This window comes from Tyto alba, unplaced genomic scaffold, assembly GCF_018691265.1.
Source record: "Tyto alba isolate M040663 unplaced genomic scaffold, T.alba_DEE_v4.0 Super-Scaffold_18, whole genome shotgun sequence".
Classification (NCBI taxonomy): domain Eukaryota; kingdom Metazoa; phylum Chordata; class Aves; order Strigiformes; family Tytonidae; genus Tyto; species Tyto alba.
This window is the reverse complement of record NW_024881280.1, coordinates 31786245-31930423: the sequence shown is the minus strand read 5'-3', so window position 1 is coordinate 31930423 and position 144179 is coordinate 31786245. Positions and strand designations below refer to the sequence as shown.

General features: G+C 40.5%; 1 protein-coding gene across 1 annotated transcript; it reads right to left on the bottom strand.

Moving 5' to 3' along the window:
• Positions 1–26739: 26739 nt before the first annotated feature.
• Positions 26740–138208, bottom strand: UNC79 (unc-79 homolog, NALCN channel complex subunit). The gene is given in 54 exon segments (XM_042790924.1): positions 26740–28388; positions 29105–29146; positions 33642–33719; positions 36011–36208; positions 37613–37799; positions 39472–39647; positions 45218–45307; positions 47844–47921; positions 53180–53284; positions 58123–58233; positions 58837–58905; positions 60657–60830; positions 61782–61867; positions 61953–62065; positions 63044–63082; positions 67495–67530; positions 67532–67633; positions 69413–69515; positions 71905–71988; positions 73944–74060; positions 77668–77775; positions 79473–80696; positions 82108–82260; positions 85128–85290; positions 86142–86324; positions 89945–89995; positions 89997–90232; positions 92129–92194; positions 93236–93415; positions 95054–95255; positions 96526–96707; positions 97064–97221; positions 98237–98385; positions 98471–98550; positions 98958–99099; positions 100482–100709; positions 101178–101399; positions 102775–102915; positions 104139–104262; positions 105152–105342; positions 107285–107515; positions 109854–110025; positions 110358–110587; positions 111645–111673; positions 112939–112979; positions 114124–114212; positions 116037–116101; positions 117654–117783; positions 118427–118482; positions 119698–119790; positions 122762–122932; positions 126323–126627; positions 132463–132583; positions 138118–138208. Coding segments are annotated over 54 exon segments (8127 nt in total). The 5' UTR covers positions 138140–138208; the 3' UTR covers positions 26740–28187.
• Positions 138209–144179: the final 5971 nt, after the last annotated feature.

The window sequence follows — 144179 nt, the reverse complement described above, 5'->3', positions numbered from 1 at the left end:
GGCTTTAATTTCTACCTCACCGTATAAATGGCAAGGCTTTAAGAAGCTGATTTTATCATGAGTGCTGGCTAGATACATCAAATCTTTCTGGCTTGCTGGTTTCCTTAATCTGTGAGCTCTCATTAAAAAGACAGTTAAATGGTATTTTTATACATCTGCCTGAAAGTATTTTATACTATACATCACTGTGGCTGAAAAAGGAAGGAAGTTTCTTTGTAAATAGCAGCTGGCTCCTTTGCTTTCCTGTGCATTGATATAAATTTCATGAACTCGTTTTCATGCAGCACAGAAAGAACTCAGAGCCAGTACGTGAATAAATTTCCCTTTACGTTCGGCATCGCTTCCCCCTGCACACGCAAACAGAAATGCTTTCAGTATTTAAGGTTTCATTTAACACAGTTGTAGTCGGAAGCAGAAAAGAAAATATAAAGAAAAGCAGTGGAATGGCAGACACATCCCAGTGAACAAGCCTGTGAGCCAGAGACGGCCTTTCCTATTTTGATTTGTAACTTGAGGATAATTCAATTAGACATTTCAAGCAATTTAAACATTCATGCATTGTCCAGCACCAAAGCATGAACTGTTCAGCAGCAAACTAGACCTGACAGCCTTAGGAGGCCGAGTAAAAATCTCAATGTTTAAAATGAAAAGCTCTCACCTAATTGATGCCTACCGGAAAATTAAAAAAAAAAAAAAAAAAAAAAAAAAAAAAAAAAAAAAAAAAAGGAGGGAGCTGCAAGAAGGAACAAGGAGGGTTAGAGAAGTACAAAGGGCAGAATGAGGCGTATATCCTGGCTGGGGCTCCACACCTCATTTGCAGCTATTTGCTTAACAGAATATTTCAGGTCATGTATGTTCCTTTTAGAGAGAGATAAAAATACAAACGCACCTGATCACCCATCTGCTCCACCTCACCAGTGGTAGCTGAAAGGCAGGCAGGCCTTTAGGAGCAAAACAGGGAAGGGGGGAGCCATGGGGGGCACAGCTCTGTGCCCACAAAATGGAGACGCTGGCTGCTTGCGTGACAGATTAGTGATGTTAAAACGCCGTGTGAGATAATAACAGTGCAAGAATTTTAGGGGGAATTTCAAACAAGGACGTTTCAGAGCCTTGGTTGCTTTAAATGCGTTGTCCCTTGTGACGTCTGAATCCAGGGGAAGGAAAGCTATTTGTCTTTTCCCCAGCAAGCTGCCCTGGAAGCAGAAGGTCACTCTAACCTATCGACTGGCCGGCTGGCAGACAAGGCTGCTTTGATGGGCTGCTCAAAGTCATCCTTTTGATAACAAATTTTAGAGACAGGTGATGAAAGCGTCATGAATCATCAAGTAAAACTTTTCTGGCAGGCTACGTTCCTTTGATGACCCCTCAATGGCAACCTCAGAGAATCTCTGAAGCAGCAAGCTCACCTGCAAAACTTTTCAGGAATGTAACACGCTTATCTCCTCTTCATTTTAGGCATTACGCAGGACCCAGTTTGCATGGTAAAAACCCAGAAAGTACATACATACAGTATGTGTGGATGCCAGATACAGGGGTGATTTTCCTTGAGCCTTACTGTTTGAAGACCCAGTGTCCAGTGTGCTTATAAACCTATTCAAGTGTGAACAGTTTGTGCTGAAACTTTCCATGTTGACCGCCTGCTGCAAGCTGACCTTTGTATTTGTCTAGGAGTTGCAGAAGAACAATTCTGTTGCTTCCAAGAATGACATTTGGAGAAAAGATATTAAAATCCAACAGTAACTTCTGACTTTTATTGAGAATCTCTAATTCCTTATGTCTTTGGAGAAGGGATTAAATTTGGCAAACAAAGCAATGCTTTTATTGCCAGTGTCAAGTCTCTGGAAACTCATCGTTTCCCTTCTTTACAGACCACTTGAACTAGATAGGTAAATCCTCTGAAGAGTCTGTCTGTGGTGAGGTTGCTCCATTTCTGACTTTCCTACTAAAATTAAGACACTGAATTTCAGTCAGTTCTTTATCCAAGAATTAATCGATTCAATATCTGTGAATAAAGTCAGGGGTAGAACTGAACAAAAGTAATTCAACTCATTTGTTTGAAAAACCATAGTATCGGAGGATCAAAACTATTTGCAAATTCAGTTTTAAATTAATGGCGAGTTTTACTCAAAATATTTGCAATAGTTAGAAAGCTAGATGCTCTCATCTTCAGATATCTTGGTAGACCTTAGCAGAATAGAAAAAACACTTGGCAAAAAAATAAACAATCTCAGCAAAGGAGAATCTTCCTACTCACTCTGTTAGTGGAAATAAAGGATATTTTCAATGTCACCTTGAAAGAGGTGATGCTGATCATACATGCAAGTAGAGACCCTCAGCACTGGAAATCCCTCCGATGAACGACCACATGAATCTGCTCCACCCTCCTCTTTCCTGGTACCTTGGGCAGTGCTTAGACAAATCTACAATTCTACAGCTTTTCAAACATGCCTTCTGCATGTAGGCACACCAACACACGCACACACACAGACATACATATACACACAGTGCCTGCCTAGAAGTAAGCAGCAACTATTTGCAATTTTCCCTGACAATGTAGTGTAAACTGTTTCGGGGCATCTTTTGAAGCAAGCTTTTCTCTCTGCCTCAATCACTAAGGCAAAATTGATATAATCTGATTCTCCTTTGAAAAATGACAAGGAGGAATGGAGTGGGAGATATCTCTGGCTTTATCCTTTTTCCTAACTTTTTAAAGTACTGATAGTGCACATCTGAAGTTCCTTTACTGGAGGGTTTACAGGGATAGAGGAATGTACCTGAACAAAGAAATTACAGATTCAGCAGCTATGTTGTTTTTTTTCTCATGCCTCATCACCTGAAATATGAATCCAGGTCTCCAAATTTGGTTTTTGGCAGAGTTTGAGCAACTCATCATTTTCAGATTATGATCTTCCTGACTCATAGCTGTATTCAAGAAGGGTGTCCAGGAAGAAAAAAATGCAAATTTAGTGAGCAGTTCCCTAGCAGAGACATCCAACTCTATGGTACCCACAGGGCCACCTGCCAGCTTCACCGGCCCTACTAAAAGCAGTAGAACTACTCTATAGCAATAGACATGGGAAAAATATTTTGACAATTGTAATTTCATGTAGGAACTGTGTTGTTAAAAAAACACAGAAGATGGAGCCAAGCACTTTTAGAATTTAAATTTACCATTTCTGAGCCAAAAAAAAATAGTCTTCTCTGAAATTATATTTACTGTACAAACAGGAAACTGATCCACCAAAATTTGAGGGATGCTCTAAATTCAACATTCCCTTTAAAAGAGTTTTAACTTACCAAGATGAGTACTGGCTACTGCCTAAACATGGTGAGAGACTTACTCTGCTCAGCACCATGTAATCTGAACAGGCTCAGCTTCTGCTGTCAGGACCTTGAGGGATATCAAGAATATTGCAATTTCATTTGTCATATGGGAGAAAAGATTTATTCTCCACACCTGTGATTTATGAAGCCTGACTTATGGATCCACTGAATACCTGAGGTAGGATTCCGCTCACCTAATTTTAATCAAACTCAAAGTGTGGTGTTTGATGTATCTAAATTATCTAGAATCTTGTCATCAGTGGAGAAAGATGGCACCTCCAGATGGCAACCCATCTTACCCTGAAATAAGTACCTACGCCCCGGGGGGGGCTGAACAGCTCCAGCCTGTTTGGTTGTGCAGGGACAGCTGCTGTAACCTGGGACATGGCTCCCAGCTTCTAAATTTATTGACAGTAAGAGGGCAGACGCTGCTGCATGCAGGCATTTCATCAGGGAGTTATCATCCAGTCCAATGATGTCAGATGCCCACCCCAGTGGGAAATAATGCACAATTAAGTAATAATAATAATCAATAAGCAGAGTAGGTACAGTCCATCCAAAACTGGACATATTCATCCACACATGTACAACCAATTTGTACAACCAAACTCATTCTGGAAAACACTGTGTACTAGCTAACCCAAAACAAGACTTTAGAAAATCGGAAGAAAAACACCGTGTGTGTGTGTGTGCATGTGCGTGTATGTGTGCACACGCATGCAATTTAGTTCAGCCTGAAAATAATAATTCTTGGGCAGACAATACCTTTGAGGTCACTTGTGCAATCTGGTCAGGCATCCACTGTACAGGACAACTGAAAAGCCTGGGGTGCTTCCTCCTCACTCCCGCTAGCAGCCGCACATGCAGCGCAGGCTCCGACGGTAGCGGCGGGGCCGTGGCTGCTTGAAGGCTCAGCTCCCCTCTCTGTAGGCAGAAACTCAAACTGGGATCTCGCAAGGGTCTGGAGAGCACGCAGGAGAGGAGCCCAGGGTCCCAGCCCAGCTTTCAGTCAAGGTCATCTCTCCAGTGTTGAAGTCAACATGGAAATGCAGGTTACAAACATATTAAACACCCCAAAACTCTCCCCACGACCTATTTTCTTTTTTAGATTAAGAAAAACTGCAGCAGCCATAAGACACTTCCTTCAAATCTGTTTTTCCTCCTGTTTTTGAGCAGTTTCTCAAACTGCTCAGGCATGTAAGCGAGGAAGCAAACGCCCTTTGAACTGGCTCCCCTCTAGGGCAAGGGGCTGCGTCGTCTGTCCAAGCTGGCTGCTCACACGCTGTCGACAAGCGTGACCGGAGGTGCCCGAAAAGCCAACTCATCTTTTCTGATGGCTGCAGTCTGTCGCCGTCGCCTGAATTCAGCACGCACTGCACAGACGTGCCCTTTCTCCAAGGGAACCGAGCAGCTGAAAGCAACATGACACTCCATCAGCTTACAGAAGCTCGAAACCAATCAGCACTTGGTTTGTCTGTGGGTCTTCAGGGGTTTTTCTCCCTTGACTTCAATTTAATCAGCAGAAGTAAGGAAAAAAAAAAAAAATCTAAATAAAAAAAAAAGAGAATCTAACCCACCTTTCCCAAACCTTTAAAGCTCTCAAGCCCTGTTTACTCCAGGGAAATACATGTTTATTCCAGGAACGTACATGGTGATGTTATTTGTATCATGAACAGAATTTTTAAAAATATCTGTTTCATAAGTTTTTTTTCAAACCTGGTAACTGCTCTCCTGTTTACACAAACAACTTGTCTATAGAGGGTGAGATCTGCTTCAGAACAATTTCTCCTGGTCAGATCATGCATCTGTACCCGTAGAGTTTGCTTGGAAAATGATCACAATATAAAATATTGCTTGACCTGTATTAGTTTATGACTGTAGCTGAATAAAGACAATGACATTTAAATAAAGTGTATGAATGAGACAGACCACCAGCTGAGGCTGCAAACCCTTGATGCTAGATTGGAGAAAGGGCTCCCAACTATCTAAGGCGTTGCAGAAAGTATAATGCCCAGTGGATGATCCCGGCTGCTAATGATTAAGGATCTGCTGATGCTGCCAGATCTGAAGAACTGAGGAGGGGGAGCAGAGTGGCGTGGTTAATGTTTTTTATAGGTTGGTGCACCACGTGTACTGATTTCATGGGCTCTCGTGGGTTTGGCTGGTGGAGGATCTGGCTGCTGATGGGTTCATGTTCAGGATTTCAAGACCAAAGAGAGTGCTGTTACGTTCCGTGCATAGTTCTGGGGCTTGAGGTAGATAAGAGGATGTTTGTTGAAACCAAAATATAAAAGATATGTCTGAAATTTCCTTTTGCATAAAGGAAAAATTACATTTTAAAATTACACTGGAGATGAATACATTTATTCCATATTACGTTCTGCACATTTTAGTTCATACTTAAAATACCAGGTGACAGACTAAGGAGGTGCAGAAGTGATGAGATTCTTCTTTGCAAAAGAGGGGAAAAAACATTCAGTAATGAAGACAGAATTCACACACATATCATACGATAGTGATAACTAAACTAATATAAATTAGACATGATATTTGGATGCTGAAGAATAACCTACATTCCACATTCGTTGTGATGATTCACAGCAATGAACTTGACCTAAAAAATGCTACATAAGTGCTCAGTGTTATTAATAATAATCATTATTCAGAGAATTCCCAGATGGACTAATTCAACTTCCTTTCTGCAACAGCTCTGGTCTCCTTTTATTCAACATGTTCATTTTATTCCCTTCTAATTAAATGTGATTTTCTCAGCAGACGCCTTTATTTTTTCATTCGAATATTTGACTCAGCAGAGCTGAGCAGTGGGCATCCCGTCCCGCTTGCCGACTTACCGCTCCGGCTCTGCCTCGCGGCCCCGGGCGCTGCGTGCAGCAACCCTCGGAGAAAGTCACAGCTCTGGAAATGCACTGAAGGGAAAAGCTGTCCCATTTTGATGAGGCCCATGGCGCAGATGGTGTCCTCCTCTCTGGATTGATGACAAATGATAATCACAAGGCCGGCCTGTGCAGGTTTGATGCAGCTTTTAGAGAATCGATCTTACCGGTACGATAAATGAAACAGGCTGCTGGGTCCTTGAAAACACAATCTGAAAGTATTCTGGACAAGGAAGGTGTTGGATTTTTCCTGGTTTTTCATCATCATGATTCAAAATAACTTAACAAAAAAAAACAGATTTTTATCTAGGAGGCACATTTTCAGGCCAAATTTAAAACTCCCCTGTCTGCTGTTACCGGACCCGATGGACCCGATGGATGCTCATACAAGCATTTGTGACTTTGCTGGTTGCCTACCTGGATGTCATTTCACAGATGACAAGTTTTCTCCTTTTTTTTTTTTTTATTTTTTTTTGTTTGGTCAGGTTTGGGTTTCTTTTTTTTTTGAGGATAAATTCTTTGTAGGTTTAGCTTGTACTTTAATGCATTGGACAAAAGAAGAATCAAGGCCTCGGTTTCTCCCTGGACAAGGTGGGTGAAAGAGGCAACAGGCAAATCAACTCATGCTGAGTTTGCATTAGCCTTCACGGCTCACAGAAAGTACAACTGGTCTCTCTCTTAGCCAGCATCAGTGAACACAATCTCCAAGTTGATGTAAACAGAGGCAACTAATTTGGAGACATCAATACAGGGCCTGCAAACAACATTTGCTGGAGTCAGGAGAATTTTTTTCCAGTGCCCTGGGGAACCAGAGATAATTATTTCCATATGCACACATCACCTTCTTGAAGACAAATGTGACTCCTCATACAAAGCCCCTTCAGCTCCCCGGTGGGGACATATACCCTACATTTACTGGCAGTGGGTGCTGTAGGAAAAGATAAACTAAGCAAAAAAGGTCATTTGTCTGACCCCATTTCCCAGACACTGAGTTCAAATGATGAAGGTAACAGAACTGATACCTCTCTTCAAAATTTTGTTGTCTTTTGTTTTCTTTTTTCTCTGTTCTGTTTGGTATAATTGTTTACTGGTTGATTCTGTTTTCATGAGTGGGGATTTTTTTTCCCCATTACATTTTTTTTCCAAACCTCTGGGATGCTACCATGATTTAGCAATATTTTTTCTTCATGAAAACCAAGGTACTGAAAGAAGGAACTGTCTTATGGGTAACTTATCAATTTCTGATACGGAAGAGTCACCCAGGAACAGAAATAAATCACAGTCTTGCCCCGCTAATGAGTGCATGCTGCAATTTATCCCTCCCATAGAATTACAGTATTTCATGCAAAATACAGCAGCTGCCAGAAACCTTCTCCATTCATAGAAATGAGCTGAGCTCTTCACCTGGTAAATAGTCATGTAGTCCCACGGGAGTCAAGGAACTTCAGTTTTATCAAAAGCAAAGATCCATCCCCTTTGCTCCCTTCAACCAAGCTGCCAGAAAAAAAAAAAAGAAAAATAAAAGGAAAAAAAAAAAAGCAGTCCTGTTGTGAGCCAGTATCTGCCGTATTCCCTCTCCCCAACAGTGTGTGTTGCCTGTGGTTGCTCCCACACAGCACATTGCCCTCCGCCAGCAGCTCGAGGATGGCTTCCAGCCTCCCAGAGCTTTTCATTACCTTATCTCTATTATTTAGACAAATGCAGAACACTTGCCCAGACAGGTTTTGGGGCGCCAGTTTATCTGCATTATTATAATAACGAGCCTTTATCCACAGTATCCAGCCACTCTTTAAAAATCAATCACTGCCTGATTAATGTTCTGTAAATAGGGGGACCTCCACGCTATAGTACTAGCTGCACTGCCCTCCTCTTTTCATTCCATTCTGCTGTTTTGACATCACCTGGCCACTTGTTGTTTCAATGTTTATTGTTAAATAATGAGGTTGAAGATCTTTCACCATCTGTTTAATGGGACCTGTGTCACACATTCAAAGGAATTTAGCTTTAATGCATTTACCTAGCTGGTCAGGGGCAAAAGGTAGCCAAGATGTCCCGAAACTCTGACATGTTAATGATAAATGTTATCTTTGTCTCTGTACTGCCCATTAAATCTTACCATGGTCAGGATGTCCCAGAGCTAAGCATGATACCATATAATTACATGGCGAGAGGAAGGCCATAATATTTATTTTATCCGGGGAATTATATGAAGCCACCCTGTAGCAAACCAGTCAAATGATACAGAGGCTTTTGGGTGACAAACTTATTTTACATAGGTTTTTTTAGGATCATTTATTTCTTTTAAATGCCAGGTTATAAAAAACTATCAGAGGAAGACAAAGCTGTATATTTTCCTTATGCTCTGGCTCCCTATAATTTTACAAAATATAGGAGGTCTTCTCAGAAACACAATCCTATAAATGTAGACATATGTGCAAATTGCATGTCAAATGCCTTCTTCTAGGAGCTCTAGCTGTGCTACTTAGGACACGATATGCTTTTATGCTATCTAGAAGCCTTGGCAAGAACAACAAAACAATGTCTTTCAAAAATGTGGCACATCACCACGTATAGTTTAAAACAGATACGGATGTTAAAAATCTAATACAGATAGTTAAATAAGATGGAACGTGGCTTTTTTTTGAGCCAAAGACAGGAAAGAAGACTTATAAGAGTCAGTCCCAGTTTTCTGACTTGCCCATTGGAATAGAAGTTCCATTCATTGCAGAAGGATAATTATCTTCTTTTGGCTCTATGTGTGAATTTCTACCCAGTTACGGACTGCCTCATCACAGATGGGCATATCAGGAGAAAGGTCCAGTAATGCTGGGCACTGTGCATACCCATAACAAGAGATATTCTGTCTCCAACGAACTGAAGAGATAGCAAAAGCTAGGAGAAATTGAGCAATTTTTCTCCCGTCTGAAAATAGGAAAATTGTGGGACACAGTGATCTGCACAGAAAAGAAAGCTCACAAGGAATAGCCCCAAAAGCCCAATTGGGGAGGCCTCAGCAAGAGCCCAGGAAGCTGCCTCTGTGTTCAGCGTGGCCCTAAACCCCCAGGAATCATCTTTGGTGACAGCTACACTCGGAGCCACAGTGACACATATTCCGTCACTGTCTGTGGTGGAAATTACTGCCTTTGATGCTGCTCCTTCCTTGGTGTTTTTACTTTTGGAAGAAATGTTGTTGTTTTGGTTGGGTTTTTTGGGGTTTTTTTTTCAATGGAGAAAGCAGTTCAAAAGCAGGGTTTCTTTCCCTAACTCTCCTAAAAAGAAAAAGGAGGTCATATATGCTGGCATTTTCCTGTAACCACTTTAAACATCTGCAGACCCTCACAGTTTGCTTGTCCAAACCAGTTAGGACTCGAAGGTTTCTATTTTCCTTTCTAGCTGTGGGATAAAGTTCATAAAACAAGAAGAACATGCCTTAGAGAAGCATTTCAAACTGAAAATTATCTACCCTGAAGATGTGAAAACCCATCTTGCTATATTTATCAGTTTCATAGCAGAGAAAGGTCAAAATGTGTATTTATCCAGCAAAATAAGCAAAGCCTCTTAGGCTTCCACTGTCCCAAGTGGCATAAAACTAAAACTGAATCTTATGGTTCGATGTTGATGGGGCTTGGCTTTTTGTTGTATATGAAAATGTTCTGTAGAAGGTTTGGGGTATTGAGACAACAGAGGGTCAGGAATATCAGATTAAAATTAGCAGTCCTCAAATGTGGAATTAAAAAACTAAACAAAAACACACACACCAGAAAAAAAAAAAAAAAAGAAAAAAAAAAAACAGGAAAAATTATGCAGAACCACTTCTACTCTAGAGTGAGCCAAATCCATTAAGCTAATTAGTTAAGCAGCTGATATTCTGCCCTGACATTTTCCCTTCATTTAGGAACTTTCATTCCTCATGCAAGATCTCTCATTCTTTCTTATCTAAACAAATCCCAATATATGGCCATTCTTCTGCAGTTTCCTGATAAAGTTTTCCTCTGAACAGTCAGAACCTCAAATTTGAACAGTGCGACCTATGTGACCTATTACATAAATTTTATTTTCTCTTCTCCTGTGAACCAGTGACCCAGACTTCATAAACAACTTCCTTTATCCCTCCCTCAACAATTAGCTTCACACCAAAATACGTTTTCTTCTAAGATTTTTCTTTTTAAAAAACAACAGGGAGGTGGATGACAGAACACTTTAATGTAAATCCCCGCTCTGTCACGTACTTCTCATAAGACATGGGCTGGGAAAAACAAAGCCAGATCCCCAGAAGACACCTGACAGAGCAATCCCGAAGGCAGGGCTTTGGAGTGCCTCTTCAGCTGATGCCTGGCTTGAGAGGGGCTTAAATTTGCAAGCTGCTGGGATCCCCCCCAGTGGAGTAGCTCTGCTCTGGGCACACACATGACTCCATCCATCTAAGCAGCACTGAGTGTTAAAATTCATCAGGAACCACAAACTGGTTGTTTCTTCTGCCCCGATCCGACCGGGATGCGCAGGGAGACTCTGGCTTTGCAGCCTGGGGTTAGAGCCCTGACCAGAGGTGGGAGGGGGTTGTAATCAGTGCCCCGGTCTGGTCAACAGTGTGCAAAGTGGAGAGAGAGAGATAAAAAAAAAAAAAAAAAAAAGAAAAGAAAAAGATCCTTACCCAAAAATGCCAGGAAAGGCCACAGGCTGGAGGTAAGAGCCAGAGTCAAAGCTCGGTATAAATCAAATCAGCAAAGCAGCTGCTTCATCGGCCAGAGAAGCAGGAAACTAAAACATTGCATCTCCCCATGCCCCACCACGGTGGCTGTCCTGCATGCAAGTACAACTGAAATGAGTTAGGCGTTTAACTGAAATGAGCTAGGACCTTAAACATGGTTTTCACAAATGCTAACTGCACCGAGGAAGGCAGATTCCTCCAGGAATCATTTCGGCACTGAAACCCATGAACCAGGCCAGCAGTGGCCAGTCATTTTTGTTTTGTGAGCTCCTGTAGAAAGCCTCCTCTAAAAACATCAAACACAAAGATTACTGCAGGTATATACAAGCTTGCTTGTATTCATCAGCTTTCACAGCTTCCCAACAAGTATTCCATAGGTTCCCAGGGGGCCGGTGTGTTTAAAAGCATTAATATAGAGACTGAAGACATGTCTGTGCTCTGAGTGGAGCTGTATACAGAGGTACCTTAGGTAACACTGAGTGAATCATCACTGAAAGTTTCATGACAAAACGAGTGTGCACGCAGAGGAGCTTACATGCCTTCACTCCATTCCCTTGTGATAACTCATTCATGCTTCCATGTTTTGTATAAACATTCATACCTTGCAATAACTTGTGACCACGGCTGATTGTGAAAGAAGAGCCTCCAGGATAAAGGCATCACAGATTCCCAGGCTTGGAGATGGCACCCTGAATCAGGAAAGGAATGGAACGGAATAGAACAGAATAGAACAGGATAGAACAGGAAAGGATAGGATAGGATAGGATAGGATAGGATAGGATAGGATAGGATAGGATAGGATAGGATAGGATAGAATAGAATAGAATAGAATAGAATAGAATAGAATAGAATAGAATAGAATAGAATAGAATAGAATAGAATAGAATAGAATAGAATAGAATAGAAGTGGAATGGAATGGAATGGAATAGAATAGAATAGAATAGAATAGAATAGAATAGAATAGAATAGAATAGAATAGAATAGAATAGAATAGAATAGAATAGAATAGAATAGAATAGAATAGAATAGAAGTGGAATGGAATGGAATGGAATAGAATAGAATAGAATAGAATAGAATAGAATAGAATAGAATAGAATAGAATAGAATAGAATAGAATAGAATAGAATAGAATAGAATAGAATAGAATAGAATAGAATAGAATAGAATAGAATAGAATAGAATATTTCAGTTGGAAGGGACCTACAACAATCATCTAGTCCAACTGCCTGACCACTTCAGGGCTGATGGCAAATTAAGGCATACGTTTGCCGTGACAAAAGGAAAAGTGCTGTGGAAATCAAGGAGGACTGTAACGATAAATGAAACAGGCTACTGGGTCCTTCACTCCATTCCCTTGCGATAACTCATTCATGCTTCCATGTTTTGTATAAATATTCATACCTTGCAATAACACACCTGTTAACCCTCTTCTCTAGAGGGAAGGGGCCACCACAGCCGATGGATCCTGACCCACTTTAGACGACACCAAGGGAACAAATAGCTGTCCTTCAGGATGGCTCTTCTGCCCTGCGCTGGGCGATGGAGGCAGGCCCGTGCCGTGCTCCGGCCTCACACCATCATCCCAGGAAGAAGGAGGAGAACGCTGAGGAGCGGAGCAGGCCAGCGGACCGCAGCGGCGTGGCACTGCCTCCGCCTCCGAGAGCATCACCCTGCCAGACCTTAAAAGGCTTTGCTGCCTCTTCAGTGCATTTCGACTCCTTCCTTCCCTCCCTTAGGGAAGTTTCTGAGATTAAAAGCTTATAAGCTTAGAAAGACTTCTAGTCACAGCAGGAAAAGTGGGTGCGTTTCATAGGGTCCCTTTAGGCTCTCTGTCAGGATGAGCGGAGGAAATTGCTCACATCCAGCCCTGAGCTTCCCCTAGGTGAAGTGCATAGTAACCCTGGCAAAGTTTCTGGGATGGTTAATTAAATTGTTCCAGCACAGGCTCACAAGCCACCCAGGGCTGACATGGTGGGGGGGATTTAGCAGAGAAACAGGAGCCCAGCGGGGAGCAGGTCTTCCGAGTCCGGTGAGCTTATATTCTCGTGCTTTCCCTGCTCCATCATGCTCTCTGAAAAATGAATGACCAAGCTTGATTCTTAACAACTTAATTTTCCAAGTGTGTTTTGACATTGATCAAGAAGTTGCCTGTTTTGGACTTCAAGCACTTGTCTCTGAATTGTTACTTTATATACATGCCTGCAAGTGATGCTCCCTGTGACATTTTTGCTAAGCTAATCAGTTCCTGCCACTGAAGTTTAATAAATGTTCCTCCTCTGTCATGCAAGGCCTGAGGTTGTTCTGCTGAGGAAAAGAAGGGTAGAAATTGAGCTTGAGGAGAAAACATTTTCTGCAGGATCAGGATTTGATGTAAGCCTTAACCCTTGAATATTTCTTACTAAAGTACCTCATCAAAACTAGGAGAATTAAAATATCTTCTACTTTTGTAGGCAGCAGTATTTTTTTTTCCCAAAAAACTTAAATTACATGTCTGGAGAAAAAATGCAGACTGGATTTCCTTTATGGGCCAGATTCTGCCACCCCTCCTACCTTGAACTCACTTTATTGCCAACCCAAAGTTGAATTATCATTTCTGATAACTGTAAAAGGATAGCACTTGTATTTGATCTGGTACTTGGAAAGTTCCCTCTTTCTAGCCTTTTGAGGTGCTTGATGACTACATTTCAAACCTCTGAAGGAGTGAAGAAGTTTGGATTTTCAGCAGAAGTTTCCCCTAACAGCAAATCCTGCCCCTCAAGCAGGACTGCACACACCGCTCCTTGGGGGAAGAAGGGCTACAGATCCCCAGCACCGAAGCAACAATTTGACATGCCCCCCTTGCATCACCAGTAGATGCCCAGCTTATACCAAGGAGTAACTTCAGTGCTATAAATTCCCCTAAAGAGATCAGATATGTACTGTGTCATGAGTGCCTATTGGTAGCTCGGGGTCCAGAACTTTAGTGATACAAAGCACTGAAGGGATCAGACATTCAGAAAATTAAGAGCCATCTCTCTAGAGAAAATACAAACTATTCCAACATCCTGTGATGCTATTGCTCGTCTCTTCCTCTTTCTGCTTTTTTATGGCTAAGACCTGTTTTTTTCCCAATTTTCCCCTTTGTTTAAATTTAAGAACATCTCTTTGCTTCTTAACAGGAAGACATATTTCATCCCAGAAGTGTTTATGGGTCACTGACAACGATACAATTTGTGCTTTGCTCATTCCCAGCCAAACTTTGGCTCTTTGTCTATTGCTTCAATTAATCTTCCATTTGGCATTTGGCTGCTTATTAACACTAACAAAATATTGTTATAAAAACATATCAAGTTGCCCTTCTTAGGCTCTAGTCAGTCTTTGTGGCATGAAGTACAGTCAGGTTCAATCTGGACTTTCAGTTCACTTCTAAATTTCAAAAGAATTCAATCTGTGAAATTTCAATAAGTTAAACTCTTTCTGCTCCACCTGATATATGAGCTTTTTCATTTAATATTTGTATGCCCTCAAAGCCAGGTATCATATCCAGAAAAAGTTGCATCTGAAATGTTTGCTGAGCGGGTAATTTCCTCTCTCTGAGTACTGGAATCCACCAAGAATTATCAAACAAACTTTTGGTTTGGCTTTATTTGTTTTGCTTACAGGTCCATGTGGAATTTCCTCCACTGGCCCATTGAGACCCCACAGCTACCTCAGATGTCCACCTTTTGGGCCTTCCAAATTCCTTTTGAACCTGCTCATCATTTGTGCACAGAAGGTCTTCTCACAGAGACACTGGGGGTGGGCGAGCTCCTTTTACATGCCTCAGAAGGCTTCACAAAGATAAACCTCATTTTCATAAAACTGCTCTGAGGGAGGTCAGTCTTACCTCCCTCACAGTATGATGAAGGACCTGAGACACAGATGCTTTGTCTAAGACTGGTCCCACTCTGGGACTGAGAGGATGGAAGCCCGACCTCTCTTCTCCCCATCCAGTCCCAGGGCTTTACCATACAGGCTCATTTGGTTGTTGACAATTACTCAAGTCAATGTAATCACTGTATCTCACTTAATGAATACCACAGAGTAAACAAAGGGTTTTTTCCTAAATGTATATTACATAGCAGATCTATACAAGTCCCAGATTTAGTTTGCCTCACAAAAGCACAAAACAGTTGTTTCAGTGCTTCAGGGACAACTTAAACCTGTGTATGCTGGAATTGAACCTAGTATCAAAGTATACACATTTGAAAATATGACTCTCCGTGATGGCAAAGCAAATCAGATAATTTGAGGGCAAACAAATTTAATTATGTAAATATTACTTCTTTTATTCCACATGTTTTTTTCTTAAGCATTAATTTAGAAGGGATTTTAGCTTGGCTAATCCAATAAAGAGCAATGACTTGGAATAAAAACAGCAACAATTATTCCAAGTCTTCTGCCTTCTCTTGTAGCAAGCAGCCTATCCCACCATTAACTTTTCATCTTTCAGACACATCCTTTCCATCTCACTCACTGCTGACATTTCCCAAATGAACCGCCTCCATGGATGACAACGTTTCATCAAACAGTCATTCTCCTCTGCCACAGGATATCCTACAGCTGTCCTATCCAGCAAACCTAATCAACCTGCTGGGGAGAGCTGAATTATTATCGATGTAAAACTGATGGAAATTAGTGATTCCCTCCACTTAATCCCAGTGTGAGAAAACAAGACTGTGCATATATAAATACCAAGTTATCTCAAGTAACTATGGATCAATAATGACCTGAAATACCTATGGTGTTCTGTCAGTACTGCAGGAATTACTGGAATGCTTGGTAAACCAGTTGAATGCTGAAATCAAGTTAGTTTCAGATTGTCATCCTGGGCATAGCTTTGTACATGAACGAGTCATAAAAACTACATCTTATTAGAGTTCTTAGGGAAGATCTCAGGGCTCTGTCCCCGGCCATCCACATCTCATAGGAAAAAGTGTTAAATAAGCCTTTGCGGATCTGCCCAAGAGCCTTTTTGTGTATCTTTGTGACCGCGTCTGATTGTGAAAGAAGAGCCTCCAGGATAAAGGCATCACAGATTCCCAGGCTTGGAGATGGCACCCTGAGTCAGGAATGGAATGGAATGGAATGGAATGGAATGGAACGGAACGGAACGGAACGGAACGGAACGGAACGGAACGGAACAGAACAGAACAGAACAGAACAGAACAGAACAGAACAGAATAGAATAGAATACAATAGAATAGAATAGAATAGAATAGAATAGAATAGAATAGAATAGAATAGAATAGAATAGAATAGAATAGAATAGAATAGAATAGAATAGAATAGAATAGAATAGAATAGAAAGGAATAGAAAGGAATAGAATAGAATATTTCAGTTGGAAGGGACCTACAACAATCATCTAGTCCAACTGCCTGACCTCTTCAGGGCTGATGGCAAATTAAGGCATACGTTTGCCGTGACAAAAGGAAAAGTGCTGTGGAAATCAAAGAAGACTGTCCACCTTCAGAAAAACTCCGACACCACCGTATCAGTCAGGGAAGGAAACTGCCCAGCCTGTCTGAACAAGCAACTCAGATCTGTGGGAGAGATGAGATTCCATCAACAGTACCACTTCACCTAAAACTGTTCTGCTGGAGCAGTACTACTGCTGGCCACAGGTGCCTTGATATATATAGGTGCCCACTGTCACTAAAGCTTACTCCCCTTCCCACAAGGGATGAACAAACCGCTGTAACTGAGCCCACACCAGCACAGCCAGGACACAGCTCGCTGCTGCAGACAGACAAGCCTGCAGACGGCCCCAGGATGGGAGATCATGGCCCCAGCCAGTGTCCTGATAGCTACAGGGATGCTGCTGATTACAAGAGCCAAGTCCTCTGAAAGTACTCTGTATGTTCAGTAGGTATTTTTCTTTTTTCAATCACAAAGACCTTGCTTTTTCACCATGGGTTCATTCTCTGAGAATATTCCTCCTTATGGCTTCTAGCCCCCGTAGGACAGATGGTGAAACTCTGCTCCTGAGAGGGTTTACCTGAACCATGAAACCAGTGGAGGACCATACTCCAATCACCCTGTTTGCTCCAAGCACTGCCTTATATCACAAGAGACTGCAATGAGGTCATTAGGCCTACTGGAGGAGAAAAGAGCTATTTCAAGTAGATCTAACACCATAACTGGACTGAAGTGGAATTTTCCATTTCATACATATGAAAAATTAGGCTGCAACTGCACCACGCTGCTACAGAATTAGCCATGGATCCAATTATGGCTCTTCTCCCTTCATCCTTGGAAAGCTCTCTTTCTGAATTCGCAGTCAGCAATAAGCGGTCAATGTTTATCTAAAACGCTTATAATCCTTCCCTCTCCCTCGTGCCCCTGGCCCGTTTGTCCTTAGATTGCAAGAAAATACATCGTTGAACCACTCTGGAAGCATTTCCCAGACATCTAGGGAAGAGCTTCACACATACCAGCTGCTGCTTTTAATGAGTAAGGCTTTTAACTCTCGTAACTATGGTGTCACTACCAGCAGTGATATTTGCTGCATGCTGTGGTTTAAGGGTAAAAAAGAAAAACACAACAACAAAACCCACTAACAAACTAACAAGAGTGTCAGCTCAGCACACAGCCTCTCCCTTTCCTGGGCTATCACAGAGCAGAAGCCTTCTGAAGGTTACTTCTCTGCTAGTTTCAAATATTGACCTTGATGTCCCGTCCCTTACAATTCTCTTTAAAATCCATCATTTGCAAACTAAGTTTAAGTCAGAAAACCTAATTAGTAACAGAGACAATGAATAACAAGCTTAAGGGGAGGAAGGAGAGAACCTCTTGCAGGTGGCCAGCTCTTAGCTGAATAATTCTCTGTGCAATGGTCATGCTTCAAAAATTTAATTCTCTGTAATTTCATTTAGGATGGGGAAAACAAAACAAAATGAGCAAAGTGATATAGGATTTCATTTATATTCTGACAAGTACATTCATCTAAAGTTTACCTATAATAGCTGCAGTTACTGTACCTTTCTTCCGAAGCATTTAATGGTGTGAAACAAGTGGCAATTAAAAAAAAAAAAAAAAATACAGGACCTAGTTGGCATTGCTATTTTCTATTTTTATTCAAAAAAAAAAAAAAAAAAAAAAAAAAAAGAAGTCTCCCTACTGTCAGGCTGATTGTATTAATCTGAGATTCCTACGGTCCTTCAGACTTGATTGCTTTTTGATTCTTGCTTAATAGAAGTGGCAATAAAGAAGCTGAAATCATAATTCCTATTTAGAAGGCAAAGAGGAGGCCACTTCAGTTCTGTGGTGAGTGGCACATTTTGTTGCTTTAATTAAAAAGTTGTTCTGAGAAGCTTAACTGCTTCTGCAGTGTTCAGAGCACAAAAAGGATGGTATTTACAGAGACAGTTTGGGGAAGACCCTGCCAATTTTTCTGAGCTATGTTGATGCCGTTGCTTAAGCATACTAAGGCAGAGGCAGCAATTGAATTTGAAATATTCTTTTTATCTTGAAAAAAATAAATCAGTCCTCTTAATGATGGAAATACATTTTCCTTTATGTAGTTCTTAAAGTGCTATCCATCTCTATTAGGGCTCCTAAAGCAAGATTTTCAGCAACAGAACACCCTCTGAAAACAAAAAAGACTTAAGTATCAAGCAGTGATTGAAGGCTTTTAGCCCAGTACTGCAATGATTTTCAAGTAGCTGCTCCCTTTGAGATGAATACCAAGAAACCTCTAAGGGTCAAGGTTTTTATTCCCTGAGAGTGAGCCAAAAGTGAGCATCACTGTACAACCATGAACTACCACTCTTTTCTGGAGACAGAAATGGCTGACGGGTTCATTAGTGTGTTACACAATTCTCTGAGCTAGCCAGACTCCCTTGAGACTCAGTTTTCACTTTTAAAAAATCAATACTCTTCACCGGTATTTTCATCTTTTCATATGACAACAGCATCAAAAATTAGTCTTTTACTGAGATTAGTAACAGTGGACTAAGAAGGGCATGTAAGATTTGGGTCCACTTCAGAATCATGTAAGAGCTCAGGTTAGATGCTGTTGGCTTAGAGATAGTAAGTTAAATCACATCTAAGTTTTTTTTTTGTTTGATAATGCCAGGATCCTTCATGTTGTCTGTGACTATAAGATCAACTATTTCTTTTGCACTGGAATCATGCCAAAGGTCCCTGCTAGCTTTAAATCTAAGCTCAACCCAAATTACACAGATGTATTTCGGGTGCCTGCTATGTTTCCCTCTGGTCTAGGTACCAGCAGAAATCTCTCTGTCATGTCAAACAGTAAAATTAGCTTCAAGGAATGTAAATGTCCCAACATCCAAGGTTCATTTCCTAATCTCTGAAACTATCCTTTACTAGAAAAGTGAGTTGCAAGTTAAGCTTGTTCTCTTCAAATATTTTGCTACAGATCAGAGTTGTCCAAAACTACAGTACTCACTGCTGAGACACTGAAAAGGGAAGGAAGAAGCCCAGTCCCACTCAGTTCTTCCAGTGGGACACTCAGGTCCACCCATCTCCTTAAACAAGAAGGACAGTAAAAAGTCTGAATCTGTCCTCCTGTCTGCAGATGGCACCTGAGAAGAGGGTACAGCTGGAGTGGCTTCATTTACTCAAATTACCTAACAAGAGAGGTAATTGCTTTGTAAAAGTTATGCCCTTAGGGCTAGCAAAAATCAACACTCAGCATATGCAGGCCTTCCTTGAACAAAGCAGCTGATGCCTTCCAAAGGAGGACTTCCAATCTGAAAGCTTGCTGCTTTCTTGTAACTGAACGGGGGCCCAGCTCTCCAATAATCCACCCAGCACCTTCAGGAGGCACCCAGATCCCCCTGTTCCGTCAGACACGTTTGCTCCCCAGCCAGGCTCCAGCTCTCCCCTCTACCTTTGCAGGGCAATTGGTGGTAACTAACACTCAGTGAACGGGACTGCCTGGTGTACTCCTGCCAGGGTTCTGAGCATGAGCTGCTGCAGAGGTAGCAAGGATTTGGTTCAGGCTGCCTAGAAGTAGAGTAGAGGCTGTGCGTAAGATGCACCTTGATCTGAGGCCCCACAGTCATCTTGGGCACGACTCAGACGTGTCACTGCTCTGTCCTGCTCATGATACGCCACCTCTGAGGCCATGCCCCTTGGCCACGGTAAGGGTAGGGAGTGAATGCCCGTGATGTGAGGCAATGCCCTTCTAGTTATGAACCAAGATCTAGCTTGAAGGGTTTCCCAGCACCTTCAGATGCTAGTTAACCTAGAAAAAGCTGACCCTGTGCTGATTGCATTAGCTATGTTGCTTATCTCTGGTTTTTGCTTTGGAACTCTCTTGTAATATCTCAGCTGAACCCGAGTAAGTGTGTGCTCTTAAATACCCCCAGCTGCTATCACTTCCCTGAAAACTAACCTCTGGCTAAAATTTAAGATCCAGGTTTCTCAGTAAAATGCCAGCTGGAAAAGTTGTTCAGGGAAGCCTCAGGCTGGCACAGGTCTACCTCCACATCCCAAAGCATGGAAGCGTGGCCTGTCCCACTCACATCTGGAACAGGGCAGGAGCAGTCCCTCCTTGGGTCCTCAGGTCTCTACGGGCCATGCTCTGTGCATTCGTGAAGTGGTAGGGAGACCAAAGTCTCACCAAACCCTCTCTTGCTTTGCTGAGTGGTGAGGGAAGAGTATTGTCACACTCGGGGCTGGTCCATCAATGAAGGCCATAAGGGCAACTGGTTATTTGCTCCCCCCCCCTTTACACATCCTAACTAGCACACACTCACTATGAAGCCCAGGAGAGATGCCACAGAGCATAGGAAAACACCCTTGAGCTGGGACCAAGCAGAACCTTGAAACACTGCTGTGGAATGAACTTCCTAGTCATGTCATTCTGCTCTGCTTTGTGATACTTGAGGCAACGTTATTAAATTCCCTACTTCTGACATCCTCACTTGAAGCAAAGCATCTTCAGCTGCCCTAATGTTTGATCTCAGCCTCACAGCTGGGGAAAACTAGCAGCTGTTTTGTGATTCAAAAGGAACAGAACAATAACTCGCTGAGACTACTTCTCCTGTATGTGGATGGGTGAGTAGGATGAATAATTGGACAATGCAGATCAGTTAAGCCTAATTCAGTTAATAGAATTAATTTGTAAATTAGTATACATTAGGTGAATCAGCTGCAATTCATTTTTACAGAAATGTTAAAAAATATTAAAGTGATTACATTGAAACATAGATAAATATTGCTGCTGAAAAGATTCTGAAGAAGGCAGCGGCTAAGTGGAAGTTTTTGTCTGTAAAGGCTGGGGATGCATAGGTTTGAGTTTCATAAAATCAGCAGGAAGCATATTTTATTCCTGCCTTGTACAGCTTTTATCACCCTGACAACTCTCAATGGATCTTAAACAGTCATTAGAGATGGGCCGAGAAAGTTCTGACTGGGATCCAGGCATAGAAGTCATTGGAACTGACACAGGAGTCTGTGAGAGGAAAAGGAAATAAACGGTCTTAAATTTGAGACCTGGCCCAAGAAAATGAGTTGCTAAAGTAATCTGGCCCTCTCACACTCTTCCTGGAAAAGCCTAGAAACACGTCTGGGCTATGGCTAATGTGTGACACACACTTAGAGCAGATAAGCATCTGATATTTGAGCCAGCTTGGTGTCTTCAGGGTGGCAATCACTGGGAGGAAAAGGCCAGTAATATTATTTTATATGTTATTGAAAGGCTGAAAACTGCTTTAATCAGGTACAGTTAATAGGATCTCCCGAGGAAAAGTAGAGCTGCAGCTGCTGGAGCACTAAGTTGATTTGGGAAGATGCTGAGCTCTCAGGTGTGTGTGATCAGAGCAAATTGAAGAGACAAGATGAACACAGGAGAATGAATGTGCCATCCCCGCCATGGCAAAGAAGAAAACCTCCATTGTTGGCTTGATTGTGCAATGATGACAAAACCTGGTGTTGAATAAACGTATCTGGGGGAAGATCAAATCATGGCTGCGTCAATTTAGCAGTCTAATCTGACACCTCCCTGGAACCGACTAGCGCCAGAAACACTTATTTCTGTGGTGCTCAGTTGCTTCACAGTATCAATCCTTGTTCCTTCTGAGCTATAAATACGGGGTCTGATCCTTGACAGGTATAAATTGTGTCTCTGTAGATTTCAGTACATATTTGGCAGTTTGTACTTGCTTTGGATCTCGCTAAAGAACACCATGTACACAGGATTTCCTTGGTAGTGCAAAATGGATAACAGTTTCAACGAACTATTTATTTTAATAATGGTCCTTCATGTTCTATTTTACTGACACTTTCCTGCATGGCAAGGATTCACAGGTTAAAAAAAGCTTTCGTAGATAAGTTCACTGCAATCAATTTGACTTCACATGAAAGCCATGGAGCTGCCAGGAAAGCTAACCTGCCTAAAGAAAAATTTTTATTCTCTGTGTAAAACTTCACAGGTGTGCCATTGTACTTTTTTGAAAGGATTTTAAATAGTGAAACAACAGTAGCAGTTATGTTGCCCGGCTGCTGAATTATACATCAAGAAAATTGACCTGGCATTATGTTGTGTCTATCAAGCTTAGAGCCTCCTGGCTCACAGTCATGGCTTGTCAGGTTTGATGGGGAGCTGGTTAAGGGCAATGTCAGAGTAGGTTATCTGGGGCGGTGCACAGAAGGCTGTTCGCCAGTCTGCTGGCAGCCCTGTGGTATCTATCAAACCCAGCAAAATACTGGAAAGTAATTCATGACCTAGATTTCCAGGGATTGAGTTGTGGGTTCTGCTTTTCCATGTTAACGCTTCTCAACTATGACTGAGAAACCAGCCACCCTTCCCAAGCACTGCCAGCTCTTGCCAACCTCCCGCTCCTTGCACACTTTACGATACACAAACCACGCAGAGAGCGAGCCGCAAGCCCCCCAGGTCCCAGCTGCAGGATTTAGGCACTGCAGCAGCTCACCGGGCAGCCAGGCCCCATTATCATGTAGCCTTCTCTTATCTGACCCAAGACATTTCCAGCGGTGGCCCCTGGCTCCCCATCAGCAAGCCCTGGGGAGGCTGATGCCAGCGGTGGATTCAGGTTCTCTGCCTGATCCCTTTGCAGTTGGAGACGCATCAGGACACCTTCCCCTCCCGTTGCTATTCTCACCGCTCTCGCTTGGCGCTCAGCCTCCAGCTGAAATTGTGCTCAGCAGGGAGAGGCAGAAGTGGATGGAATAAATCCGAGTTAAAAATCAGCAGACAAACGCAGAGCCCGTCCTTTCAAACTCGCATCAAGCCAAACAAAACAGCGCATCAGTTTTAAGCTGACTGTAATGCTGTTGCCTCTGCCTGATTTTACGCAGACTGCTAAGATGAAGACCCACATCGTTGACTAAATGGCCCTCATGCGACCAAGATTAGGATCCCACTGAAATAATATAGGCTTCGGCCCTGCTGAAGAGTCACGTTAAGACGCACCAAGAAAAACGGTGGATGAAAATCTCCCAGGGCTGTGTGCAGCTGGGGGAACAGATCGGGAACCTTTGCTGCAGAGCGGTTTGCCAGGACACACCGTCGAAAACTAAACAGCCCTGGGCTCTGGCAATCTTCATCCAGTTTGAAAGGAGGCTGCGCAGGCCAGAGAGATCTTCAGGCTCAGAGCATCCATCAGTCCCGGAGCACGCCGACTGTTGACATAGCATGAAAAACAGAGCCAGCAAACCGGCTGGTTTTAGGGCCTTTGACCTGCCACGGCTCTAATGAGATGTCACAGAAGCGTTACGTATACGATAAGGCACGTACGTAGATAGTAACCGATGCGCTGCAAAAGCCTTTTGTTCGCGTGGTCCCGCGTGTAGCTCAGGCAGCGGCCTTCGCGCTAGGCCGCAGGGGGAGCAGGCCGAGGTGCCCGGCCTGGGCCTTCACCTCGCTTTCCGGACCCCACGAGTTACGGAACCCAGCGCGGCGACGCGCCAGAGCCGGTGCGGGGTGTTCACCGTCACTGCGGCCAAAGGGCCCTTGTGACCTTGGAAATGCCACAGCTCCGCGGGCGGTGAATCGATTCGTTTCCTAGGTCAGGACCTGGTAACGAGCATCGATTTAAGCAGCTTATTGCAACAGGTGACTAAGCGGCAGCTCTCTGGGATCAGGCAGGGGATGGATTCTGCTCCTGGTGACACAGCCCCAGAGACGCAGCCGTGCAGAGTGGGAAGATTGGCCACTGCTATTTGGTAGCCTTTTCAGGGAACACAGAATGTTGTTTACTTCCTAATCTTCCTACAGAATATAGAGAGCTGCTGCTCTGGGCTATTTCAGGGAGATAATGTGAATGACTCATTTGAGTTGTATATTGACCTCAGGCACTGTAAAGATATATTTTACAGAGCTTTTAAAAACAATTAATGCAGATTTCTCTACTTCTGAAGATGCATAGAGTGCACTTGAAGGTTTTCACGAGGTGCTAAACCACACGCATCTGGCCAAGCCTCACATTATTTGTTATTATTAGTCAGCACATCCCCAATCAATCAGTCATACCATCTTCCAGGCTGTATTCTCCATGCTAAAGCAGCTTCTCAATTCATATTTACAGTCATAACAGCTCTATGAGAACCATATTAATTACAGTCAGTAACAGATCCATACTAAACCCTGTGTTCAGACATGGAAGTAGATTCTGTGACCAGCTCTTATCTCTAAATCCTGAGCTGAAACCGGAACTAAATTCCCACAAAGTCTTGAAGTGTTTGGTTATGGACCTGGATTCAGCAGGTCTGGTATTGGCTTGTGCTTAATTTTAATAACTACCCACCACTACATTTGCATTCTTTTTGTGCTTTGCCAGTCTGAATACTAGACGTTTCAAAGCACAGATTTTGCTAGGCAGGGAAAGCACTTGCGCCATGTTGCCTACATGCATTATCTACTGAGTGAGATGCCTGATTGTGGCTTCTACTTTCTAGAAGTGACTTTTAAAGACAAACTTCCTCAGGCTCTGCTCTTTCCTGCAAATCACCTGTCTTCATCCTTTAAGTTTCCACAATCCCCATTATAGCCATCTGAGTTCACCCACCTCACACCCCAGGGCCTCATATTCCCTCCCTCTCCTTGTCTTTCAGATTCACCGGGTCACAGTAGATCAAAATACAAAAATCTCTCCTACATGTCCTGCTTCCAGGGGCCTAGTAGCACTTCCACTTCACTAGGGTGACCCCAGACCCCACAATAAGTGAACCTGGTCCCTATGTATGTGATTACCCATCAAAGTTATCATCTGTATTGCAGACTCAAGCAGGAAGAAGGCACAGCCTGGGAAATGAACAAGTCAATCCTGCTGAAAACACAGTCCACAGCTCCTTTTTGCCTGAAGGCCGAAGTTACAACTGCCTACCATTTAGTTTTGAACTGCATTCCTGTGAGGGAGTAACGGACAGGTTCAATGAACAAAGGTGATGTGACAGGAAGGGATCACGAAATCAACAAAAAGGAGCTCAACCAGGATCACCACCAGCGTTTTGCATGTGAGCAAGTACAGGGCACCATTACGGAGAAATCCTCAAAACCCTTTCTGGGAAATCAACGTGCTGGGGTGCCTCTTGGAAGTACATGCACATGAATGCACACAGTATGGAGAATAAACATGGTGAGTTAGAGATCTGTGTTCAGCTGCAGGGCTACACTCTCACTGGGGTCACAGAGACGTGGTGGGATGATTCCCATGACTGGAGTGTTGCAACAGAGGGATGCAAGCTCTTTAGTAAGGATGGGCCGGGAAGACAAGGAGGGAGAGTGAGTGCATGGAGCTCTTCCTGGGATGGATGTAAACTGAGAGCTTATGGGTAAGGATTAAAGACAAGACAGTTTGGGGTTGACAGCGTAGTGTGTGACCAAACTCAAAAAGGAAGTACACAGAAGGTGGAATCAATAATGGGGATCCTGGAAGGAATACAGAGACATTGTCCAAGCACCCAGGGATGAAGTTAGGAAAGCCAAAGCCCAGAAGGATTTGAACCTGGCAAAGGATGTCAAAGACGACAAGAAGGGCTTCTAGAAGTATATAGGTGACAAAAGGAAGACTGGGGAAAATGTGGGCCTACTGGTGAGTAAGATGGGCGACCCAGTTACACAGGACATGGAAAAGGCTGAAGTACCGAATGCATTGCTCACCTCAGCCTTTACTGGCAAGACTGGCCTTCAGGAATCCATCTGAACGTCAGGCCACTTTTTTACTCAGAGAGTGTCTGGTGCAGGCTGCCCAGAGAGGTTGTGGAGTCGTCATCCCTGGGGGTATTCAAAAGCCCTCTGGACATGCTGATGGGCAACTGGCTCTAGGTGGCCCTGCTTGAGCAGGGGCATTGGACCAGATGACCTCCAGAAGTCCTTCCAACCTCAACCATTCTGTGATTCTGTAATGACTATTAGCTGATTAGTAGGTGAAAAGGGAGAGTAAAAAAGAAGCGATGGGAACATGCATAATCATTTCTCTACCACTTTGTTCCTTCCGTCCCCCTAGCCAGTCAAAAGCTGGAGGAAGAAAACAGTTTCCCTCTTTTACTACCACACTGAGAAATTATCATCTGGTGGATCTCTTAATACTCTTCACATCAAGACAAAAACGTTTTCCAGAAACTCAAAAACTATATTCAGTCAGATACAAGTCACCTCAAACAAACACAAGCAAAACTAGTTACAATTAAATAGTTTATGGCGAATCTTGGATTTTCTTTTGGATAGACCAGTGCATTCTAACTTAGACCCTATTAATGTGCAAATCTGAGGAAGAAGGAAAGCCAAATCAGTTTCTCTCCACTGAAAACCCAGAGAGGGACATTTTTAAGCAAGGTAGCACATGCTTTACTGGTTGGTTTGGTTTGTTGGTTAGTTAGCTTTATTGAGTTTGGAGTTGTTTTTTTAAAGAGTAATGGTGCTTCAGTGTCATATCTGCAAACACTTCTGTTTTTCCTTTGGTAAACGCACTGAGGAAAGATTGACCCTCCACAACAACTGAAGTGCATCAGGCAGTTCTTTACAGGTATGCTTTTCCGATTCCATGCAATCAGGGAGGAAAAATGTTGATTCTGAGAGTGGTAATAAAGGCTAGGAATTTAACAGTGTTCTAATACAGAACTTAAATGTGTGTTTGTTACTTTTCTAATCAGTGCATTACAGGAATAAATAAAGAAAACAAAACTGTAACTGCACAGATTTAAGTGTTAATTACAAGTGGTGGTAAATCGTAGTGCTCTCAAAATTTATGTAAAATCCACTGAATTAACTGAGTCTCCTTAGATTGCAATGGGCTTTGGCTGAGTCCCTTAATGATATTAAAATCCCTCTTATTAAACATTATGTTTAATACAACAGTATGCAAATGCTGTGATTTTTAAGTATCATTATGCAAAAGTTCAGGTCCAGTCATGATCCTCTGAAGTCTACAACATAATTTCTGTAGACATCAATAAGAATAGGTCTGGGATATCCATTTTTAATTGCACTGTATACAAGTATTGACAGAAAAATACAATACAATAGTCACAAAATTAAAGAGACTTCTATGAAACCTACAAAGAAGAGCAGCACAGAATCAATGAAGGAAAAGCAATATTTCAAAAAATAATAAATCAGACTTGGCAGTTTTGGAAAACAGTACTGAAGAAAAAGACAAATGAATTGACACAGTTTAACAACCTAATTTCTAAGTGCACTTTATAATAACGGTCCTTACAAGCTGCTGTTTTCCCAGAAGATGATGACAAAAAGCCTCATTAGAATATCACTGTTTTATAGTGACAGGTTTTATTGCATTGCCAGCTGTGAATCTAAAAAAAAAAAATACATCCCCCCCCCAAAAACTCCTATAAAGGTTCCTAAAAACCCTGTTTTCTTTTGTTATTGTCAAAAAATAGCAACATAGCACTTCCATGTTTGTGAATACCCACAGCTCTATTTTTAAAAAAAATAGAAGTTAAAGAAAAGTGATTTTTGTCTTAGCTTCAAAAATAAAGAAACATATAAGAACAAGGTATTTCAATGATCAGTGATATGTACAATGTGATAGATTTAAGTCCAATCCTGCAAATACGTGTTCACGAATGCAGACTTTAGTGCCTGTTGATCCTGAGTAAATGTAATTAAAGACTGGCAGGATCAGGCTCTTAGCTTCACCCGTCATAAGCTTTTCCACAATCTGTGCTAGGCTAGAAAGTATAGATACAGTATATACTCTGTATACTGATTTATACAAAAGGTCTTTTACAGCTCTAACCCTGTTATTGCTCAGCAAAAAATGAACATTTGGAACAAATCACATGAATCATAAAGGATAAAATTGAGACGCAGCTTCTGACGACTGAATTTCCACTTGAGCCATTTTAAATTGGGTACATTGTAGCCACTTGCGGAGCACAGACGAGCTATTGTTCATTTGTCCTGACCCATGTAACATCCTTAGACTGTGATGGTTGACATTACTCTGGATGGCTTGGAGGCGTAGCTGGAGTCCAGCAGATAAATGCTGTAGAAATAGTGGAAAACATTCAGTTTCCTTCCTTTAATACATACACTAATACCACATTGTGAAAGGTCCTGGTTATTGGCCAGGGAAAATTCCTCCACTGCCCCAAAGTCACACTGCTTTCCTCCACATCCTGCACTGTAGTGTTGCCATGAAAGGCAAATGTGCTTACAGAAACAACCATACTGAGATCAACTCCAACACTTTCATTCTCATCACTGAAATGCTCTTGACTGGCAAACCACACTGATCCACCTCGTTCTCTCTTACAAACAGGACCAGCTGGCACTGTTTTACCCAAGCAAGCAGGCCCACAGAATCTGCTGTGGAACCCAAATCCATCTCCTGAGTCAAGAGTCCCAATCCTGTTTTGTCAGGGCACTCTCAAGCCTAAGACATCAAGAAAACCACAACTCTGAGAAGAACCAATCTCAGTAAACAGAGAAGAAAGGCCCTGCTGCAGAACCTGGTTAGAAGAAAGTATTTCAGAAGGGAAAAGGGGTGCAGTACTGATTACAGGACAAATATCTTAGTGGATGATGCTCTGTGTATACTCACACCTGAGACCTTCCAGTGCTGAGCCACCCAGTGCATCTGGACATGCTACAGTGATCTATTTTGAGAGTTTGGAGACCACTTCTAGTAATCTTATTTCCAGCGTTTACAGAAACGTGTAACACTAAGAATAAAAGGGTAATGTACTAGCAACAACTTACCTTTAGATTTGACTGTATCATTGGCAACCACATTGGTATGAGCTGTAAGAAGAGAGGTATATTTTGTTATTATACAAGTGACTGTAAACGTGCTCCCGTTACGGTGCGACAGTGTATCTACTCCACTTAGTTGTCCGAACGAACATAGCCTGAAACACAAATCTGAAAATGTGGTTATTTTAAAATGATGCATACGTTTTGGGGCAGGTAACTCCCAGATGAATCACCAGTAGCAATTACTGATCTCCTGTTTAAGGCAATGATGAGAGTACAGATTAAAAACTTGTTAAAGGAAATCATGTCTTAATTTCCTTGTGAGGACGTTTCTGTATGCGCAGTGAGCAATACTGGAATAAATACAGTAAACACACTGCACGGCAAGGTATACATCAAGAACTGAAAAAACATGCAGCAGAAGTTCCTAGTAATAGGCCAGATATTTAAATGGCAACCAGCATTTTATAAGCCACTAGTCACATCAGTGCTTCACTGCAGAACGTGACCTGTAGGCCTGGGAGCAGAATGAGAAGGCAAGGAGGACTGCAAATCTGTCACCCACGATTGGACTGATAGGTATTTCAGTCTCCTGCTCTTCAGAGAACTTTTATTTCTGAGTAAGTATAACACGACAGGCTTATGGAAGACAGAGAGGCATTTCTAGCAAAAGTATTCATGTTCTCCAATATTAATTTAACCACTGAGGTTATTGTTCTAAAATGTTCCTCCAAATGGCATTAACTTTTGCAATTTGCCAATTATGGTACTGGGAGCTGCAAGTTAAACCTAATCACTATTGACAACATTAGATAAAGTGCTGTTTCCCTTGTGCAAGGAACGATAATTGTTTCAATTTCAGTGCTGTTTTGCTGGAGAATCATGTGCAGCTCTGTCAGGACTGATTACTTAGTCTACCACATGAAGAACCATATTGAAACCTCAGCATTTACAGATAGATGAATGCCAAAACAGCTGGAATACAGCCAGATGCAGCAGACACGTGAGTCCCATGCACCCTTCCGTGGGCTCTCACGCCAATGAAGTACTAAATAAGAGCCAGTGGCCTCAAGTCCTGGTGTGTTTTCTGGAGAGGAGGGAACAGGTATGCATACTGAGAAGCCGTGCTCCGTGCCCCACCGCCATCAACAAAATGTCACTGGAAATTTCATCCAGCATTAATGAAGTTCCTATGGAGCTAGCCAGTGGTGCTAGGACTGCTGTCGGAAGAACGTCAAGCAAGGAGGGAGGCTAGACAAAAAACTCGCAGTACCCTCTGCATCTGAACCAATTCACTGGACATCTTTTACAGGCAGCTGAGAGAATCAAGTACCTCTCACTTCCAGTTCATCTTCTCCCAAAGCAGGTATCTAAAATAGATCAAGATGGATCATGTTCAAAAATACCTGTTCATCCCCACTGACTATAAAGGGCACTTACAGAAACTGGCTCATATTTATATCTACACTGTAGAGGTCTAAGGTTAGGTACAGATCATTTTCCTCCAGCGCCACTGCTGTCTTCCAGGGTCTGGACACATCTAGGGAAACGAAACATACTGCTGCAGGCACAAGCCAGCAAACCCTCCACTCCTACAGCTGCCAGTTAGATAAATGAGACAAGAAGACATTTTTATTGAAGCACTTGAGTTTTATTACCTAATCGCCAGCCAGCCTTTTCTTCACAAAAAAGAATACACATAAAAGCTAGTTAGAAGGAACAGCTGGAAGAACAGACTGCAGTCAGACACTGTCAATTTTTTGGAGTTTATATTTTCAACAGAATTATGTTGATTCCAGTGCAAGTTTTGATGGAACCCAGGCTGGAGAACAGGTTGGTCACCGTGCTCTTCTGGCTCCCCTACTCTGCTGCCTGCCCAGTTCTCTGCAAGTCTACCCAGCAGCTACTGGAGCTGCCCAAAACCCCTCAGTCTCTGGAAAAGGCACTGTGGTTTGCTGAGCTGCTCCCTTCTCTACTGTAGGCTCCCAAATTTCTCAGACATAAATCTGATGGTCAGAGAGCTGTGATCAACAAAGAGCCGGTCTCCATTATCAGTGGCTGTCATGGGATGGCTAGTTTCCCAGTTCCTTTCACACAGAAAAACAGGAAGAAAGCAGAACACTTTCATTTTGGCCCTCCTAAAGCAGAATGCTTCCCCTCAGAGGAAAATATAATGAATTAAATGTGAGTATTTGTGCATCTGCATAAATGCATATATATGTATCTCACTCCAACTTAGAAAGAAAAATAAATGTGCAACTGTTGAAATGTTTTCACAGGAAAGAAGCTTTGTTTGCCTCACCAGATTGGTATATATAGTCTAACATCAGATCCAAAAAAATATCTTCTGAGAATACAGGGAATGGCTCAAAGACTATAGGAAGGAATCGAGACGTGTCTCAGTGCTATCAGTGTGAGTTTAATTTAATAGCAAAGGCCAATACAGCACCAGGAGGAGGAAACCTCAAAGCACCAACACAAGATGAACGAGTGCTTATCTCAGGCATGAAGGAAACTCTTCTTCCAGTGAAGGAGAGATGAATTGTTTATGTTTTCTCTCTCTTGTTTTAGGACATATTTTCCCCTCACTCGTCCTACAGAAAATAGCCACCTAAGATTAGCTATCCCATTAACCACCTGACATCACACGGCACGCACCACCTTCTCACTGTGGTGCATTAAAAATGTGTGTGCTGAACCATGCAATGACTTGGTTACACAAATGAAGTTTTTGCAGCACTTGATTTCTTACGAGGAATAAAAGACACTGCAGTAAATATATGAATGATAAATGCTCAGGATTTATCAGTGCTGCTGCACTCAGTTACGAGAGGAATTAATTGGGAATTATTAATTTTGCTGAATGAATCTCCAAGAGCGTTAAGAATGTTCTGTTTAAAAAAATCTCTCTCACTACACTGTGTCCTTTCCTCCAGTGAAAACTAAACCTTGTTTGAAAGGCTCATATCTAAAATAAAAGGAAAAAAGAAAAAAAAAAAAAACAAACACTTGAAGGCACAAGATAAAATTGTTTCATTTTCAAAGGCAGGGCAATAAAAGACTATCTAGAATAAAACAAGCTACCAAAAAACTGCCCAGTCAACTAATATTCAAATCATTTTCATCCTTCCAGAGTTCTGAAGTAGGAGCAACAAAGTTCAAATCTTCTTCACAGGCACTGAAGAAGAGACAAGTCTCAAAGTTGATCTTTTTTCAAATTATAGAGATGCCACTCACTCACTGATTCCTATGTGAATAAGCTTTACACTTCTGCCTCTTTGAAGGACTTCAAACACACAGTAAGTCTCTCCCCACATCATGACACTTACTTTTCAGATCTACAATAAATGTTTTGACAATTAGTTAGTTTAAAAAAAAAAAAATTAGTAACCAGAGACTAAGAATCCTATAATACTATTATATATGTATATTGTTCCTGCAGGATTTCACTTCAGGGCTAAGTAAAGGTGATTTGGTCACCCAGATTCTTATCTTCCATCTCCCATCTGCTGAACATGAAAGAAACCGTAGCACCTTAATTCTGAATTTCACAGGTTTAGAAGTTGATTTTGTAGTAACAACATCCTTTTAAACTGATTTAGCATATCATTATTATTATTATTATTATATACTCTCAGATATAACCCCCTGAAAGCATTCATTTGAACTGTGACATGAACTTGGCCCTAAAAGCCTCTCTTTTCACAGCTTTAAAGCCATTTCTCATCATTGTCAAAATTCTGCACATCCTGGACTGGCTGAAAGAGAAGCTCCTGTACCTTAGGGGGGCAGCCACGATCACTTTAACACTTCATAATGACAGAGTTTCTGTAGTAAATCAAGTCATTACAAATCTGTATTTTCACAATGAGTGTCAGTTGACATCAAGACCTGACTTTCATGTCAGTTGACATCAAGACCTTCAATTTTAGCTACTTTATTTTCAATTCCCACTTGACCATAAAAGACTGAAATAAAACAACAGTCAGAACTTTCCTTTATGGCAACAGAAGATTCTAGGGACAGAAGATTCTCTATCAAATAATATTGGACTAAGTCAGACATGTAGGCATAGAGTAACAAGAAAACTGCTGTGGCACGAAATTTTTGTTAGCAACCTAAAAGAATGTGAGGATCAGAACACTGCGGTGATCTGCAAAGGACTTATGATGAGTAAAAGCTACAGAATGGCTGAAAATTCAGAATACCTAGAGGTTCCCAAAGTCAGCAACACCAATTGAGTCTATTAGAGGAGTAAGACCACTGCAACAGTAGAAGGGGAAAGTAGATCAGAAGTTAATTTAAAAAAAAAAAAAAAAATTCAGGAGAACTTGGATTTCAGATTATGGTTTGGTCTTACTTCTTAGCAGAGATTTTATTTTTTGTTATGCTCTACTAGGTTTAATTTCTGCATTAGCATTTAAACCTCAGCTTATTCTATTTTCTTTTTTTGAGTGGGAGGGGAAGCAGGGAACAGTAAGTCTAGAAATCACAATAGACAGGCAACATCATTAACTACATATTCATGGTGCGGTATGCCTACCTTCACAAAGATAGTGGAGTTGCATTCCTGTAAAGCCTCCATCAAACTAATCACATGCAGGCACACCATTTCCACCATCTTGGGGGAAAAAAAAAAAAAATCAAGCATAAAAACAAATTAGTGTCCAGCATAACAGTGTTGTAAGCTAAGCCCACAGTCTTTAAAAAGAATCTTCCTGTATTTGCTTGGCAGTTATACTGAATCACTAGATGTGCATTTATTAATCACATATAAGATTAAATATTACATAAGCACATAAGAGACATTTTTATTTAGTTTTCCCTTGATGAGGCAACACCTGTGTGTAAAATATTTGAAAGTGCTTGATGTATTATAATTCATATCACACATCAAAACAAGTTGCCTTCAGCTTTGTTCTTTTTGAACATCATAAATCCTTTTACATGCCTTTGCTGTGTAGTTCTCATCGATCAGTGTGTCAGAAATTTGTATTTTTATTTACTAAATCTTTGAAAATTAACATACCTACAAAACCCATCTTTTTATTTCCCCCATCAAAAGACAATTTATTGTTCTGAACTGGCAGCAAGCCCCTCGTTCTTCCATTTTGTACCATGAATTATGACAGATGCAAATATCACTTATTTGGTAGCAGACAGCATTTTATGTTTTATATTGTGTAAATTCATAGGTACAAGAAAATTACCATGAGCCAGCCGTGAGCATTTACAGCGCCTGCCTGAACTATGTGTAAATTCCCCTCGATAATAATACACTTAGCTTTTATGTAGTGCTTTTCATCTTCAAAGCGCTTTACAAACACTAACTAATTAACCTCGTAACACCCCTGTGAGACAGGCAAGGATTATTATCTACATTTCACAGAGCAATAGCTGAGGCTGAGAGTTTAATAACTTGCACTAAAGCCACATAATGAGATACTTTCAGAATAAGGATTGGAACTTGGGTCTTCCAGGTCATATTCTTGTCCTGAGGCTTGACAAGAAGCCTTTGTGTCTGACTAAACAACTGGCTAGTTAGAAGCGTTACGCACACTTCTGGCTCATGCAAATGGAGCTTCATCAACTACTGTTCCCAACGGTGGCTTGTCAGCCACAGAGACCTCACTAGAGGTCAGAGGCTAAAATATCCTTTAAAAACAGTTTTAGGTGGTCCTTACCTGATATGGGCAAGACGCATGGGAATAGCAACTGGTTCAAAGACATTCAAGTGCAGCCCATGCAATTACAATTGAAAGGGCAAGGGTTCATACCTGCCTGGGGTGGAAGGTGTTCCACATGGGGAAAGGGGAATTACAGAAAATAATTTCCATATAGATAGCAGGTCTCCATTTGTAAAAAAAAACAAAACAAAAAAAAAAAAAAACCAAAAAACCAAAACCCAAAACACCAACCAACCAAACAAAAAAACAACAACACACACCCCCCCTCCAAGCAAACAAAGAATGAAAATCCCAAACCTTAAGAGCATCTGACTTAGAGGACTGAGCCACATATAAAGAATTTCCCTCATTCAAAGCTAATGTCAGGTTCCCCAGAGCAGAGCAACTAGTTAACACCTCAGTTAAAGTTAAAAAGTTTTGACAATTCATTACAGACTTGTCATGACTTTCTGGAAAGTGGCAAACACAGTATGCCTTGCCCATCAGAAACAAGCTCTCAACCCTGGGCCTGCAGGCACAGTGAATCATTCGTCAATGGGAAGCAAAGGTAGCACCTATGAGAAGGCTGCTGGAACCCCTCTGGGTTTTATTGTATAAAAATTCTCCAACAGCAGTGAATATTTGAGATAAATAAATGCTTAAAAGTTATTTCCAACAAATGGTCTGGATAATTTCTGGACAAAGCGAACATTTCCCTTTCAAACCTTATCTCTGGAGATCCCTCTTTCATGTCACTCGTTACTCCAAAATGTTTCCAGAGATGCTTAGGTAGCTTATTTTTGATGAGTAACCAGTGGGTTATGAGTAGTCAAATGTCAGGATTTTTGTATTTTTTCACCATCGCGAGGTAAAAAAAAAATATTCAAATGGCTATTCACAGAATTATCCTAACACACTTAATTGCTCCTGGAAGGCAGAGTCAGATGAAATAATAGGACCACTGTGAAGAGCAGAAGATGTATAAAATGAGACCTGATGCAGGGAGCCCTTAATCCAACAAGAAGCAATTCCATCTCTTGATTCTGTTTTTGGCAGACCCTAGCTACATTCTGTTTCAGGCCACAAAGTTAAACCACTGTTGATTAGCTCTCCCTTTAATTTCGCAAAAGCATCGAAGTTGTGCTATGACGTTATTCATAATCTGATGTATTCCACTGAAACACTGAATAAAGCCAAGCCCTCTGAGTTTAACCTGAACTAAATCTGTGCACAGCACTTGACTCACCACTTTGTTATGTGCCATTAGCTGCAGGATGCTAGGTGTCACTCGGCTCCAGAACTCCAGGGCTGTAAGGATTGCTGTAAAGCTAAATTCATTCTGATTCTGGACTGTCGGAGCTACTGCTGTTTGTTCACAATACACTGTCCAGAGCTGAGCAAATATAAATGCATGGAAGAGGGAACACATGTGCAGAACAGATGTCTGTAGAAACAGAAAATGGAGGAAAATGTTTATTTAAATAAGCATACTGGGATACAGCGCAGAGGCTTTCAAAGCACTCCTGTCCTGCATCCCACTGTGCAGTCCTGCCCCTCACTTTCCCACATTTCCCTCCCATTAGGAACTAGTAAGTCAAGGACACTTGATAACATCTTCCCTATGTTTAAAAACTGTTTTTATATTTACAGACCAAAAACTGCATTTACAAACACACATTCCCATGCAATCTTGTGTTTGTCATTAAGGTCAGTCCCTTTAAAGAGAAGGTTAGTTTTGCAGAACAGCTACTTGGGACTAGTTCTGAGACTTTCTTGATGGAAAACTCCACCACAATCTGTGGAAGGCCTGGAGGTTCTGGCACTTATGACTCCATTTCCAAAATGCTGCTGGGTAGGTCATTCAGACGCTGATCACCTGAAAGGAGGACCACCATACATCACCTTACATCTGTTCTGTTAATCTATCATCCATTTCTACATTGCTGAGACAGAACTGCTCACAGACAAGGAAAGTAAGTTTTGAAAAACCAACAGAGAATTAATTTTGCATACTCAAGCATGGCTCTTTGCTAGTATGTGTTATATATCACAGTGTCTGAGCTGCTAGGAAAGCTGGCCATTAACTACTTCATTACAAAAAAGATGCTTCTGGCCAGAGATGTTTTCTCAGTTTGCAAATGCAACAGTGATTCATGCTCTGTGGCAGTATGACTGCACCAAACATGGCAATGGTTGCTTGGTAACTGGAAAGAGGTATTTGAAAGAGCAAAGAAACGCCAAAGACATGAATGAGGAGCACCCATGTCTTGGGTGAGGGGAAAGAAAGGGGGATTTTACGTACAAGATAAATGTGTGATCGTTCTGCTTTTGTTGCTAGTAAAATCCTGGTTGTGTAAAAGAGTGCTGCTATGTCTGTGTTAAACTACTGTCACACATGGCTTATAATCCGCAAGAACTCTTCTTGTCCAGAGCAACTTGAGAAAAAAAGTTGTGCTTGAACCATCACTGCTTGTAATTAACTTTTGATCATAACATTATTTATCCAATTCTATTATACAACTAGAATAAGTAACTTTGAGATTTGTTATAGTGACGGTCATTGCTAAAGCTTCGATTTGGAATTCAGTTTTTCCTCCATCACTCCTGAGCTGAGATATTTTGGAATAGTTGAATCTCAAACTTAACTGTAGTGATTTCATCCTTCATCACCACCTTTCCATGCATGAAGAGGCAGCTATGCAAGAAAGACTACATAAATTTCTTTCTCTAGATCCCAGGTTTTAATATGGCTTTACCCCTCCCATTTTCTTACAAAGAAATAAATAAATGAATGCAATAATAAGGCCAATACATAATACATCTCCACTTAAAGCACAGAATCCCTTACCTTTGATTGCTCTGGAAACCCAATCAGAATAACAATAAGGTGGTCAGCAATTTGTGAACCCGCGTCCAGTGGAATAGGCATGCAAGATGATGAAGAATTTGGACAGACAACATTGTGTGTCAGAGACCCCAGAAGCAGCCAGGACAGCAAACGAATGTGTGAGACACATTCTATGAACTCTTTGGGCCTGTCAAGAAAGAGTGGATTTTACAATGATAGTAACTAAGTTTTCTGGTTTTCCCCAAAATCCGGAGTCTCCTTATGCACTCTAGGCAGATCACTGGTACAACTTATGGCAAGACTAGAACCACACAGAACTTTGTGGACTTGACGTATCATTAACAAGCCCAAGAGAAGGTATTTGGTGGGTCTAAGAAACAGTCTCTATAAAAGGCTAAAACATTCACAGATTCACTGGTTGCATACACAGTGATATTTTTACACAGAAACCATCAGATGGGAAGGGTTGCCCACATGGAAATGCTCCTCTGGGAAGGGTTGCCCACAGGGAAATGCTCCTCTGGGAAGGGTTGCCCACAGGGAAATGCTCCTCTCCGCTCCCCTGGACAGCACACAGGTGACAGAGCCATGGTAACCATGACTGACTTCCACTATGTTCCACTTCTCCATCAGTAAAGTGGAGCTAATTTCTCTTTTTCTTCAGCCATTTTATTGGACGTTTCGACTGGACATTTTTGAGGGCAGAGATGACACTCGAGTGTTCATCGACAATCTAGTGTGATGTCTAATTGTAATGTGCTTATATAATTTAAAAAGGAGTAACACATTTCTGGTGTCACCTTGTCTGTCACCCTGCTGCTCCCAAGTTCAGATTACATATTCATTTGAATTCATAGGCACAGGAAAAAAATAATTGTTTTTTCAATCAATAAATCACTACTTACTAGGCCACTCTCACTACTGTTTTTAATTTCTGATTTGATGTCATTAACAAGGACTCATAGCACCAAAGAGGCATTCCATTAATTTACTTTTTTTTTTTAATAGGCTCTGATATGATGCTTTTCCTCAAGTACCTTAAGGGTCCTAAAGGAATTCACTACCTTCAACTCCTTCTTTTTAAATGTAAGAAACTAAAGCGCAAGGAGATAATAACTCTGTATTTCCCAAACTAGACATGCTCTACATGAAACTACATGCAGATATATCTACAGGACCAGAGCCTAGAGTAGCTTAGTCCTCAGAATCCTAGGGCAGGTAGTCCAGGACAAAGCTGGGACAAGAATACAGGTTTGTGGAAACACAGTCTACACTCAAAATATCTCATTTGTTGTCATTGTAAGATAAGGGACAGTATCTCCTTTCTGAAGATAAACCACTGCAGATTAGGATTTCCCAGAGTGAAAAGGGATAAAAAACATGTCTTGAAGGGCAGGATTTCCCTCATCTAACTTTAATCAGATTAAGCTAGTATTTTTATCATTATATCAATAGGCTTACACTTACAGTTCTCACTCATTTGTACTCCATAATTTCAAAGGATATTTCCCATTGTATTCTCTGTAATTCCCAACATATTTTCTATAATTCTAGGACTGATCAAGCACCTGTGTGCTTTTCACTGTCTGTATCTAAATCGAGAATCAAGCTAATTTCCAGGGTAACTCCAGTCAAGCCAATGGAGTTACCTCTACTGACCCTTTGGCATGTACTTCAAATATTGCATTGATGAACTCCTCAGTTCAGGACCAGGGAACTCCTGGCCAGCTGTTTCAATGGCCCTCGGCCACCACTCCCTACTGCGGGGGTCTTATCTATGGAATCTGGCAATGAACACAGAATTCTGTGAAGATTTCTAACTCATTTTAGTATTCCTTTTTGTGCAAAAGCATTCTCACCCTTGTTGCATTGCAGAAGGAGGATGGTAAAGCCAAGGTAAGTATCGGATCACAGCTTTGTTGTCTCTGTGGTTTCCCCGTGTGATTTCCATAGCAGCAATCTGAGCTAAACCAACTTTCAGATGCCCACCAAATGTGTCTTCATGCAGTGGCTGAGAACAAGTCTTCATGTGACTCTGAAAGGCAAAGATTTGACTTCGTACCCAAAAAGAATATTTCACTTGAACTAAGTTCTTCCAAGCAACAGCATATTCTATTTCATTTCCCTTCAATTCCTTTCACAGGGCCGCTGACTGTGTCTACAAAACTACAGAACAAATCTTAGCAATAGGTTTTAAAAAATTCTCCAGTCGCTGTATTAGTAACAGCTTTACGATGCAGACCTTTCCACGGAGAGCCACAATTTCAAGAGCCCAGACAAAATATGAATTGTGCAAAATGTACAGGCACCTTTTGTATCAGCAAACTCAACAGCTGATGAATACAAACTAACGGCTGCACATCCGGACAGCTTAAGTGAAGATGAAAGAATCTACCACTTAACAAGATAGCATTTGGGCAGGAAATGTCTTCCCTGTGCAACACTCCACTTACATGTACAGAAATAAACCCTTTCCCAACAAACATGCAAATATTTATGACTGGAAAAATAATTTATTATCCTGCTTTGTCAGCTCTAAGGAATGCTTCATTGGTGCATCTTGAGATACTTCTGTATTTCTAATTAAGCTAACTTAGCATTACCTTCTGTTACTAGACTAACAGAACACATGCTGAGTGCATTTGCTTGCTTATAGGAGAGCCATATGCTTTGCACAAGAAAATCCAGGTCATTGGTTATTAAATCATTGTAACAGGATAAAAATCCTGTGGACCAATAATATTTTATAACAGATAAATATCTGACCACAGAAACTTACACTCTCAAAAATCATTTACTTGAAGTCTCTTTCAAGGGAAAAAAAAATCAGGTACCAGCATGGATATCTGATGACATTGTTATAGAGCTAGGTAAGAAAGATAGAAATGTATGCAGGCAGATACATTATACTTCTTCAAAAGTGGTGGAATTTTCTAAATAAAACCTTGATGAACTTTACCAATTAGAAGGTTATTCCAAAGGGGAAAAAAGATAATGAACAGAAGAGAAACAATAAACTGCAATGTGATTATCTTGAGAAATAACATTTATACCTTTTTAATAATGCAGTAGTTGCTAATACACAGGGCTGAAAATAATTAACCTCTTTCAAAGAAACTATTCTTGGACATGCAAAATAAAACACTGGAAATGAATAAACAACTTTACTTCTGTTCACTGAATTTCTACAGAGAGTAGAAATTTCAAAATTTGAAAACCAAGATTAAATTTTTGTTATTGGGATTGTTACTGGCCATATAAATCATATAGTATTTTTTGTGTTAGTTTGGTAGCCCAGATGCTGTTGATGATACATCCTCATACTAAGAAATTGCACAACTGGACTATCTTAGGGCTCACTTCCTAGAACACCTCTGTTAATAAAACCCAAGCAACATAAGTAAATATATTAAATAAGCTTACAAGAATTTGAACCCAGATGTTGTGAATTTGTTTAAAGTTCTGACTATTTGTAAACTTAGAACCACTTACAAATATTTTCTCAACTATGCTGGAACCACAGAGTAAGTTTATCTGGTCTGGTTAAATAAGAACTTCCTTTTCATTTTCCAAAGACAGCCAAAGCTTATTCTTTACAATACATAAAATTATGGTCATATTTGACTCTCCTATTACATTAATCTTATTCTCAGATTCCTGTACGTGGTAAATCAAAACAACATGACATTTTAGACCATCTGATTCTGATTTAAATTGTCAGACTACACATTTGGGAACCTTCTTGTCTAATTTCAAAATATGTAAGTGAAGAACGGGATAGTTTTAGTTCATGTCCTACCTATATCCGTGCATAAAAATTTAAAAAATAAACAGCTCTACTGAGCATAAGAAATTATCATCTTAGACTTCAGCACTGTAAGAGCATTTCTGAAAAACAGTCTAAAAGGGAAAAGGGGCAGAAGGAGAAAGTGCAAATGGCAGAGAGCTTCCTACAGAAACATTTTACACAGGTGAGAAGATATCTGCAAGTATTTATAAATTTTCCCCATTCCTCGTTTCAGGTAAGTTTATGCTTTTCTGTGGAACTAAACAAACCAGATGTATCTCGCCCTCATTTATGATTCATTTGCCTACCTATTCTTAAAATAGTTCTAATCTGTAAGAGAACTGGGTGAATAACTTTAAAGGATAGAGTGGGAAGACAATTCAATTCAGCTGAAAATGATTAATTAGTTTGTGCTTTGAAGTAAATTTATACCCCACCACAAAAGGCTGCTTCACACTAGAGTATTTTTTTAAAACTCAGTGGGATTCAAGGCATATGGCCAACAGCGTAAGAACTTAACGAAAGGGATATTTTGTCCAGTTGTCCTGGTTTTGGCTGGGATAGAGTTAATTTTCTTAGCGGCTGGTACAGTGCTATATTTTGGATTTAGTGTGAGAATAATGTTGAGAACACACCGATGTTTCAGTTGTTGATAAGTAGTGCTTATCCCAAGCTAAGGACTTTTCAGTTTCCCATGCTCTGTCAGCGAGGAGGCACACAAGAAGCTGGGAGGGAGAATGGCCAGCACAGCTGACTCGAACTAGCCCAAGGGATATTCCATACCATAGAATGTCACACACAATATATAAACAAGGGGAGTGAGCCAGGAGAGGTGGATTGCTGCTTGGGCATTGGTCAGTGGGTGGTGAGCAATCGCATGGCGCATCACTTGTTTCTTGAGTTTTATTTCTCTCTGTTACATTACTTTTCATTATCATTATATGTTGCTGCTGTTATTATTATTATTATTACATTTTATTTATTAAACGGTTCTTAACCCATGAGTTTTACTTTTTTTATTTTCCTCCCTGTCCCACTGGGAGGGGGGAAGAGTGAGCAAGCAGCCATGTCTTGCATAGTTGCTGGCTGGGGTTAAACCACAACACCGGTAAAACAAGGTTACTACAAGTTTTAAGAGACACGAGTTTCAGCTTAGTTGGGATTCTTCTTCCTTTGTGTTAAGTATTATTAACTTGCAATAAGGTGTCCCCGCTGGGGCATGAGGTGAGGTGGAAGGGCAGGGGGCCAGTGAGGAAGCGAGTGTGTAAGAAACTAGTAGGGTAAAAGTTCTCATTGCTTCATAAACAAACTCCAGTATCAAAATCCACCACAGGTCATCATTTATTCTGTCTCGCCTGACACAGAATGCTTGCACGAACTTGTGGCATGAAACACTTCAGTGCATTTCCAGTAACTTTCAGCAGAGCATCGGTACAATAGTGTGGTTTGGGCCTGGTCGGCAACCAACCACCGCAGCTAATCACCCTCCCTTCCCCCTCCCCACCTGGGAATGGGGAAGGGGATTAGAGGGGTGAAGGGAGACTCGCAGGCAGTTTAATAATGGCAATAAAATGAAAACAATAACGATGATGGGGGAAAACAAAAAGAAATATATCAACAGGCAATGTACAGCGTAATTGCTCACCACCCGCTGACCAATCCCCAGCCCGTTCCCGGCCAGCGACCCCGAGATACCAAGATCCCACAACCGCAATCCTGGAAGTGAGAAAGAGCCCCCCTTCCCGACCACCCCTCCTCTATATAGTGAGCATGGCTTTCCATGATATGGAATATTTCACTGGCCAGTTTGGGTCAGGTGCTCTGGCCGTGCTCCCTCCCTGCTCCCTGTGCCCTGGCACACGGGCAGGACATGGGGAGTCGGAGAGTCCTTGAAGTCTCGGTAGCAGCTGAAAACATCAGTGTGCTATCAGCATTCTTCTCATACCAAACCCAAAGCTAAATCCAAAACACAGCACTCATCTAGTCCCTGAAAAGGAATATTAACTCTATTTCAGCCCAAACTAAGACAAATAGTAGAGGGGACCTTTCAGGGAAGCACTATACAGATCTAGCAGGAAAACAGATCATGACCACCCTTTATTAGCAGATGTACTCTGTGTTACAGAAGCACGATGGCTCTTGAGGTCAGATGCAAGCCCCTGGTCGAAGAACTTCCCTAGCAGACCACGTGCACCGGGCACGCGAGCAATGGCAATGTGATTCCTACCAGCCAGGACAGGACAGGACTGCACTGATCCTCTGCATCTGTCAACTGAGCTTTAGATCACATAAAAGCAGCTTGGCAGCTCCCTGACCGTGCCCAGTGAGGAAATGACGTCTTTCAGTTGACAAGCTCCCCCTTGGATCACTGAGTTGCTGGTGTACAAGGACTAAAACTCTAGAGACAGATTTCAGAACTGGCTGAATCTCTGACAGGCACATCTCCTCCATACCTGTAACAGTCAATCTGCTGCCCTCCCACACCATTTGTTTGTCTTGCCAGCTTTGCAGAAGTTGAAAGCATCAAGGCCTAGTTACACCTCTGCCTCCATTTTATGTGCTGAAAGAAACCCACCCCTGTGCAGGGTACTGGTACGCAGCTTAAAAGCCTACGTTCTAACTTTGCCTAGCCTTGAAAAGTGACAGATGGTTCCACTGTAAGGTGTTTTCCCTCTACAAAAAAGAGGATTTTAACCACTAAAGTTTCACCTTCAGTGCTCACTTAGTACTCAGCTTCAGAGGGTACAATAAAACTACTTGATGGAATCGTGTTATACTAAATAGAATAAATATTTCCCCCTCCGCACATTATGACTGACTATTAGTGATATATTAGCTGAAATATTACATTCTTTATTTAGGCTCTTAACAACAGATGCTACTTTACTAACAGTTGAAACTGCTACACTTCTACTATTTCCTATTTAACAGCAGCAATGTTACTTAGTCTAGTTCTTTTCTAAAGCATCTTAAAGAATTTCCATTTTGTAGGAAATTTAATAGATACTGGCTTCCCCCATGAAACAGAAATTTCAGGTTTTGACCAGCTAATTATTACTAGGACGTTTTCATGAAATTCGTTCCTAAATAAAATACTTTATGTTGACAGAAGTATTTTCCTATTGCTCCTCTTACAATTTGGCATCAAACGAATGTACAGAAACCAAAAAGCAGTATGGACAGCAGAGGAAATAACCACTCAGTTTTCCCCAGCTCGACAGAATATAACCAGACAGTGAAAACAACAGCATCCATAAGAAAAAGAATCTTCTTTTTGTTTGTTTGTTTTGTTGGGCTTGTTTGTTTGTTTGTTTTTTGTTGTTGTTGTTTTTGTTTGTTTGTTTTTAATTTAAATTAGGTCAATTACTGCATTTTAATAACTTCTGAACTTCCAATTAACTTAAGTGCCCGTTTGTGTATATAAGAGACATGGGATTCCTCCCAAAGAGTGTAATTAGTTATACAGGCAAGCAGCTTTATGTTTCCATGTGTTATATTGAACATGACTACTTATGACAGTGATTTGGGTATGACATTAGCTTATCATCAACATTTCAGAAAAATCAAGCCTGCATTTTTACCGTGTGCTCACTATATTTGAATCAGCCTCCATTTCAACACTGCAGAAGCTACTTTTTACTGATTCCCCCAGAAGTGTCTAATCTATAACACTACTAACATTTCTTTAAAAAAGAAAAGAAAGTTATCAGGCATCCTCAAAGACTTCCAACCATTTCTCCCAGGCAGGTTCAGTAGAGAAAACATATTTTTGTTTAAAAAGCACATACACTTTAGTTCAATGTACACCTAGAACCAACCTTTAGTTTGGTTAAGGTATGCATATCTGCAATGAAATCCAGCACTTCCCCAACATATTGCCTCATGCATTCCATTGCTGCTGTTCCACACTAGAACATAAAAAAAATAAGTTTAAGTACCAGGTTTTTAATATGTTCATGTTTTCGTCTTTGTCTCTTGGTCAGAACACAACTTGTCTGTCTCAAATTCTTTATTTTACTTTTTAGTCAGATGACTTTAATTAGGAATAGGTGTTCTTTGATGTTTTTTTTCTCACTGTAATATGCCCTCTTATCTGATGATAGTATAAAAGGATATCCCAGTCACTGTAGCTTCTTCATGCATCATTAAAATACTCTTATCTGTGACAGCAGTAAAAAATTAACTGATGAAACTTTCAACAATATCCTTGTCATGTCATCCTGAAATTTACAGTGGTCCAGAATCAAAGTCTTAAAAAGTCCATGAGAGTTTAACAACCCACTTCTTCAAGCAGCTGAGCATTTCTGCAAGTGGAACCCATCAGCTACAATCCCAGAAAACAAAATTCAGTCCCAGGCACAGATGCTCATACGTTCACATTAATCATGATGGAAAAACATTTTAAGTTAATGGCTTCAGGTTTTTTTATGTGTAAACATCACTAAAGGGAACACCACTGAAATTTAAATGTTAGGGTTTTTTTCTTTTTTTAAACTAACAAATGTTTCTGGGATATTCCTGAAGCAAAATCACTCAAAATACTACATTCTAATGGCACTTAAGCTAGCTGCAGTTTTCAAAAGGGGAGGCAAGGACTATAAAGGCTGAGTGAAACACTTCATGAACTGCTCCAGTTTGACCATAAAGGTGTAAGCTGTGAGAAGCAACCTGTGCCAGGGCAAGAACAACCTCTAAGGGAAAACAAAAGGACTCAACGTGGTGCTTGTTGTATTCCCACGGTACAAGTTTTCATAATCCCTCTCCCAGGACACAGTGAGAAATGCGAATCTGGCCTTAGCTAGTACAAGATGTGCCCAAGGTGTGCAAAACAGTCAACGGAACAAAGCTGTCAATAAAATAAAGGCTTTGAACAGACCAAAGAACCCTGGAGAGAAGCTTTCAGAAGGTAGTATGACTGATCCACTAGGTATTATATAAATTTCTGTTTACATGTTAATAGTCCGAGGTGAAGATAATACTAGCTGAGCCCAAGGGCAACTATGAATGCCTCGTTCTCAGGGGCCAAGTAAAAGCAATGCTTAACATCTGAGGCTAAATGATGAAATTATCAAATTAGGTATCTTTTTGAAGTAGCCAAAAATGGCTGTATCCAAAGTCACAGGCTCAGGGCAAAACATCGCAGTAAAGTTTACAGGGGAGAACTACCCTTCTTTGACCTCTACTTAATTACCTACACTTGGAAGCACAGAAGCTGATTACCCTGAGCACACAAATGAACCAGATTCAGCTTGAGCACAAAATTATTAAGCCATAATTGAGTTTTAGGGGCTGAAATTTGAAAAACTGCTAGCATTCTATTCTTAAGCAACTGACCTGGGTGCTTCTCGTTTTTGTATGTTAATATCAATCTACAAGGTGTTGAACTATGCCACCTTCTGGCTTTTCAAATGCTATGCCTGTCAGTTCCCTTGACAGAATAAGAAACGGTAAAACAAGGCCACTGGCAGCCCTGCCATCTAATTTATGTGGACTAAGGATTCCACATGGGTTCTAAAATACTGAATAACAGAATTATACAAGATGCTGTACTCAGACCTCTGAAAATAATGCTCAGTTACAAAAGACCTCTCTCCATCCATCTACTGTTTCATTCAAGCAGCAGGCAGCCTGATTCCCTATGATTTTTTCTGAAATGATCACTTTCCTATCATACCTTGCAACACCAATGTTAGCCTATCTACTTAAAGCGAATAAAAATCTGAAAATTTTGTTGGGAGGAAAGGTATTACTAAAGATTTGCATTAAAAAAAAAAAATAAATCACACACTTCAGAAGACACAAAGGAAAGATCCTATTCGATCACCCCTGAAGCTGACAGACACACACATACTAGGAATCAAGTTTTCCTCAGCTTGTGAAGCAGACCTGAGCTAACCCTCATCCATCTGTTTGGGTACTTGGCCACAAGTATCATGGAACAAGTCAAGACCTCTGGTTGTGCTACTTCCTCGCATGCTCACCAAGTGCATACTCAGCACCTAGGCAATTAAGAGTACTGCTAATTTAGCCACACTCATCATCAGGATACAGATAAACGTCTGGTACATTTCCAGAAAAATACCCTTAACTCCCTTCTTTAACCGGATAATCTTTTGTGAGAATGGAAGCAATGGCTTGTAGCTTTCCTCCCTGCTACCATTTTTTGAGGCATTCATCTGGTCTGTTCCCTACATGTTGTTGTCTTGAGCAGAGGTCAGTTACGTTACTAAAGATTATCAGTGAAAGCAAGGCAAGCAACAGCAAGTTCAGAACTTTTCCAAATTAATAAAAAGGAAGCAGCATCTCAGTCTCTGCCTGCAATACACATTGCCAACCAGAACAGAAACGAAAAGGAAATAACATTAAAGTGAAGCAAAATGAGCTGAATAAGATACATTTTTTAAAAAAAGAAAACTAAGAGATCGAGTATGATTCAGTACTTACTCCAGGCATAGAGGCAATCATCTGTTTATGCAAGATTGTTGACTCGGCCAGTTTTGTTCCAGCATCTGCGCAAACAAACTAAGAAGGAATTAAAGACAAGTTATTTTTTCATTATTTCTGGAGGAACCTGAAGACACTAATAAGTTATTCATGACTTTATTAAAATCAGCTCAGATCTCTTCTTGCTTTTATTCATGGTAATTTGCCTTTAGAGCGCTCTCTCTTTATAAACAACCTAGTTAACTTGCCCTTATAAACGAGCTAATTTTAATGAAAATAAAATCTGACTTTAATGTGCTTAATTAACACATATATGCTGTGCAGGAGAAATCTGCAAAATATTGTATAATAAATCAGACTTTCTTCATGAGCAAAATTACGTATCTTTGCTATTCCTTACATATATCACATTCTCCTCCTTCATTATAGAATAAATCATGATAGAGGATGATAAGGCAACATGCCAAGTCCTTCACTATGATATTACAGTACTTTCATTTAAGTTCTACAATGATGAATTATATGAGCAATTTTGAACTTGAGAACATACTGGTATGTGGTATAACTTCTACATAATACAGTCCACAACACTACAAAAATACAAGATGTTTCTGAGAAGTCAGAATCATTCTGTTATAGTAGAATATCTCTAATTGCTTTTGTTATGCTTTTATTTTCCTTGCTTTTTTTATTTTTATTTCCAAATCCCTTGACCCAAAAATCTCTGATGTCCACATCATTCATACGTTAGACTTGCTAATAGTGTTATTTAATCATTATAAGTTTAAATAATGCACTGGACACCCTGTAGATGACTTGTTTGTTTCTAAAACTTGTTGGCCTAATACCGTATTTGTACTCGAGCAGTTTTTGTCCATAGTGATGCAATGTAACTTTCTAAGAAAGAGCAGACAGAAAAGAACTCAAGCTAAGGCTTAAGCCTTAATCCTTTTTTCTTGACAATTAATACCATGGATCCTTCACCAACTGAGACAGGTATTGACCAGGCTATATATTTCACAGTTGTCCAATGCATGTGTGTTAGCAATACTCTCAATGACTGGCCGCTCTTCTTGAAAATATTTCCAAATATCCTTTGCAGACCTAGCATTTACTTTTACGTTTCCACAAGCTTTACCTTTCAGTGACAGATTTAATCTGAACTAAGACTGACTACCGAGACTTGGAAACTACTCAACCTATGTCTTGGTGAAGAGTCTGTTCTTTGGGACAAACACCAGAAAGAACTACCTGTATTTTGAGTAATGATCTAATTAGGTATCCCCAGACATAGGCCTGGCCCCAGTTGACTCTTCGTCTAGTTAGAATCTATTTTACACCAGCATAAGCCAAACGGAAAACAAAACAGGAATCTAACTCATATTTTAGCTGAGAGATGGCCTGGTGCTCTTCTGTACCACAGCTCTAATAATTAGATGAAAAGCAAAAGAAAGCCTCGGGGTTATGGGCTGTATCACTTCAGTGAAGACAGCTGAGTCTTAGTTCATGCAACCATGACTCTCCACTTCTTTTTTAAAAGAAGGATCATTACTGGACTTCGGCAAATAGATGACAGATTTTCTCCTAACGCACCCTATCACAGAAAGAGTAATGCTGATGCTGGGTCTGCTGGGTATGTTGTTTTCCTGTGTGAAGGATTTCTCAGCCAACCGTTTTTGTGTAGATTAGGGTTCCCTTGTATGCCATCAGCTGCAAAATGGACTGTAATTCCCTGAAGAATCTGGCTGAGTATATTTAGCATCCAACAGTGAGTTCAGTGCACTGATAGAAACATTGTACAGCTCTCACCATATAAGTCAACACAAAACCCTTGCCAAAGACAGATTTGTTTATTTCAGACAGTATTTTCTTTGAATAACATTAAGAAGCAGCAGCCAAAGAAACCTCTACTGGCCTCCTGTAAGCTGTCTATACGTTTTGCACAGAGGAGTTTGGGTTAAATAACAGATATTAATTTATATGTAAAAAACAGATGACAAACTCCATTCCATTGCTAATGGATAATTAGGCCTTGTTTAGCCTATCTTCTCATCATCAGACGGCCAGTTCCAAGGATCCTTCCTAAAGTTGCAATGCAGTCAAAACAGGATGGAGAAACCAACATCAAAATGAAAAACTTCTTATATTTTCAGTCCAATTCACTGTCATTTATGTTGTCTCCCTCTGCAAATACCTATAATACATTAAGACGTCACTAGCAAGAGATTTAATGCCAGCCATACGCAAAGAAAAGAGGAAAGAAAAATACCTCCACGCTGCAAAAACATGAGAAATGGGCAAACAATTGTCATGCCTCTTCTTTGCATTGTCTCCTGAGATACAGCTGTAGAATGTCTAAATGGGAATGTCTGCTGATTGTAGTGAATTATCTATACCATAAACTATCTATATTCTACCTCTATTCATAATCAGAGTTTTTAAAATATATATTTTTATAAACATACTATATATAACTTTAAATCTTTCCACTCAGTAATTAGTAGACCGGATCTTCTCAGAAACATGAAGTGGAACCAGTAGGTATACACTGATTTACATTAGCTGAAGGTCCAGCTCAAAATAGGAGCCACCTAAACAAAAAAGATCAGACACACTGAACCTTATAGCCTGACTGAACAAGCAAATCCTAATGAGACACTAATATAATTTAAAGTTGGCGGAAATCCTGAATATGTGTGCTGGTGAAATGTGAGCGGGAGAGAAGTACTGGGAAACAAAATGCTGGGTGAAGAAGCAGTTCCTATGGAAACCCATGGAACAGCAGCATGAACATGATGGCTTTCATTTGCTAGGACAAATCAAGGAGACAGACCTTCCGTACCCTTTATCATCCACGACACCTATGCAATGATTGGGGTGATGTAGTTAAAATTCTCATTCTTTGTAAAGGGGGGTAAAGCTAACTCTCATTTTAGCACTGATGTCACCAGTGACACTGATGGTACCGTGTAATCTGGATGAATGTGGGTGTCAAGTGTACGTTCCTAGGAATTCCTTTGTTAGCCAGCCCATGACTGATCTATCATTAAAGTGCTCCTAGCTCCTTTGTTATCTCAAACATTTTGACTGAATCTCTGTATTCCGCGTGCACTGTATGTACAGAATCTTGTATACAGGCCAACACGTCCAGAGGGACACGACTGTCTCAGAAATTAAAACCATTTCTGTTTGGTGCTGCGTTAACCCTGCGACAGCTTTGTGGATTCAAAACCATACAATCTGAATTAATACTGTAGCGGCTTTGTGTGGTAAGGAGGTGAACCAATCCCTTCGTTCTATTAATGACATCAAAGAAAATTAAAATAATCAATCAGATACATACGTGGTTTTACTAGGAGGTTTCTTAAATTACATCAGTGCTTAAGATGTGCTTAGTGGTTACTAGGGTATTTAAATTCAAGAGGCTGTTGAATGATTCAGACCACATACTACTGAGGGCTGCCAATTTGCACAGTCAATGGGAGAAGTAGTCATCATGCCTCCAGTAGGCATCTACGGCAGATGGTCTGAATACAACCCCTATTCTTTACCATTGACTGCATAAAAACAGAAGCTGGCTGCTTTGGATAGCAGGAAATATGAATCACTTCATCAGCCTCTGAAAGAGAGACATCATAAAAGACTTTTATATCCACATTAGGTGCTGTTGTGTAAGGTATGAATACATCCCAACATGAATATAGCATATGGGAATAGTTCTAGGAGGAAAACCCAGGCAATTACCATTTTTTATTAATGAGATAAAGATAATATAAGAGAGAGTTCTGCTTACTGTGACTACCGGGCAATTGACTCAATGTGAAGGACAAGTGTTTACCAGTTAAATCCCACTGCCAAAACTGACGTGGTATTTGTGCATTCTCAAACGAGGAATTCAGGATTGACTAGACTGTGGGATTGTCACCCTTTGGGGTAGCCAGAGGACTGAGCTATGCAATGGAGCAATGCAGAAAAAATTTCTTTATTCTGTAGTACAGGAAAAGTCAGTTCAAATCAACAAACACTGATGCACATGATATCAAGCTGCATCACTGCACCCATAAGACAGAAAGAGGTTGGTGGTTGTTAAGTTATTTGATGGTCTTGGCTGGGACCAAAAAAAAAACAAGTCTGAGCTTCAAAAACAAAACAAAACCAGACCCAAGAAAAGGCAAATTTCTGCTTTTTAAATTAAAAATGTTTAAAAAAATAACCTTTACCATCAAAAGAAAAAAACCCAAGTGTCATTCTTCCCCACCCCAACTTCTTCCCCTAATACTGATGGCATAATCATTGTTTTCAGCGTTATCCTAACTGCTATGTAATTTCACTTGTCAGTATTATTTCTCTGTCAACTGGCAACCGTTTATTTACTATGAGTAATATATCAGTACTCAGAAGAAAGCAAGCCCATAGTAAGCTATAGGAAGCTTTCACCCCATAATGGGAGGGGAAAGAATGAATGGAGCTGTGATGCTGGGAGCATTATAAAGGATCTACATACTAAACATCTTTCTTGAACCTTACAAATTGCTTTTACTCTGGTCCCCTATCATTTAAAGTTACTAAATATATATAATGATTAGCTCACTGTAAACAGTGAGAGCCCACCACATGTGATTAAAATTGATGGACTTCAGTAAATTGTTTTTGCAGGACAGGCTTGTGGTGCCAAACAGTGCCACACTTGGAATTCTGGAGGCAGAAGGATCTTTCGTAAGTTTGCTTCTTACCTCCTCAGATTTTCACGTGAAAAAACTAGCTTAACTCTTACCTCAGCAATTCACATAATGAAAGGAACAGAAATACTGTCTATGTATTCTTTGTTGGAAAAATCCATGTTAAAAGAGAGTGGCTGTCAGGGACTGAAGGTAGTTTATTGCCTGAACAGACAGAAACTGAGTTCTGGCCCACGAACAAGTAGCGCTCCTTCCCACACAAACTGCTCACTGGTTTTGGGGCTATGATATGACAAGGAAAGAGCTGGGTCAGCTGCCCCACTGGGACATGGTATGAAGCTCGATGGACTCGACCCTTATGGGTGCCTTCCAATTCAAGATACATTCTATGATGCTCAATACATCAGCAGTGATACACAGCTCATTATCATCCCGGGAAATGTGGATTCCCAATTTAGTTTCTTAAATTTCAGTGTGGGAGTCAGTCTAAATGTATGCACCTACGGTTACAAATGTAACTGGATTTTGATTCAAAAAATTCTTGCTTCTCCTGACATTGCTGGTACTTTCTGCAACCGTGTTGGACTTGCCTCCTTCCCTCCCTGAATTTGGGCCAAGACAGGATCGGTATGAGAATTACATGAGAATCTCCTGTACCTGCACCAACAGCAGCAGATTCATGTCTGGTAAGGGTGACTTTAACTTCAGTGCCTGCAGTAACTCCAATATAACACTGCGTGTCAAGTAGAATTTGTCCCTTTCCTGCAACAGAAAAAACACAGAATTGTGAATGTCCTGAAATTCACCGACACCCACTATTAAACCATAAAGACATTTTTTATCTAAGTTTGAGAAAAAAAGAGTTACAAAAGTGTATTGGTTTCTCCTGCTTTACAAAAAAGCAGACATCTTTCATCATTTGTGTAATTCAACAGACTTGATTGAACAGACATCAATGAGGGTGATTGATTCTCCTCTGACGTTGTATCAGGAACTATATCCAAGATTTTATTATGTCACACATGAAATATAGATACATTTTATAAAATAGTTATAAAGCCAGGGCATGCAGCATTGCTTTCACTAAGTAGTTCCATATAAAAGGGACACCAGTAAGGATTGACACAGGAGAACAAAACTGGCAATGCTATTTAGCATTATTCTTTCCTTAAACCTGCCAGAAATGATCTACATTTTACCATACTTTATTTCTGTTGTCATTCCCCTTAAAATATGGATGCCTGCGCTCAGGCAGCTTGGACATCTATTTTCATACATTGGACTAGCAGTACTTTTCCACTTACACAATAAAAACCATCTTGGCTACAGCTGCTACAACAGAAACATTTTAAAACATAGGGGAAAAATCAGCCAACGGAGATTACAACACTAAGAATAGAGCTGTAGAGCTGAGACAGCAAGGAGGCACAAGAGATAAGATGAGCCTGTTACACATCTTACTTTGACATTCTCTGACTTTAGGCGATAAGATTAAAATGTGGAACAAATCTATAACCTGCTACTGACCACGGCAGCTCAAGAATTTTGATCAGCAGGAAGACTTACACTGAGCTCTCCTTCAAATGACCATTAGAGATGAACTAATGTTATCTAATACAGAGAGCGTATCCAAAGCGTGCTTAAGATTTAAAACCTGATATCTTCCATCTCATAAATCTCATGCACTTGCCTGCTTACTTAAGTTAAACGTGTGGAACTTTTTACTCATTCAGGGCTTCAGTTCCTCTGTGATATCTGTAAAATAGGATAATAATGTTCGCCTCTTCCTCAGAGAGGTCTTGTGAGGTTTAGTTAGTGAGGGTCAGTTTAAAGGCCACCTCCAGCTGCGCACAGTAGCAAGTGTTGCTAAAAGGGAAGGAGTTGGAGGAAATGAATAGCTGGAAGTGAGAGGAGCTTTGGTTGCAGCACACCAAGAAGCCAGTCACCAGTGTTTCTCCTCAGGGAGCTGATGTCCCCACACCGTATCTACGTAGCACACTGCCAAACAGAGCTTACAGCAACAGTGCATGTCTCCCGTGGCACCCACATACCTTTTAATGAAAACAGATTTTAAATATCAGCCCCTGATTTGGGAGAAGGTGTCAAAACAACAGAATGGAATGTCTTTCATGGATGTTATGATGCCAGTCTGCGAATCAAGAGACCTTGCTTCAAGCTCCTAGTTTGATCTTCAATTACACGGAATGTGCAGACAGAGAACACATTTAGCTGATGGAATGGGCCCCAAACTGCAGTGGTTCTTGTCTGACTACATTGCTGCAGTCTAGGCAGCTAAATTCACAGGAAGCTAACACTCTAAAATTAAAAAAAAAAAAAAAAAAAGTTAAAAAAAAAAAAATCATTCCCTTATGGGAGCAGCAAACACTGGATCAGTTCAGCTGTATTATGAAACCATTACTCGAGGGGACAAGTACTCAGAAGTCACACACCCCACATGCATGAGTGGTGCTCTGATAAGAATAATACCATGTAAGAATATCGAGGAGAGGTCAGACCAGAACGAATGTCCGCAGTAACTTATCTCCAACAAGGCCATAAGCAGATACAAAAGGAAGAATAAAAACATGGCAAGCATATTTAATGCCACTAGTACTTTCCTACACATCAACTATTTTCAGCTCAGGGAACTTCCAAGCTCAGTGTGGCTTCTGTTATAATTCATAACTCCCAGCGGATTTACATTGACCTCTTGGATCCAGATCAACTTTTAGCACCCACAGTACTCGGCAGGGAGTCACACGCTGTTCAAGAATCACTTCCCCTTCCTTGCTTTGACACTGGTTCCTACAAACTTAACATGTTCTTGTACAGGAAAGGCATGAAATTACCCATCCCTGTCTAGGTCACTTGTAACTTTATAGACCTTTCTCACATTCCCATCCGTTGCCGCTTTTTCAGATTGAAGAGCCCTAACTCAGTTGCCCTGTATGTGGAACTCATCCTGCTGTTTGATCTTTCTTGCTACTGTTATCTGAACTTTCTCCAATTCTACTATATTCTGATTGGGAACGGGGAACCAAACTGGTGCACAATAGGCAAGGTGCAGATAGCCCCTGGTTACTTGCTGGAATTCACCAGCAAGGGTGACCCTTTCCACCGTCTTATGCCTTCGTAGCCTTGAGACACGTACATAATGCAGTGTCATGCTAAGACAGCTCACAGTTACATCCCCCAAAACACTGTACACAAGTTCATACCGGTAATCCAGTACAGTATCCTGCACATACTGAAAAAGAGAGGTAAAATTCTTTCAAAAGCATTCAGCTATTTTACAAACACCTGTGCTACAGAGAATATAACTGGGCTATAATAAATTGCTTTGTCAGAACCCTGGGAAGGAAGCAGAGACTTCATTAATCCCAGCTTTCCTTGCCTCTAAGGATAATACAACACTGAGCTACCTCTTTCTCAAAAAGTCTCCTATCTCACAGACTAAACTCTTAATGTTTGTTAAGCAGATGCAGTGCAGAGAGATGAAGCAAAATCAAGCAAAATGTTTTTTTGACATCTGACCTCTTGCTTCCTGCACTGTAAATCAGGAGTGATGACACTAAAGCCAACAGACCAGAGTACCCTTCCTATCAAAGTCCACTTATTCCTATCATTCTGCTGGTGATAAAGACATATAAACACATTTTATACATACTTTAAGAACTTTATATTCTGCCAGGGAGCCATAGATGGGTATTAGTTCCATGAGAATAACTCTCAGGGGAGTCACATATGTAAGTCTGATACCAAAGGGTCAAGAATCCAACCACGTTAGCCTCTGTTTAGCCACATTAACCCTCTTGAATGTCTATGCATCCCTATAAAAAAACCACCCCTGCAACCTTCAAACCGTGACTTTCCAGAAGTCTGTGTAGAATGTGAAACTACTGAAGTTTGCTTCTAGCAGGGCCCAAATTCAGTAGTAAGAATAGTAAATTTGGTTCTTTAATGGAGTGGTGTGCTATCCTCCAAGTAAGCAAGCATAATGCAAAATTCTTTATTTTACCTCTGTTGCTACTACAGTAATTACAAACACTAAATATTTGCCACTTCAATATTCCGTAAAAAAATTCAATAGCAAAATCATGTCATGTCCAATTCAGTGACATTCTGCATTTATTTAATAAGGGTCCAGGAACCAGGAAGCATGCAAGAAACACATGGATTTTTTTAATATCATTAATATCATGGTTTTCATGAAATAACCTAAACTGTGGAGCATGAGGGGAGTGAAACATTTCCTGTATTTCACAATTTGCTTTAGCAAGCATACATTCAATAGTCTTATCAGACCACAAATGCAAGAATGTCTTTAGTTTTAAATGGGGCTTTTTTTATTTCAGTGAAAAAACCCCACTGCTTGACTTTAAGTTAACATTTTTCTCACTCTGCCTTGCCCAAAGCCTTAACTATACATCTAACTCAAGTTACTTCCAAAAACTGGACAGTCTCTTCTGTATTCAGGATTTTTTCTTTCATAAACTCTTTCTCTTTCAAATGAGACAAAAAAGGTAGGTTTTGCTTGCTGCCATAAAACATACTGTTAGCTTCTATTTAATGCTTCAAACCATTACAACTGGTAAAAGTTTTTCTTATTTTCTTGTGGTGCAGGTTTTTGGTGAGTGTCACTGCTTTTATCATTTCTTCTTCACTGTTTGTCCAGCGATATTTTAAGTCCTATCAAGAATGAAGCAACGTGTGTCCCAATTGTACATTATCAATATAAGAAAATCATGTTGCTACTTATGAGAGAACGTTTCCTGAGCATTAATTACTGTTTTGACAAACGTATAGAGGATAGAAAACTGTGCACTTGGTGGCTGAAGCAACATTTCTGCTCAGTACCTTAATAATCTACATAATGGAGCACACAGGGCCTTAGTAAAAGGTTTGATTATTCTCTGTAGATTTTGTTGTTGTCCAACTTTTCACCAACAGCTACAAAAATGAACCTGAGTAATAACCGTTACTTGTACACCATAGCTTTCATCCAATAATCTTAACAACTTTTTAAAAGGTGCACCTATACTGTTTTCTTTTCTACACAGCTTATAGATATGCATCACAAAGTGAGGTACCTGATACAGAAGGAGACAGGATCTAAGCTGGGAAGCTCCTAACTTGGATTCTTCCACCTTACTTTGCTGTCTGTTGCCTCCCCTCACAGCCGGCTCTCAAAAGAGACTACCAGGAATATTTAAGTTTTTATTGCACAAACTGGCTGAACTTGTGCACTCGGAAAGATGTGACTGTACAGACATTTTAAGTCACGCATGAATACCAGGTATCACCTCTACAGGAGGAAAACAGTTCCAAGTCATGAAATCACACCAAAATACTTTTCTGAGCGGTGTTTTCGGCAGGTTCCCTTTATCTGTGTCGATACTGTGAGTGTGAAACTCAGTATCATTAAGAGGCACTGAACCACGATTGCTACTTGATTAACCAAACTACATTCAAACTGCTGATATGTCTGAAACTTGACACTGATTTAACCTTTATTTACAAACATACTACTTGAGAGAAGTCTGACTTTGTCTGTGCTGTTTTTGCTTGTCCCTAAAGGAAGGTAATAATCTCCCTGTTACCTTAGTGAAGGCTCGGTAGCACAAACCACACAGCTCCACCAGGTAGGCCAGAGTGAAGACAGCATTCTGAATTACAAAGCTCAGTAATTTTGAAAAAGGCTCCAGAAGACTCTGCAATGACACGATTTAGAGAAATCAATAATTGGTTGCTCAGCAAAACAAAAAGCATTCCAACTCTGAAACACCTGACTGGAACAGCATTACTTTTAGCTCAGAAGCTACCTTGCTGGTATTTACACTGTTTTGGCCAAACGGTTATTCTATCTAGCATTTGCCTTCATGTTTGTATGAGAAACTAGAAGCAGAAAAATAGAAAATAGTTTCATCTCTGACACAGTGCTTATAAGAGATTCTGTAGTGTTTATGCAAGAAAATCTCACTGACCTCAGTGGAATTGTACTGCAGAACTTCTAAGGAAGTTCATTGCTATCTTTTTAATTTTTTAAGGAAAAAAAAAAGGGGGGGGGGGGGAGGGAGATGAGAGAACATCAAATCTTTAAGAAGATATACATTCACACCCACACAGAAATGTAATCCCACCCACACTTTACTGTAACCTAGATTCCAGAGCTCTTATCATTCTCCAAACAGTATCGGACTGCACAATTTTATGCTTATATATAATACTTTCCTAGCTAGGGGATAAGAATATATTCATAGAATAGCATAGGCTGTCTAAATCTGAGGCAACAGTTTCATCTTCTTGGAACTTACCCTGGTGGCACTCGTGGTAGGTATCTTCAACAAGCAAATCATGATTCTTAAACTAGAGTCTAAAGAACACTGTAAACATATTTAAAGGCAGGAAGGAAGAAAAAAAAAAAAAAAAAGAAAAAACAAACAGAATTAGCACGTCTTGCTTTTAGTGGTAGCAGCTGTGAACAAGTTATAGGTGAAGCCTAAAGAATAACCCTGATGACTGATCTTTACTTTGCCTAAACTGGCTTATTCCTGAACACAAAATCATACCCCTTCAGTGGTAACATATGGTAACATACCACAGCATGGGCCTTGAGATGAGAAAATTTCACTAAAGGATTAGTGTAGAAAATTTAACTTCACCCCTTTTATAACAAAAATTTCCTAGAAATATATTTCCACTGTAATAAAATGGACCGGGGGGGGGGGGGGGGGGGGGGGGGGGGGGGGGGGGGGGGGGGGGGGGGGGGGGGGGGGGGGGGGGGGGGGGGGGGGGGGGGGGGGGGGGGGAAAAAGAAAAAAAAAAAAAAAAAAAAAAAGAGTGGCTTATCAGGAGGTACACACCATCTACTTCATTTATGTTTCTGTGGTTGCCCTGGGCTATGACATTTTTCCCCACATCCCAAGACAGGGCTGCAACTCACATCCCATAACATCAGAATGTGCCCTGGCTAAAGCTGGTCCAGATGCCCCTCTGAAGTTGCTCCTTATAGTGTAATTGATTTTTCTTCTGAGTAAATCACACAGGTTGCAGCAGTGAATGGGACCTTTCAGGGTCTATCCACTGTCCTGCCTCACGCCTGCTGCAAACATCTAGAACAGCAAAGAGTCACTTATGACCTCAGAGGAAGGAACAGGAGATGGAAAGTTCAGGAGCTAGCAACTGTTTTACTTGTATCACTAGTACACAGAGGGAATAGTTATTGCCTGTTTGGCTTAGTAAGTGCTGCAGGATAGTGCCTCAATTTACCAAAACCTGAAGTAGTTTCAAGATCTGACTATTGCATAATAGTGCAAAGGAATGTAGTAACAGTTATGTAATTTAGTTGTGACACCCAATTTAAAAGACAACGTTACGAATCACAAAGTTAGATTTTTGGAACCCTCAGTTCATACTGAGCAGCACTGCTTTGCACAGAAGAAATTACCACTGGGCTCATTCGTGCCATAGGAAATGAAAGCAGAATAAAGGCATCAGAATCCCGTGTTTACTGGAAAGACTCAGAAAAGTTTTTACTGTGTTTACTGAGAAGACATCTGGAAATACACACACTCGAGTTAAGATCCTCTGTATGTACCCGAAGCACTCAGAAATCAGAGCCCAAAGCTTCTAGATTCAGTTTCTGCAGGTATATTCTGATTGCAGTCAGAACTACAACCTGGTCAGCCGAACAGGCTAGGCTCAATTCCCAGCTGTCTCAGTTTTCTCTGCCTAACTATTGTGTACTTTCAGCAAATTAGTTAGGTGGCGCTGCTCTTCTGGAGAGTTTTATTTTGTTTTAACAGTTAAAACCAGATGGATTTTTATTGCCAAAATGCTGATTCTCTCAAATGCAGTATTTTAATCTGACAAAGACGGGACATGGAAAGTGTAGTAGAGAAGAGCCAACAAAGAGGCGAAGAGTACTCTGGTCAGAGTCATTACTGTTATCCACAGAAGATATAATTAAAGGGATGGATCAGACATACAATAAATCCAGTCCTCTGGAAACATGAGTTGAATCATTACAAAGTATTCACAACCCACTCTGATTTCTCACCCACAACTTTCCCGCTGTTACATACATCCTGACCAGCAGCAGTTATAGCTCGTTTCAGCTGTCCATACATCATACCTTAAGTGGCAAAACACAAGGGAGTTTAGTAAGGAAGGTCTGAAACTGATTACTAATCGTGGTCCAGAGGTTGCTGGGTGAATCCATCGGCAAGGCTTCCATAAAGGTAGCAATATTTTCCAAACAGCGTAGCATTGCCCCCCCTGCTGGTAAATTCTTTTTGTTGTTTAAACCCTGGGAAACAAAATGAGAAATGTACATAAATGTACACATGCAGAAATGGTCCCTTAAACAGCAGTTGGAAATGCCACGGTTAATTTGTTCAGACCAAATACTACTAACCTCTTCCATAATGCTAATGATAAGATGCTGTGCAGGGAATTTGAACTGTGCATGTCACAGTTAGGTCTAGTTCAGTTCTTAAAAGTATTGAGCAAAAGATTTTGAGCCAGAATGTTACAGGCAGAGTTCTAACTCATAACCTGCTTAGACTGGCATGCAGTAAAAAAAAGCAGATCTTGTATTCACCAGTGGATTGTCCATGTTTTCCTTTGGACAGTTTTAAACACGATATGTTCGTTCATGTTCAGTAGACCATGTATGCTTTTTTGGCGTCTGTACTGGGGTCAGGCCTGGAAACACGTAAGCAGTTTTAAAGTGGTGTCAAAATCTTTGTACGAAGCAACCACCATGTTCTTGGAAGAGCAGGATACATGCAAATGACTAGTGCTGGTGGGAAGATAAAAGTTACTGTAGAAACAAGCCAAGTGCACTGGAGGCAGTCAGTGAAAGGCAGGTAATAAATCTTTGGACTACTTAGAGAAACTGCCATCAGGTGCAGGGGAGAGGGAGAACTGAGATGTATGAGCAGAAATGTTCCTGAAAACCAGAAATAGTGCTGGCAGAAGGGATGGCCCACACCACCAATGTGTAGGGCAGCTTCAGGAGCTGTCTGAGAAAAAAAACAAACACCAAACAAAACCAAACCAAAAAGCTATCAGTGGGAGCAAAACCCAAAAGGAAAATAGTGAGGACACACTAATGCTGCTTCCAGGCACTACAAAACAAAATTCACATCGCTTTTGGTGATGCAAGTTTGAACTCTTAATGAATGAGGAGAAGCAATCCAATATGCCTGATGTGTTAATAAATTAGCACCATTAACAGAACCAATTGCCAACATACCTCTAACAGCTGGCTCAGAGCAGCGATGGAGCTCAGCTCACTGAAGTCCATAAGAGATGTGGCCAAGGTCCGTAAAAAACTTCCATCTGAAATTCGATTACATTTTTGTATTGGCTGTCCACACAGGGGTAACCAAAAGGGTCAGAAATGCACTTAGGAACTGCACATTACCTTTAATATTGCTCTGGAAGAGCTGAGGGAAAATGCCATTGGGAGCCAGCTGATGGAACACACAGCGGAGGAACTGCTTGGCCACACCTGCAGCATTTCCAGGGATCATCATGCTGAAATAAAGGGAAAGAAAAAGAAAACGAAAGAATTGCATTGCAGATGAAACACTTCTCAAAGCTGACTACATGGAGAAGATAAATATGATCCTATTCTTTTTGATTTTGGAAGTGTTCAGTTATGAGTGAGACAGCCAAAAGCAGAACTGTCCTGGTCCCAAAAAACAGTTCAGCATGTTGATTCTATGACTTCACTACAATTACGAAGAGCTTAAAAAGTTATGTACACATACCTCAAGTATTTAAGTCTCAATCAATAGTTGCATTTTTCCTGATTCTCCAACATGATTTCATTTGTGAGTCACTTGAGTTTGAGATATAATCCTGCTCTCACCTTGTGTGTTTCAGTGATACAGGATGAGGTTTGTGGCTTTACCATAAAACACATGAACAACAGGTAAACACACACATTGTAATTTTAATTTGCCTATTGCAGGTTCCTTCGGGAGATGAACTACTTCCCACTCAATCATGAAATGAATGGTTTCATTTAAAAAGCTGAAGTATTATCTATTTGCTCATAAACTGCACATCTTAACATGTTTTACAGCTTCTCAAAATGAATTTATCCTATTCAGCATCTTATCTACATAAAGGGACATGACTACCAGGGGCTTCTCCATGGCCAAGGATGATTCACTCGATTGAATGTGTGAAGATTGTTTATCAAGACAAATACTGAACACAGAACAAGCTAGAAAGAGCTGCACTGAAATTGCAGAAACTAGAAGGCATCTTTAAAATCTGTCTAAATTCGAGGGTTTTTTTAAGTTCAATACATATGAATATGGGTTCCTGCTCATCTTCAGAACACACAAGATATTTGAAGCAAATGGGAAAGGACAGGACTTTCCTCTTATTCACATACCTTAAGTAAATTTTTAAAAAGTTAAATTTAGTTGATTTCAGGGTCAGGGAGGATGATGCTTTACATTAATTGTTTCATTTTGGCTAAGGTATCCTTTGCTACCATACCTTTCTGCTTGATTAGAAAAACTCGTACTTGATGCCAACCTGGAATAAAAATAACAAAAAAAAAAAAAAGTGAAGCTCATATACTTTTTTTGTGTTTCTTTTTTAAGTAAGCCTATAAAGCATTTTTTTTTAATAATAAACAAGAATTTTAGAGAACATTTAAAATGTCACCAGAAAGGTCTTCTAAATTGCACATAAATTCACTCAAATCATGTTTGCATGACATACAAACTCTATTCAGTCTTGCACTCTCATAAACATTTAACAGCTCTAAAGACAATGATAATGAGATAATAAGAGACACGATAATGAAGTAAAGCTACTGCCTTACATGCACATCACAGATAATTACTAATCTAGAGGTATTTGGAAAAAACAAAGTTTGCCAGAAGCTGCCTACTGACTGAATTCTTTCTGATTAACACAGCAACATAGACTATGCCAAAATTCTCTACTTGGCAGTGTGAAGTGAGGCTTCTAGTTCCAGATTCTGGCATCTAAATAACTGGCCTAATTTCAGAAACACTAAGTACCTACAAAGTCAAATGAGAAACACTGGGTTCTCAAAAATTGGGTCATTTATTTTAGTGCCTAAATATAGACTTTAAAGCCAGATACGGGCATTCAGTGATGAAAATATTGAACACAATCTTAAAAAAAAATCACGCACTTCAATATTCAGGACATGTAAACAAACAGAATCAGGGTTTATCATATCAAAGCATCACACCTTTAACACAAAAAGGCATTGAAAAGCAATTATGGACACTGGAAGTATTTCTTACATACAAAATACCATGCAAGTTTTACTTTCATCTGCTGTGCATCAGTATTTTAGCTGGTATAAGCTATATAGGTCTAAACAGAAAGTTCATGGCGCTACACTAATTTACAGCTGCGGATGATCTGGCCTTCAGTGTTCATCTTTGATTCATGATCCTGTTAGGCTGGATTTAGCTGTTGCTCAACCCTCTGTCAGACTCCGTTCTGAAGACAATTCCCTCTCTAGTCACCACTGCAAAATCCAAAAAGGAGCCTAAGGCAGCTCAGTTGAATGCATCAGTGTAAACTAAAACGGATGGTGATTTTCATTAATGATGCATGAGCTGGGGACGCAGCATCCTTTCAACAGTGTGTCCTGGTTTGGGCTGAAATAGAGTTAATATTCCTTTTCAGGGACTAGATGAGTGCTGTGTTTTGGATTCAGCTTTGGGTTTGGTATGAGAAGAATGCTGATAGCACACTGATGTTTTCAGCTGCTACCGAGACTTCAAGGACTCTCCGACTCCTCACGTTCTGCCCGTGCACAAAGGCACGGGGAGCAGGGAGGGAGCACGGCCACAGCACCTGACCCTAATTGGTCAATGAAATATTCCATATCATGGAAAGTCATGCTCACTATATAGAGGAGGGGTGGTTGGGAGGGAGCTCTCTTGCTTCTGGGATTGTGATTGTGGGATCTTGGTATCTCAGGATCACTAGCCGGGAACGGGCTGGATACTGGTTAGCGGGTGGTGAGAAAATATGTTGTGCACTGCCTGATTATATATTTCTTTTTTTTTCTATCATCATCATTGTTCTCCTTTTATTGCCATTATTAAACTGGTCCTATCTCAGTCTCCCTTCACCCCTCTTATTCTCTCCCCCATTCCCAGGTGGGGAGGGGGAAGGGAGGGTGACCAGTTGCGGTGGTTGGTTGCCGACCAGGCTCAAACCACGACATAGTGAAATAATCTCAGGCTGGATGGTGCAGGGGATTGAAGATTATATTCTCTTCAATTGTCCCAGCATGAATCAGAAAAACTCATTGGAGTCCCTGACTCCACTGTTGTTAAGAGGAGTCCACACTAAAATACAACACACTAATTCTGGTGTGCAAAGCTAATGGACATTACACTTATTTTCAAAAATCTACTACAACGTATAAATACAACAGCATGAAGTATTTCTTCTGAAACAAATCAAAGTCCTACACAAAGTTTTTCTCTCCTTTTGAACGCAGTAATGCAGGTGTGGTTTTTATGATAAACAAAACATTAGGTTTCTAGCTGTGGAAAACTTCACTCACGAGACATGAACTACACTAAACACCTGGGAACATCCAAACCTTTTTTGAAATTTACAGCTTGTGTGTATTTGTCATTACTACTCTAAATATTTTGTTGCACAAAGGCCATGAACCCCCATCATCACCTCCACTTCACAGACCACAACGCAGAACAGTACACGGACTGTAGACAGTAAATGGAAGTGTTCAAATTTGTACATGTTAAGAACAGAAGTTAAGCTTTTCAAAGCTCCTCACTAACTCGAGAGCCTAAATGCCATTTTCAAACAGGGCTTTGATGCTTGGAAAGCTAAATCTCACTGGATTCGGGAACTAGAGCAAAAGTTAAGTGCGTGCCAGAGTGTTATAAACATGTCAGTCTCCAACTGTCAGTAACTTGAACCCAGAACTTTCTCTCTTCTGAAAATCCCAGTAGAAGTATATCTCTATCTGTGGGTACCCAAATAACTTCTGAAAATCTAGCTGTGTATTGTTTAGGTATTCTGAAAGACCCTAGATTTCTTAACTCCTTGTTTTCTCTTCTAAACATGAAATCAGTGGTTCTTTTTCTAAGAATAAAAATGTAAGGAGTCTAATACATTCTAACCTCTGCTGTCAGATGGGTATTTGGAGGTAATGATACAGCACTGTTTGATGAAAGACAGCAACTTAGGTTATATGCATGAGGCACCTGAAAGCCTCCCTGCTTGTATATGCTATTTATTTTGCACGTATTCAAAATAATTCCTTTGTGGGAAGCCTCTTACTGGACTTCGAATTTGTCAGAAATGGCAGCCAGGAGGAACAACACAGGACGTTTAGCAGGAATACCCCAGGTTGCATGCCATCTGCTGCTCTAAAACAATCAGCTGTCTCATTCCAAAGATGCAGCATTTCTTCCTCAAAGCACAGAACAAGGTTGCCCACTCGGCCCTCATCCCTTGGTAATTTCCCTTCCAAATGATTTACCCTCTGTAGCTGTAGCACTGCTGTATTTACAAGAATCACACGGAATGGATAGCATCTGCCTAGATTAGAAACTGCCTCTATTGGAGTTCATTAGCAGTGACAGCAGGGAACTGCAGCCCTGCAATTAATGGAAGACTTGAATAGCTTCTGTGTTTAAACAGAATTGGGAGGTAGCGGAGAGGGAGGGCCACCAAAGAGCCATACCCCTGCAGAAGTTGCAGTCAAGCAATTTTAACTTCAGTCACTGGCCAGAACATGGAAAAGGAGAGCTGTGCATCGTTTCTGCACTTGTAGTGCTGCTCAAAGTTTATTCTGAAAACACCCCCAGCGCATCGTTCCCACCTCTTGGCAGAAGTTGTGGAAGTGGCTGAGGCAGCAACAAGAAGTAACACAATAGTAATGGTGCACTTCGATTATCCCAGGCACGCTGGGTAAAAGTCATAAGAGAAAAATAATAGATACCAAATGATTAAGACTTTATCGGAGACAATCTCATGCAGCACCTGGTTAGAAAGCCGTCACAAGGAGATGCACCCTTTTACTTAGCTTTATTTAGCATACAAAATATGGCTGAAGAGCTTCAAGTATGCTAATGAATGATCATACCTAGGACTCAACAGTCCTCCAGGATCAACAAAATTCAGAAAAGCTGACCACATTTGCGCACAACTTCTAAAGCAGGAACTACATAAAAGCGAAAAGTTCTGTCAAAGCAGGAAAAAGGAGTAGACAAGGGAATTCAACATTTACAAAGAGCACAGAAGCTGTTTAAGAACTTGACATTGGAAGCACGGGGCCAAGGTACCCCACTTGTTAAAAAAAAAGGACTTCAAGAGAGCAGTAGAAAGGAAAGGTGAGGGAGGTTACTAGAAAAAAAAGAAGGCTGCTTTCAGGAAGTTGAAGTCATGTCTCGAATGAAAGCAGGAAGAGCATAACTTCTGACAAATCCAATGTAAAAATCACAAGAAGGCAGGCCAAAGAACAGTTCAAGGAGCAAATAGCAGAAGGAATTCAAAACTAAAAGTAAATTTTTCTTCAAATAAACAGGATCAAGAAGCACACCAACTGCTGCATCAATTGCTCTTCAGGTAATAAACAGGGCACTCAAGGAAGATAAGGGTAGTGCAGAAAAAAGGAATTCATTCTTTACATCACTGCTTACAGTGAGACAGGCTGGGTAGATTCCCAAGAGGGAACCTCCCTTTGGAGGATAAAAGGGAAGGATATCAAAGGAGCTGCACAAAACTGATGTGACAGTGGAAGGAGTTACTTAAGAAACTGACAAAATGACAAGTAACAAAAAGCAGACAGAACCTGATGTTAATCACTTAAGAGTTCTAAAATACATAACTTTAAAATAGTGAAGTTTACGTAAACCCAATTCCAGACACAAAATTCTTTCAAACATCTGGGAAGAGCAAAGTCCTGAATTTACCTTCCTACAGACTGCATGATATCCAACAGCAGAGGCAGCCAAGTCTGGACTAAGGTGAATGAAGGTTGAGAGCACAACTATGGCCAGGCCTAGTGTTTCTTCATCATATTCTTCAAGAATAGCCCCACAGTCATGACACCTGAAAAGAATAGTTTTAAAAACTGACATTAACAAATTTAAAACAAAGTATTACCATATATACATACGTGTATATCTTTTTTTTAAATACCATTATTTAGTACATTCTATTCAAAATCTATTTAGAAAGATAATATAATTGTGATATTTCTATAATTAATAACAGACCATGGCTTTCAGACTTTAATAAAGCTTCTCACTGGCTGTTTCTTCACTGACAAATGAAAGAGGGCCACCGGGCAGGCCTTGCTTTGGGTCCTCCATTGCTAATTCTTAGCCAGTTCCCTCCACGGTACTGGACTGCTTCAGCTTGCTCTATCCAAGATAAATCTGCAGCGCTGAAGACTGGCCCTCAGCAGCGTGAGCACCAGCCAGTTCGTGTGACTTGTGCTCAGGCAAGGGCTCAAGTCCCTGGCACTCTTCTATTTAGCAGCACAGACACAAACAATGACACTCACAGATGATCCTAAAGAGATGGAACAATTTCACGTTGTCCTTCTTGTCAGTCATGAATTATGAATAATGAATTATACAGTTAGGAAACAATGACCTGATTGGTTCCCACAGCATTTATAGCTATCAAGAAAAAAATGAAAGGACCTCTGAGAGGCACAAAACCTTAGATTTCAGAGAAGTCTCCTTTCCCAGGGCCGATCTGCTGCTGAGTCACTTATCCTTTCTGAACTGCTTAAAGACAACTGATGAAGTTCTGAAAGGGCTCTGTAATGTCTAATTATAAAGGGGATGTCAGATTAAGAAGAGATGAGACAGGCTTTCACAACCTATAAAAAAGGCAAACCAATGTGGAAACTGGCTTATCTCAGCCCAGTAGGAAGGCTTGCTTAATTTGATCGATCAGTTGCTAATGACTCCAACAGATTATGGTATTTTAACTTAATGGAATTGTACGGGCAATGTTCTTGTCTTTGTTACTAAATAGAAACAAAATACGCCAATGAAGTCAGGAAAGTCAGGCTCAGCTGGTCTGTATATTAATAGGTGGTGCTAGAGCTTTTGTGAAATGGCAAAAGGAAGTCCCAAAGACAAGCCTAACTGTTGGGATGCTTCACTTTGTCACACAATAAGGTCCACTGTCCACTTCTAGTCACAGCCTGCACAATGACCCTATCTTTCTCAAGTGATCATCCTGGCATATCTGTCTACTGGCCTGAGCGCAGGAGCACAAGAACTTCCTGTTTCTCTTCCCAATTTTTGATCAAATCAAGGCACAGCTCCCCGCTGACTGCTCTACTTCCCCATTAAATGAGCACACTCAAGTTGAACATTTCCTTTAGAGGCATTTTAACCAACCAATTAAGGTTTGCAAAAGCTTTCGGGATCAGTGAGTCAGCATTAAAAATGCTGTGTTGATTATACATGATTACACATCAACAGTTACCTATTTCAACAGAAACACACAGGAAATTTTAAAAACAGCTTTTTTTTTTTTTTTTTTTTCCTGAAGGGGAAAGTGGTTTCTGATGGATCACAAGGAACCCTTGATTTAAAATTGGATGGAAAGTGCTTCCCCTGCCCTCCACACACACACAATAGCCTAAGTCATCATTTCACTTGTACAAACTCACATAGGCCCTACTGAATTAAAAGCACATCTTGTTGGCAGTGTTTAGAAAATGTTTACCTAGAGGGAAAAAAAATAATTAAAAAATTTAGCATGAATGATAGAATGGACTTTATATTTCCATGCAGTATACCTATACTGTATTTGATCTTTTTGAAGTTCAACTAGTTCTTTGAAAGGAAGAGAAAAATAACTTACTTATCAGTCATCATAATGGGCTGGTCGTCAGCAAATTCTTCCGGTGCAGGTACAAACATACTGACTATACTGGGTGCTGACAGCAAGCTAGATTTTGTGGCACCTTAAAGCAATTAGGGGAAAAAAAATAAGAAAAAAAAAATGAAAGAAAAATCACCAAACAGAAATCCAAACTGCTTGAAGAGCAGACTTCTAAAGAAGAGCCATAACCGTTTTACTGTGCATAGTAATAAGACATAAAGTGTGTCTACAAAAGGATATATAGAACATGCCTTGCTTCTGCCAGATTATGCCAATTACCTAGAACTATCAATTAAAAAAAAAAAAAATCACCTTAAAAAAAACAACCTTGGGAAAAAGATAAAGAACAAAAATTACAGGAAGGAGGATATAATAGTATCTACTCATTTCTTAAGAAGTGAGGATGATTCTACAGTTTCTATGAGACTGGACACCAGAAGATTTACAGTCTTCCCTCATACTTCTTGGGAATTACCTCCCCATAGTTCTCAGTGAGATGAAGGAGGAAATAAGTTCATGTATTTCAACACCAGGTCATCGATCTATTCATACCATCCCTAACAGAGGCACAGGAAGAAAATTAGGAAAGGACAGCTAGGAGAAATAATTCCTAAGAAGTTGAGAAACATTGAGAACATTGTAAGGCTGAGGATTAGAAATGCCTTCTGTTGAAAGTCTTCACAAACACCTTTATTTTCCAAAGCTGAGTTGTTCAGCTGGGGGTATAGCCACAGTGATCATGCGACATATGGGGTTCCCTTTGCCTTTGGCAGTTTTTGTGCACCTCATTTCTGATATTGCTTGTTTCAATAGTAAAGGTTACATATAACGGAAGATTCAAACTTTTGTCTTCTTGGAGTTCTACTTTCCAGAATTACAGCAACAGAGGGTAATCTGACAGTAACATCTCTCCAGTATGGTGTTTTCCTCCCTTGGTCCCTAAGCAGACAAGAGCAATTGCAGAAAAAAAAAAAAAACATACAGAGGAGGCAACTCTCCGGCTAGTCTGGTTAAGAAAACCTCAAGAAGAATAATCAGACTCATTCATGAGCCACCAGAAACTTGGATAAAGTTACTGTGATGTACAAGCTATGTCATTCATCTGAGATGTCTTGTGGTGATCATTTAAATAGTTAGCAGTTTCATTCTCCAGGTCACTAAGACAGAAAGAGAGATTCAATTCTTAAAGAAAAACATTTCTTTCGGTTGCCACATGTAGTTGACATGATAGAGACAGCCTTACTCTGTTCCCATACAGTTCAGCTCCAATAATTAATCCAGGGAGCTCAGCTGGTAGAGACCATCATTACATATATAAGATGTCCCCAAGAACATCTCATTCTAAAGACCAATCTATGAGAAGTTCATTTTATGAACCCATTTTTAGAAGGGTGTCAATGCCCTTTTGATGCCAATTCAACCACAGAATAAGTAATCCATTTTTGACTTTCCTCCTGGTTGCTTCAATCTGCAGATTCAGATTTAATGTTAACATTAGCCTGTTCTGATAATATTTAACTATGGAAACAGGGGGAAGCTTCTCCACCTAAGCTAGGTTCAGATGGAATTTCTGATGAGATAATCCCAGTTACTGTAGGAAAAGCAAATCTAATATCAGCTCTCAGGCAAAATAATCTAAGCTCCCACCATTGCTGAACTCAAAACATGTGGAGTGATGAGGGCTTGTTTCACAAGACTAAGGCAGGTTTTAAACAATCAATTTACTAAGTATGGAAGGAGATATTTCTTTCACATACAGAGTTCGATAGTTTGTAATTGTCTCATGAGATCTTGTTGGATATGAGCAAACGCTCCAGGAAGTCCAAAACACTCTTCAATAATAGGACACCATCCATAACACAAGAAATATGAGTGCATTTTCACATACTTCTAGCCATTCTTTTTCTTCCCTCAAAAATCAATAAAGATCCTCTTACCACGACTTTGGAAGTTTCACTGTCGTGTTCTCTAGATGCAAGGCCCATTGCAGCACACAAAGGCTAAAAGCTGTCATAATGCAGATTACAATATTGGAATAAGACTTAACTAGTCAAAATAAAAACGTCCCCTCTTGTGCACTGAACAGTAGGAAAAAGACATGATTTAGGCAGAGGAGTAGGTCACTGCCCCACTGCAAGGCTGTAAGAAAGTCTGGAAGTATTTCAGCTGTGAGAGAGGAGAGTTCGTAAAGAAATGAGATTCAACCACACTCTGCATACAGTCTTTTGCTTCCAGGTTGACAGCCCAAACAAGTACTAGCAGAAAGCTGGTACTTTCTTATCAGTTGTCCCTGTCTTGAATAAAATGTCTTGTCTAATAGTTTTTCAATAACCTACATTCTGCAGGACAGTTGAAGGCTTTAATACAGCTGAATAGAACATAAAATTCAGCACCAGTCAGTTGGTACTAAGCCAAAAAACCTTCCTGGCAGTCTTAGCAGAGAGATCAGGTCAAATGGACACTGAACTAACCTCTGATTCTTAGTGGTGGTCCCTCCAAGTCAGGGTTTAGGCAAACAGGGACATTGCACAGCCGCTTTCCATGCTGTATCTGCTCTGTGAATAAATACAGAACTTCAGTCTCCAGAACTATGAATCCAGCATCTGTTACCAGCACCACAAGTCTTAAACAGTTAAAACAAGAAAGACAAATACGATAGCTACAGAAAAAACAAAGAGAAGAGTTAGTTTTTTAAGCGTAGAAAAGAGGAGGGGAATGGAGAGGAAAAGAAAGATGAAAGAAGTCCACAAAGGATAAAGGAGATAGATAACCTAATAACAAAGGAGACGTTTTAGGAAAGTGTCATTAAACAAGAAAGAAGGTGCTAGCCATAAAGAATCAAGATATGAAACATGTAAGTCGCAGAAAGACAGTTTTTAGAAATACCAAAAGAGTAGAAGTTAGGAATAGTTTCTGCTGACAGAAGCTAGGCACAAAATTATTTTATTTTACTGATAGCAAGTTTGGGAAAAGAGTGGTTTCAAATAAGTGCAAGGGACACATGTTACCTACCAATATAAAAAAAAAAAAAAAAAAAATTAAGCATGCATGAACCAAGCCCGCATTATATACTTATAAGGGACAAGACTATTTCCTAGTTGTTATAGATGAGTATAATGAATCTTAAAATTGTGGTGTGACGTTGAAATGACAGTCACACTGAACATTTGTCCTGAAAAAAAAAACAAAACAAAAAAAAAAAAAAAAAAAAAAAAAAAAAAAAACACAACAAACCACGAACCTGTTATCTGTCCAAATAATAGTTTTACTTTGAAGCTAGTGGTTGAAAAAGAGACTGGGAGACGCAAAGCTGTCCAGAAAAGAACATTTAACTTTGTAGCCCCATGCTGGGAGGCATGCAGCTGGACTGAATGTTGGAGGGAAAAGCTAGTGGACTTGGAACAAGATTAACAAGACAGATTCCCTGAGCGGTTTTGAGTATGACTTGTTCCTCTTGAATACAGGCTAATTACTTCTTGCAGAATAAAAGCAGTAACTTCTTTATCTCTAAACCTCTGCCTGAGAAACTAGGTGATACCAGCTACGCCTACTCAATAAATAGATTAACCTGCCGATAGGACAAAAAAAAAAAAAACCCAACATTGTTATCATTGACAAATTCTGACCATTACAATTTAAGGATCTCATGCTGAGCATGCTACTCAGCAGACTGCAGTAGAAATGATAATCCTAAACTATACACCATACCTTTAGCCATTCTTCAGCTACAAGATTTAGTTTGATGGAACTTGATGCTGAAGACTGAATTAAGCAAAAATTTTAACTCAGCTGTCCAGAACTGGTGGTGAGACATTCATTCAGCATGCTAAGTTCCATATAATGTTTTAAGCATTCCTTTCTCTGGACACATCTGGATCTGCTGATAAATTCCTAAGAGGCACGATTCTGTCACATTACTAACATCAAGATGGGAAATAAATATCTAGCATTTATGATAAACCTGCTATGAATTTGGTCGCAACAGAAAAATCTTTCATAAATAACCAAAAAAAATAAATAAAGCACTTGAGTAATGAGGAAATTATGCGCTTAATTCAGTTTTCATTGCTTTGCATTCATCTTAATGGGAGAAAAAAACAGGTCAGTGAGTGAACAGAAAACTTCAGGTGTTCAGCATGAGCTGGCAGAAACTTCTCTAAAGAGAAATCAAACTGGTTGGTATAAGGCACGACTCTGAGGTGTACCAACACCATTGTAAACATACATGCAATTAAATGATTCCATGCACCAGGGATGAAAATCCTATACCTAATGAAATCAACAGTGATACTTCCATTTCATTCAGTGAGGCCAGGAAATAACCCATACAATATGCAAAACTGTAGGGACACCACAGAGAGATCATCCCCCAAATATAAAGTTTCACTTTAGACTTGGGATTGATTACTTATCTGCAACAGTAGAATAGAAATACTCACGTTTTAAATGGTTTGATACAGAAAGTAATTGGTTTAGGAAATAGAAATAAAGAACAATAAATGCAGCTCACCAGTATCCCAAGTGCTGATATTGTGGGGAGCACTAGACTGGTGTTCCAGCTGCCTCTTCATTAGCTGGTTCATTGTCAGAGCTCCCAAAGAGCCTCTTTTCATTTGTCTGAACTGAGCTGCAAGTCAGAAATGCAAAAGGATTTCAGGGGCTCAGACAACATGTAAAACTACTTTTATTTCCTGATATTCCAAGCCAGCACGAGATAAATACTGAAAGGACAATGACTACTTGCTCTGAGGATCTTCCTCAAGTCAATGTGCACTTTTCACACAACTATTGGGCCAGAATTGTACCCCTGACATCAGTCATAAGCGACTTGGATTCAGGATCTCATCCACCGTGTCAACTGTCAGGGCCTTTTTGTCTCCAAATATCATGAAAGCTCTTCAAAACACTTGGTATCTGTGAAGCATAAGATACTACCCCAAAATTCCCATACTGACAGGTGATATACGTATGCTTGAATCTCACCTGAATACCATGTCCCGAGGCAGGAAACTGTCTCCTCTGAGCAAAGCATGGAAGACTGACCTGCTCAAGCTCACTATCAGAAAACAAATCCCCTGTCTGTGTAGCACCAGCACCCCTCACAGGTGAGGCAATCTGACCCAGCCTCCTAAATACCCACCACTCAGGCGTAACACCTGCGTGTTTCTTCTGAACTGCGCAGCCAGCATGCCTTTGAAGATGGGTCTCTTTTATTAACTTCACCACCATTCTTCCTACATGGAGGTGTCAAGCAATGAGCATGAGATTTTTCCTCATCCAACTATTTATAATACTTCTTTAAATGGATATTAGTTTGCTTTAAGAGATGTGTCTCACTGGATAATGGCGTCGCCCTCTGCCCCCCCAAAAAAAAAAACAAAAAACCCACAAAACCAAAACCCAAACAATTGTGGATTTAAAATTTAAGGCTTTTTTGGTCATGTATTTTATCAATGCTTAAATGGAGGAAGAGACAGATCATATACAACTCCTAACTCTCTTACTTTTTTCTCCATTCACAAGAAAATTCAAATTGAGTGAGCATAATACATTCACTCTGACAGCTTAGTCCGGGTGATGTACTTCCACCACTGCAACCAAAATCATTATTCACAGTGTGGACAGAGTTTTAAGGCCTTGCTTGAACAAGGCATGTGAGACTGCTGACATGCATCTCCATGCACAAAACCTTTTAAAATGTTGCCGTAAGTATATGTTTAAGTGCTTTCCTCAACAGGACCTTAAAGCAAGGGCAACAAAGCAAAATCTTCTCCTAATGATTATTTTCATCTGCAACTACATTCAACATCGTTAAAGAGTAATAACATAAATACCAGGTAGTTCTGTTCTAAAATTCCAAACACCACCCAGCTAAGCTCTGAAAACAAACCCAGCATTTCACATTATTAACTGTGATGAACAAGTACAAACAAAGGACAAACTACAACTTTTAGAAAGCTCAGTTTCTACCGGAGAGTTTCAAATTCAGAGCAAGCAGAGTACTCACTAACAAAACAAATACAGACCCTGAGTAATAACAAACCAAATAACTTCAGTGGGAATCTGCACACAGATTACTTTATTAGCTGTAGTATTTTATATCCTTTTAATGTATCAGAGTCCTGATACATTACCAGATACACACCAGAGTATTTCTGGTCCAAGCACAAACTTCTACAGCATTGCTGCAAAGCAGTCCTGTATAACTGCACTTCTAGAGCTGAATCAGACAAGAGACCATTCCATTTCTCTTTTAAAAAAAGTTATATTGCAGCTGCCTTTCACAGAAAATTAGGAGAAAAATAGAATTTCCATCCTCCAGGGCAAAGATTTTAAATAGCTGCTTTAGCACTTTATCAAGCATAGACTTTCCTGATGAAAGAACAGCAATTAATGTTAGAACTGACAAGACTGCTTGGAGTGCAGATGACTGTCAAAAACATAGAAAATTATCTCTTTGAATTCTCTTCACAGCTTTAATTAAAAAAAAAAAAAATCATGCATATTTCACATAATCAGGCTATTGTTGAGCAGGTTTGGATTTCTAGGGTTATTTACCTGATTTCTCAAGAACAGCCATGATTTCAAATCCTGATAAGTTAAGAGAAAAAAAAAAAAAAAATCTAAAAAGCAAGAAACCCAGAGAGCTGCCAGCCTTTGAACAGTGCTGGAGCCAGGCTGATTGCCGTGGACCAGCACGTGACTCTTCATGCCTATGGCTGACTAGTGGCAAAGGGAGGGAAGTTTTCCTTGGTCAGCTTTTCTAACAGAAACTTAACAATCACAAGATCAGTAACCTTCATACAGTAGCTGGTGAGCCTTTCATAGTTTAGCTAGTAATCTGATTAATCACCCCTTCTTTGCTGTGGAATTCTCTACATAAGAAGAGAAGCCCAAAGGCAAAAATCTTCCTACCACTGTTAATGATGTATGCTTCCCACGCCAGGCACTGGCTGTACAAGTAATGTTACCTATTTGTGTTATGGAAGGGCATTGTGCTCACAGTCCTGATCAGGGTTTATTATGCAAAGCACTGAAAAGACACATAGTAGAAGGTCAAAAATATTTCAAGTCTAAACGGAGAAGAGACGCAGTGGAAGCATTCATGTCCCTTTTCGCAGTGGAAACGGAGCACACAGAAAGAGGACAGAGATATTTATAAGGGAATGTAGGCTCAGTATCATATAGATACTATTCCCAATTTCATATATCGGAATTCACAGGAACACCTAGAGCTCAGTGAAACCAGAGAGAGATATGTCTTAACTGGCACCTCTTTAGCTGCTTTAGTAAATGACATCTGTATCATCAGGTGGCCAACAAATGTACTCTGACCACGAGATCCACACGACACAAGATGCTTGGGGTAAAACTGGAGAGGAAACCTCTAATTTGGAATACTCATCTAGCATGTCTAAAATAACATCTTCCTTTAACAGGCCAGACAACCCTGCCAATCAAATCAGCAGAAGCTGAATTTCAGAAATTAAAATTCAGCTTTACTACCGAAATCTGAAATTGCAGTTCAACAAGACAGTTCATCTGATCTAGCAGCTCACTGGTATTAAAGTAGGCATTTTTCCTCCCTTCTCTACTAGAGTCCTGCCCCGTCAGCTTTCCAATGTGCTACCTAACATTTCCTTCTGGCTTTTGTCAGTTTTCTAGATGCCTCCACCTTCCAATGTTATCTACATCTGCTCTGTTAAGCCATGCATCCATGTCTACTTAAACCAACCTAGTTGACTTTTCACTGAAATGGATATGGGAGTCTCAGATAAAGAGTTACTGCATTTCAGCGAGCAGCTGAGGAAGTGGCACTTCAAAGCATTTTACAAAAATTGAGAGAGATTTTTTTCCTAAGGTACAGCAAGACATGTACCGAAGACCATAGTAACAGCCCTGTGAAGCTCTCATCCTCTGCTTCTGTGCACTGGTAGCTGCCAGTGCTTTCTCTCATCGGAAAATAAACATTCAGCTTTAGTGAAATACTGCTTTGAGCTGCTACCTACTCAAGAAAAGCACATTTGTCAAATTGGCCATGTCACTACAGAAAATGTTGCAGCCACTAACTGCTAAAATCCTGCTGACCATCTGAGATTTAACAGATCGAATGATATCCAACACAGCTCTACTTCCAAGAATCAATAAAACTCAGGAGAAGGCATTTATCATATATGATATGCATCTGACTCCCAAATACAGCAACTTAGATTTAATCCTCAACCAGAACTCACTTGATATGGAAGAGTGACTACTTGTCTCCGGGACGCCTGCTTCAAGGGTTGGTGCAGATGATGACTCTCTTGGCATTTCCAGTGTTGAAAGTCCTTTGGCAGCAGGATCTGCATGTGAAAATTGTGCTTGAACTCTCAATATTTAGAATTGATAAATATTTTTCATCCGTTTTCTCCCTGGACGCCTTTATCACATCTTTTCAGTCATCCATTCACCATCTGGCACTCCCAGCAGCTTTAAAAGGATTCTGTGTGCGTTGCAAAGATTTTTACAGGCATAGGGACCTACTGCTTAAAATCACATTCTAAATGAGATTTCTATCTATGCTCTTTAGAGTTCGTAACTAATAAATGCACACAGAGTTTGGTTTTGATCCCACTCACAGAGTGATTATCAGAACCACCAACATGGAAATAAGAGAGGTACCACTGATGTAATGCTAATTTAAGTGACAGGTTTGCACCTTTTAAAAGCCTTATCTCCAGTGTGTTATCGGTTTCCATTCAAAAGGCTGCGGATCTATCAGTTGATCCTAAAGATTCAAAGAGTTTAAGATTCTACCATTAAAAGAAAAAAAGCCATTAAAATTAATGCTTTTCTTTTATGATAACTGATACTGTCAATATAGGAAGAATGAAGCATAGAAATTTTCAAGTGTTGATGGCTGGTTTCTGCATATCCTATAAAAATTAATATATATCTGTGCCGTAAAAAGTCTCAGGCAGGAAACTCTGTAGCCCAGCATCGTGTACTTGAAGAAACAACCCATCTGGATATTTAATTCAGAAATCAGTTATATCAGAAGCCTTTCTAAAACACAGGGAAGTATAATAGGTTGAAAAGGCTTGAATAAGACTTATTCAATTATCATCAGCCATTACGATGGCGACAGTAAGCCTACTTAAATGAATTACTACACATATACGCTCAAATAAACTAATCAATAAGGCTAAGCAAAGCAAAACAAAACATGAGATACATTAAACTACCAAAGTCACTAAATTACGTAGTTATCTGAATTGCCTGTATCAGCCTGTAACATGAGCGAGCACTTAATGAGTCACTGTGAATGTTTTACGCTCCCCCTGGGTGGCACACTTAGACACATGCAGCCAAATGACCATCATCTATGCTATAATCCCAGGTTCCTGAAAAAAACCTGGGATTCAGAGAAAATACTGTCTGGCTTCCCCCATGCTTGAGCTTCAAATCTTTAACAAACACAAGGCACGTAAACTTTGTGGATACCCAATACAAAGAAGGCTCCAAAAAGCTTTTAGTGTATAAAACCAGAATGGGTGTGTGTGTCTGATCCCAAATGCAAACTGTGATTAATTCCAAGTGCTCTTAGCTCTGAAGTCTACAGCCCGCTCAGCTTCACACTTCATGATACAATCTGCTTTATGCTTGCAGAAGAAATAAAGGCCAAAAGTCACCACACACCAAACGGAATCGGTGTAGACTACATTAGCAGAAAAAAAGGCACAGAAGGGTGAATTTTTCTGACTTCCTGCACGAAGAGGCCATGGAGTTTCACTTCCTAACCTGGATATCAGAAACAATACTTTTGTTACTGAACTCCCCTTCCTTTTCAAAATGGGCCCTCATGCATGCACAACGCCTGTATGGTTAGTACATTCCCTGGGAGAAACCAACACCTGGAGCATTCGGCTAGCTCAGACCACATCAGCTGCAATATATACACATTTCTCCCTATAAATATACACATCTCCCCTTGCAGTGCTCTGTTACTAAAACCTTCATGCAGCAATAAGTCTTTGATGGGGTCAGTGGTTGCGCTCACCTGCCTCCTTCTGCTCTCCCAGCTTGTCAAGGATGTTAAAGGAAATGTCCAGGTATTCTCTCTGAATAGCACTCACAGCAATCTTCCTCTGCTTCCTCTGGCGAGGAACAATCTGAATCTTAAATTCTGACTCCTCAGTCTCCTCTTCTTGTTTCTGTTCCGTGTTTTGTTCCGTGTCAGACTCTGTGTTGGTGTCAAGTTTATCACCTTCCATCTGGTTTTCGGAATCTTCAGGGACTTTAATAAGGACCGTCTTTACATTTGGGCTTGGAATTGCTCCACTAGGTCTAATTTCCTCCACGCTGAGCTCAGAGTTATCATCGAGGGACATTTCTGGAAGGGCAAATGACTTCTGCAGCAGGTCCCTTTTCTGTTTCAGTGTTAGTGCGTTCCCAGAGGATATGTCCTGAAGTTCTTCTGGCTTAACTAACTCTTCAGAGTCCTTTTGATCTCTGGGAGAATTGGAAAGGATTTCCTCTATTCCTGCTGAAGCATTGTTGCTTGTATCCTTAGAACTAAAGTCTTTGGAGCAATCTTCAATGCTGAACTGAACCAGCGGAGTTGTGCTGAGGCTGAGTGCAGAGACGTTGATAGGAGTTAAGGGAGAAGAGGCAGCAGTTTTGCCAGAAGCCTCATCGTTCAGCTGGTTCGTCGTTTCTTCTTCTTCATCACTCTCCACTATTCTAAGTGGAGGAAGTGGTTCAAAGACTAAAGAGTCACTGTCTGAAGTAGAGAGTACTGAATGCTTTTCAGGACCCGATGTTGAGTCAGAGGACAAATCTATCAGATCTAAATCTTCCTTGGGACCAGCAGGTTTAACCGGAGAATCCACTTTCACTTCATAGGTTTCCATGCAGTTTAGCCTAACTTCTGGTATGACAGGTCGCCTTGTCTCCTGGAAACTCTCCGTACGAGGGCGATTTTCTTGTGTTTCTATATTTTCAGCTTTAGTAGAAGAATTCTGCCGAGATCGTCCGTAATCACTCTGTCTGTGTATGGCGTAAGCAGCAGGGACAGGTGGTTTTTCTAAGTCACACCGGTCTATGCAGGACTTCCTGCGATGTTCATCTAATGAAAACAACAGGGAGTCTGCATTTCCTATATCAAGAGATTTTTGTTTTAGAGAGCGCAGTTTTTTTTTCTGAATGCTTTCTTCTCTCACACAGCGTAGAATACTGTCTTGTAAGGCCCCCGTCTCTCTATATTCAGCCAGCTCTATTTCACCTGATTAAAACAGAAAGAGCTAATACTACCTCAGTTGGAGACTTCTGGCAGGTATCTTCATCTTTACCTCACAATTCAACGACTGGCATTTCAAATACAAACCCAGTATTAGTCAAAATTGTTTAGATTTTGTTTTAACCTCAGAGCCACATCACATGTATTTTTTACAATGCACAACCAAAACCCATGCTATTTGGATAATAGGGCTTATCTAAATTCTATCCGAATTCTCTTCATCCTGGACGGATGTACCCTGAAGACACATGTTTAACCTTATACTTTGAAAAGAAGATGGCACAGGCAGGTAATTTCTACAGACACTTGGGACGGCTGCATTAGGCATGAGAGATGGAAGAAGTGAGCTACACAAATAAGTTTCAAAATAATTTTGGACTCCAGCATTGTGGACATCATTTGGACATCAACGTATAGTAGACTACATCTACATGTTATTTACTGCAGCAAAGTGGACTTAAAATGGATGCTTCTAATTCAAGAAGCAAAGGCAGCAACAGCGGTGAGGATGTGGCAGCACAAGCCTAAGGTCAGACAGGAGTTCGAGATTTTTTTTTTTCCCCCCCAGTGATCCTAAACCCCAGCAGAGTCTAGCAACTATCACACCACAGTCACACCTCCCCATCCTAGGCAGGAGTAAAGTGAGCACAGCTGTATGTTGGTATTTTGCTATGTGAACACATTCATTGAGAAGGTTTTAAAAGGTTTTCAATGTTGTTGTTATGAACATTTTCCGATAAAACAGAATATTCCTGATCATTATTATCCCCATATTTCAAAATGCTCCACGTATGAATCACCATGCAAAAAAACAGTGAGAAAAGTTAAAGTAGATGTTTGCTCTAATCAGAATCACTGTGCGAACACTCAAAAGAAAAAAAGGCAGGTGGGTGGTGGTGGAAATCTCTTAAATTTTTTAGGGTATTCATTTCAGAAACCTAAATTTGAAAACAAAATCCTTCTTATTTTTTGAAGCCACAATGACCCTTTTTACCAATGGAAAACCATAATATCTGCAGCAGCAACAACAAATTTGCTTACCCCAGAGTCCCACCTCATCAAAAAAAAAAAATCAAATCAATTTCTGGGAAAATCTTCAGCCTAATGGTGGAAGAAAAATGCAACAAATCCTCTTAAACATTTTTAAATTCAAAAGAGCTTAAAGTTTTAGAAAATAACTGCTGATTTTAGATATTTTTATTTTGGAATGCCTACTTTGAGATTCCTATAAGAATTCGTTCAGGGAAATGAGTGCCACCTACTCTCAGAAGTCAGAGAGAGTACTTGTATTCAAAGTAGGCAGTGCAACAAACTCTACGAAGAAAGGTGGTAGCTTAAAAAGAAGAGTAGGGCATTGTATTTCTGCATGAGTTTATACCGACAAAACAATTCATACTTCTCTGAGCATTCATCTCAACTGGTTGATATTTCACCATTTTGCTGCCACCAATTCTTTTCAGTCTTGCAAAGAAAGTTTGAGATTCTTTATTGCAAGGTCCAGTTGGTGTATCATGAATATCAGATTCATCAAAAACACTGTCTTCCTCTGCTGGAGAAAGAAAAAAATTATTAGTCTTAAGAGAGTGCAATTCCTTGAATGAAAAGCTATCTATGTAACAAAACCTAAGCTAGTTTCAATTAAACTTGAACTGGAAACTTAAGAATCATCTGAAGTTTGCAAGGAAATTTATATCCCGGTATAACTTTGCCATTCTCATCACATCTTTATTTAAGGTCAGAAAGGACAGAGATAAATGAAAAATGGGCTACAACAATAAAAGCATACCAAAGCTTTTACCATTCTAAGCTGATATTTTCTACTGATAATAACACAGATTCTTTAGGTGGAAGAAGTACAATAGATCTGAACACGGACTTGAGTAAATAACTTTTATAGTGGTCAGTGAGAAATGGTAAGTCGAAGATCAAAATTAGTACAAGAACTGCAAGGTCAGTAATACACCAGCAAAATAAGAAAGTGAAAAAGGAAGAAATGGATAATCTTGGGAAGCTGGTGATAGAATAAGACTTAACAGTATGAATTATGAAACTGTTGATCTAAGTAGTAATAGCAAAATATTATCCTCTAGTTTGAGACCAGCTGGTTGAAAATGGCAGAGAGAAAGATCCAATCTATTTAGCCATCAAAAAATAACCACATCATCTGTATTAAATGGCTATAAAAAAGGAAAATTCTGTATCTATCATGTCTAGTGACTCATCTCCAAGGAAGTAAGAAACACTACTGGGACGATAAAGAAAGCAGATCTCTCAAAAGAAGAAACAGACAAGTTTGCCTTGTTTATTCCAGTAAGCAAACAGAAAGGAAATGCATTTGGTGCCTAGGAATGAAGAGGTAAGTCAGTCAGAGTTAGAATGGCCAAAAACCGAAGACTTGAACTGGACATTAATATCTTTAGCTTTGCAATTGCTGGAAAGTTCTACTACATCTGAAGCTATGGAACTGCCACCCAAAAGCATCAGGGATAAGATACCTGATTGAAAAATCAGTCGAAGTTGATAGTAAGAACTTCTGCAGGGGCTGGGCTTAGTAAGTTAGGAGATCACTTTTAACATCATGTCCTGTGTGTCTAACTTCTTGGCAACAAATGCTTCTTCTCACAAGATTTATCATCAGGTCTACAATAGTCTGTACACTTGCCATGATCCCCACAACAAAGTTTGGCAGAAAAATTAGAAAAAAGTTTCGATAGTGAGAAAAATCCATCCTTAGCATAGGGATTCTTGCGGCCTGAGAATGAAATCCTCATCCGTTGACTGCTGAAGCCCACCTTTGACGACGACAGCAGCACATACACACTACCTGATCACAGACTAAACAAACCTCCTTAGAAAAGGTGCGAAAGGCTTCAGCTTTCCAAGCCCCTTTGGAATTCCATTGGCTGCTTCTTGCAGGTGGAAAATAACTTTTCTACATCCTCCTTTTTCTGCAGCACTTCAGCAAAGGAAGAGAATCAGTCCTACGTTTAAGTCAGCACTTACAGAGTAAAATTTGCCCATTTATGGTCCTTTACCTCTGAGCAGCCCAAAACCCTTCCCAACAGCTTTGGAAAGCAAGTAAATATTATTCTCCTTACTTTAAACATAGAGAAACAATGATGAAGTGAGACACAAGGCCACCCAGGGAATCAATGTTGGACGTGGGATTGGAACAGCGAGTTTTCTAAACCTAACTTGGCACTTACTGTGAACAGCAAGCTTGCTACTTAGGCACGTTGCTTCATCTTAGAAATGTCTCAGAATCAACCCAGAAACTGAATTTATATTTTTATTATTACTACCCTCGGCATTATTAAGTCATTATGAATTAAGTCATTAACTCAGCTCAAAATGAAGATAAAGTCATAGCAAGTCCACAGTTACCTGAACCCTCTTATCCCTCCTCTAGCTAAACAAAATGTCCAAGTGAGTGAGAATATCTAACACATCATTTACGTCCATTTTAAGGTTGCTTTAATTTGCTAGTAGTACGATATTCAGGTAAACAAAGTTTTGTGTCCTTGTTCTACTGGTTATCTTCTCATGAGCAACAAGCAGCAAAAGAGGAAAAGGTACTGACATGCATAAAGAAAGTGCTTCTTATATTCTTCTGAAGAAGAAGAGTTTGCTGCACACCAGGAAGACCATTTGAGAAGGAGGATGTAAATAGCAAAAAAAGCAGCTAAAAGGCAAAATAGCGCTGAAAGGCAGCTACAGATTAGCATCAAAAAGAACGTGCTGGTCATAAATACTTATCAAAGTAATAAACTTCACACTTGTAAGGAACTACACTCAGTGACACCATGTTATTTCAAGTCCAACCTTATACTAGTTCACACCATCACTGTGACTCTGCTATGGCTAGCAAGCACGTACAGAGTTAACAATCAGACACAGACTCTGAGGGTTGAATCATTCTCTTCTGTCTTGAGACATTTACATCACATACATCTCCAGGTAAGCTAGTCAGCTTCAGCTCCTTTACAGAGAAAAGCAAACTATAGACTGAATTAATCATTTTCTCTTTTCAACATCAAATATTTGCTACTATGCCATGTTATTATAAAGTATAATCAGAATGTGGTGTCAGGCTGGTTGCACACCTTGTGTGTGGGCACGATCGTTAATATTGTCATAGAAAAGGCCAAGGACTACCCAGGCATGGTGACTGAACTACCAAGTCTAAGGTACACTCCCTCTGAGAGATGTCAGACTGCTGTCCTATGCTTAGCCTACAGAGAAATTGCGAATTTCTTTTACCATAAATGGCTATAGCTGGTCAGATAAGTCACACCTTGGACTTCATTCTGAGTATTATGATCTAAAATTCAGTCCGTATTTACCCATTCTACAACATCTGCCAGACTCAGTGAACTCAATCAGTGACTACCATAGAAGTGAGAGTGTTAAAAGTACCTTTTTCCTTTTCACTGTATCGGCTTATGTTACTGTTGTCACTATACAAAGGACCAGCAGTTGCATGGGGCTTGCAGCTGTGATACTGAGCATTGAGAGTATTGACTGTGATGTGGATTAGGTGAAGTACAATCTTGCTGATTTCACAGTCTCTGTAGGGGTACTGTTCAGTGAAAGAGAAAAACTTCAGCTTAAAAACTAACTTTCCTCCTTCGATAAACATTTAGGCAGTAAAATAGAAAAATGACAAGAATCTTGTCAGCTGGATGCTCTTTGCCTTCCTTTGATCATACATTTCTAAACACGTCATGAGAAGCAAGGCTGTTTTCAGCTTTGTACACAGAATTATTTAATTAAAAAAAAAAATCTCTACTAGCAACATTTAATATATTGCCATCTTGATTTTTGTGTGGCAAAACCAACTATTAATAATAATGCAGAAGGTCTCTCAACAGAACTGTTCTCCAAATATTCTATTTCAATCAGCACATCATCATTCATTTCTGGTGTCTTCACTTGCTTGCATGCCCTAGAGACCTGCTAGAAATTTGTTAAGTATATCAAAAGTATCACAGCTCCATTTTAGCGCATAAGCACACTACATTTAAACAACACTTCCTAAAAAGCATCGCCCAACTAAAGGATGCAAAAACTGTTAAGCTGACACCCACCCACCTCCATTTAAAGTTAATAATTTTTTAAAAAAATAATTCTAAGTTACTTAAAATACTCCTCATTGCAATTTTTATGTAGCATTTTCCTATTTTCAAATCTGTATTTTTCTTTCTCAGGTAACCTTGTGAAAGACAATACAGACAGCAGAAGTAATAGGTCAGTAGCACACGTGAAAGCCCAACTGTTTCAGACATTGAAATTAAATGCAACAAATAAAGAAAACAATGAAGTGTTCTTTACATTTCCTTTCACTTGTAGTACAGTTTGGTGTTCCTTGTAATAAATTCCAAATTGAAGTGTAAATTTTAATGTTGACAGCGTCTGTGTAAGACAACTCACCTTGTAGAGAATGACAAGCAAAGCCTTCAACCACATCTGCCGAATGTGAGGTTTGAGGGACCAGAGGGAGCAGCGAGGAGGCTGCTGAAAGTAATGTCTTAGCTGAGGACAAGTGCAGTATTTCAACACTTGCACCACCAAGGGAAGAAGGTGTTTTCCCAGGTTGATGTTATAGTCCATCACCTGAAAAGAATATTAGCACAGGAATTAGCTCACCAAAATCAAAACCACTGATGTTGAAAAGCAAAATAACTAATACAGTTGAGGTATTAGTTAAGTGAAAAGAAACAGATGTTTTTAAGGAAATCTCACCAGCAGTTAGAAACTTTCTACCAGCTTGCCATGTTCTCATTTTAGCAAGATAGGTAAAATGAAACAAAAGAAGACACGCCCTGAAAGCCTTTCATTCTGCACAGCCTAAATTTTAACATGCATTGGCAAGTTCACAAAATACATCATGTTGTGATAGCCTTGTGTTACAGCACAAGTTGATCATGCTTCAACAGACAAAACCATATTAGGTATATCTCATGTGAATGCAATTGTGGGTTTGGGGGGAGGAGGGTGTATTTTGGTTATTTGGGGTTTCTGTATTAACACTGCATTGCCAGTTTTCATTATTTTCTCATCAGGCTTGCAACATTAGCTTTTGGGGTTTTTTAAGCCCTGTGCTCTGGAATCGGGTAATGAGACAAGAATTCCACTCTTCACTACAGCAAAGGCAAGACTGTGTCTGCGATGTTAAGCACAAGGTTTAAGCATGCAAATCCTAACATATCCAAGCGTAAAACTAATGAAGAATATCTGGCTCGAAATAAAATGCTCATCAATTTTAAGTGGTGGTGTTGCTGTAGACAGGGTGCTGTTGTTATGTTAGTCATGAACCTTGCCTCCATCATGACCTTTGAAGAGCCTCATGTTACTCAGTGCCTACCCTAGAGGTTGGTTTCCCCATGGTTTGGTCCGGTGGGGCCATATATTCCCACTACCCAGACACAAGTGTGTTTTCATTGAAACTGCAAGGCTGCTCTTCATTATCCTCCCACCAGTCTTGCAACGTTAGCTGTTTTTATTTAAAGCCATATGTTCTGAAATCAGCAGCTAAACTAGATCATAACAAGGAGCCACAAAGCCCTTGTCTCTGACGCGGACCTGTACTGGTTGACACCCAGACAGGTGTAACAGCAGGCCAACCCAACTCCAGCACAATGCCCAAGATCTAACGTGTCCCTGCAGTTTCAGCAGACTTAGTGCACTTTATCAGGAGCCCTGTACGTCTAAACAGACACAAACACCAGTTTCATCTACATCATCCATCTCCTCAAGGTCTGTATTTCTTTTTTTGGTTTTGTTTTTATTAGAACAAGAGGATGAGCTTAATTTACAAACACAGACCTCGTCTCTCAAGTTCCCTCCTGACCAAGCTGACTAGAATTTTTTCCTTGTAGAATTCTCTAGCTCAGCGTACAGCTGTCTCACATTTTTGTGCTGCATGCACAGAGCTAAACAGATGGATCCCATGTCTATCCATGTAGGGTTAAGCCTGTCGAAAAGATGATACATAATCACCAAATATGGTCCTACCCTGCAATGCCTGGTCCCCTCAGGGTGTGAGCAGTCATACAGCAGGGTTAGGAAAAACTCATCTGTACAAGCAAGACAGAGCCCTGCCTTAACAGAGCACGTACTGTAATGCAGACATGTCTTAAGCTGAGCAGACCCATTTTTTAAAGTTGTCACAGGCAGATCTGGAATCGATGTTGTTGCAAATGCTGAACAGAGCTCAGCCTGGGATGCTGAGCAGAGCCCGGCACTGCTGCCTCCCCCACTCTGACAGGATTGTACAACATTGCCACCATGCGGGGTAATATCACAGTAACTGCAGACACCAAAACATGGCCACTTGGGCTGCTAGGGAGAGAAAAAAAGCATTCTACGCTTTCAAGAACTCCAAATATTCAGATTTTATGATGCAAAATACTAACAGGCATTTGATTTTTTTCTTGAATTGACCATTCCAACCAAGCTTGGAAACAAAATCAGTGAACCAGCAGGGAAGCCCAATCCCAACCTTTGCAGAGCTGATTGGAGAAAGCAAATATTTATGACTAGAGGATGTGTAATTGAAATAGATGTCTTAAGAGCTCTGTACTGAGTTTTTACTCTCTAAATGCACCTTCGGACTGCAAATAGCATTTCTCTTTCAGCAAAGGTGATTCCCAACAGAAAGCAGCCCTACGGCTAAGAAAAAAAATCCCCCCAAAATATAAATTAAAGTTTGATGTCTGCTACATGGAGAAAAATCCTGGCCTACCGAAGTTCTCAAACTCCATTTGATGTCAGAGGAGCCAAGATTCAACTGTGAAGCTTTTCAAACAGAAATAGTGAATCTGGCTGTCATGAGACATTTTAAAGGTGAAGAGGAAAGGTATTTAGAGCTGCAGTAAGTATTATTTCTGAAAGTCAGGTGAATTATGATCACTGAAGTTGGGGAATCCAAACTTGGAAAACATGTAGAAAAATGTGGATCTCAACTGCCACTTTCAGACTCTCAACACAACAGTAACAAGCCTGAGTCTCCCTTTACATGTTTCAGTTGAAAACTGTACCAATAGAAGATGATTAATAACACACAGCAATGGTGCTCTGAGACAACGGATCAGGATGCATTTGCAGCTACCCAGTGTGCTTTAACACCTTCTGTTTTGCCTGCTAAAACATGGATACTGGAGTTCTCCACGACTGTGAAAATTTATCCAAGTACCTACCATTACAATTGGCTGAAAAAAAAAAATTACCGATTCCAACATATGAACCAGAATATCTCGATAAGAACTGCAGATAAGGAAAAGGCCAGGATAGCTTTGAGCAGTGTTAAGGTTACAGTGAACATTTTAAGAGCGAGGGCAGAGGGAGATCTGAAATCAGCCCCCTCTCTCTCCTAAGGTAATCCTTTATGAGACCGTGATAAGGAAAAAGTGTGGAAGTGATGATGATGCTTCACTGCAAAAAATAAGAATACTGCAAGCTTGAAATGTTTTTCAGCCTAGCATCGCCAACTGCTCTATCAGTAAGAGTTAACTGAGCCTTAAAAGAGCCTTGTGAGGTAGGAAATTACAGTCATTCTTTACAAGAAGGAGGAAGAAAGCACAAGGCAAGGATGTGCTCAGTCATTATCGTAGCGATATAGGCACAAATTCATCACAGTGGCACCACTCTCTAGGGAAGGCAGAACATAAAAGTCCTGGTGTGCTCTGAGGAAGAAGGAGAATGAAGCTCCTGCAAAGTGAAGAATGTCAAACAGTTTACAGACATGTAAACTCATTCAGTGAAACAAGCAAGAGCACACGGGTCCCAGGTCATCCTGAATAGGAAAGGAGGAAATGGCACGTGAAGACATAAGGCATTCAAAGGCTAAGGAAAGAGGGCAAGGGCATTTGGAGCAGTCTCTAATTTTTCATCATGTAGTATATTTGCATGCCTCCACGCACACAAAACCCTTATCTCTGTGCCAACGATGCAGCAAGTTTAGAGTACTAGTAGGAAGTTATAAATTAGCATACTTCTATTTATTTACCTTTTAACTGCAAAGCAAAAACCTACAGAAAGCACCTCACTAGGCTACATGGAGCCTTCTGTGAGCAAAGAACCAGCAGTCAACCTAGTTCCCAAATTCTTTCACCAACTTAAGAGGTATCAAGAAGGATTACTGCACTCAGCCATTACTTTGGGACTCTACTACCATCATTTCAACAACAGGCAACGAGAAATAGCTGCAAAAAGTAGTAAGTGCCTTCACCTACTTGTGCTATGCCAGCAATAAAGGCATTAAAGCAGGTCGAAACGCGCATTTTTTTGTGGTGCAATCATGAAGCATCCTTCCTGCTGATCATAACCAAGCAGGACGTACAGATGGCGCTTGACTGTGTTGAAAGCTTTGGCGCTGCTGATGTCCGACTCGGCGCTGCTCTCGTCCTTTGCCATGAACTTCATTAGCACAGTAATGAGCTGGTGGACAGTCTGGTGATCAATCCCGGCATCCTCTGGCAGCAGGTCTTTTATTGTATTATCATTCTCTGGGGAGGGTTGTCCTATCGGCACAAGAAAGGTTTTGATATGAGACACTGGGTAAGGCTGTAAACAACAACCAGAAATTTTTTTGCAGAGCTCGCGGCTCCATTTCTGCTCACATCCACATGGTGAAGTCACAGGAGATAGGCATGCCTTTCCGAGGGCATTGCTCCTCCTTGCCTCTGGCTCAACAGCACAGTAACACCTACTGTGTACACTGAACACCATCTCTCAGCTTTCCCCCGTTTAAGGGAGCTGCTTATCTTCCCATCCCAGTGCATTTCTGCCAAACTGAGTGTTATTCTTCCTTCACATCGATGCATTTAAAGGAGAATCAAACCCCACTGCCACCAGTTTTTCACCTGGCATAGTTTTCGGTCTTTCCTCAGCAAACATTAGTGGACATTAGTCTTTCCCAGTGGAGGATGTACAAAATGGCAAAGGCAGGAGATAAGGAAAATTCTACCAAATGATGATTAAACAAAAAAATTAAGACTTCCCCTTTTAGCACTGAGTCCGTATTGCTCTCAAATAACTTGAGCCAAAACACAGGCACTACAATTCATTAGGTTTTGGGACACTACGTATTATGTCAGAACTTTGATGACTTTTTGCCAGAGAGGAAGCCTAAGACTCGGTTCATAAACCATATAATATATGGAAATGTAAATTTAAAAATATTTTACAAAAAATTAAGATTTTAGGAAGAAATCATAAATACTGCACAAGAGGAGAAGGATGGTCATTTGTCTCCTAGCTTCCAAAGCATCTGTGGTCATTTTGAACTATATTATCAGACTTTTCTTCATATCAGTCGTTACTAGCTACATGCAAATTTTTATATATACATGGTGGAAACTTAATTTGAAGCTTAGGTGAACAATTATCTGAGCCATCTAATAAGACCACAATGGCTAACAATGCCTGCTGTGACACTGACACTTCTTATGCTACAAGTTTCTCTCAGCCCAGTATATAGCAGGTTAGGGGTACCATTAAACCAAGAACAAGCATTCACTGATACATCTGTTCATTGCACCATCATTTCACTTGCTCCTTCTATGAGCCTGCGACAACCTGCACATGTGTTCTGTAAGGAACTGGCTGATTTCCAGTTCTCACCGGGCTAGTATGACAGGGCTATATACTGCTAATTCAGAGCCTCTCCTAGTCCATTTCGCAGCTTAGTCAGCACCCACACTGGCAAGGTATTTACCTTTCAGCTGACCACTCCATACGCTGATCTTTTCTGACTCTGAATTTCTGCCTGCTGGAAATACTGCAAGTCTTGAAGAAGGAATGTGAAAAGCTCTGAATCTGAGATTTTTCACTTCCAAATGGTCAGTCTGCGCAGGACTCAGAGCAAGAACCATCAGTAGTCACAATTATTTAGGGATTACGTGGACCTTGCTGAGCTAGCTATCCTACAGATGCCTGACAGAAGGGTAACATCTTCACTAAATGTCGGTAAATATAAGGGAGTCAAGATGTCTATAAGCAAACAGAGGAGACAAGTGTAATTTACAGTACTGACAACCGAAAGCCTTCCATCCGCTGCCTCTAAAACCTGAAGGTCAGGGAACAGGCTGAATACAGGTGACCCGTGGGCCAGCCTGCTAAAGATTTACTTGTTCCAGTGGGCACTGAAACACAGGAAGGTGGGGCACCGCCGGCATAGCTGACTGCCTCTGAATAACCTTCTCCCAGCCCCAAAGTGCTATTTACAGCTGGGGGCCATTTTCAGTACAGATCCAGAGAAAAATTCAACTTACACCTTTTGGAACCATGCTGCGATGTGAGTCACTGTGCCTTTTAGACCACTTGCATAAACTCATCTCACAAGTCAGCAAGAAAGCCAGTGCTAGTACCTTCCTTTTCCTTCTCCATCAAAACACACCCCCCCTTGACAAACCCACCTGGTGTTTGCTCTGGTGTTCCTCCAAGAGCTGGAGCAGACTGCTCATGTCTGGTCAAGCTCACAGCTTAAAACAAAGAAAACAAAAAAAAACAAGAGAGCAACTCTGTTTAAAAAGGCAGTACTGACATCTTACACTTCAGCATATATTCAGTGCTAGCATACTTAAGTTTATTTACTCATGCACTGTTCTCAGGCAGTGAGTGTAACCATTTGAAACATGTCACTTCTGTGCCCTACAGGTTTTGTGCACCATGTTCTGTAACTAGTTTTCTCCACTGTTCGTTTTTGCTGGTACAGGAGTCACCACACAGGAGCCACTATGCAGGATCAGAAATTGGTCAAGAAGGATTACCTAAAAGTCCCAAAGGTGGTGTTTGTTTTGGAGAAAATAAATTACCTTTTAACTTAACAGCTAACCAGCACCCAGGTTTGAACATTTTATCAGTTCCTATTATATGGGCAGGAGCAATGTGAGAGGTTCAATTTGAATATAAAGACTAATCCATGCTTGTAAAATTCTCTAAATGAGAATGGGTAAGCTTTATTTCTGCTTGGAAAGATACCTCTACAGCGCTCCATACAGGACTAGGGTTTTCCAGCACTTAGGACCTCCTATACAAGCTGGCAGGAAGGATGTGTTCAACGGACATTGTTTTCTTAACAAAATAATTCTAACGATATCCACAAGCTCATTTGAGATACTAACAGATGTTTTTAAGATGTCTAGTATATGCTGCACACACTGATTAATAGTTACAATTAATAAGTAAGTAACAGAGGAATTTTTCTGTAAACTCTGTATCTATTTTAGACAAAACTACTGTGTATTAGCCACAAATGAAAATTAAGATCTATCCACAAACTAGTCTAGGAGCATTTTGTTCTGGCATTTTAAACAAACACAGCACAGACATAATGTTTGTCTGTGTTCTTTGTCTAACTCACTGACTTGTCATTATCTGAATAATGCTCAAATCAGTCAAAAGCCTAAGCTTGCTATCCCAATCGGAAAAATATTGACAATTCCGATGTGTACCCAGCAATAGGATACGATCCTAAGGGAGAAGATACAGGTGTGTCACAAAAATATAAATAGATACTCAACGAATTTTGGTGGTTAAGGTTTCTGGAAGGGAGAGCGCTCTCTTTGACTCCACTGGTCCCTTCACACTGTCCCTCAGGGAACGCACACTCTTCTGACGATTACGTGCGAAACGAGCCCTCTTGATCTTCCACATTGCTGCATCACTGAGGTTGGCGACATTTGTCCGGACAGCAGTGATAGCTTTGCAAATGCAATTGACCAAGTTAGGATTCATTCCACAGCATGGCGAGGCCCTAATGCTGCCGAGTGCCAACTGCAACTGGGCCCCGGGTCCCACTCAAGTCAAGAAAGCTTCCTATGGGCTCAAGGGGTCCATCCGCAAGGTACTCATTTGCATGCTCTTGTTCTGAAAGCTGTAAAACCCCAAATGGCATAACTGTGTTTAAAAACTAGGTTGCTATCTTCTTCCTTTAGAGGTTGGACAAAGACAGGTTCTTGAAATCAAAACCTGAATTTCAGGCTAAGGGAATATGAGCTGCCCTCTACTTAAAAAGGCAGAAATCTCACGAGTATGGATGACGTTTAGTGCACCCATACCCAAACGTGGTCCCTAGTTTTGCCTCACTGCCCTCCTGTCCTGCCTGCACCTATCGTCCTGGATTTGAACAGCGCCTCCAAAAACCTGTGAGTGTGAGTATGCATTTACAGGGGTGTTACCAGCAGTATTGCTGCATGGCTTAACGGCGTCACCAATACTTTTCTATACTCATGTCTACAGTGCATTCAAACCCTTTGAGTTTAATTATCTGAGCGATTAAAGCCAGTGAGCCCATGCTTTGCACCAATCATGTCTTTGAAAAAGCAAAGAGAAAAGTTAAAAAGAAACTTGAAAAGTATCTTTTGTATACTTTATATCACTCCCAAATATTCCTATTTAAAGATATGACCCTACACTTGCAGCCAGAGGTGCTAGAGACTAGTGCCAAGATTCCCTCCTCAGGCCACAGCAGCAGTTCCCAGCTTTGAGTCAAGCTACTTACATATGGAGAAGAAAATACGTCTGCAGTTCCACCTTTCTCCTGTATGGATGCAGCAGCAGCACCTGAGCTTTTTTAGGTACTGGGCTCCGTGCAAGTGTAGGAGGGGGCATTAGGCTGCTGAGGGAGCACATGCTGTCCAAACAGCTGTCCCCACCTCCTCCAAGCAAAATCAGACAGAAACAGATCTGCCTCACGGGCCACCACTAGAAGTTTTCAATTCCTCAGCTTGTTAAACAATCATGCCCAAATTATTTTTTAGTCCCCCCCCTAGTGAATGGAAGAAGACATGATATCCCATGAAGAAACAACCTATGAACAGGACAAACATGTACGAACATTTGTCACTGCAGGAATAGTTAACCGAGCACTGGCCCCAAAAGTCCATGTACCTCTTGTGCTCTGCCCCATACATTCGTGTGGGTTTTGAGGGTCACACAGCTCCTAGGGCTGTCTTTGTACAGACCACTACAGAACAGGCTCAGGCGTGGCCTAGGCCTCACAGAACAGCAGTGTTGACAGCATAACATCTACAAAAGAACAAGTGGGCTAACGTAGGTTGCAGCTGATCATAGAACCAGACGGCATTTACAACCAAGGCTTGCAATCACATCCTAGCAAGAGAAAAACATGATGCCCAAAAGGTGTGACAGAATATCGCCTCGTCTGTATTCGGGCAGTCAAAAAAAGCTCACTTCAAATTGTTCTCTTTTGGCCTGAAAGAGTACTTCATTTCAGAGAGTTTATATAGGCAGGACCTACATCTCGCTCAGAGCCTTACAGGCAGCTGAAATTCCAGAAGCTGATAAAAATTGATCAGATTGATTTGGACTCTGCTTACTTGTTGGGAAAGGGAATTCTTTGTTGCAGTCCAGATGAAGCTGTGCTTCCAGAGACAGGGTCTCAAAGCGATTCACAAAGAACTCCCAGCTCAAAGCTGGAATATCCGCTTTTAGAAAATGAAGTAGCAAAAGCTTACTAAGGATTGTGGGCCTGTCCTTGACAACTGTGTCAAACTGGAAATCAAGGCAGAGGCAGAGACCCTACAGAAGAATGAAAAAAAAAAAAAAAAAAAAAAAAGAACACAGAGCTGAGATGTGAAAACTTTAAGCATTTTTAAAGCAAAGTGAGGTCAAAGTTCACAGCTTGTCCTGTTAATTAGTACAGGATAAAGGTTTGGCTCTTTTTTCCTACCAAGTCCTTTAAATCAGAACTAACGCTACTGATATCAATGGAAAAGTAAGGTAAGCAATGAACATTATTTTGGACTGTCGAATTTGCTAAGATTTTGAGGAATACAAAGGTACAGGCAAAGTTCTGTGCTACTGCACATTTGGTATACAATATCAAAGTATTCTCTTCACACACCCCTGCCTGAGAAAAAGCTTATATTTAGGCAACTGAATCAAGCCCTTAATTACAAAAGAATCAATCACCAAGCCCAAACAGAGGAAGAAAGATTATGTAGCAAAGTGTATCAGAAGTACTTTGCCTCAAAATGCTTCTGTGTTTTATTTGCACTAGAATTTTGGGTGTAGTGTCAAGAATTACATTTGAGAACAAAACCCACACGTTAAATAGGAAAGTGCCGTATACTGGTCACAGCCTCAGTGAATTCAAGTTCTCTGGAAACTACGTTGAAAAACGCACTATATGGAATAAGAGTAGCAAGTATTCACAGCTTTTTAAAGGCAGTAACAATAACTTTATAAAATACATATTCATTCTCTTCTCCAGAGAATTAGAACTGAATTGCGCACTATGAGATTTTTATTTTTTTAATCTTGCTTGTATAAGTAGGCTCTGATCGACTCTCATATCTGCTCACATTTAATCACGAGGATTCTGATTGTCAGGGTCTCTCACATGCTTAAAGTTACATGCCTAAGTAAATCCTGAAAAGATTAAGGCCATGTTTGGTTTTGCTTTTCTGTCAGCTCAGCAGTGTCATAAGACTTAGAGATTTTTTTTTTTTTTTTTTTACATTGAAAAACATCAGTAAATTTTACAATCATAAACATTTACAGCCTTACTATGACAGCAGTTCAAATGCAATAGTAATCCTTTGCGGTCATCACAGTTTTTACAGTTGGACTCTTTTCCAACCTAAATGATTCTATGATTCTAAGTCGGGGCCAGGGCAGCATCATTTCCCTTGGGTATTTTGTACCTATGTCAATTACTGAGAACCATGAGACTTGCCTAAAGAGGTATTAGCAGTGACCGTGATGTCGTACACCTGCGCCACTCTGAACTTCATGTGAAAACCCAGATTCCTGTTTGAATGTAATTTTTCCCTTGGAATGAACCTACCTGTAAAGCTGGCCTCTTTATGGTGTCAAGTAACAGCCCAGCTCTTGTAGCCACTGCTGGGTTGACATCTTCCACAGCAGTCAGGAAACAGCAGAATGCATGAGCCAAGGAGTACTTCAGTAGGTGGTTTTTAGTCACAGAGTGAATATCCAAAAATCTGCACAACACAGCCACCTTCTCCACTGTAGCAGCCGTGCCCCCAGACAAAGAAATTTTGCATATTAATTTAGGCAATAGCTTCTTTGTGTGTCCTGACTAATATACCTCTCCTAGAAATACGCACATCTGAGAAAGTAACAACAAAAAATAGCTGGCAAGTGTTGTAATTTTGATCTTACTTTGATTATCCAAAATGTTTCATGTTCTCCTTTATTTTACTGCATTGCTGTGCTATAGTTTTGCACCGGATGATCTCCAAAACCCCCCAAAGCAGCAAAAAGATAATCATCCATTACAAGTCTCCTCAGTTAGAGTAGAGAAAGCTCTACCTCTTCAGTGAAGCAACAAGGAGAAAATCGTGTACATTTCTCAGGCCTACCTGCTTCAAATCTCATCTTCCAATCTTTGCTGTTGAAATTGCTGTTTATGATTGTCCAGAAAATGTCAGCTCCATGGGGAAGCGAAAGTGCATGAAGAAGAAGCGGGACTGCCAGTGAAGAAAGTTGAGAGAATTCAGACTTCACAACTCCCCATAAGCTGGAAAGACCAAAAAGAGCAAGCCTGCTTATAAAAACACTCCCTTGACATCCTTTCTTCTAAATGTCTACACTGTATTGGAGAGAAGGTACTTTTCATTAAAATCTCTATAAGCCATCCTGGGCGTTTATGTGAATACTACAGAGTTGCTGGTAGGAGAACAGAGCTACTTGCAAATCTTCAATTACAACAGTTTTTCATGAAAATCGAGGTTCAGATGTTCCTCTACATTGAAACACTTCAGATTTTGCAAATTTGCCTAACTCAAGGCACAATTGCCATGGAACATAATCTGTGCTACAAATTAGCATTTCAGCACGACCAGCTTCAACGCATAAGCCACGTGAACTGTCTTGGCACCACAAATGACTAAGATGTTGGGTGTTCACAATTTGCTGGTATTTAGATTCAGGACAGATTCTCTAGTCCGCTAAAACCCTACGGTCTCAGGAGATGCTCAATGAAATTGATACAGAGCAGCTGTAAGCCCTGATGAACACACTATTTCAGAACATCACATGCTGATGTTTATTCAGAGAGTTTTCTGCCGAAGTCCCTTTCTCCAAAGAGAATCTTAAAATGCACAGATTTCATTGTGAAAATGAAAAAACTTCCTCTCTCTCTTAAAAATAAGGTGCAATAGCGTTGTTCTCTCAGTTTTAATGCTAAAGCCCTATAAGCTGTGTGCCTGCCTCTACATCATCCTTTATTTTGTAGAGTCAGGGAAGATACCTCAGTCTCAGACAGTGCTTTTCTTCAATATGAGAAACTCTGACTCCCTGCAAAACAAGTGGTGCATAAGTAGTCACGATGGACAACATAGGGTACCTTGGTTTCATTTGCAACTTCTTAATTAACCTGTGCAATGTGCCCTTACACACTTACTTAACCTTTCTACACTTTCCTACCACCCTCTGTTAATTTTCATACTAAACCTGGAAATTCTTTGATGCCAACAACTGTACATTTGGAGAACCAATGAAGTGTGAAGACAAAATACGCAATAAAAGCCTACCTTGCAATCAGCATGTGATCTTGAATATAGGCGAGAAATTGTGGATGGTCCTTTCTTGCTATGTATAGGCACTCCCCATGAAGACACAGGATCTTCAGACAGTTCAGCATGTTAAAAAGAATGTCTGGTTCTTCAAACCTTGACATTTCCTGTGTAAGCAGATGTACTACCCTCAACACAATGATACCACTTAACCAAAAAATTCGAACTGATCAAACAAGTAATCAATGTTACCTGCAGTATAGTGTATATGAGCCTCAAGGTAACTGGAAGTTGCTGATAACAAAATTTTCTTTCTGTGTCATTCTTTATCGCTGTTAAAAATGTAAGTTACATAAAATGTTGTTAAAGTGCTCTTGTCTGTGCATTCAAAATGAAACTAAACAATATCAAAGTGATGACAGATAAATTAATTCTAGCCACAGTAATGCTGCAGTCAGTAAAGTTACAACAGCACGGAATTTGACATGAAATGTTTTTGCTACTTTATAAGTTCAAAAAGCCAAGATTTCTTCTAACATTTTTTTGAGATAGTCACACTTGCTATCAACATAAAGACAGAATCCCTATTTAATTAATGTGCTGAAAGAATTAAATGCATGAGAAAGAAGTGTGCATTGTTGGACCTGAAAGACTGCTTCATAAGCTTGCATTCTGTATGAGTAGGAGTGTTTCCTTTAAAGCCATACTGAAATACTCAACCTTTTCACACTACACGCACCAGCGTTTTCCATGGTTTCTGTGTGATTTCCTGGGTTTTCTCCATGTTTTGGTGCCACTTTGTCTTCCTCTTCTCCTTCAGTTCCTATAATAAACTCAGGTCTAGTATACAGAAGACTGTCCTCGAGGTTATCCGTGGGCTCCTTTAAGAATTTAAGAAGTTAAATTCGTTTCTTGATGTTATCTAAATACACGAGGCCATATCCTGCCGTTTAAGTTACACTTGGGGTGATAAGCTGAGCTCAAATGAGACAGACACTGTCTAGTTCCATGTACACTTGTGCATTTAAATCACCTGCATATCTAAAATTCTGTACCAGCAAATGCATACTGACAAGAAGGGTGTTTCAAACCCGGATTTAAGCGATAACACTTAACAGGAACTGTATATCCATACTGGAGCCAAGGTGGATCCAATCACAGGGCCGTGGTTTCACCAAACTTGTCATCCTTGCTTCAGGGGAGTAACAGGCAGAAGCAGGGCATGTTTCCTACACCACTGCAGAGTTCCAGGCTTAGAGGCAGGAGCTACCTCAATCACTTTTACATTGAGAAAAGGAGCAGGCTGGGGTTACTTCTGCCTGTGGCCAGGAGCTCAGGATTACAGGTTGCCATTGTGACCTGTATGTTATAAATCACGTGGTAGGTCCTAGGAATGGTACCGAGCACCAGCACTCAAAAGACTTCACCACTTGTTACATTTTGGTTGGGGTGAGAATTGGAACTTTAAGGGCATGAGATGATTTTTACAGCACAAGTTACTGAATACCATGCGCACGATACCCACAATTAGCATACACATCCAGATTCTGAATCTTTTGCAAATCAAAAGGCATCACCATGCCCACAACCGAAAAAAAATTACTAGCAAACGTCCCGACACTACCATGCTATGGTAAATGAGCACTCAGACTAAGGGGAACGATGCTGTCTTCTGAACTATCAGATGGAAAAGTTATATGCAACAGACATACAGCTTAAAATAAATACATCGCAGGTAATGTTTCAATTCTTCTGCAGAGCTACAGAGGACTTCAATGTATCTGTGTCTGGTAAAGTTGGACACTCAACCTGAAGTATATTCGTGTTTTCAACAGTGCTCAATATTGTCAACAATCAAGCACCAACGAAGGCTTGTTCACTTGACAACTGATTCAATCAAAATCTTTAAGAATTTCAAAATATCCACCCAGCTTTTAAAAGGGGATGAAAAGCACTAAGTATTAACATTTCATATTTTATTTAAGACCCAGTATCACAGGAGTGCCCTTCCAAAGTGAAACACTACTTCAATGTTGTTGGGGGAAGAGTTCACACTGGATGAATATTGTCATCATCTCTGGGTTCTTTGAATCAGTTCAAACTTAGGAACTTTCGCAGTTTAATGGCACTTTGCTTTAACCTCCCAAGTCCTCCGTGCCAAAGGTCAGCATAGCTTTGCTCCCTTGTGCACAATGTACTGAGAAAAATGAAGGGGAGGAGTTTCAGCACATCAATAACATAGGCCCTTCCCTGCTCTACTTACCACAAGCCTGATTTCTTCTTTTGGAGCAAGCTGTTCCAGCAGCTCAAAACCAAGCTGGTAACACAGAATGCTGGACTGACACAGACCACATTCGACTGCTTTTTCATCTTTCTGACAGGTGTGAGAACCCCCCCAGGGGGCCTGGAACACATTGTTTATGATGGATATTATATCTTTTGAAATGCTGTTCTCTAAGCCCAAAGTGACACCATCATCCTGGAGTTCCATCTGAAAGAGAGTAAAAAGAGTAAGGATTTATTATTTATTTAAAAGCCCAAACTCAAACAGCTAGAGTAAACAGACCATTTCAAGCACCGGATCCATGAATTTTACCTGGAGACGGTTATCACAAAACACCTGGCGTTGGATTCACAATGTACAAATTTAGCTATCCAAAAAAAAAAAAATGCATCTAAGCCTATCAACAAGCCTCTGCTTCTAGTCTGTAGAAATAAACCTACCTCCAAGGAGAAGCTGCTTTCGCTCGTATGAGCTAACTAACATGAATGTGGAGGTACCTAACTTCTCTTCATTGAACACGAATCTGTAACTCCTATATGGGTAAAGGCAGCTGTAGAGGGATTTAAATGTCAGCCCCTTAGTAGAAAGGGGCTCGATACAAGATTCAAGGAGAACCAGAAGTGACTACAGAACTTCAGTGTCCCCTAAATGTGGGTGATTTTCTTCTGCAAGTACCTGCTTCAAGATGAGATCAAACATCAGAATGAAGCAATTAAGATTCATTTCATCATCTTCACAGTCAAAATCAATTGTCTTTCCACTGGGGTGTCCAAAGTTCTTGAAAGGGCTGTGAAAAGGACTGCGTACTGGACTCCGAAATGGGCTCTGGAACGGGCTTGGGAAAGGACTCAGCATGTTGTGCTGAACTCTGCGCCCAGGGTCAGAAGCGACACTTACCTGAAGACATAAAGAACCAACATGTTCAAATGACTGTTATGCATTTAAGCAATCTCATTCTACACGAAACCGCAGAAAACGGCAAGAACTTTGACAGCCTTACTATTCCCTTCTGTACTTTGTTGCAAAAGGTGTGCGTGTCCCTTAACACCATTAAATGATAAAACATGATAGAAGTACGGGAATCGTATTCTGCTCAGACATATACGTTCTCTTAAGCTAAGTGGCTGACATCCATTACCTTATTCCTACTAAGGAGGAGTTTTAACACCATAAACCAAACAGAAAATTGTTGCAGGCAGTAAAGCAGCCATCAGGTTACAACGATCTGCTCCATGACCCAGCGACACGAACTTCGATAGTAGGAGGCTACCTCAAGAGAACGGTGTAAGGAAGTCTAGAGCAAGGATACAGGTAGATGGAAGTGAACTAGACACAACTGTAACAAGATGGGCATGTCTACAATGCTTTATGTCCACACCACAGCAGACAACCTAGAACACTCTGAGAACCTCTAAGTGTTGCAGGGAGATACACAGTCAGATGACACGAGGTCTGTTTTTTGGCCAGCTATGGTCTGGAACACCAGACAGTAAGCTTGACCGTTTTTTTTGCTGCTTAGTTTAGACATGGTCATCTGCTAGGTGTGGGAGTGCTCTCTGCCAAGCTACAGCAGACAACAGGCAGACCACTTGTAAGGAATCATCAACTGCCTAGATGCTGTAGTTCCTTAAATCTAAAGATATGACCTTTCAAGCACTCTTGTTCCTACTGTACTTGAAGCACTTCATCCGAGACCACAGGGAAGCGAGTCACATCAGTCCAAGTATGTGTAGTGCCTACAGATTTGTACATGTTTTCTTCCAGATCATAAGCCTCCTGACAGGAAACTTTAGGTCAATTTTTGCATCTCTCGGATGGGGGGAAAAAAAATGCAGGGAAACAGAAATAAATTCTGCTCTGTCACCCTTCCAAAACATACCTAGGCCTACCAAATTTGTACTAGAATACAAAACCTCACTCTGGGTGACCAGCTGTCCATAACAACTTGTTGTTGATGGTTATTAATAGAAAGTACAGAAAATTTAAATGGTTGGGAAAGATACAAGAACACTCCAAATATATCCCAAACAAATCAGTTCACTAAGGAAAAACTGCACAGTTTTTCTGTAGTTCCTATCTGCATTATCTTTACACTGACCACGTGATAAGTGATATTAATTGAAAAAGTCATGCCGATTTTCTTTCGTTTTCAAAATTTATAGTGTTTTCAATCAAATGCTGTCATATTGAAAGCTGACTTTTTAAAGTCTTCGCATGAATTCTATTAGGAAAACTGTTCTAAGCAAGAAAATAAGCAGGAGAAATAAGTTACCCTCCGAGCTGCAAGATTTCCCGCCAGTTCACTGACTCTTGATTTTTTTTGATTTGCTAACTCTTTTACAGAATTAACTCCGTCAGAAAACATGCTGATTAGTAACTGAAGAGGAACAACAATGTCTAGTTCAGATAGCACCTGAGGAAAGACAACAAATAAAAAAAGCATGAGTTTCAAGTTTGATCAAAAATGCCAGCTACTTTAAAAGCATCTTTATCATATGATCCTCAGTTCAGCAAGTTCCACACCTTTCATTCTGGTATTCAATGAGGTGAGCTGCAAGCTAAGATTTCTGTTAGAATCAGGGCAAATGAGAACTGGCAAAAAAAGGGTATTTTCAAAATATTTGTTGGCATCTGCTTGGTGCGCCTCGAGATCAGTTTTATGCACAAACACACAGGGATGTGGTGTTGTTCCACAAAAGTATTTATGTAAACCAAAAGTATTACCAATACTTGGATGAATAACTGTTTACTGTACTGATTATTACTTAAAACTGAAATCCTGTATTTACTGTAAGAATCCAATCAGAATGGTAGCCTACAGGCGTCAACATAGTAACAGGATGGTTATCTGCAAATCACTGAGGGAATATTCATCATCTGTTTTGTCACTAACACTCAGACAAATACGACGTCATTGGTACTTGTCATTAACTATTATTAGATGAAGAAAAATTGAAAAAAAAAATCATACTTTACTTGAAAATGCTGTATACCTGAAAATTGCTACAGTCATCAGGTAAACCGGTGTTTGCAGACGCTTAATCAAAATAACCCTCAGCAGAAAAGAAGTGATAATGAAGAATACAAGCATTATTCTGAGGTGCTGTGGAAAATTTTAAACCCTTCTGAATTCACTGCCCCCCAGCTGACATGATTGTCCCTGTAGCTTTTGAATATGAACACTGGGTGAATGCCAGCCTTGTGGGCAAATATAGCACAAAAGGACCAGAGCAGCAGAAAGCCTGGTGGGTACAGCCCTAGTCCAATTCAATTCTTCGTATGTGGGAACAACTACAGCTGCTTCTGGAGCCTGGAATTAATTTGGGAATCTACAAACCAAATTCTGTGGAGGCTAAAAACTACTGCTGGCAAAACGTCAGACAGCTGAATGGCCCTAAAGACACAACTGACATTCAAAGGTAAAAGGAATTTCCAGGCTCCCATTATATTGCCCATGATGGGCTAGTAATATAAAGTTTCCCAGGATCTGTCTACCAACCATCCTTACACTGGGGCTAAGCAAAGCGCAGAAAGGTTCCATGATCCTTGGAAAAGTGGCTTCTTTCCCCACCTCCCCTCTTTTTTTTCCAAAATCATAAGCTGTTTCAGCATGACTCATCAAGAGAGGACACTTACATGCAGCCAAAGCAATGCTTGCTCTTGCACAGAGGATGGATACCCTGTGAATCGACAGCTAATGAAACCAAACATCTCCTCCATGGAGAAAGGGAGAGGGCAAAGTTCAGTGTCAAACATTTTGCTGAAAAGTAGAACAAAAATATAGCTCACTGAGTTACCATGGCATACACTGTGTGAGATGTAACAGAAAAATGGTAGAAAAGCAGTCTCACTACCAGCACTGTTGATGCTTCTGTAACCCCTGCCTGCACCCTCACCCTCCACGGGAGTTGAGCTACACTGCTGATACCACCTGCCCTGAGTGCACCAGGTCATCTCCGAATTTGGTGACTCACCGTAAGAATTTACATCACATCTCATATCATGCCCAGTTTAATTTGATAGCAGTATCTTTTTTAACATCCAGTGTAAAAATCTGAAAATTTCTCATCTAACCACTCCACCCCTATTCCATGTTTACACTTTAAAAGTCTACATCAATACCCACAAATACAAACTAGCAGTCGGTTTCAGAGACTCTTCATCAGTTAAAACACAATGGCAAAGGCGTACACCAGACATGAAATTACAACTCGACAGCCACCATTCTTATTCTGGTGTTTTCTTTGTTCAGCAGGGGAAGATATTAGCTAAATCAACACAGATCATCACTCTTTCAGTGCTAGCGCTACTAATCCCCACCATTTCTTATCAACAGCTGTCCAGGAGGAGAAAAACGCTTCTTCCACCATGTTGCACATTTTCAGTGGCTTCCTGCCTTGCTCACAGCAAAGAGGCATCCATGTAGTTGGCTCTTGATACAGATTCAAGGATATCAGGAGCAATAAAAGGAAACTTTTCCAAAGCTGGAGTGCTTTATTCTAAATATCAGTCATTAAAAAATTCAGAAGCATTCACTCACTACTGTCTATTGCACACAGGCATTTTTACTTGTTGTCACCATCTTACTGTGCTAAAACCAACAATCAACATATGTAAGAACCATTCTATTGTTGCATATGTCTACATACCTCAACACTTCCCGGAACTCTTTCAGTTGATTATCAGGCACTTCCGTCCTTATAGCTTCCAACCACTCTGGCATGATGCATTCCCACACCGGCTGGTTTATCACATTGTATGGAATCAAGCAAAGGATTCGATTCAGCCCTTCTTTTAATTGGGTCACAGCACTGCAGGATTTGTCCCAGTATCCACCAACCTGTGGGTATTTTCAGGAATCATACTGATGAGCAATACTTCCTAGTCCCGGTAACTTGCCCAGCGCCATAATTTTGCTCAGTGTGTTGCAGCCAGGAAATTGTGGGGGGTGATCATCAGTACCTTCCAGCCCGAATTTTGAATTCGGCCATGGGGACTGCATTGGTTTTTTTTTCTTCTCCAGTTTGACCCACAGCACACAAAAGCACTGCCTAAGATTTAGATGAAGTTTGCTCGCTTCCAGGCCATGACGCAGAGTAAACCTTACAGCTCTCAACAAGGGACAGATTTGTTTGGTCAAACTTGCACCTTCAATTATTTGCTCTGGACAACTTGCTACAGTGCTGGGTCTTTATTGTGAAAAATTTGGTCTGTGCCAGATGTTCTTTTGTGGTTGGTTGTTTTGGGGTTTTTTGAGGGAAGGTTCTAAGTGATGGAAGCCAAAAAATACAATTCTAAGTAAAAAAGTAACTGGCCTACAGAGATTAATTATTCTAACTGACCTCGGCTCACATCTGCTGCTCCTGACTAATGGCTCTAGAGATGCCTGCTGTTTTGGCAGCAACTACTGGTAATCTCAGCCAACAAACTATTTTTTCTCCATTCATTACAGCTAATTTCATGGCTGTTTGTCTTCATGTTCTAGTGAACCCTTGCAAATCTGGCAAGTTGTCAGTGTAGTCTTAAGTACTGTAGTGGAGGTAGAAAACTCAAAAAAGGGGCTGGATCTAAGACAAGAGAAAGATCTGTAACAGATTACACCAGGAGGTTCAGTCCTTCCTTTCCCCTTTAGCCTCAAAGCCCTGATCTCTTTTCTTCAGTTCTAACATTCAATGCATCCATTCACCTCTCAAATTCCCTCAGCTGTCCCCCACTCACGCCATAGCCAGGCGTATCTTCCCAGCAATGGTTCAGAGTAAGACACACACACATATGCTGGTCTGCACACATACAGCAAATCACACATATTAGGTCATGAAAAAAACCACAGATGCACACTTCACACCTGATGATGTAATACATTACATCAAGTCTTTACAGCCCTTCCTAGTCTAGCCACTTAATTTTTAGGAAATAAAACCAACATGTCCTCTGGACATTTTACATGAGGAGGCCACAAAATTAAAGCCTTGCAAAAGCACATGTGGTATAGTTCGCAGTGATAAATGAGGAAAAAGTCTTAAATCTCTCATAAATGTAAAGTTACTATTTTCATGCTGATGTTTCATTGTCTATAGAGGAGTATTCACATGCCTGACTTTGTTGCCTGTCTTCACTGTCTAGGTTAAGTGGCAAGTTGTGCTTCATAATTAATGGACAGAAAGGAAGGCTCTTTCTAGAAGCAATTCCAGCAACACTCTCACTTACGCACTCTGAATGACTTTACAGACAAGTCTCTTTCTCTCCATCAGCAGTAAGGTGAACCATGGTAGACCAGTCTCTTATCTGAGTCACTTCAATTAGGTATCTGAAGCTACATGGCATCAGTATGGCCAGAGTTCCTTTTAGCTACAACATGTGTGATTTCATGAACCTTAATTCAGAGCTGAAGAGATGAAGTATGCAGAGAACAGAGAAAAATTGGTAAAGCAGACAAGTAAAGGACAGGCTTCTATCTGGGAGCAGACAAATGATACCTTTTACTAAAGACAAGCTTGGGTGCTTCAGCAGCTTAATGGCAACAAGCAGCTATACAGAACCTACAGGACCTTTCAACAGCTACAGTATTCTTCCAACCTGTCTCCACATTATTGTTAATAATCCCCATGCTCTAACACAGTAAAACTAAAAATGCTATGAAAAGGAAAAACTCCTGAACTCCACTTCTCCCTCAACCACTGAGATTTCTTTTGCCTTGACAGAACTGGGGAAGAAATGGTCATTATGCTGAAGACTTTAATCTCTGTGGTAAATAAAGGAACACTCGGGTAAATTATTCTTACCCTGGCAAACTCCATTGGTTTGGGAAGGAGGCACATAACCATGACATCAAACCGAACATCACAAACAGTCTTCAACCACTTCGTAACAAACTGGGGTTTGAGTTTTTCAACCAGGCTACCAACTTCATCATCCATCATGTACGCTGTGGAGTGAAACCACTGGAATACCATGCTAACCAGCCTTGCTAAACTCTCTGTGGGTGTATTCTCACTGGGAGTGCAAAGGCTTACCTGAAAGACAGAAACACAAATCAAGTTTGATTTCTAGAATTATAGGCAGCAAATTGTTCACCTGCTGTATTTTACATATTCTCAGAGATATGAGGATACAGATTACACAGAAGACAAATAAGCTGATCAGTTTTAAGTAGAGTTTGGCACAGGACAATTAACAAAACATTACCAAATCAAAAAATAACTATAAGAGGGAAAAAAAAAACCAAGCACTGAATACAGAATGCTTTGACAAACCAAACATTTCGCTTTGAACTTGAAAATTACTTTTCATTTCAAAAGGTAACATAATGCCTGGTAAAATATATTATGCACATGTAAAATATGCAAGATAAAAAGACAAACCAAATGAAGAGTTTCAAAAAGTCTGAAAAAAGATGTCTACTTAATACATAAGTGATTTTTTTATTTGCAAAAGATTCCAAATTTGATTTTCTTGTCCTCAGTTGGGGTGGGAATATGAGTTTTAAATCCTTAAAAATTCTCACTTAATAATTAATATTCTTCTCCCCTTCTCCAAACTTTCTCTTGCTAAAACAATGTCTGCGCTGTAAAACTGTCCCAAACCCGAGACCAAGTCTACACCCCAGTTCACAGACCAGGCACACTGTAAGCCCCTAATTACCCCACATTTGAGCTCTTGGTATCTTCAGGGGACAAAGTCTCAAGTCAGGTTGCTACAATGAATCCAAAGAATGGAAAATAAGATGACAGGAGATTTAGGAAGCTCCTTTAATCACCTATCAGCTGTTTGTGGCCACTTCCTAGTAAAAGCTGTACTGTCAGCACTTGGCAGCCTGGAACCAGTGACTGCTGCCTCGCAGCAAGTGAACAAAGGAGAAACATTCACATCATTTCTGGGGAAACAGCTGGTGACAGCAGCAGAATAGACCAGAACCCATCTCACAAGCACTTTTCCTCCACGTTTTTTCTTGGGATGAGGCAGCTAACAACACCCTTGCCAATTCAAAGTGCAGCCTTCACTGTTCTACTTCATTACAGGTTGAAGTTAAGGCTTTTGCTTCTGGTGCCTGTCTCAGATGAGTGTTAACTCAAAGGCAGTATTAGCTAGCAGCCTTTTTAAATAGGAACTCTTGAGCTCTGTCCAGTTTCTAGATAAAAGGTATTCATTTTAGGAAAGAAAACAGCAACCCACCATTTCTCACAATCTGTGCTGTCATCTCTGCCAATACTCATTACAAAAAGATCAAGAGATTTTGTAAGAATAGAATGAAGTCAGTAAGCTCCCCCTCCTTACCACAGAAAGACAGACTCTCAATGTCAAGGATGAGGCATGTATAGCATAACAAAACCTGTTCTGTTTTCACTTCAATTCTACTTCTGGAAATGCAGGCCTTCAGTCTTTACAAAACATCATTTGAAACAGAATAGATGAATACGGCACAATTAAAAAAATAAATAAATAAAAAGCTTTAACTCTAAAACAACGTTAAACAACAAAACCCACAAGATATCAGCAGAATATAAAGTTTACTCATGTAGTCCCTTGAAAGAGCAGAGCAGCTTTGTTGGCATTATGGGATTCTAGACCTGCCACCCTGCTGTCCCTACCACTGTTCAGATGACGGATGAGGGGCCCTATGTTCTCCTCAGTCACCCAGTGACAAGTGGGGAAGAGAGCTTATGAGCTCATGGTGAACTGGAAAGAGCCTGAGAAGAATTCTCCTTAAGGACAACTGCAGAATCCAATTTCTGAGGATCTGTGAGGCTCCAGCCTGGCCTGCTCATGAACTAGCCAGCAGCAGCCCTGCTATTTTGGAATAATCTCTGCTAGCTACCGTGAGGGGTAAAACCAGCAGGGCTTTATTCCATCAACCCACATCAGGTGAATTAGCTGGAGTACAACGACTGGGACTGATCCAGCTAGACCAATCTGAAGGCAGGAAGGAAAATCAGCCCAACGAGAATCCTCCAGCCTATCCAGAGGTAAAAGAGAAAGCTGAGTTTCCAGAGAGTAATGTTGAAAGATTGAATGTGAAAGATCTTTAGGGGGATTGACTTCCAAGGTTAAAAATAATGGCACTCAGCAGGGGGCACTTGTCAGCAGAAGATGATAGAACATCAGAAGTCAACAAAAAACCCTGAGTGAATAATTCTGCTATACACTCTGTACAGGACTCGGAGGCACTCAGCAGCTCCAGGCAAACTAGTTCTGAAATCTCCAAATCTGACAACTTCACAGAACTCCTTCTTTTCGCTTACAAATCAGAAAAGTATCCAACTAAATCCAAGGAGTGGAAAAAGAGATAAAATTGAAGCTTCAGGAAGAAAAGGGGAGGGAAGCAAGAAGAATGAGAGAACAAGAATTTCTCACCAAGAACCAGATTCCAAACTGGCTCAGGAGGCGTTGGTCATGCTTGTCATCATCTTTATTATCAAAGTCTGTGTTGTCCAGGGAGTGATGGGAAGAGGAGAGGCCCATCTGCCTCCTGCGGTTGAGTTCATACTCCCTCTGCTCAGCATGAAACTCTGCTTCCTTCAGCAAGCTATAAAACAGGTTTGTGGTCAGTGAATGCAGCTTTCCTGCACTGGAGACAACTTTCTGATCAAGAGTAACCAGAGGTTAAGGCATCTGATGTCATCATTTTCCTGAGAACAGTAATAAAATAACATCAAATTCTAGGATTCAAGGCTGACTTCTTCCACGAGGACGACACTCGCAGCTGATCAGTACCCTCCCCAAAGCAGGAGTTAAGCACCCCTGCTCTGAACTTGTCCTGGTGAAACGAAAATCAACCTGCACAAGATTTACAGGCAATATTTACATGAAAGCCTGATGCTGCTTTACGTATTGATGACTCATAAGCCACCAAATTACCTGATCACAGCTTCCACAGTACACACGAGCTCCTCTGCCCCACACTCCCGGGTGTTGATAGGGGGTGGTGAGGTCTGATAAAGATGGGTTTCTGCAGCTGCCCCAACTTCACTGCTGTGATGATTCGAATGGCATCTTTTGCAGTAGCGCACTGGCCTATTGCCATGGCGGCCGCAACAGCCCGCTGAGAAGCACGTGACAACAGCCCTTCTGACATGTGAGCTACAGTTCTGGAAAATAAAAACGATTTTATCAGGCCACAAGTACCAGGAAGTGAAACGGAAAACAGGGATAAGAGTCAGCACTGGGCAACTGGCTCAAGTGTTGGTCATTTCCAAACTCGCTATATATAAGCACAATCGTGTGCAAACTCCTGATGCCAAGTGGCACTGAACTTCCAGAAAGGTGAGCTCAGGCCTGAGTCCTGGGCCTGGACTTAACGTCACAATTGCTCTTTGTTTTGAGCAGACCAAACCAACGTTTAAGTCATCAACCTCAACTTTCTGGCTTGGAGCAACCTCTAAAATTTACAGGAGTCCTCCTAACACTTGCTTATACTTCAGAAGGTTTTTTTAAGTTACCTGTAGCAACAGGCAGATCCTTAGGAGTGTAATCAATGGTGCCACATCGGTTGATGTTACGTAAGGATCTGCCTTATCAGTAACCATCCAAGCCTCCAAAATATGCACTACCTTTATTTTTGCTACCTGGTAATCCAGCCCAACATAAAAATGTTTCTTTACCACATAAGATCTAGAATATGTCATACACTGTATTCCTCATTATTAAAATGTTATTAAAACACACTAGCTGGTATGTATCGCAAGCAGATTCTTTTTGTCAGTAATCGTTTTAGAGCCAAGCACTGAAGACTTTCAGTCTATGTATTTTTAAAAAAATATACAGTTTACAGAAGGATTTTTGTCCAACTTATGATCAATCCAAGACTTCGAGGAGATGAGAAGATATAAACACTTAGATTTAAAATTAATCTCTTGCTCTACGCTCTTCATAAGCAGAATTATAGAATAAAAACTGAGCTCAGGTACATAACTGTATTGCTTTACTAACTGTCACTTCAACAAAAAACTACAACTCAGATCAAACATCAGCAGTTTTAACAAAAAGAAACCTTGCTGCTGAATCATTCCCATTCACCAACAAATGCATTCATGGATAAATTGTGAAAACCGAGAATGGTACAAAAAAGGACACACCACGTAGTAATGGAATGACACTACACACAACAAGAAATCATGCCCCATCACACAAATGACTGTATCTTACCTTCTTCTGACATATAGCAGAAATTTCAGCTGTAAGGGGAAGGCATACAAAACATCAACACAGAATGACGATCCTTCAGTTTTACTATGGCAGCCATGGGAAAATGGACTTGCTGCAAGGAAGTCTCTGAGGCTAAACTTGTGTTTCCAGATATTACTGAAACCTCTAAGACTGCTGGACTGCAGGACACTGTACACTTAGGCCTACTGGATATTTCTACGCTGAAATGAAAAAAACAGCCTTGGTGCATTAAGTGGGGTGTGCTCTGCATCCCAACCGCCTTCTGCCTACATTTCTGCCTCACAGGCAGACCTGTAAAAGTACCCCTGTAGGCACGCTACGGTGGCACGCTGTGGGAGACATGGCTCAGATGTGCCTAGGCTGCCTGTGAAAGCCCACAGGATGAAAGATTAGTGAATATGGATGAACAATGCAGAAGCAGCCACTATGCCTGTGGCCCATACCTCCGTAGCAAAATGTTTGCAGATTCAACCTGTAAACAGTAGCTATTCAGTCTGTTGCCCTGGCAACATCTGATTCAATAAATATCAGTGGCTGAGTAAAAAGAAGTACTTCCCTTAAATAAATAAAACATTCTTAATCTGGATTAGATTTCACCTAAAAGGAGACAGCAAGAAAATCTCCACTGCCTAAGCATTTTAAGTTTGTAGAACAAAGAGAGAGGGAGTGGTTTTGTTCTGCCCTTGAAAGGGTTATTTTACAGAATATGTGACTGTCATTGTAAACCCAGGAAATCCTGATTAGTCGGTCAACAAGCTCAGTCTGCATTCTGGTAGATAATAAAACATCAGGCTCTCTCACTGGCCAAAGGACAACGATTGGATCAATGACTGGATCATTGAAAAATATTTTATGTCCTCTTCTGATGTCCTTTACAGCCTTGTCTTCATAGAACAGATTTTCAGAAGCTTGAAGAGCTTTCAAATCAGATATAGGTTACCAGAAAAACTAGCCCCTTTTTATTGCACACTGGTGTGGAACACAAGTACTTTAAAAAACTTGGCCCTAACTGTGGACACTTCAAGATTTGAAAATCTGTTCAACTGTCTCTGTTTCCTCACATATAAAGAGTTGCATACTATTTCAGATAGAAGAGGAGTCAAACTTAGGGACATTAAGCAGTATTAAGTACAAGCAAGCTACTTTAACATTCTTTAAAAATTCCTCTATAATAGAATGCAGAATTGCAAGTAGCACAGTATGTAGAAATATCAGTAAGCATCGAGTTCTGTCATTATGATTAGTTTGTACCTACCCTCAAAATACCTCTTACCTTGTGGTAGAAGAACATCAATCAACCATTCACTGTGATCCCTATAAAAATTATATATCTAATTAGCTTTCCATTTTTTATTTATATATGCATTTATTTTTGCACAGAGGAAATTCATCTAAATTAACACGGTAGGACTGACACTATTCTGACACTGCTTTTTTACAAATGTAGATTTATAAATTGCAGACCGCTTTACATTACCTCTCTTTGTGGTGTCTGTCTTATTGCTGATGTTGGTCCACTATATTCAAGGTTTTCAAAAAATTACTTTTAAGGCATAAAGTTATCAAATTAAAATAGTGGATGCTCTGAATGTCTGATGGCCAAGAAATAATAGTGAAGAATACCAGATGAACGTAGGAAAAAAAACATACTAGTACTACTTTCTGTGAGTCTCCTTAGAAGCTATGTTTCTACCAAATTAAATTATTTTTTCCTGCAGCTTTAAATCAGTGATGACTTAAAACTTCTACGTTGAGATGTAATCGCTTTTCCTACAGCTGGTGTGATATAAAGGTGTCTTAAACTGCGGACAAAAAACCCCATGTGGCTTCTGAATTACCTTGTCCCTTTGAACTAATGATCAGAACTCCGCATAAGTACCAGCGGATCTTGTAAAGTAATGCAAACCAAATTATCAATTAAAAAAAATTAAAAATAAAAAAGAGTAAGTGAGGTTAACTCATCTCAGGCTACATTCCCTCCAGGTACTAGACAAGCCTGGACTAATTTCAATTATTTACTCTGCTGCTTCACAGTATACCCCAGAGAATAATCTGAAACACATGCTAGAGAAAAGTAATGAAGACTCCGTGAAAGACCTTTCACTGTAATGTCCTGTTTTTAACAACAACTAAAGAACAAGGATAAAAAACGTTTCATAAGAAAAAGCTTGTGCATTAATGATGTTCCCCTATCATAGCTGATGCATCCCACAGTACCTATTCATTCAAAGACCTTAACTTTACAACTCACTACTGTTCAAGCTAGATGCAAACGATGATCACAAGGTAAATCTCTGTAATCCTTATTCATGCTGTGTGGCAGTGTGCTCCATACATTTCAACAGGGCTATCTATACAAACTATACACTGAAATAAACTGAAATAAAACTTAACTCCAGAATTCTGAACTCTGGAGTGTGACTATACCTGATCATTTTCAACCTCTCAGTTTACCTACCCTGCAATTCTCTGGCTGCATTCTTCACAAAGATATAGGGGAGGTGGCTTATCACCCAAAGCTACAGACAAGGATGGGTCAATGCACATCTGAAACACAGAGAAGGAAAAGAATTAAAACATCTGTTCATGGAAGCTCACTGAAAAAGTTCAACACATTCATGCTAGGACATACAATATAACACAGCTTTGACATGTTGAGAGAGTTTAGTATTCTGAAAGATGGTACTCAGCATCTGGCAGTACAGAATCTCATATTATGTCTAAAAAAGAGAGGGATGTAACTGAAAATGAAGGCCTATTGAATGAGAACAGGACATATTTCAATATCAGTATTATCATATGGAAACACAAGTATATTTTGTGTTACACATTTACATTGCATAGTCATGAGAGACTTACTTTTTATTTTTTTTCCAAAGAGGTAGTCACTTAGAGGATCCATTGCTTAGACAAGGTAACATAAAAGTCTAGATTTTTCTCTCTCAGTTAACACTTCTTTCAGCAGAATCTAATTTTCAGTCATCCCAGTTATTAACTATAGAGCACAATTTCAGTGACAGAATGAAGACTATGGACCCACAGTTCCCCTGGCAGCATTGATTCAAACTTAGTCTTGCATTAGCTTTTATCCTTCCACATTAGGCAGTTACAGAAAACAGTTAGTTAACAGCCTGATACACATAAATTTGTTTAAGTGTTTTGTACTATTTAAGGAAAAGCTCAACAGTAGTATGCATATACAATATCTTAACCACATAAATCAAAATGCTTCTTACTCCATTCTAGTGCAAGATCTTATTTATAAAGACAAATGCCTCTTCAAATGTTTCTCACCTTTGTTAACCAAATCTACATTCACCTATCCAAGAGACAACAGACTGCATTTTTCTGAATGATGAATGATCAAGACTGGTTCTATAAACATTAAGCTAAGAGATCATTCAAAAGTATTCAAGTATTTCAGCCGCAAAGCTTGGAACTGTAAATTTCATTGATATTTTGTTCTACTCAGCAATTAATCTGAATCTACTGATCACTACAACATGAAGCAACACCTTTCAGCTTTTTTCCCTACAAAGAGGGATCACGGAGAATGATTGGAGTCGGCAGAAAAGCAGTCCCTTGAAGGACTTGTGAGATAGGTGTCACCATTATGCCCTGTCAGTATCACAGCCTGTGGAAAAGACTCACTGAAGAACTGCTGACCAATGTAATTATGTTAGTATATGAATTGGAGCCAGGAAAATTGGTTGTGTCTATGTATTTAACTAGATACAAATCCAATTAATTAGTACACCTAACTGTAGTATGCTCTGGACTTGGGATGCTGTTCTTGACTCTGCCATCAAACTGCACTACAATCCTGGTCAAGCCATTTAACTTTGTTATTCTGTGTGTAAACAGGAAAGAAAAACATCATTTACCTCCCTCAAAGAGGGCTGGAGAAGAGGTTAAGTAAAGCTTTGTTGCTATTTGCTTTAGGACACACTCCAAGGAAAGGATCACAGAGTAGGTGACTTGTATGACCTCAATCAAGATACCAAGGTGAACGTGTTCCTGTGTAACTGACATAATGTTTCCTGTATATAGTCGTATTTGTGCACATATTTACAAAATTTTACATGGATTAGCCAGGAGCCAGCTTAGAATTTTATAAAGTGCTCTGTAACCATCCTCATGTTTAATATCAAGGCTTGGCTCGGAGTATTTGGAAGAAATATGCCATTTTGCTTTAGGCAACCAAAGAACATATTCACTAAGTTCTGGCCCCCTTGGTCTCAACAGGCTTTGCTGTTCCCTTAGCTACTGCTCTTGGTCACCTGCACACAACCAGAGTATATGGCTGGGGGTCAAAGTGCAACCTCCCATCCCCCAGAAAGTTGAGTTTGACCCCTGAAGAAAGAGCAGTACCTTCACAGCTGGTTTGTTAATCGCATTATGGCATTCAATGTGTTGGCAATGAATAGGGTTCCAGGCTGCAAAACCAAAACACAGATGATTAAAAAAAATTGAGAAAATATATTTATATTCTTTATGTCTACTAGTATCAGTTGAGAACAAGATCCTTTGTACTAAGTACTCTACAAATATGACAGAAGGCCTAGCAATTCCTCATGAAGCCTAACAATTAAAATAAAAACCCAGAATATACATGCCTACTGACTGGTTTGGGATATAATTACAAAACAAACCATGAACTCAGCAAAGAAATAGAAAAAGTAAGATGCAGACATCCCTGCTGTAGACCCTTCCTGATCTCAACAACACCCTGAATTAATTAATTATCCTTCCATTCCAGGAGCAGGATGGTAAGAGTAGCTGAGTAAATTCACTAACATTCCCAGGCAAAATGAAAACAGCTATGATAAAGGAAAACTAGTTCAGCCACAGAATGAGCCTCAGCTTTGTAATGACAAGTAGTAAACAACAAAGGTACATTCAAGTGGCATCACCTGGATGCTGCACAGGCTGCCACCAGGTAAAAATGCCATGCAACTGCAGATAATATATCCCTGAATAGGATGAGCATTAACCGAAAATTTATATATAGAAAAATTATTTCAGTCTAGCCAGTGCTAGTAACAGTTCAGATGGAATATCATGCTTAGTTTACAGACCTGCTTGCATAAAAGAAGTGATGCAGAGCAGTATAAGAAGAATATTTTTTTAAAAAGTCAAGAAAATCAATCAACCCTTCATGGGAAGACAGCTTTAGCACAGACCAGACAAACATATATCAGGAGCATTCAGGATGTACTTGAATCAGTCTAGGGGGTCTTCTAAGGTCTCTTCCAATCCTTCATTTTTATTATTTTAAATGTTGCATTCTGGTCCAGAAATTTTAAAAGTGATTAAGACATAATCAACATGACAGAGATTATTTGAGACAGGTTGAGACAGGCAAGCAGTAAAAGCAAGTCATGAATTGCTGCTGGACCATCCCTACCATGGAAGCACAGTGTCATCAGTGTCACCGGGGAGTGGGGTAGACAGAGGACTTTGTACCATCTCCCTACTCAGCTCCAGCTGCATTGCTGACTTTGTCTCTCATTTTCACCCTGTATTCACCCTTAAGAATTTATCCATTATACTGACTGCACCTGACACCACCTGACTTTTTTTGACAGTAACAGCCAGATAAGGAATCTTAGCAACAGCAGCAGAGATAGCAGCTGGCACAAAGGCAACCAAAGCAATAATTGAAAGGAACATAAGCCAGAACCCTTGTGAGGCCAAGAATGCAGTTTCACAGATCTTTTGGAACACTGTATTTATTTCTTCTTCTGTTCTGGTTTAGATAGCATCAGGAGTAACACATAAATTTACTAACCACAGTGAGAGTTTTTATTTTTCTTAACATCTTTTGAAAATACAGAAAAATGGATATTGTATATACTTATGAAAGTACCAACTTATCAAGCAAAAGATTTCAAAGTCCATCGTAGAACTGTAAACATGTCACATTAACACATTTCGGATCATTTCCTTTATATTTATTTTGGCCTGCACAATAAAAGCTGCACTGACCTGTGTACTGCAGTCCTCTGTACTCACTGATTGCCCCAGGTGGTTTTAAATTGGGCCAGTAGTGAAATAACATTTGTACTGCTGGAGGTTTAACTTGAGATGGTCCATAGGCTATCACATAGAGCAAATCCTAAGGAAAGAGACATACAAAATGCTTATTTTGCAAGGTAACAAAATACAATTCAATACATATTACTGGTGTTCAGATACCTGAATACGTGAAGTATATGCATTTCAAGCCCTACCAAACATCCTTTGTACGCTCTTACAAGCAGTTGAGATGACTAACTTCAACAACATGTTCACAATTGGCTTCTGAGTTTGATCAGAGCTTCCAACAGCTACCACCCACCGCACGTAGTGTACTAACACATAGCAAATGAAGCTTCTGTCTAGCCATGGAGCAAAGAGGTGTGATATAGATAAATAGCTGGATCCAAATCAGATTCAGGCTAAGACAATACTCACAAACAGTCCTCATGAAAGTTCAGTCCCACAAGAAATGAAAAGATTGGTCATTATTAAGATTTCTGATAAACGGAGCTGCAGCCACATAGTATTTAGGAAACAGAGCTCTGTTCTACAAAACATGGAGCTGCTTCTGTAAACCAAAAATCAGAGGCACCTTCCTCTCCATAATCCAGGAGGAGGACTGGATACAAAGATCATTTATAACTTCTTGGCACAAAGTCAGTTCAATTTTCAAGCCATCTGGTTTTCATTACTATCCAAATACAGTCATTTCCACAAAGTATATATGATCGTAAACTTACTTTCCACACTTCTTGCTTATATTTCATAAGGCATTCCAACAACTGGCAGTGATACACTGAGAGAGAAAAGACAGTATAGACGTAATACCGAAATGGAAACTCAAGTTACAGAAGTGACATAATTAGCTGATTGGCTTTGTTTTGTCCATCCAAAACTCTATACCTCATTTAATTGCTTTTATTTTAAAGGGTCTGATGAAGAATCATTGCCCTGAGACTCATCACAAAAGACTAGAAATTATATATTAGTAACTTGTTTCTGTCAAGGAATGCGGTACGATAGTGAGTCTTATGGGTGTACAGCTTTTTGCACAGCAATGGAGAGAGTCCTTTTTCAAACACATCTAGTTCAAGAATACCTGCTGATTCGCTTAAACTTTGTCCCTCTGGCACAGTGTAAAGCTGTAAATGGGTATCCTGTCATTCATCCTGAGGCAGTGATGCAAGTGACGTGTGACAATACATTATTCCCATGTATACCAAAGGCTACAGGAGCCACTCTGCATCAAACACACAAGACCCAAATGATCTAACTTCACACATTTGACTTCCCCCAAACCAGAGGGCAACAGTTTCCTCAGATGGCTGGAACATGGAATACACAAAGTAGAACATTTCGTGAAAAAAAAAAGTAACTTGTGTGAGTAGCTTTTAAAAATGATGTGCTGCTTTATTTACCGCCGTGAACTAGCTGCCTACTGTGCAATGTAACGGCTCCCTCAGGTTATATTTTGTTTCGATTTGGTCATAGGATCCCACTGATGGAACTGGGACTGTGTCACAGTGAGTGAGAATGGCCTTGTTTAGATATTGTAATTACATTTAAACTCACTATAGTTCTATTGAGCCTGCAGCTAGCATTACCGGTCGTCTTTAAAAAACGGTGTCAGTTGTGAACTTGGTGGGATACAAATCATAGCGTAAGACAAATAGTTACTATGAATTTCTATAGCCAAAGTTAGTGGTGATTTCCCTCCAACACTGCTGTTATGCATCAACACTATTTTCCAGTGTCAAGCAAGAGTAATCAGTCTCCAATCCTGGGCCAAATCCTATTTCTTCACCACAAGGAGATTTCTTATCTACATGATGATTACTTGAAACATGATGCTCAGAAACTCCCGTTTTGACTAAAATCATTTATTTTTCATCCTGTGTTGGATGGTGAGACAGATTTTTCCCATCATCTGAACTTTTCTGATTGCATCTGACAGTACTTCGTAACTCACAGTTTCAGAGAGAATGATACCATGTTGCGTGTTTACACATACCCGGGTTTGATGTGTACTGCATTGCAATCATTAGCATTGATGATGCAGATAGATTGACATGTGCTGGAACACCTTCTCTTTTTGAGGATCCCACTTAAAGGAAAAAAAAAAAAAAAAAAAAAAGAAGAAACAACAAACATTTTCTATTGTGTAACAAGGAAAATTAGTCAAGAATAGCATATAACTGATTCTGATTGATGTAAATAACATTCCTAAGGTACCATGTAACTAAAAAAAAAAAAAAAACCAAACCAAAAAACCCTAAAAACCTAGAAACATTCTATATTGGAGGGGTCTTTCTGCTGGAAAAAGATGACTAAGGATATGGTATTGCTTCACAGAGTGCACACCTGGTTTTCCAGTTCAGTAAGATTTCATTCTCAGAGCTGCATTAACCAAAGACAGGGATCTTCTCAGGCCCTGTCCTTCAGAACCCACAGACTGGTCAAAATAACGTCACCTGTATAGTCAAGTGCACCTAGGGCTTGGATTGTAGGAAAGGTAAGGAGGAAGTGGAGGATAAAGAAACAAGAAAAAATGGAAAGCCTGCTGTTGAGGTACACTGATGAAAGGCTGGGGCTGCCGATACCTGTTGGTGCCTGTTGGTGTATGGCACAGGTTACTTCTCAAGGAGTCCATGGTACGAGTTCAAGTTATAGCTACACAGGGTAAAAACCAGTCCCCCTTGTTATGTGAACTGTGTTAAGATCATGATCAACAGTAGCACTGAAGTGTAGCTAAGCTGTTGTAACTTTGACCTTGCACATGAAGTGGCTAGAGTTCCTTCTGGTCTCCTACGAAGTGGTTACTATTAAATTCTATACTTGGAAAAACCCTGCAGAGTGTAGGTGTTTATTTGCTGAACTATAACATGGCAATATGGCTTTGAAGGCAACCTCCTACACAGAGATGTGGTATGTATCTTCCCATGCTCGCTTGCAGCACTTTCCTAAGCCTGGCTGTCCGGACCCAAATACCAAGCATTTGGGATAGAAGCACAGAATTGTAGCTACCAGTTCAGTGAAATGCTTTTGTCCCTCTCATGTGGCTCTCCAGCTGCTTACACAATCTCTTGCATCCTCGCTTTTGGTTTGAGTCAGAGCTGAACACGAGGGGAAGGAAAAGTTCTGCACTTGCCTTGTAAAGGGACATGCCATTTCTGGTGGGGAAAGGCTAGGACATTAATTAAAAGAGCACTTGACTGGAAAAGAAGAAGGGGAAATGAAGAATTCCTCTTCTCTCTGGTACTTCCTCTCCACACGACCCAACATTGCTATGGCTCTCTTCATCACACTTGGTCCACTCTTTTTTGAATCTCATCCACAGATGTAACAGCCCCCCAAATTATTACAGCAAGGTCTATCTGTATGGATTTAAATTGCAAAATACTCAGCAGCTCTATCCTGGCAATTAAAACGTGACCACCAGCAGAAAAGCAGGACACAGTACTAGAAGCCAAATCTAAAGAGCAGCAGACTGGTTTCATACAGAGATCTAACCAAAACTGTCTGAGGAAAAAGGCAGCATGACAAAGGTTGCTCCCATGCTCTACATGGATGCAATCTCTGCCAGGGGGAGCTGGGGAATGGTATCTATTTAAGTAAATCAAGAATGTTGCTCAAGCAGTTGTTTTGGAGAATAGTTTTACAGATCTAAAGATAGACAGGACAGGATAAGTCTCCTACATCAGCTGCTCTTTAACAGGTAACACTAATGGAAGAAAAAGGACTTTAAAGCAACATTCTGGTCTTAACCCAAAAAGGACCTATTGCACATATGTATGAAATATATCTTAGTAACTTTCATTTGCATACTGTTATTAAACAGGTAACAGAGAAAACATCACTGCAATGTCTTACGAGAGACTATTGTACATGGGGAAACTGAGGTACGGAAAGGTTAAGCGATTTCTCCAAGATCACTGACGGGTAAAGCCAGAAAATGTACACGACAAATTTCCATGAAATCTTAATCTCAAAACACTGGACCGTCTTTCACATGCTTAAATAACATCAGTGTTGATCTCTGAACAAAAGCTGTTCATGTTTTTCCACAAAAGTCTGGAATACAGAGAAGGAAGACACAATCTCACAGAATCATGGGATGGTTGATGTTAGAAGGGACCTCTGGAGATAACCTTGTCCAACCCCCCCGCTCAAAGAAAGGTCAACTGGAGCAGGTGCTCGGGACTAGTTGTGTTTTGAGCATCTGCTAGGATGAAGAAACTGCAACCTCCCTAGCAAACTGTTCCAGCATTTGATCACCCACACAGTAAAAGGCCTGTTGGTTAAAACTGACTTTTAATATCAAGCCTAATGCTTCCATTGCAGAACATGGTTAAGTTTCTGGCTACTACTGAAATCCCATCAAGCTTTTTATCAGGTACATAGACAAGCATTCAGAACACACCTGAGGATTCACATTGTGCAGGGGTTATGAAATTATGTAATCATGTGACACCCTCGGGGATGGGAAGAAAAAAGAAAGGGAAAAAAAAAAAAAACAGGCAGGCACTGACAGATTCAGTCTTAATACTTGTGGATAGGAGACACGGCAAGCACAGCTATTTAGTACAAAACTTAAAGAGAAAATGCCAAGAAGAAACGGAAGAATAAAAATGGGAAATTCATCACAACATTACATTGATAAGAGTCATTCTTGTACATCCAGATATAGTCCAGATGCAAAAATTATGCACGTAGCTATTGCATCTATTGTTTCAAGAGCAGCTTGCCCATTGATTCCGTATTCAAAACTCTCACTGCTGGCACTGAAAGTTCTAGGAGTCTGTAAACAGTACATTTCTTAAATAAGCTAAACTTCACCCTTTAAATGAAGGAAGAATTCACACAGTAACACAGTATAATAAACAAATAAAAAGTATAGAATTACTTCCCTTTGAGTAAGTCGCATGCAATTATTTTACATTTACACATACAGTATATTTACGTCCCATTACAATTCTGTAACAGATCAAACTTTGACTCCTACAGTCTGATACAATTATAGCAGCGCATCATCATGTTTTCCAAGATATAACAATACTAGAATGAGTTCTACTTACATATAGCCATAGGCAGAAAAGATGTGCTGAGATACTCTATAATATCCTTGTGCAGAAATGGAGGAAAGGTAGCTAGTGTTGAAATCATTGTATAGGGTAAAGTACTCAAAATATCATCATTGAGAAAAGGAAGTAAGCATGTAGTAGTGTAAAAAATTGATTGCCCAAGATCTGTTAAATAAAATGAAAAAAATACAGAATCATTACAATGGAAAAATAAATCTGTCTATGTACTTTTTCGTTTATAAAACTCTTTTGAAAGATTACATCTAAATTCAAGTTTTCCCCTCAAAGTAATTTGGGAAGTTAATCACTACAGACAAGTGACTTCACCCATCATTTTTAAACCCCTCCTAAAATAGAGGGAAATGGCTGTTCAACAGTACCCAGAAGAGTTTGAAGGGAATATGAACGCTATAGCCACTAAAGTAATTGATTAAAATCAGCGCTGATTTTAACCATACAGCATCTAACATACAATGGCCTGCATTTAAGCAGAGATGTTATTAGAATCACAATTTGATATGCACTTCTGAACTGAAAGGTCTGCCTTTGCAAAAAGCATTCTAGTCTTTATCAGTCACAGAAAAATAGATTTTGATCTTGAGATCAAGACAGCTGCAAAGTACCCCCCACCTACTACACCTGTCACTACAGGAAACATCACTGTATTTTTCAAACATGTGATTAAAATATGGATCTCGCTTTCCTGGGAAGTCATTGAGGCCAAAAATGGCCAAGACTTAAAAGGAAATGAGTATTTATCAAGAATTTCCACACTTATTCTAACTAATCATACTATAACACTTTGGAAGGGATACTTACAAAATGTGCAACACTTCCAAGGGAAGGGATGGGTTATTGTGGAATCTTTATACCCCCTTCCTGAGAAGGAATTAAGCTGTGGCCAACTCCTCTCCAAGAAGGGTTATAGAACTCAGTGAACCCCAAGTTTGAACCTGTAGGATAACCCCGATACACCAGAAAGCCTTTCCCCTGCACGAGAGGGATTCCTTTCGTTACTCACTTTGTAACCTTAAGTACACTACACAGGCCTTCAGTCTCATCTATACAACTAGTATGATTTAAAACTGCCTCTGTAAAATGCTCCAAGATCTGTAGCTGTAAACATCATGAGTCAAAGTAAGAATTAAAATTTCAATGGTTCTGGCAAGTCTTCTATGCAAGGGGCTAACCAGATCCTTAATGCTAGAGAGTGCATCTCTCTTGGAATACATATTTACCAGCCACGCGTTGAGAGTTTTGTATAATCTGATTGCACCAAAGCTCAGGACTACCTAGTGCACCAGTTGTACTTACCCAAACACTGATTGTTCTGATGAAAAAAATATATTTATTTTAGTCAAATGCTAAGCTGAGGGAGAAATAAATAACATGTATTGTAACATTTAATTCTCTGTACACAGAACCATAAAAAATAGCAAAAGTGACCTCCCCTTGCCCCAAGCATGAGTCAACCAAATTATTCCTGGCAGATATTTATCTAAATTGTCTGTAAAAATCTGCAAGACAGTTCACTCCTCCTGGCAATTCATCCTACTGCTTAACCACCTTTATCATAAAAAGACTTTTTTTTCTTAATTTTCCATTGCTGCAGTTTAAGCCTATAACTTCTTATCCTCATCAACTGTAACCACAAATAGTTTGGTTTAGTTTATTTCTCCTCACAGCAACCTTTACATATTTGTATATGATAATGATGTCTCCATTCCAATTTTTCTCTAAGGTAGGCAAAACAAGTCCTTTCTGTTTTGACTCGCTGTTCACATTTCCTAGAACTCAAATCATTCCCGTTTCTTTTTCCTGGACTCCTCTCAAATGGTCCATGTCTGTTGATGCCAGATGGACAAATCTGAAAATTTTACTCCAGCTGAGGCCTTGCTAGGGTTGTTAGAACGATAAACAAAATGCTGTGGGTGTCTCATACACAAAACACCTTTTTACATATTGCTGGAATCATATTAATATATTTTAGTGACTTATGGTCTGACTGATCTACCCAACACCCAGATACCTCTGCAGTACAGCTTTCAAGCTCGCATTTCCCCCCATTTCATTTCTGCCTTTGATTTCTCCTACTTAAACATAGTATTTTACATTTATCATTCAAAGATGTTTTAAAACAGAGTGCAACTTGCCAACATTGTTTTGATTCAGGTATCTTTCACACAAAGGACAAGCTATTTGCCATCTTGATAACCCCTGCAAACCAAGGTGCTCTCTCATTTCTGTCAGCCAAGTAAAAAATATAAAGTATTTAATAACACTAGACCCAGCACAGGCTCCTGTAAGATTCCCACTTGTATAACCTTCCAGATGACAAGAGCCACTGGTAATTACTCCTGGAGTGTTTTCCTCACTCAAGCGGGGACCCTATGTCCCAGATTGCCTATTAGGATGTCAAGTGACACAGCAACAAAAGCCTGACTAAAGACAGGAAAACCCCTCCAGGAGAGCCATTGTGCTGCCATAAAAAGAAAATATGTTTGCTCAACGTTATTTGTTCTTTACAGGTCTCCACTGGTTGTTAATTATCACCATGTTATCTATTTAGAAAAAGACTGTTTTGATAATTAACTCCACCATTTCCAGAAATTGCAGTTAAGTCAACAAGTCTATCATTTGCTAGAAGCCCTGCCTTTGCAAGATCATACCATTTCCTAGTGCAGTAGCTTTTGAATCAAAACATGCTCCTGCCAACACAGAGACACCTTTCCTCCTAAAGAATTTGAGCAGTGTATCAGATTGACAACAGGCTTCCTATACTGAACTATGTAAGTAATACACCCTGATACCATGGTGAAAATTAGTATTTGGTTTATGTAACATAAGGAGAACACTGAGTTCCTGAATCCCAGTATGCAAAATCACAGACTAACAAGCAAGAAATATGCAGAACTTTAGGGAAAACAATATAAATACAACTCAGTCACCAAAAAATTGTTGTGATTAACTAATTCGAAACTTAAGAAAACATGGCTTTTTCTGTAAATCAGACAGAGATATTGCTACCTTTTTACCCAGGAATACTTTAAAGCCATCTCAAATCACCATTACCATAGTTTTCCTTCAATTAAATGCATAACATGTTCTATTTAGAGATGGACCTTCACCAAAGCAGTCGATATGCATATTCATTATAGGCCCGATACACATTTACAAGCAACATGTGCCTTTTTAAGAGAGCTACCCAAAAAAGACCAGTCTGAACATATTCCAGCAGATTCAAATTCAAAATCCAGAATTTTTTTTTAGACCCATCTATATTCTTTTTTTACAAACCATTGTATTTTAGTTACGTATCACCAGCACATCACTAAAAATCATATCTCAGAATTCAAACCCAAATCCACAGTTAGCAAAAAAATATCTTTTATTTAAGAAAGTCCAACCAAACACTTGGATATAAACACATCCCAGGAAATCTGAATTCCAGATCCAGGTCAGTTTAGGCCCATCTCTTCTACTGTATTTATGCATCACTCATGGATTCACAGCACTGAAGTTAAGCGTACTGGAAGGGTTCAAGGGCCTGCTTACCATGTTGACCATGTTGTAGCAAGGGAACTAGATCCAGCAGTGTCACCAGTGTCACGTAAAGTCCTTGATAGTCCAAAGATGGGTAGTCTGATAACTGAGCATCACGACTTTGCTGGCCACGTTCAGATGGAGCATCTCGCAGGACGCTGTAAAGGAGGGAGCGAGTAACAGTAGGGTTGATGGAACTGACCTGTGGTCTTAGAGATGGGGTGAGTGGGAATGGCACAGGAAAAAGACACATGGTCATGGGCACTGTCAAATTGGAGGCATCTTGATTCTCCTTCTTCCCTGTGCGGGACAAAATGCTGTTGGGGGGACAAAGAAAAAAAAGAGACAACAAAGACACAAAGAACAGCACATTACATTGAAATGACACTATAAAACAAATAATAAAAGACCAGATACATCCCACATAAGATGCAATTGCTACCAAAACCAGTGTGTCTAAAAATCTAGCAACCATTCACCTTCATGCTTCAAGATAAGAGAATTAAAAATTGACATCTAGGAAAATTTCATTGCATCTCATGTGTTATCTGGTTCATAAGGAGCAAAAATATAAAAATGCATGTTTCAGTGCCCTACCCATGTTTCACAGTTATGAAAAATTCTGAGAATTAAAAGTGCTTGCTATGGAAAAATAGCTGTGTCACAATAGGCTGGTATTTTACTCTGAGATTTTGAGATTTCCCCCCCCCCGCCCATAATCTTTTGAACCAACTGACTGAAAACATGCAAAATACAGGTGTGGCACTTGCAGAAACATGTTTTAGCAAAGAATAAACATGTGTGTTTGTTAAGATAGTCTTAAAAATCACATGTTTATTGCATTAAAATAATGTCTGTATGTATTTTATGATACTGTTTCATGACCACTCACTCAGTATCATTTGAGATAATGAAGTTTAAACAGGCACATGGATTTAGAAATAATATAATATTTCTAAAATGTTAACTAAACTACATTTGGAAAAGTTATAAAATAATATATAGTAGATGGTCTTTAGCATATGTTTGTGAGCTAATGATAATGGTTGTTTATGTGTGTTTTTAATTTTGCCCATGTTTAGGTAGGAAACATTTTACTTTATGAATACAAACACTACTTGGGTAAATAGTTACCTTCAAAATTCTAAGGGCTAAGCAAGCAAGACCAATTATGTAACTGCAGATCAGACAGTATGTTACCATACATTCCTGCTGTTACTTACGTTATTATTCAACAAAACTCACTATAAACTAAAGGAGAGATAATTTCAAAAAATAAAAAGGATTTAGTGGGAATCAAAATAGAGGCTATACGTCAACCAGCTTGTTATGTTGTTTTAAGAATGTTGTAAACATGGTTGTAAACATGTTAATCTAATTTATTCAAAAAAAAAAAAGATAAACCCCACTATTTTGAATAGAAATAAATTGTCACTTAAGCAGTGTTATATTTTAGTTATCAGGTAATTAAAGGGTTAGTTCATATTCTTCATATGTGCCTATGAAATATAATACACCTTTTAAATATATTAAACCACACACAATGCTGCATTTTTTTTTTTAAAGCACGTTTTGCACCTCTTGGTGATTGGGATTTCCAAAAGCACTTGCTGTTGGTTTAACTCTGTTCCCAAAGTCAGTGTTAAAACTCACAAAATACAAGTAAGCGGCATTAAAATCTCCACTGACTAAGGAGGAGCGGAGTTATGTCAAGAGGGAGCACTTCTGGAAACCTCTGTCCTCTTTAACAGCACAGAAATCCCTACCGTATAATCACCTTAGCAAAGATATATCTTACAAGGCAATTCAACAATTTACACAAGAAAGTTAAACTCTTGCTAAGGTGCTTATAAGAGAAGGTGTCATTCATTTGCCATATATATAAAATACACTTACTTACAAGCACAGTTCTATGCCAAGTGGCTACTATTACATCACACTTACAATCAGAGATGACAGACACAGTCTGTTTTCAGAAACCACATACTACTTTTTTTTTTTTTTACCCCTTTTTTATTGTGCCATTATATATTTGGCAGATTATTTTGGTTTCTGTTACCCAATGTCCAGTACAAGAAATGTGGTGACTGTCGTGACAGTGTTTATGAAATCATATCCGAAAATCACCTAAGATCTAGTATAACTTTAAAAACAAATAATCAGAGTGCTGATTCCTTTTAATTTGCTTGATGTTCATTTGCCATACTTTGCAGCTCATGTTTAGAGATATGCAGGTACTAAATCATATTTCTTCTCTGTCTACCAGCAGATGATACCAACTACCCACTCCTTTACTTGCCAACACATCACTTCAACCACACTTATTTCCAGAAAGGATATTACTGTATTAATTAATCCTTGCTTTGGAAGGTGTAAGGCAGAGATGGAGAGCTTACTCTATAGGCTTCACTTCCTTTTAACATGGAGCTATGGCTCATCTATAGACTAGAGGCCAAAGCACACCACCTTGTATCTTGATCAGGACATCCTTCTGTTCGCTTCAGGAACAGCAATGAGACTGCAATTTAGATATTGCAGCTGCAACCATGACAAATTTAGGGGAAAAAAAAAAAAAAAAAAAAAAAAAAATCAAAACAAAGCCAAACTTTCAGAGCCATGCTTTTGCCTAACCCGTATCTTTTAAAAGCAATAAACAGAAGAGTCAACACTGAAAATCTAGGAAGTCCCCTAAGACCAAGATACAATGATTGCAGTTTGCTCCTGTTTCTGTTCAAACCAAGTACTGAGAACTCGGAGGGTCTGCAGATCGTAACTCCATACTGAGCTTGCTACATGACAAGTGACAAAGCTACCAGGGCTTGTTTCAGGATTTGTACAGCTTTGCTGCAAATCTATCCCAAAATTACCACCTTCCAGGAAAGGTTTCCTAAAATGCCTACAAGAGAATTTCATCTCACCAGGGCAGCAAAACAAGCTTGACCATTAATTAGTCACTGGGCATTTATAGCTACTCCTTAGGTAAAACATTTTACTTGGGGAAAACTCTCCGTATGTATTTCTAAGAAAATGTGAAAGAATGAGCTGTTCTGCAGGATGTTTATTACGTCTTAGATCATTCCTCAAATGAGGGAGAACACACTGAAAATGAGCAGGGCATGAAACAAATTCATGCTGTAATGTAAAGAAATGCTTTTGCCCAAAGAGAAAATTAAAGAACTAAATGAATCAATGTGCTATGCATTGTGTATGGTGATTTTATGTGATGTTTGTTCATAGAAATAAGGAATTTATTTTTTTCAGCCATTCCACATCTGTTCCCCCCACCCATGATCTTGTGATTTACTGAGGCTATGTACACAGCAAAGGAGCAAATTAATCCCTTGTGCAATCCCACTATAGCTAGCAGAATGACACCAGGTATGAATGTGATCCAAAACAGTGGGCATGCCCCACTGAAAAGAACACAGTCAACGTGTCCGTAACATGGAAGGGTAAAAAGTATAATAAACAGTATAAGCTACACCTCTAACACCCAATCATCATAGGAAATTTTGCTGACTAATCACTTTTCCTCCATTATTCCTATGACTACATATGTTTATCAGGAAATGTTTGTCCTAAAAAAATTCAGCTGCAAGGAGAGTACACATCAAACTGGGAAATATTTTTTCAAGGTATTTTAAAATAGTAGATGAGCACAAGCAACCTATTCTGAAGACCAGACCTAAAATCTCCAGAAACCAATGGACGTTTTTGCTAGTTTGATCAGTATTCTCTTAGCAGCAAAATTTCACTGCATATGCTCTGTCTCAAGCTAGAAAGATTATTCTCCACCATGTACTTCTGTCACTGATGTTTAACCTTGCACAATGGAGTCTCAGTGTAGGAGGCAGAAAGAATACTCAGCATGCAGAGTATTCAAAGAAATTTCTGAACACGCCCTTCAGAAAGGTCTTTAACCAGTCTGTTTAGTCTTAGGGTAAATCTTGCAGAGATCTGCACACAGTGGGTGGGAGTTTCTTTCTTTCCATCTGCCACACTAAATACAGGGTGTGTTTTGTTTTGCTTTTTTATCCAGCTTCTTTCTTAGTATCAGCAACTACATAAACTTACACTGGTTCAACCACAGCACTCGGGCTTTGACCCACAGTTCAAATTCCCCAATTACGGGGATTTAGAATGTGGATTTGACCTTGCTGAGTATCAGAACTCAGTCCACTTAAATTTAGATCCAAGTCCTGGCTTGAATTTCTGGTGCCCTTTTAGCTCTGAGGATGATCAGATCCCAGATCATGGAGGACAAAGCCGTTCGTGTAGATCTGCGTATCAGATATGAGTATCACTGCTGCCTCATGGCGTTCAGCATTATCAACAACAGGATTTTGGTTCAGTCCCATTCTGAACATGAAATAAAGAAACGGAGTTGCTCAATTATGCAATTGCTGCCCTGATTTCTGATCTGCTCTCATAGTCACTAAGTATAAAGCTTTTTCAGCAAGCCCAGAAACATCACTGCTCATGGGATGTGAAGAATTTGTCACACAGGATATGTCAGCTGTACCGCTTAGAAAGATGAAGACAACAGAGTGGTATAAAGACACTTTCTTTAAGCAGCAGATTCTAAATCTATCCTGTCCTAATGAACTTCTGCCCCAAAAGAAACTAAGCTCATTATAGCACTTGGTAGGTACAGCTAAGAGAAAAACTGTTCAGAATCAAATCCAACTTTCTTGCTTTAACAGCTTAAAGGCCCACAGCACTTAAGCAGAGGCTGTTTTGTCATACAGAACCTTACTTCAATGCAATTTAAGTGTGTGTGTTGTGCAAATAATCCATCAAAACAGCCTTATGTGGGCACAGAGCCACATTTCAGAGGTATCTTTAGTGACTCTTTGAACATTTTTTCCGCACTGCTGCAATATAATGGGACAAATTTTTTAATTTATTCATCATTAAAAAAAAAAGCCCTACTGGTTGCCCTAAGTTTAACACTTCAAATGATGAGGGAAACAAATTTCACAGCTGTTAAACAATTCTACTCTTGAAATTTTCAAAAGTAAACAGAAGGGTTTTAAGTTCACAGTGAACAGGTGTTCCACTGATAAAGGTATTCCTATTTATGTATCTTTCCTTTTCATAAACAGTCAAGAATTTTGATACCTCCCATGCGCTCTGAATGAATGTTACAATGAACTACTGTCATTCTTTCAAGTTTAAATTCTTGCTTCTCAACTTGTATATATCACAGGGGTATGTGTACAAATATATTGGTTAATAGTACTTTATGAGTGTTTCCTCATCAAATAAGGCAAGTAGCTGTATTTCCAAACTAACATCTCAGGAAGCTATGCACAGAAATGCAGCTTTAACTGCATTCTTCTGGATGTGAAAACTAATGCCAGTCAAAACCTGGGCAGACAAAAATAATCTCTTCGCTGTCAAAAGCCGTTTTAAAAACAATTTGAAAATATGAATCCACTAGGTAGCACCATGGAATGTGTGTCATCCCTAATTAAGTCTCACAATTTTTCATACGTTTTTAGCAAGACAAGAGGTAGTATTTGCTATTCAAAATGTAGTCTGTAATTATATGGTATTTAGTACTATATACTATTACTAAATATTGGGTTAAATTAACGTCCCCATCCCGGGTCAGGACAGTCCTGACCTGCTGTTGCCATCCAAATCCAGATCTGTATATAAACTTTGTGTCTACTCCTATTGTTATAAGGGACTGAACCAGAACCCAAACCTGACAGCCAGCTGAACCATGGCACAGTAAGAACCTAGTTCTGCTCATGTGGCTTATCACTCTAGGATCCTGAGGCACCAGAAGTGTCCAGTAGGTCATGCATATGCACATCTAAAACTCCATAGGTTACAAACTCCTCTCTTCACAAGTTCAGCATGTTTGTGAATTCAGCTAAGTCTTGGGGGGGGGGGGGGGGGCAAGCAAATGTGTAATCAACCAAGTTTATTTTAGAATCAGCCACTCAATAAGCAGCTCAACTGGGCAAATTGGGCAACAGCCACTGAAGAGATTAATTCATACCATTCTCTTCTTAAATTATGCTCTGACTCTTTTTTGGCTGAGCATTGACCCATTAAGTTTTGAAACCAATTCAAAGTCAATCAATACCCCTTACAATTCTTTAGCTCTTTTTTCTTCAAGAGCATTAGTTAAAACTTACCTCAATAACGTCTGAGAAAAGTATTTCAGAGTATTTGCAATGTCAGTTCCAGAGGGCACAGGGTAAATGTTGTGGAGAACCCGGTTGTGGTATTCCTGAAGGTAACGGATTTTGGAAGCAACTACATAAAAGACAAAAAACAAACACAGAAACTTACATTTAGGTATTTTGCAGACTTTGACAGAATCACTTCTCCTCCTACCATTTCTGATTTTTTTTTTTTTAATTTAAGAATTAAACTGCAAAAAAACAGAAGTCCCTCTATTCCTTCTATTTTGGCTGAATAAATTGGACACTCTGGTGTAAGAGTGACAAGGGGAAAACATGGAAGTGAATGCCTGCATCTGTGTTAGATCAACTTAGTGCTAGCAAATTAAAAAAAAAAAAAAGCAAAACAAAAACAAAAAAAAACACCACTAGAACAACAACAACAAAAAACTCTGCACTACGACTCTGTTTCCAAGCATCTCAAGATTCACTCACAATGAATGAGTCATTGGATCACAGGAGGTTCATGTGAGGCAGAAAAATACTTCTACAGCCAAAGCAGATATATAAACTAAGACAAAGAGCTTATGTGATTTGCTTTGGGCCACACATTTTTTTCATGCAATGAACTAAAGATATTAAAAGATCGGTGTTGTTTAGTTAAATGTCTTAGGAAGTCTGATCAAGCAGGTGACGGGATTTCAAATAGCAGTAGGAGCTCTACACCTCTACTGAAAGCATTTTTTTGGTTGTTTTAGAAATAATAGTGGGTTTATTTCCTAATAGAGATCCTTCTTCAGTATAGGAAAAAACTGATGACCCACCATAGCTGCAATGCTTTACATTGCCTATATGGCACAGGACAGTCTCATCAGAGACACCTGAGCACACTCAACTCCTGTTTGCTCTGCTCAGACTGATCGACTCTGCTGAGAAACAGAGTGCACTGACTGTGGCAGAGTCACAGAAGCACCAGCTCAACCGCGCTTCCAGCTAGACGGCTCAGCAGTGCTCCATAGCATCACTGTTCAGACATGGCCTCAAGCAGAGCTGGCCGGGAACTCTTAATCATGTTAGAAGTGCACCAAGACTGTGTAATAGGCAGTTAAAAGGGGAGATGCTTCTGAATAACTTCAGCCCTTGAGCATACGGATTATGACATCAAGAAATACCTTGTTCCCCTACAGGACTCCTTCAGTGTGGAAGACAAATTGAGCTTCCTTAATGAGCAATTAATCAATACTTTGTTTCACTCTTATTGTCAAATAGCATTTATTAAAAAAAAAGAATACCATTAAGTCCTCCAGTGAACAGAAGGGCACTAACTTCCCGAGAGACATCACTATAACTCTCACTGCTGCTGTATCTGAACACCTCATGAGCATTCTGATTTTTTTCTGTATCATTGACAAACTGAATGAGAAAGAGTGACGTCATATCCATATTACAGAAAAAGACTGAAGGACAGGCACCCAGAGCAAAGTGTTAGCAACTGCTGTTGGACGCTGGGCTTGAGATACTGAGAGCGCTTTTGCCAGTGTTGATAGCAGTACATATTGGGCTTTCACCTCCAGTAAACAAAAACATCTGTGAGTGCTCAGTCACACAATAAATCAGGTTTGAAAATTTCAAGTCACTTATCCATAAAAAGAGGAACACTCAAATAACCATCAAGCAAATAATACTGTTTGCTTGAATTGCATGACAAGAAACGCCGTCTTCCAGCACCCAACTGCCTTTACGATGATCAGCCTGTCTCCCATTTCCCACTGTACTGACCACACTCTCCCAATTTCAGCAGCAAGAGAAGCTTCTACAGACAAAAGTCTCCCTCACAGTATTACCCTGCTTCATCACATGAAGAAAGCCCATTATGTGACTGAACAGGGCTGCGGTCTATGGGAAAACAGCAAGTAAAAATGCAACTAGCAACACAGTCATAATGCTTAGGTAAGAGTAATAAACTAAAGATGCACAAGCAACTTGAATTATATTTCCTCACTTTTAAGTATTTTACTTCACAAATTTATTTTAAGGTGACTTTTTCCCCCCTCCCCAAGCAACTGAAACCAGAAGTTTGGTCACTTGGACACAGATTGGCCCAGCAGAGCAAGAAGCAAGTCCAAAGCCTTTCAGGTCACCACACAGGCCTGTGGCACACGACCCGTGCTCTGCAGGAGGTTATCCCTGTCCCTGTGACACCAGCCACAACTAGCCTCCTACACCCCCCCCCCAAAACCACTGGGGCAGTAACGTGGTCATGATGTGTTTCACTCCAGATTACAGTTTATTTTAGCAGCCCGTGTCTTGTTTTCCCCTCCTCAACACACGCCTCACTCTTTCTGCCCAGTATCTCAGTTTTAGTCTCAGATTTGCAGGTCAATTTACCATATTATTTAAGGATAGACATTTTTATTTTCTTAAAACTGTCATGAAGACCCCTGTAAAAACTATTCTAGATTAGGTTATATTAAGAAATAAATTACTTCATAAATTTATTTTGTGACGCTACTTTCTCTTGCCAAGGGGAAAAAAAAAAAAAAAAAAAAAAAAAAAAAAAAAAAAAGAGTATGAAGCCAGGCATATCTGCAAAGAAAACAGACAACATTTCACAGTACCCACTATTCACAGCAAGATCCACAGTTTACTGTGGCTGCCATGGTTTGCTGTCAGATATCTGTAAGTGAGCTGAATTAACAAAATGCCAAAGATGATGTCAGAATTTAAGTCTAGATTTATTTCAGGAACTGCCTGCCTCTTTATAGCTCCTTATTTACAATGACGGGTATAGGTTATCTAGAATAACTTTTTTTTTTAATGAAGAAGGAATCTATTTATTTCTATTAATCATCATTGACACACAATTGTATCAGGCAAAACACCAAAACAGAAAATGTATTTATAAAGTCTAAATATTAACCTTAGCTTTAGGCTAAAGGTTTTAACCTCAGCTTTCAGTTGTTTCCCAAAGCACAGACAACTTCAGCACAGCCTCCCAGAACACCAAGAACCTTCTGAAGGAAAGTCCCAGAGCAAAACTTCACCAGCTTTCAAGATACAGAAGTGTGTGAATGGCCCAGTTTTCTGAGTTTCTGAGCACCTAGAGATACCCTTCAAAAATTAATATCACTCTGTGGAAGTACTTAGCCATCGTCATAGGTAGTAAGATAAAAGAAATTTTTAAAAGAAAAAAAAAAAGGTATTCCAAAATACTTCGCTAGGTATCTCTCTAAGATCTACACAGACCTGATGAAACTCCATAGCCCCCTTGTAAGCATTGACTGAATCAAGTGTGAAACCATTAGGAGTCTTTAAAGATGTCTTGGCTGATCCACTGGCCCGGAGAAGAACAGAATGGGCATCAGGTATTCCCAGGGCATTACTTACCACAACTAAACACCAGTTACTGCTATTTAAGGTGAAAAAGAAATAATTTTCTTTGAATACACCTCAGGCATGCCATGATGAGTCAAATGATGAAAGTCACTGTCAATACTGTTGGCATGAGACACAAGATGCATGTGGTCACAAAAAAGGGAGGCTTCTCAAGACGATTCCCCAGACTGCCACCATTTTACCTGTTCATACAACCTGCCAAAGAGCTGTGGGGTAGCTACAGATTCATGTTTAGACCAGCGCCTCTTCTGTTCTGATCAGTCTGTTTCATCATTCCTAGTGTTTTGCTGATGTTCTTGGCAAACTGAGATTCATTATGACTTGTGACTTGACTCCTTCCCAAGACATTCTGGTTCTTGCCTGTCAGTCATTGAGGGAGGAAGCAACAACAGCAACAGTTGGGTTTTGAAGGTCTGTCTGGCAGTGATGTGTGCACATTGATATAATCCTTGTCGAAGGCCATAACCATTTGTCAAAAATTGCAGGTGAGGGAATCCTGAAGTTATGTAGAGACAAAGACATTGGGGAGTGCCATAATAGCTAGTCAGGGGAACAGCCTTGGTAAACAAAATACATTCAGTAGGTTAGAACGCACAGGATATGTCCATTAACCAAATACTCTACCTGGAGCATCATAAAAAAAAAATGTTAGGAGGCAGAAACATCTGAAATTTGGATCCCAAGTAAATCTTAAAATAGATAGCAACAAGGACATGGCAGGCCAAGATGCAGTGGCTTGAACAATACAAAGGGATAAAAATTAAAAACAGCCAAAGGTAGAATATGAAACAGAAGCTCAAACAGAGCAGACCAAAAGCATTAGGAGTGGAGGAACAGAGAAGGCAGAATAGAAAAAGAAGAAAATGCCAAAGGCAACATTGGGACAAAAGGCAGCAGAAATTCTCCCATATGCCATTGTGAAAGAAGCATAATTAATGTGCAAGTACCACAAGAAAGAAGAAAGAATTACAGAACTCAGGTAGGGGGTGGGGAAGGCAGAAAGAACAGAACGGTACAGATCTGAACATTGCATCCTCCAAGGCTGCTGCACGGTCAGAACATTGCGTCTCTATTTCTGAGGCCAGAAGCGCATCCCTACAGCAATAAATTAGTATCCACATAATAATTTAATAGCAACATCATCCATCACTCTTAATAAGCAATAAACCCTAAAAGAAAAAAAAAAAAAAGTATTCTTTTCCTTAGATCAGTTCAGCACAGGCATACATAAATAGAAGGATCCTTCCCAGTGATCTGGAGGAAGGAGACAGCAAGTCTCAGCGTGTGAGATGTCAGAACACATCATGTCCTCATGACAAACATCAATCCAACCTACTGGTCACAGACTGCCAGGCTCACAACCGTGACACTGCATCAGGACAGAAAGCAGCTTCGAGACGGGCAACAAGCTCGACTACCCTGGTATTTTTCTTTAAGCCTCCCACCAGGGCTCTCGCAGATGTGCCAGTCGTTATCAGCAGTAACAGCAGTGGGGAGCACGAGCACGGCCCAGCTGCTGATGTCCCAACCACCGGGTCATCGGATCCTGCTCCGATGGGGTCTAGCCAACGTGGTGGCTAAAACACCCACGGCCGTGTGGAGGGACGCCAGGCCCCACGCAGGGGGACATCAGCACCTGGGGGGGCTCCTGCTCTGGGGGCTGCGGCCGGCAGCACGTAGGCGAGACCGTAACACCCAGTCTCCATGCACCCCCAAGGCAAACAGCACGGGCAAGAGTGGCAGCACACCCCCCTTCTCACTCTATCTCGCAGCAAGACCACCTTCAAGATGGCAACACCTGGGTCCCCTCCCGTCTCCGGAGTCAGATCTCCAGTGGCTCCAGCCTTTGGGAGGGGGCACAGCGCCGGCAACCAAGGCAGGCCGGAGGGCCAGGGCGGCGGTCTCAAGCTTCAACTCTCCCCCCAACCCTGTTCTCCCTCACTTCTTCCCCTCAGGCCGCCGGCGCTGCCTCTGCGCGCACACGCCGCCTCCCCACAAGGGCCGGGGACGGCGGCCGAGACAGAAAGAGACAGAAAGAGCCAGAACGAAGGCAGTTGCGCCCCCCCCCCCCCCCCCCCCCCCTCGCATTAGCTGCTACGCGAACGCCGCATAAAGCGGGCGGAGGCCGGGCACCGCTACCCCGCCGGGGCGGCTGACAGCCGGCGGTGAGGCAGCTCCAGCGCCGGGAAGGCGCCTCCGCCCCCCTCCCCGCGCTTCCCTCGGACAGGCCCTGACCCACGCCACGCCGCGCCGCCCGGCCCCGCCACTCACACTGCTCCGCCTTAGTGGACATGCTGCCGCCCCGCTCTGCCCCTCAGCCGCCGAGGAGCGCCTGCCCCCGGCCGCGGTGGAGGAGGAGGAGGAGGAGGCGGCAACGCTGCCTGTGCTGCCGCAGGGCTGCGGGGCGGGGCGGGAGCGCGAGCGCACCCTTAAAGGGGAAGCGCGCCGGGCGGCCGGGCCCGGGCCTGGCCTCGCCTCCGCGGGAGGGTTTTCCCGCCTGAAGCGCCGAGCTTGCCGCAGCGCTGGAAGATCTCGACGAGCCCCCCCATCCCCTCCGCCCGGGGCTTCGAGGGTGTGCGGGACCGCGGAGGGGGCGGTCGTGGGGCTGTGTCTACGTACTCCGTTTTATTCTTTGCTTGAAATGGGGACGTTGTTCCCTCGAGTACTTCTCCCCCCCTCGATGCCCCGGGCTCCGGCGGTGTACCTCAGGCGGGCAGGCAGTCAGGTCCCGCTTCCCCTCTTGTTTCCACAGTGCGCCAAGCGCGGGGGGGGGGGGGGGCGTCGTGCCTTCCCTCAGGAGACAAGGGCTGAGCTCAGCCCCGGCTGCGTCCCCTCTCCATCGGCAGTTCCCCGGGGTTACTGCCCCAGGCGCCATTAGTGCAGGACAAAAGTGGGATGGAAAGACCAGTTGTGGTGGGAGTACAGTAGTAATGCAATTTGTTTGCTCCAAGAGAAATTATTCACCACTACGTGTCCTGTCAGCTTCCCCGGTGGCCTGGCTTGGCCTTACCAGGTCTCAGAAATGTGCGGCTAGCTAGGAGTTTCTTCTCTGAAACTTTCCAAAAGCGTTTTCCAGATCCTCACACCTCTGAGAAAGGTTTGAGAAAGGAAGCAGTTCATCAGCCAGGGCATGGGAGCACTGATGTTTACAGCTAAAAAGCCAGTTGCGACATCCTCTCCTCAAAACACTGGGCTGCGTAAGATGAACAGGCCTGTGGCCGCCAAAGAGAACTGTGCTGTGGAGGTGGAGGAAAATAGGTATGTTTTATTATTCATCATGCAAAACAGCACCTCCAAATTACTGCTGCCCTGATTTGGGAACGATGCATGTTCTGTGTTGGGAACTGCAGTGAAGGGGCATTTAACAGATTGGGTTTTTTTCTCAAAGCAACCTTCTAAAAATACTATATGTGCAATGTTTTTTCAACACCACTTAATTAGGTCCAAAACAGAACTCTTACTGCATTTCCTTGAGGCCATAGTTCTTTCTACACTCCCTATTGCTTGTGAGCCCCAAAGAGGGAGCGGAGCCAACTTAAACCACTACCACTGGCTGGTATGAGCAAGCTGCCATGACTAGTGAGACTGATCAGCAACTGAAAGGCAGAAGTTAATGGGGAGAGAATTCATCTCCATTTTCCTGACCAATACTTCACAAAAGCAAAGAGCACTGGCCCATTTGCGTGTGTGCTTTGCTTCTCCCTTCATGTTGAGCTCACTGCAAGATCGTGTAGGTAGCTACCTGAACATTTTTCTCTTGTACATTTAAACATTTAAGAGTAAACATTTAAGTTTATTCTTTTATTAGAAACTGCCACGTGATACCAGATCCTACTGAAGTCAGATTTTTTCTATTTATTTGTATTTAATGAAGTACCTAAGGAGGTCACATGGTGCTACAAGCCCCACTTCCCCCAAAATAAAAAGTCTGTCTGGGATTAAACTGAACCATTAGGCTCAACTCAGGCTACAGCATGCATTCTGCTTGACACAGGATGATTTCTGGAGCTGTTCCTCAGGGCTGACACCTGGGTTGACCGGCATCAGCCAAGAGACAGTGAACAGGCAAGGCACCTCTTCTTGCTCACATAAAATCATGTCTATGCACCAAAGTAACACAATATCACTGACATTACTAATGCTACTTATTAGCTTGTGTAGTCTTGTGCAGGAAAATAGTTTATTCTTCTGAGGAGATATCCAGTCTTAGCCTCTGTGGTGAGACTTAAAAATGCAAGGAAAACTTCCTGTCTTGCCTTTGGTGTTACTATCACACAGCAGTATGTACAGAAAAAAAAAAAAATCAACCAGACCTCTTGCAGTGGGAGGACAGGAATGTAGCTATTCCGAGGAGAAAAGTGTAGAGCACAGTAGGATAGAAATTAGGATAGGATAGGATAGGATAGGATAGGATAGGATAGGATAGGATAGGATAGGATAGGATAGGATAGGATAGGATAGGATAGGATAGGATAGGATGGGATGGGATAGGATGGGATAGGATGGGATAGAAATTAGGATAAAGTAAAAATTAGGATAGGGTAGAGACTAGACTAGACTAGAATTAGACTAGACTAGACTAGAATTAGACTAGACTAGACTAGATTAGACTAGAATAGACTAGAATAGAATAGAATAGAATAAAATAGAAGAATAGAATAGAAGTTGGCAGTCATGGTAGAAGTGATCGTGATGTGATCAGAAGCTTGGCTGAAGCCACCAACCCGTATCAGTTACGCCATCTGGCATGTGACAAATGCATTTCAGTCATCACCAGCTTGGGTTGGTTTAAAGTGAGAAACTGAGCAGTAAAGAGCTCTGGGTCTTGTTGCTAGTACCAACAGAGGAGCTAGTTGTGATGTTAATATTTGCTCTTTCTCTCCCCAGTTTAGAATAATTAAGACTTCAGGAAAAAAAAAAATCATTAGGAAATGGTTATTTGGTTGTATTTACAAATCCGTAATTTGTAGTTTTCTTCTTATTCTGACAATTACTTCAACTAATTCTGTGGATGTTACCTTTATTATTACATTTGTCAGTATCTGTCACTGTAAAAAAGAATCTCTGATAAATGCCCTCAATTTCTCTTCTAGAGTAATCTCATTAGCCTTTAAGTGAACAAAATATTTAATTTGTTGCCATAGCAGTGGAGTTTTAAGAAATAAATGGTGACCTGCACAGAGAACTAGCACAAACCTGATGAGCATGTACTAGCACTGTTATAAAATCAGACTGCCTTTACTAGTTCTAAGAAGCACAGTATTTGTGACAGCTACCATGCTGTGTTTGTGAAAATTAGCATCACCCTGACGGAATTAGATCTCCCCACAAAAAATTGAATTATTTTCTTATCTATAATCTCAGACTTGTGCAGAATTGACTATACTACCTACCTACATGGCTAAAGTAAAAACACATTGTATTGTTAGTAATGCTTTAGGAATTAGAGTGACAAGTGTCAACCTATCACAGCATCATGGCCCAAAGGATAAGACATGAACGTGGAAGACAAGAAACTGAGAGCATAATTTTTAATTTGCTTTCGTATTTCTACACGAAATAAAAATGTTTGGAGTAAAAATGTTCGGAAAAGGCCTCTGCTGGGCAAAAACAGTGACAGAGAGCAAAAGAAGGCATGAGATTTTCTGTGAAGGAGGTAAGGAGAAAGCATGTGACATTTAACGCTGCTAAGGCCCTCAGTGTTTTACTGTGTGTGTAGCAGGTTTGTGACCCAGGCCAGGGTGCAGGCCCTGGCACAGTATCAACTAAAGTTGACTGACTTTGCTCGTGTGCTTGAAGGCTACCTTCCAAGCAGGCAGTGAGCTAGCTGGTCTCTTCTCCAAATTGGTTTGCTCCTCATAGGAGTCCAGGAGCTACATAAGAGGAACTGAAGGGTGGACTGTCAGAGACTAGAGCTTTGGTGTGAAACAAAAAGCTAACTAAATTGACAGAACTGGGGCATTCTTAGAGCAGCCTGTAGGAAAGCTGCTGCACTTTACACAGGAATGTGGGTATTTTTCTCATCTACAGACCCTTACAAATTGTCAAGTGGATGTGGTGCCCTATCTATAGCAAATTTAAGCCTGCTAACAATTGGTTAGCAGCCATGCAGAGCAGGGACAGAGGACGAGGTAAGGCCAAGCCACCTGCCTGGGTCCAGCATCAAAGCAGAATGTGTGGCGGGGTAACAGACAAAGGCGGAAAAATGTTATCGGCAATACTGGGAGGAGATTGTTTAAAAACAGCAGGAGCTGGGCAAGCACAGAGAGGGATGTTTCCACTCCTCCTCAGGCAGAGGTGGGTGAATGCCGAAGAGTTACGGTGCTGTGGCACTAAGCACAAGCTTAGGAGCTGTTAGCCCAGCACCATGCTAACTTGCCAACTTGACTTGAAAACTGGAGCTGGTTTATAGCTAGTCAGCTTTTTCCAACAGCAATCGGACATCTGGCAGTCATTTTATTAATTTCTTCTGTGCTTTCTCCCGCCTTTAATTACCAAAAGCCTGAAGCAGACAATTATGGCATTATTCTCTAGGCTTCTCATCAGAGTACATCCTCCAAGCTCGCTTCCAAGACAGCCTGCAACGCGGTGGTGGTGGTGAGAGCCGCAGCTTGAGGTTTTTTGACAATGTGCAGAATATGTTAGCAAGGTGTGAAGAGCAAAGAGTTAGCAGTCTACACACACAAACAATAATGGATCAGTGATTAAACAGACCAGTCTGGCATGTGTTTCACTTGTTCTGTGGTTTTGTTTTCTTGGTAAATTTACTTAATTTTATGGAGGAAGAGACAACAAGGTTTTTTTCCTGTAAATCCTCCCAGAACACTAAATATCCTACCTGGCTGTAACAAGTACAGAATTTGTCCAGAAATAAATATGTTTGAGAGGTGTGTCTAAAGTAACTAGAGAGCAAAAGTCTGGTTTGCATTCATCAGCTGTGGCAATAGCAGCTAAACATGCAGCAGATAACCCTAAGCACCCAAACTTCCTGAGACAGACCCTCTAACACCAAGAGATTGCCCTATATATGTGACTTAGGATATTTTAAAATAGCAGTTTTCAGGTTCTACTACTTGTTTTCAGGTACTTAGCTTTTTGGTTTCATGCTTTCTACATGAACTTTATTTTTCTCTACACTTGTGAGGAGTGGAAACTTCATAAAGTTGTACGGAGATTCTCCTTTCGTCTTCCAGTTACCTCCTGCACAGACCTCACTAGCATTCATTCCTATATTAAAATGAAATCAAACACTGTCCTACAATAGCAACAGTGGCTCTAATTAATCTTACCAGGCTTGGCAATTATTTTCCAGCTTTCTGCACATTCACTAGAAAATGAGATATGATCTTATTTTTCTAGCAAACATTCCAGCTACTCATCTGTAAAGTCCAAACCAATATTGCCTGTTGTCATAGCCCTCTGCTCACAGTTGGGCAGTACGCTGGCATTTACAGCCAGTCTATGTATTTATACATAGCAGTGAACAGTATTTGTCAAAGTCCCTCCCAAAAAAGCTCAGCTGTTCTTGACTCAGCACTGGCCCTTTTGCTCCCCGCTCAGTTTGTGTCTCAGTGCCTGAGGATGCTCAGCCTGCTGCAGCCTCACCTACACCTGCACTGCCAGCCCTCCAGACACTACCTGTACACCACTTGTGAACACTAGGAGTTTTCTCACATTATATTTATACTTTAAAAGCCTTTTGCTCTTCTTGTGTTTCTTACTGGTCCCTTCAGGGTGGCAGGAGGACTTCACGGCTCTCCTGGCACAGTTTATCCAGCAGCTTTTTTCTTCTCTGCTACTTTAAAAACACATTCTGTATTTTTCCCAACATACCCGATCCCACAGGATAGTTCATTGCTCTTTCTTTCAGAACCATGATTTTAAGAGTATTTGCTCTTTAGCCTGCTACCACTGGAATAATTTCAGTTGCTCTAGTACCATTTTGTTGTCCCAAATCTGGGTTCTTTCACCTGGTGTGCAGTAAGCCAATCAACACACCGAGTTGAGATAGTTGTTTTTATTACTCAGCTGCAGAGTAGGGTGCTAGGCATCTAACATAGCCAGCACCCCGAACGATTACAAAACAGGGTTTACATACTTTCTCAGAGTTAGTAAGAGACCTGCAGATTGGGTGATGAGAAAATGCAGCGTATTCAAAAATAAGGTATATAATTACCACGCATGCGTTAGTTCATGATCATATTGTTTACATATTTTAAAGGTAGGGTTTTCACATTTCACATGAGGGTTAGTTTGTACAAAGTCTTGGGTTTGGCTCAAATATCTAACTTTTAAGCCTCATCTTTGTTTTAATTGCCTCTGCATAGCTAAGT